This window comes from Leuciscus leuciscus (genome assembly GCF_965113295.1).
Source record: "Leuciscus leuciscus genome assembly, chromosome: 15".
NCBI lineage: Eukaryota > Metazoa > Chordata > Actinopteri > Cypriniformes > Leuciscidae > Leuciscus > Leuciscus leuciscus.
This window is the reverse complement of record NC_138739.1, coordinates 623,343-763,029: the sequence shown is the minus strand read 5'-3', so window position 1 is coordinate 763,029 and position 139,687 is coordinate 623,343. Positions and strand designations below refer to the sequence as shown.

At 37.9% G+C, this 139,687-nt stretch overlaps 3 protein-coding genes across 5 annotated transcripts; all 3 read right to left on the bottom strand.

Moving 5' to 3' along the window:
* Positions 1-78,552: 78,552 nt before the first annotated feature.
* LOC309474938 (double-stranded RNA-specific adenosine deaminase-like) lies at positions 78,553-107,560 on the bottom strand (the record flags this gene model as incomplete). The annotated part of the gene is made up of 6 exons (XM_082137556.1): positions 78,553-78,589; positions 79,661-79,806; positions 89,336-89,459; positions 95,173-95,306; positions 96,138-96,270; positions 107,463-107,560. The coding sequence occupies 6 exons, from the start codon at positions 107,558-107,560 to the stop codon at positions 78,553-78,555; spliced, it is 672 nt and encodes a 223-aa protein (XP_081993682.1).
* Positions 107,561-110,493: 2,933 nt separating this feature from the next.
* Positions 110,494-120,695, bottom strand: LOC309475094 (uncharacterized protein). Of its 2 annotated transcripts, none has more exons than XM_082137711.1 (7): positions 120,660-120,695; positions 119,631-119,702; positions 113,775-113,894; positions 112,004-112,059; positions 111,884-111,919; positions 111,648-111,778; positions 110,494-111,222 (listed from the first exon to the last, which is right to left on the bottom strand). In XM_082137711.1, exons 2-7 carry the CDS (start codon positions 119,687-119,689, stop codon positions 110,578-110,580), a joined length of 1,047 nt encoding a protein of 348 aa, XP_081993837.1. In that variant the 5' UTR covers positions 119,690-119,702; positions 120,660-120,695; the 3' UTR covers positions 110,494-110,577. The 2 variants fall into 2 exon arrangements, with proteins under 2 accessions (XP_081993837.1, XP_081993838.1); XM_082137712.1 differs by having other exon boundaries at positions 111,884-111,916.
* Positions 120,696-126,460: 5,765 nt separating this feature from the next.
* Positions 126,461-131,694, bottom strand: LOC309475797 (uncharacterized protein). 2 transcript variants are annotated; one of them, XR_014197855.1, is made up of 2 exons: positions 126,978-131,684; positions 126,461-126,873 (listed from the first exon to the last, which is right to left on the bottom strand). XR_014197855.1 is itself a non-coding variant. In XM_082138704.1 (2 exons), exons 1-2 carry the CDS (start codon positions 130,748-130,750, stop codon positions 127,844-127,846), a joined length of 2,607 nt encoding a protein of 868 aa, XP_081994830.1. In that variant the 5' UTR covers positions 130,751-131,694; the 3' UTR covers positions 126,966-127,843. The 2 variants fall into 2 exon arrangements, 1 of the variants encoding a protein (XP_081994830.1); XM_082138704.1 differs by lacking the exon at positions 126,461-126,873 and having other exon boundaries at positions 126,966-129,828; positions 130,129-131,694.
* Between the last annotated feature and the right edge of the window lie 7,993 nt (positions 131,695-139,687).

Here is a 139,687-nt window from a genome sequence, read left to right as displayed (position 1 = left end):
ATTGTATTTGTTCCGGTTCTTATTATTATTAGGGGCCAAGCACCGAAGGTGCGGAGGCACCTATTGTATTTGTTCCGGTTCTTATTAGGGGCCAAGCACCGAAGGTGCGTAGGCACCTATTGTATCCGTTCCCGTTCCTATTATTATTATTCTTCCTTCTTCCAACTGGGAGTCTATGGCAGCCCATAGAACCGATTGCGGGAAAGTTGTTTTGGTTTGACATTCTGATAGAGGACAGTCCCAACATTAAATACACCAATTTTGGTGTTTCTAAGTCATTCCCTCTAGCGCCACCACCTGTCCAAAGTTTCACTTTTATTTTGGTAATAACTTTTGAAGCGTAAGTCCAATCAACAAAATTCTTTTTTTCTCTTATTCCTGAGCTCATGCCAATTCGATTGCACCCTATGACGTCATTTTCCTCATAACAATATGGCCGCCATTTTGAATTGTCCTTAAAAGCTACTTTTTCGAACTCGTCCTAGACGGTTTGTCCGATTTGCACAAAAATTGAACCAGATCATCTTCAGGCAGTGCTGACCAAAAGTTATGGAATTCAAATTGATTCGTTAAACCATTTTCGAAAAACGCTCAAACTAATTTTATGTAGAGCCTGCAAAAACAGTCGTAGGGCGCTATCTCCGCAACGGTTTATCGTATTCAGACCAAACTTGGTACATGTCATCACAGGCATGACCTGAGGCTACATGCTGTGTTTCGGCGCAGCGCCACCTACTGGTCCGGAGATATGGAAAATGGCTATTTTTGCATATAGCTTTTGAACAGTTTGTCCAAAAATCATACAATTGGTCTCGTTAGATTCAGGGTAACATGCCGATTCGACTGATATCCAATTTGACCATATCGGCCATTTTGACTGTCAGCCATTTTGAATTTTGTGCTAAAATGCTGTATTTTATGAACGCATGAACGAATTGTTACGAAACTTGGTATTGGTCATCATCACGATGTCCTGAAGGAACCTGAGAAGTTTCGAAACAGCACCACCTAGTGGTGAATTTTTTTCCCCAAATGCTTATAACTTTGGGTGTGGTCGACTTATTTTCACGAGACTCATCTCATTAGAGTCCTGAATCGTTGCCGAGTCCCACGATACCAAACATGTTAGGTTTCGCCTTATGGTTTGTGTAGCGTTGTGATTTAGCGCTTAAAAAACATTTGGCTATATCTTTGAAACCGTTTGTCCGATCGAGACGAAACCACCGTCAGAAGTTTGGAAACATAGGTCGATAGCTATACGCCAATGCCCAAATGCGAAAATATTGATGTTTAGGGGTAGTAAATTCCAATCAAAGTCATGTGTCAGTCATTTTTTACGTGTTTTTTCATATAAATGTCTATAACTCCGAAGCGAATTGAGATATCTTCACCAAAATTGACACACATATGTATGGGCTCACTCTGAGGACACATAAAAAAAATGGTGTGACTGAGCCTCTTGGTGGCGCTATAACAGAACAAAACATGAAATTCCCATTGACTTCAATACAGTTTTGTGAAATAAAATGCTATACTAAACAAATGCATTGGTGTAATATTACGAAACTCAGAATGTGCCATCAGCTCCATCCCCTGAAGGTACCCAAAATATTTCGAGACAGCGCCACCTAGTGGTCAAAAGTTATAACAAAATTTCCAAAAAGGCTAATAACTTTTGAATAAATCTGGCTATTGAAATGCCACTGGTCTTAATAGATTCCCTGGGTCAAGCCGAGAACATAGATACCAAGTTTTTCGTATTTGGCCAAACTTCCTGTCCGCCATCTTGATTTTCATTCAAAACCTACTTTTTCGAACTCCTCCTAGACCGTTTGTCCGATTTTCACCAAAATCGAATCGTATCATCTCCAGACTGTGCCGACTAAAAGTTATGGATTTCGTGTCGATAGACGAAACCGTTTTCGTATAGCGCAGCAGCAAAGTTGAGGCATGATGCCAAAAGCACTATTCAGGCTTTATCTCTGAAATCCCTTGAAATATTGACACCAAACTTTGTATATGTCATTGTCACTTCACTCTGACCACATCACATCAGTTTTGTAACTGCTCCACCTATTGGTCGAAAGTGATAATCCATTAAATCATATTCTGAATTACTTTTTATATGATTTTTCAGCCATTTCGCCTAAAATCCTCTCTAAATGTCTTTAATTGCTCATTGTTGCAGTTGGTCTGACACCTTCAGCCATGTTGGCATATCCTGTCATCTGCTTGCGCTTGGCCCCGATAATTGCTGCTTGCAGCTATATTTATTATTATTATTCTGTTATTTCTTCCGACTAGGCGTCTATGGCAGCCCATAGAACCGCTTGCGGGAAAGTTATGAAATTTGGCACACTGGTAGATGACCATCTGAAAAGTCACCATAGCAAATTTGGTGTCTTAAAACCAATCCCTCTAGCGCCACCAACTGTCCAAAGTTTCACTTTTATTATGCTAATAACTTTTGAACCATTTGGCCAATCAACAAAATTCTTTTTTCCTCTGATTCCTGAGCTCATGGCGATTCGATTGCACCCTATGACGTCATTTTCCGTCATAAAAATATGGCCGCCATCTTGAATTTTCAAAAAAAGCTACTTTTTCGAACTCGTCCTAGACGGTTTGTCCGATTTGCACGAAAATTGAACCAGATCATCTTCAGGTAGTGCTGACCAAAAGTTATGGAATTCAAATTGATTCGTCAAACCGTTTTTGATAAACGCACGAATACATTTTACGTACCGCTAGCAAAAACGGTCGTAAGGCCGTATCTCCGCAACGGTTTATCGTATTCAGACCAAACTTGGTACTTGTACTCACAAGCATGACCTGAGGCTACATGCTGTGTTTCGGCGCAGCGCCACCTACTGGTCCGGAGATATGAAAAATGGCTATTTTTGCTTATAACTTCTGAACAATTTGTCCAAAAATCATAAAATTGGTCTCGTTAGATTCAGGGCAACATGCCGAGTCGACTGATATCAAATTTTACCATATCGGCCATTTTGACTGTCGGCCATTTTGAATTTTGTGCTAAAATGCTGTATTTTAAGAACGCATGAACGGATTGTTACGAAACTTGGTATGGGTCATCAGCACGATGTTCTGAAGGAGCGTGAGAAGTTTCGAAACAGCGCCACCTAGTGGTGAATTTTTTTTTTCAAATGCTTATAACTTTGGGTGTGGTTGACTTATTTTCACCAAACTCATCTCATTAGACTCCTGAATCCTTGCCGAGTCCAACAATACCAAACATGCTAGGTTTCGCCTCACGGTTTGTGTAGCGTTGTGATTTAGCGCTTAAAAAACATTTGGCTATATCTTCGAGACCGTTTGTCCGATCGAGACGAAACCACCGTCAGAAGTTTGGAAACATAGGTCGATAGCCATACACCAATGCCCAAATGCGAAAATATTGATGTTTAGGGGTAGTAAATTCCAATCAAAGTCATGTGTCAGTCATTTTTTACGTGTTTTTTCATATAAATGTCTATAACTCTGAAGCGAATTGAGATATTTTCACCAAAATCGACACACATATGTATGGGCTCACTCTGAGGACACGTACAAAAAATTGTGGGACTGAGCCTCTTGGTGGCGCTATAACAGAACAAAACATGAAATTCCCATTGACTTCAATACAGTTTTGTGAAATAAAATGCTATACTGAACAAATGCATTGGTGTAATATTACGAAACTCAGATTGTGCCATCAGCACCATCCCCTGAAGGTACCCAAAATATTTTGAGACAGCGCCACCTAATGGTCAAAAGTGACAATCAATTAAATCATATTTTTAATTACTCTTTCTATGATTTTTCAGCCATTTCGCCTAAAATCCTCTTTAAATGTCTTTAATTGCTCATTGTTGCAGTTGATCTGACACTTTCAGCCATGTCTTGTCGTCTTATTCTGCTTGGCCCCGGTAATGGCTGCTTGCAGCTATATTTAGGGGTTCAAGCACGAAGTGCTGAACACCTATTGTATTTGTAAAGATTTTTATTAGGGGTTCAAGCACGAAGTGCTGAAACCCTATTGTAATTGTACTGATTTTTATTATTATTATTATTATTATTATTATTATTCTTCCGCCGTAAAACGCATCGTGCAGCCCAAACCGTAAGTGCTAGAGACTTGAAACTTGGCCAGATGGTAGTACAAAAATCGAGGAGAGGTTATCAAATTATGACGCATAGGTGGCGCTATAGCAACCAAAAGCGCGAAACTGGTCATAACTCCTAGACGATAAGTCATAGACTCAAGTGTCTTATATCATTGGAAAGCTGGACGCCTGACGAACAAAACGTATATCTCCGATTTTATTTCCGTCATGATAGATTTTCCGCCATTTTGAATTTTGTCAAAAACCTACTTTTGCAAACTAGTCCCTGGTTTTTCGTCCGATCGGAACCAAACCAGAGCAGAATTGTTCTCTGGAGTCTGAAGACTTGAAATTTGGTATGCCGTGTCTTGGCCCAAGGGGCCACCTATGTCTAAAAGGATATTGGCGTATCTCGAAAAACATGGCCGCCATTGGCCAATGAGATTTGAGCACCGTTAACGAAGTCCGATCGGAGCGAAACTCGGTGGGCAGGTTCGGCTCAAGCCCCTAGAGGTCTGTAAGAATTTTGAAAGAAATCGGCCACTAGTTGGCGCTAACGAGTTTTAAGGCTCTGTAATCATGTGGTGTTACACTTATCATCACAAAATGCATATCATCTGATAGATCTGCTCATGCTGAACAACTTTGCCTCAAGAACCATTGCTGTCAATCAAACCGTTCATTAAATATTCATGAATATGTTAAAAACCTACTTTTGCGAACTAGTCCCTGGTTTTTCGCCCGATCGGAACCAGACCAGTCTAGGACAATTCTCTGGACTCTCTAGATCAATAATTATCGAAAAAAAGTTTAACTTTTGCATTTGGGTGGCTGTAATAGGGTAATTTATAAAAGGGGCGTGGCAAAATACACTAAAATGCCTATAAATCATAAATGAAAACTCAGAACTTCACAAAAATTGGTGAGCATATGTGACATAACATCATTAATAAGCATGCCAAATTTTATGGAGATCGGACCAAAGGTGGCGCTATAACTGTTAAAAAGCTTTAAAACCATATATTTCCCATGGTAAACTGCCTGTATTGGCTGTAAATGGTCTTTTCCGTCTATTATGTCAGTTGTTAAATGCTTTCTAAATAAAACTTAATGTCTTTTGATGCTTGTGTGCTTAAAGGCCTTAAAGGCGTTAACTGCTTGAACCCCGATAAATGCTGCTTGCAGCTTTAATTATTATTATTATTATTCTTCTCCGCTAAAACGCATCGTGCAGCCCAAACCGTAAGGGCTAGAGCATTGAAACTTTGCCAGATGGTAGTACAAAAATCGAGGAGAGGTTCAGAGATTATGAACCCGATTGGCCCATAGGTGGCGCTATAGCGACCAAAAGCGCGAAACAGCTCATAACTCCTAGACCGTAAGTCGTAGACTCAAGTGTCTTATATCATTGGAAAGCTGGACGGCTGACGAACAAAACGTATATCTCCGATTTCATTTCCGCCATGAAAGATTTTCCGCCATTTTGAATTTTGTCAAAAACCTACTTTTGCGAACTAGTCTGTGGTTTTTCGCCCGATCGGAACCAAACCAGTGCAGAAATGTTCTCTGGAGTCTGAAGATCAATAATTATCGAAAAAAAGTTGAAATTTCGATTCAAGGTCGCTAAGGGGCGCCAAAATGTATGTTGTGGGAGGAGCCTATTTTACTAAAACGGCTATAACTCCAGAAGTAAATGAGGTATATTTACCAAACTCGGTTCACTTGTGTAAGAGGTCAATCTGAGGTCACAGTAAAAAAATCGCGGTGATTGGCCACATGGTGGCGCTATAATATGAAAAAAACATAAAACAGGCTATAACCACCTGACCGTTAGTCCGATTGACTTGAAAATTGGTATGCAGTGTCTTGGTCCAAGGTGCCATGTATGTCTATGAGGACATTGGTGTATCTCAAAAAACATGGCCGCCATCGGCCAATGAAGTTTGAGCACCTATAAGACAAGGTTAACGGACGTCGATCAGAACGAAACTCGATGGGCATGTTCGACTCATGGCCCTAGAGGTCTGTAAGAATTTTGAAAGAAATCGGCCACTAGTTGGCGCTAACGAGTTTTATGGCTCTGTAATCACGTGGTGTTACACTTATTGTCACAAAATGCATACCATTTGATAGATCTCCTCTTGTTGAACAACTTTGCCTCAAGAACCATTGCTGTCAATCAAACAGTTCATTAAATATTCATGAATATGTTAAAAACCTACTTTTGCGAACTAGTCCTAGGTTTTTCGCCCGATCAGAACCAGACCAGTCTAGGACAATTCTCTGGACTCTCTAGATCAATAATTATCAAAAAAAAGTTGAACTTTTGCATTTGGGTGGCTGTAATAGGGTCATTTATAAAATGGGTGTGCCAAAATACACTCAAAAGCCTATAAATCACAAATAAAAACTCAGAACTTCACGAAAATTGGTGTGCATAAGTGACATAATATCATTAACAAGCATGCCAAATTTTATAGAGATCGGACGATAGATGGCGCTATAACTGTTAAAAAGCTTTAAAACCATACATTTCCTATGGTACATTGCCTGTATTGGCTGTAAATGGTCTTTTCCATCTATGATCATATAATTTTCATATAATAATATTCAAAACTAGTGCAGTACAATTCTCTGGACTCTCTAGATCAGTAATTATCAGAAAAAGTTGAATTACTTCATTTGGATGGCTATAATAGGGTCACTTCAAAATGTGGCCTTGACCAAGTGTCCCCGAAAGCTTATATCTTTTAAGATGCTCAGATCTTCTTAAAAACAAGTCAGAACATGTGAAATATCACTCTGAACAAGCATGAAAAATTTCAGACAGATCGGACAAAATTTGACTCTATAACAGTTTAAAAAGGTGAAAATAATATGAATACAATGGCATATTAAGCCAATAAGTGGTATTTTACTGCCCCCTGCTGTTTAAAATAGTTATTTTGTCATATTGTTTCTATAATTCATATTTAGACTTTATAAAATCATTATTTTAACATTTACAATTACATTTAGTCAAAATCCGTCTGTTAAAGTATTTGTGTGTGTGTGTGTGTGTGTGTGTAAGCATGCATTATGGAGTTAACATGGAAAGACTGGTTTGCTTTAGTGCAGAAAGCTGGTGAAAATCATGAAGATTAAACTGAAACTGAGCCAATAATGGTCTTCTAGTGCCCTCTGCTGGCCATTCTACTTATTAATGAAGTCTTTTGAAATGTGCTTTTGAATTCATAATTAGACATTAAAAAATCACTTATATAACAATAACTATTATAACACAATCAGATTTTGTCAGTGTTTATCACTTCATTTGCACTGACACTTCACATACTTGCTAGTAATTTGGTAAATCATGGTAAATCACGCTAGAAACATTGTAAATCATAGTAAATAATACTAGAATGTGGTGTATCAAGGTAAATCATGCTAGAATCCTGTTATGTCATTCTACAACGTGGTATATCATGGTAAATCATTGTAAACTATGCTAGAACAGGGTAAATCATGGTAAACCAAGTTTATCATGATAAACTTTGGTAAATCATGCTAGAATGTGGCATATCATGGTAAACCATGCTAGAACATGGTAAATCAAGGTAAACTAAGATAAATTCATGGTAAACTATGCCAGAACAGGGTAAATCATGGTAAACCATGGTAAATCATGATAAACTATGGTAAATCATGCTAGAATGTGGAAAATCATGGTAAATCATGCTAGAACATGGTAAATCAAGGTAAACTAAGATGAATTCATGGTAAATCATGGTAAACCATGGTAAATCATGATAAACTATGGTAAATCATGCTAGAATGTGGTATATCATGGTAAATAATACTAAAACATGGTAAATCAAAGTAAATTAAGATAAAATCATGGTAAACTATGCTAGAACATGGTAAATAATGGTAAACCATGGTAAATCATGATAAACTGTGGTAAATCATGCTAGAACATGGTCTTTTCCATCTATTATGTCAGTGGTTACATGCTTGCTAAATAAAACTTTATAACTTTTGATGCTTAAAAACCTTAAAGACCTTAAAAGCTTGAACCCCGATAAATGCTGCTTGCAGCTTTAATTAGGGGTTCAAGCACGAAGTGCTGAAACCCTATTGTAATTGTACTGATTTTTATTATTATTATTATTATTATTATTATTATTATTATTATTATTCTTCCGCCGTAAAACGCATCGTGCAGCCCAAACCGTAAGTGCTAGAGACTTGAAACTTGGCCAGATGGTAGTACAAAAATCGAGGAGAGGTTATCAAATTATGACGCTGATTGGCCCATAGGTGGCGCTATAGCAACCAAAAGCGCGAAACTGGTCATAACTCCTAGACGATAAGTCATAGACTCAAGTGTCTTATATCATTGGAAAGCTGGACGCCTGACGAACAAAACGTATATCTCCGATTTTATTTCCGTCATGATAGATTTTCCGCCATTTTGAATTTTGTCAAAAACCTACTTTTGCAAACTAGTCCCTGGTTTTTCGTCCGATCGGAACCAAACCAGAGCAGAATTGTTCTCTGGAGTCTGAATATCAATAATTATCGAAAAAAAGTCGAAATTCCGATTCCTGGTCGCTAGGGGGTGATAAATTAAGGTTGTGGGAGGAGCCTATTTTACTAAAATGGCCATAACTCGAGAAGTAAATGAGATATCTTCACCAAACTTGGCACACATGTTTAAGAGGTCAATCTGAGGTCACAGTAAAAAAAATTGCGTCGATTGGCCACATGGTGGCGCTATAAACAAAAAAAAACATATAGACACCTGACCGTTTTTCCGAATGACTTGAAATTTGGTATGCAGTGTCTTGGCCCAAGGAGCCACCTATGTCTAAAAGGATATTGGCGTATCTCGAAAAACATGGCCGCCATTGGCCAATGAGGTTTGAGCACCGTTAACGAAGTCCGATCGGAGCGAAACTCGGTGGGCATGTTCGGCTCAAGCCCCTAGAGGTCTGTAAGAATTTTGAAAGAAATCGGCCACTAGTTGGCGCTAACGAGTTTTATGGCTCTGTAATCACGTGGTGTTACACTGATCATCACAAAATGCATATCATCTTATAGATCTGCTCATGCTGAACAACTTTGCCTCAAGAACCATTGCTGTCAATCAAACACTTAATTAAATATTCATGAATATGTTAAAAACCTACTTTTGCGAACTAGTCCCTGGTTTTTCGCCCGATCGGAACCAGACCAGTCTAGGACAATTCTCTGGACTCTCTAGATCAATAATTATCGAAAAAAAGTTTAACTTTTGCATTTGGGTGGCTGTAATAGGGTAATTTATAAAAGGGGCGTGGCAAAATACACTAAAATGCCTATAAATCATAAATGAAAACTCAAAACTTCACAAAAATTGGTGAGCATATGTGACATAACATCATTAACAAGCATGCCAAATTTTATGGAGATCGGACCAAAGGTGGCGCTATAACTGTTAAAAAGCTTTAAAACCATATATTTCCCATGGTAAACTGCCTGTATTGGCTGTAAATGGTCTTTTCCGTCTATTATGTCAGTTGTTAAATGCTTTCTAAATAAAACTTAATGTCTTTTGATGCTTGTGTGCTTAAAGGCCTTAAAGGCGTTAACTGCTTGAACCCCGATAAATGCTGCTTGCAGCTTTAATTATTATTATTATTATTATTCTTCCGCCGTAAAACGCATCGTGCAGCCCAAACCGTAAGTGCTAGAGACTTGAAACTTGGCCAGATGGTAGTACAAAAATCGAGGAGAGGTTGTTAAATTATGACCCCGATTGGCCCATAGGTGGCGCTATAGCGACCAAAAGCGCGAAACTGCTCATAACTCCTAGACCGTAAGTCGTAGACTCAAGTGTCTTATATCAGTCGAAAGCTGGACTCCTGGAGGTCAAAACGTATATCTCCGATTTCATTTCCGGTATGCAAATTTTTCCGCCATTTTGAATTTTGTCAAAAACCTACTTTTGCAAACTAGTCCCTGGTTTTTTGCCCGATCGGAACCAAACCAGTGCAGAATTGTTCTCTGGAGTCTGACGATCAATAATTATCGAAAAAAAGTTTACATTTCGATTCATGGTCGCTAGGGGGTGCAAAATTAACGTTGTGGGAGGAGCCTATTTTACTAAAATGGCTATAACTCAAGAAGTAATTTAGTAAACTTCACCAAACTTGGTACACATGTGTCAGAGGTCAATCTGAGGTCACAGTAAAAAAATTGCGTCGATTGGCCACATGGTGGCGCTATAAAACAAAAAAAACGTATAGACACCTGACCGTTTTTCCGAATGACTTGAAATTTGATATGCAGTGACTTGGCCCAAGGGGCCATGTATGTCTAAAAGGAAATTGCCGTATCTCGAAAAAAATGGCCGCCATTGGCCAATGAAATTTGAGCACCGTTAACGAAGTCCGATCGGAACGAAACTCGATGGGCATGTTCGACTCATGGCCCTAGAGGTCTGTAAGAATTTTTAAAGAAATCGGCCACTAGTTGGCGCTAACGAGTTTTATGGCTCTGTAATCACGTGGTGTTACACTTATCATCACAAAATGCATATCATCTGATAGATCTGCTCATGCTGAACAACTTTGCCTCAAGAACCATTGCTGTCAATCAAACCGTTCATTAAATATTCATGAATATGTTAAAAACCTACTTTTGCGAACTAGTCCCTGGTTTTTCGCCCGATCGGAACCAGACCAGTCTAGGACAATTCTCTGGACTCTCTAGATCAATAATTATCGAAAAAAAGTTGAACTTTTGCATTTGGGTGGCTGTAATAGGGTAATTTATAAAAAGGGGCGTGGCAAAATACACTAAAATGCCTATAAATCATAAATGAAAACTCAGAACTTCACAAAAATTGGTGAGCATATGTGACATAACATCATTAACAAGCATGCCAAATTTTATGGAGATCGGACCAAAGGTGGCGCTATAACTGTTAAAAAGCTTTAAAACCATATATTTCCCATGGTAAACTGCCTGTATTGGCTGTAAATGGTCTTTTCCGTCTATTATGTCAGTTGTTAAATGCTTGCTAAATAAAACTTAATGTCTTTTGATGCTTGTGTGCTTAAAGGCCTTAAAGGCCTTAACTGCTTGAACCCCGATAAATGCTGCTTGCAGCTTTAATTAGGGGTTCAAGCACGAAGTGCTGAAACCCTATTGTAATTGTACTGATTTTTATTATTATTATTAGGGGTTCAAGCATGAAATGCTGAAACCCTATTGTAATTGTAAGGATTCGTAAAACGCATCGTGCAGGACAAACCGTAAGGCCTAGAGACGTGAAACCTGGCCAGATGGTAGGCCTCAATTTGGGGACAACCTATCAGAGTATGACCCCAATTGGCCCATAGGTGGCGCTACAGCAACCAAAAGTACTAAATCGCTCATAACTCTTAGACCGCTTGTCCCAGGATCAAGTGTCTTATATCGTTGGAATCCTTGGCTCAAGGCGGACAAAATGGCTATCTCAGATTTGGATGTAGGCAGGGAAAATTTTCTGCTATGTCGGATTTTGTCCAAAACCTACTTTTGCGAACTAGTCCCTGGTTTTTGGCCCGATCGGAACCAAACCAGTCTAGGACAATTCTCTGGACTCTCTAGATCAATAATTATCGAAAAAAAGTTGAACTTTTGCATTTGGGTGGCTGTAACAGGGTCATTTAGAAAAGGGGCGTGGCAAAATACACTAAAAAGCCTATAAATCCCAAATGAAAACTCAGAACTTCACAAAAATTGATGAGCATATGTGTCAGAACATGGTGAGGAAGCATGCAGAGTTTCATGGAGATCGGACCATAGGTGGCGCTATAACTGGCAAAAAGCCTTCATTCTTATTAGGGGTTCAAGCATGAAATGCTGAAACCCTATTGTAATTGTAAGGATTCGTAAAACGCATCGTGCAGGACAAACCGTAAGGCCTAGAGACGTGAAACCTGGCCAGATGGTAGGCCTCAATTTGGGGACAACCTATCAGAGTATGACCCCAATTGGCCCATAGGTGGCGCTACAGCAACCAAAAGTACTAAATCGCTCATAACTCTTAGACCGCTTGTCCCAGGATCAAGTGTCTTATATCGTTGGAATCCTTGGCTCAAGGCGGACAAAATGGCTATCTCAGATTTGGATGTAGGCAGGGAAAATTTTCTGCTATGTCGGATTTTGTCCAAAACCTACTTTTGCGAACTAGTCCCTGGTTTTTGGCCCGATCGGAACCAAACCAGTCTAGGACAATTCTCTGGACTCTCTAGATCAATAATTATCGAAAAAAAGTTGAACTTTTGCATTTGGGTGGCTGTAACAGGGTCATTTAGAAAAGGGGCGTGGCAAAATACACTAAAAAGCCTATAAATCCCAAATGAAAACTCAGAACTTCACAAAAATTGATGAGCATATGTGTCAGAACATGGTGAGGAAGCATGCAGAGTTTCATGGAGATCGGACCATAGGTGGCGCTATAACTGGCAAAAAGCCTTCATTCTTATTAGGGGTTCAAGCATGAAATGCTGAAACCCTATTGTAATTGTAAGGATTCGTAAAACGCATCGTGCAGGACAAACCGTAAGGCCTAGAGACGTGAAACCTGGCCAGATGGTAGGCCTCAATTTGGGGACAACCTATCAGAGTATGACCCCAATTGGCCCATAGGTGGCGCTACAGCAACCAAAAGTACTAAATCGCTCATAACTCTTAGACCGCTTGTCCCAGGATCAAGTGTCTTATATCGTTGGAATCCTTGGCTCAAGGCGGACAAAATGGCTATCTCAGATTTGGATGTAGGCAGGGAAAATTTTCTGCTATGTCGGATTTTGTCCAAAACCTACTTTTGCGAACTAGTCCCTGGTTTTTGGCCCGATCGGAACCAAACCAGTCTAGGACAATTCTCTGGACTCTCTAGATCAATAATTATCGAAAAAAAGTTGAACTTTTGCATTTGGGTGGCTGTAACAGGGTCATTTAGAAAAGGGGCGTGGCAAAATACACTAAAAAGCCTATAAATCCCAAATGAAAACTCAGAACTTCACAAAAATTGATGAGCATATGTGTCAGAACATGGTGAGGAAGCATGCAGAGTTTCATGGAGATCGGACCATAGGTGGCGCTATAACTGGCAAAAAGCCTTCATTCTTATTAGGGGTTCAAGCATGAAATGCTGAAACCCTATTGTAATTGTAAGGATTCGTAAAACGCATCGTGCAGGACAAACCGTAAGGCCTAGAGACGTGAAACCTGGCCAGATGGTAGGCCTCAATTTGGGGACAACCTATCAGAGTATGACCCCAATTGGCCCATAGGTGGCGCTACAGCAACCAAAAGTACTAAATCGCTCATAACTCTTAGACCGCTTGTCCCAGGATCAAGTGTCTTATATCGTTGGAATCCTTGGCTCAAGGCGGACAAAATGGCTATCTCAGATTTGGATGTAGGCAGGGACAATTTTCTGCTATGTCGGATTTTGTCCAAAACCTACTTTTGCGAACTAGTCCCTGGTTTTTGGCCCGATCGGAACCAAACCAGTCTAAGACAATTCTCTGGACTCTCTAGATCAATAATTATCGAAAAAAAGTTGAACTTTTGCATTTGGGTGGCTGTAACAGGGTCATTTAGAAAAGGGGCGTGGCAAAATACACTAAAAAGCCTATAAATCCCAAATGAAAACTCAGAACTTCACAAAAATTGATGAGCATATGTGTCAGAACATGGTGAGGAAGCATGCAGAGTTTCATGGAGATCGGACCATAGGTGGCGCTATAACTGGCAAAAAGCCTTCATTCTTATTAGGGGTTCAAGCATGAAATGCTGAAACCCTATTGTAATTGTAAGGATTCGTAAAACGCATCGTGCAGGACAAACCGTAAGGCCTAGAGACGTGAAACCTGGCCAGATGGTAGGCCTCAATTTGGGGACAACCTATCAGAGTATGACCCCAATTGGCCCATAGGTGGCGCTACAGCAACCAAAAGTACTAAATCGCTCATAACTCTTAGACCGCTTGTCCCAGGATCAAGTGTCTTATATCGTTGGAATCCTTGGCTCAAGGCGGACAAAATGGCTATCTCAGATTTGGATGTAGGCAGGGAAAATTTTCTGCTATGTCGGATTTTGTCCAAAACCTACTTTTGCGAACTAGTCCCTGGTTTTTGGCCCGATCGGAACCAAACCAGTCTAGGACAATTCTCTGGACTCTCTAGATCAATAATTATCGAAAAAAAGTTGAACTTTTGCATTTGGGTGGCTGTAACAGGGTCATTTAGAAAAGGGGCGTGGCAAAATACACTAAAAAGCCTATAAATCCCAAATGAAAACTCAGAACTTCACAAAAATTGATGAGCATATGTGTCAGAACATGGTGAGGAAGCATGCAGAGTTTCATGGAGATCGGACCATAGGTGGCGCTATAACTGGCAAAAAGCCTTCATTCTTATTAGGGGTTCAAGCATGAAATGCTGAAACCCTATTGTAATTGTAAGGATTCGTAAAACGCATCGTGCAGGACAAACCGTAAGGCCTAGAGACGTGAAACCTGGCCAGATGGTAGGCCTCAATTTGGGGACAACCTATCAGAGTATGACCCCAATTGGCCCATAGGTGGCGCTACAGCAACCAAAAGTACTAAATCGCTCATAACTCTTAGACCGCTTGTCCCAGGATCAAGTGTCTTATATCGTTGGAATCCTTGGCTCAAGGCGGACAAAATGGCTATCTCAGATTTGGATGTAGGCAGGGAAAATTTTCTGCTATGTCGGATTTTGTCCAAAACCTACTTTTGCGAACTAGTCCCTGGTTTTTGGCCCGATCGGAACCAAACCAGTCTAGGACAATTCTCTGGACTCTCTAGATCAATAATTATCGAAAAAAAGTTGAACTTTTGCATTTGGGTGGCTGTAACAGGGTCATTTAGAAAAGGGGCGTGGCAAAATACACTAAAAAGCCTATAAATCCCAAATGAAAACTCAGAACTTCACAAAAATTGATGAGCATATGTGTCAGAACATGGTGAGGAAGCATGCAGAGTTTCATGGAGATCGGACCATAGGTGGCGCTATAACTGGCAAAAAGCCTTCATTCTTATTAGGGGTTCAAGCATGAAATGCTGAAACCCTATTGTAATTGTAAGGATTCGTAAAACGCATCGTGCAGGACAAACCTGTAGCGTTTATACGCCCACGTATAAATATTATTAATTATTATTCATAACGGAATATGACCAATAATTAATATTTTAATTATTTTTAATTATCTTCAGAATTTACTGTAGCAGAATCAATAGTATGATCATTTTATCAGTTCATCCAATGAACAGAAAGCATAAACAAGTATTAACTCTAGGAAATATAATATCTTCCTGGTCAAGAAAGAATTAATCCCCAGCTAACAATAAATTACGAAGTAAATTAAGGGTAACAGCATGTAACTTAAATCGAAGTTCAAGACAATAAATCTGATAAGCACACACGAGTAATCTCTTTTAAATACAAACAATACTTTATTGATTATATAGACTACTAACACATAAAGCTAATATCTAACACAAACACACGCACACACACACATACACATTCATACGCGTTGCAGAAAGGGATAGAGTGAGGAAAGAGTGGGTTTAAGAGTGAAAGGATGAAATCTCACGATTCCATATACACTATGACCTGAACAAACCATCAATCATTAATTTAACCCTTCTATCGTTTTAGGCAGGTTATTAAAGTTATATAAATACACCAGTTAAGATTTTAGCCTGCATGGAGGTACTTGCGTATTTGCTTTTGGGGATTCCCTTTTTGTTGCGTGAAAGGGGTTTTCCCGGTCCGTTCGGTCTCCTCGTGCCTGATGTCTGGATCACGGGGTCAGTCACGTGGTGTGCTGGCGGAATTAAAGTCTTTGTTTGAAGCTGGCTTTGCAGAAGAAACGTGGCTCGAAATCTTGTCGCAAAACTTAACTTAGAACCGACACTCACAACGGAAAAGAAATGAAACTAAGAAAAGAAAGGAAATTGAGAGTAGATGATGATGGCTTGAATGAAGCTATTTAACCCATGTTCTTCAGATCTTGATTTGGGTTATTTCGTTTGCGCGTTTACATGGTTCCTATAGAGAGAGAGAGAGCTTCGAGAGCAGCGAGAGAGAGAGAGCGAGAGAGAGCAGCGAGAGAGAGAGCTTTGTTTTTGGGTCTAAGGTTTTAAACTAAAATTTTGTCCAACCTCCAGGATGAGTTCTGGCCAATTAGACACTGGCTGAATTTAGGAGGTGACGTTCTTTTCAGTTCTGATCGTAAATCATGCTTATCTGTGCTCTCCTTACTAACAGAGAGAACAGGGGCCACAGTTTAGACATGATTTCTAATTAAAAGAAGATCAAAACATATTACACCGATATCATTCAAGCCATCTTGCTAGTTGTGTTCGTAAGATAGCATTGATATGAAACAGTACACACTTTCATTCATTCACTCCTTCTAATAGTTAATATAATAACTATTACCTGAATTAAATGGGATCAAAACATATTATCTTATTAAAATATACATATAAGTGGTGGAAACAACCCAGGATTAGGTAGTTGCATGATTGTTTGATCATGAGTCCATTGAAAATTGTTCTTGAATGATTTTATGTATAGTTATTGATAAGAATCAGTTCTCTGGTGAAGAGACAGAACTCTGTTTGTTCAGAGGTCTTAATGAGGAGGTGTTCAGGAATGTAGTCGGGGGTTTCAGTAACATCTGCTGGTGTCGATTCTTCTTCTAAAGGGTCTTTTGCAGACTCTCTGGCACCGGGATGGGTGACTTATGGCTCTGGTCTGTGCGGACACTGTCTTTATCTTAACCAGTCCGTATTAGGCCACAAAGCTAGCCATTGACCAGTTATGTGATAGTGCCGGGGGCTCCTTCAATTAGTCAGACCGGTGATGATCATGAGACGTTCTGAACAAATCTTCCCCCCTCAGTCATCGAGAAGTAGAGATTTTGAATTAATATTCAAAAAGAAGATTAGTTGGTGGTTGCTTTCTACCCATTGTCGTTACAAACCGTAAGGCCTAGAGACGTGAAACCTGGCCAGATGGTAGGCCTCAATTTGGGGACAACCTATCAGAGTATGACCCCAATTGGCCCATAGGTGGCGCTACAGCAACCAAAAGTACTAAATCGCTCATAACTCTTAGACCGCTTGTCCCAGGATCAAGTGTCTTATATCGTTGGAATCCTTGGCTCAAGGCGGACAAAATGGCTATCTCAGATTTGGATGTAGGCAGGGAAAATTTTCTGCTATGTCGGATTTTGTCCAAAACCTACTTTTGCGAACTAGTCCCTGGTTTTTGGCCCGATCGGAACCAAACCAGTCTAGGACAATTCTCTGGACTCTCTAGATCAATAATTATCGAAAAAAAGTTGAACTTTTGCATTTGGGTGGCTGTAACAGGGTCATTTAGAAAAGGGGCGTGGCAAAATACACTAAAATGCCTATAAATCCCAAATGGAAACTCAGAACTTCACAAAAATTGATGAGCATATGTGTCAGAACATGGTGAGGAAGCATGCAGAGTTTCATGGAGATCGGACCATAGGTGGCGCTATAACTGGCAAAAAGCCTTCATTCTTATTAGGGGTTCAAGCATGAAATGCTGAAACCCTATTGTAATTGTAAGGATTCGTAAAACGCATCGTGCAGGACAAACCGTAAGGCCTAGAGACGTGAAACCTGGCCAGATGGTAGGCCTCAATTTGGGGACAACCTATCAGAGTATGACCCCAATTGGCCCATAGGTGGCGCTACAGCAACCAAAAGTACTAAATCGCTCACAACTCTTAGACCGTTTGTCCCAGGATCAAGTGTCTTATATCGTTGGAATCCTTGGCTCAAGGCGGACAAAATGGCTATCTCCGATTTGGATGTAGGCAGGGAAAATTTTCTGCTATGTCGGATTTTGTCCAAAACCTACTTTTGCGAACTAGTCCCTGGTTTTTGGCCCGATCGGAACCAAACCAGTCTAGGACAATTCTCTGGACTCTCTAGATCAATAATTATCGAAAAAAAGTTGAACTTTTGCATTTGGGTGGCTGTAACAGGGTCATTTAGAAAAGGGGCGTGGCAAAATACACTAAAATGCCTATAAATCCCAAATGGAAACTCAGAACTTCACAAAAATTGATGAGCATATGTGTCAGAACATGGTGAGGAAGCATGCAGAGTTTCATGGAGATCGGACCATAGGTGGCGCTATAACTGGCAAAAAGCCTTCATTCTTATTAGGGGTTCAAGCATGAAATGCTGAAACCCTATTGTAATTGTAAGGATTCGTAAAACGCATCGTGCAGGACAAACCGTAAGGCCTAGAGACGTGAAACCTGGCCAGATGGTAGGCCTCAATTTGGGGACAACCTATCAGAGTATGACCCCAATTGGCCCATAGGTGGCGCTACAGCAACCAAAAGTACTAAATCGCTCACAACTCTTAGACCGTTTGTCCCAGGATCAAGTGTCTTATATCGTTGGAATCCTTGGCTCAAGGCGGACAAAATGGCTATCTCCGATTTGGATGTAGGCAGGGAAAATTTTCTGCTATGTCGGATTTTGTCCAAAACCTACTTTTGCGAACTAGTCCCTGGTTTTTGGCCCGATCGGAACCAAACCAGTCTAGGACAATTCTCTGGACTCTCTAGATCAATAATTATCGAAAAAAAGTTGAACTTTTGCATTTGGGTGGCTGTAACAGGGTCATTTAGAAAAGGGGCGTGGCAAAATACACTAAAAAGCCTATAAATCCCAAATGGAAACTCAGAACTTCACAAAAATTGATGAGCATATGTGTCAGAACATGGTGAGGAAGCATGCAGAGTTTCATGGAGATCGGACCATAGGTGGCGCTATAACTGGCAAAAAGCCTTCATTCTTATTAGGGGTTCAAGCATGAAATGCTGAAACCCTATTGTAATTGTAAGGATTCGTAAAACGCATCGTGCAGGACAAACCGTAAGGCCTAGAGACGTGAAACCTGGCCAGATGGTAGGCCTCAATTTGGGGACAACCTATCAGAGTATGACCCCAATTGGCCCATAGGTGGCGCTACAGCAACCAAAAGTACTAAATCGCTCACAACTCTTAGACCGTTTGTCCCAGGATCAAGTGTCTTATATCGTTGGAATCCTTGGCTCAAGGCGGACAAAATGGCTATCTCCGATTTGGATGTAGGCAGGGAAAATTTTCTGCTATGTCGGATTTTGTCCAAAACCTACTTTTGCGAACTAGTCCCTGGTTTTTGGCCCGATCGGAACCAAACCAGTCTAGGACAATTCTCTGGACTCTCTAGATCAATAATTATCGAAAAAAAGTTGAACTTTTGCATTTGGGTGGCTGTAACAGGGTCATTTAGAAAAGGGGCGTGGCAAAATACACTAAAATGCCTATAAATCCCAAATGGAAACTCAGAACTTCACAAAAATTGATGAGCATATGTGTCAGAACATGGTGAGGAAGCATGCAGAGTTTCATGGAGATCGGACCATAGGTGGCGCTATAACTGGCAAAAAGCCTTCATTCTTATTAGGGGTTCAAGCATGAAATGCTGAAACCCTATTGTAATTGTAAGGATTCGTAAAACGCATCGTGCAGGACAAACCGTAAGGCCTAGAGACGTGAAACCTGGCCAGATGGTAGGCCTCAATTTGGGGACAACCTATCAGAGTATGACCCCAATTGGCCCATAGGTGGCGCTACAGCAACCAAAAGTACTAAATCGCTCACAACTCTTAGACCGTTTGTCCCAGGATCAAGTGTCTTATATCGTTGGAATCCTTGGCTCAAGGCGGACAAAATGGCTATCTCCGATTTGGATGTAGGCAGGGAAAATTTTCTGCTATGTCGGATTTTGTCCAAAACCTACTTTTGCGAACTAGTCCCTGGTTTTTGGCCCGATCGGAACCAAACCAGTCTAGGACAATTCTCTGGACTCTCTAGATCAATAATTATCGAAAAAAAGTTGAACTTTTGCATTTGGGTGGCTGTAACAGGGTCATTTAGAAAAGGGGCGTGGCAAAATACACTAAAAAGCCTATAAATCCCAAATGGAAACTCAGAACTTCACAAAAATTGATGAGCATATGTGTCAGAACATGGTGAGGAAGCATGCAGAGTTTCATGGAGATCGGACCATAGGTGGCGCTATAACTGGCAAAAAGCCTTCATTCTTATTAGGGGTTCAAGCATGAAATGCTGAAACCCTATTGTAATTGTAAGGATTCGTAAAACGCATCGTGCAGGACAAACCGTAAGGCCTAGAGACGTGAAACCTGGCCAGATGGTAGGCCTCAATTTGGGGACAACCTATCAGAGTATGACCCCAATTGGCCCATAGGTGGCGCTACAGCAACCAAAAGTACTAAATCGCTCACAACTCTTAGACCGTTTGTCCCAGGATCAAGTGTCTTATATCGTTGGAATCCTTGGCTCAAGGCGGACAAAATGGCTATCTCCGATTTGGATGTAGGCAGGGAAAATTTTCTGCTATGTCGGATTTTGTCCAAAACCTACTTTTGCGAACTAGTCCCTGGTTTTTGGCCCGATCGGAACCAAACCAGTCTAGGACAATTCTCTGGACTCTCTAGATCAATAATTATCGAAAAAAAGTTGAACTTTTGCATTTGGGTGGCTGTAACAGGGTCATTTAGAAAAGGGGCGTGGCAAAATACACTAAAATGCCTATAAATCCCAAATGGAAACTCAGAACTTCACAAAAATTGATGAGCATATGTGTCAGAACATGGTGAGGAAGCATGCAGAGTTTCATGGAGATCGGACCATAGGTGGCGCTATAACTGGCAAAAAGCCTTCATTCTTATTAGGGGTTCAAGCATGAAATGCTGAAACCCTATTGTAATTGTAAGGATTCGTAAAACGCATCGTGCAGGACAAACCGTAAGGCCTAGAGACGTGAAACCTGGCCAGATGGTAGGCCTCAATTTGGGGACAACCTATCAGAGTATGACCCCAATTGGCCCATAGGTGGCGCTACAGCAACCAAAAGTACTAAATCGCTCACAACTCTTAGACCGTTTGTCCCAGGATCAAGTGTCTTATATCGTTGGAATCCTTGGCTCAAGGCGGACAAAATGGCTATCTCCGATTTGGATGTAGGCAGGGAAAATTTTCTGCTATGTCGGATTTTGTCCAAAACCTACTTTTGCGAACTAGTCCCTGGTTTTTGGCCCGATCGGAACCAAACCAGTCTAGGACAATTCTCTGGACTCTCTAGATCAATAATTATCGAAAAAAAGTTGAACTTTTGCATTTGGGTGGCTGTAACAGGGTCATTTAGAAAAGGGGCGTGGCAAAATACACTAAAATGCCTATAAATCCCAAATGGAAACTCAGAACTTCACAAAAATTGATGAGCATATGTGTCAGAACATGGTGAGGAAGCATGCAGAGTTTCATGGAGATCGGACCATAGGTGGCGCTATAACTGGCAAAAAGCCTTCATTCTTATTAGGGGTTCAAGCATGAAATGCTGAAACCCTATTGTAATTGTAAGGATTCGTAAAACGCATCGTGCAGGACAAACCGTAAGGCCTAGAGACGTGAAACCTGGCCAGATGGTAGGCCTCAATTTGGGGACAACCTATCAGAGTATGACCCCAATTGGCCCATAGGTGGCGCTACAGCAACCAAAAGTACTAAATCGCTCACAACTCTTAGACCGTTTGTCCCAGGATCAAGTGTCTTATATCGTTGGAATCCTTGGCTCAAGGCGGACAAAATGGCTATCTCCGATTTGGATGTAGGCAGGGAAAATTTTCTGCTATGTCGGATTTTGTCCAAAACCTACTTTTGCGAACTAGTCCCTGGTTTTTGGCCCGATCGGAACCAAACCAGTCTAGGACAATTCTCTGGACTCTCTAGATCAATAATTATCGAAAAAAAGTTGAACTTTTGCATTTGGGTGGCTGTAACAGGGTCATTTAGAAAAGGGGCGTGGCAAAATACACTAAAATGCCTATAAATCCCAAATGGAAACTCAGAACTTCACAAAAATTGATGAGCATATGTGTCAGAACATGGTGAGGAAGCATGCAGAGTTTCATGGAGATCGGACCATAGGTGGCGCTATAACTGGCAAAAAGCCTTCATTCTTATTAGGGGTTCAAGCATGAAATGCTGAAACCCTATTGTAATTGTAAGGATTCGTAAAACGCATCGTGCAGGACAAACCGTAAGGCCTAGAGACGTGAAACCTGGCCAGATGGTAGGCCTCAATTTGGGGACAACCTATCAGAGTATGACCCCAATTGGCCCATAGGTGGCGCTACAGCAACCAAAAGTACTAAATCGCTCACAACTCTTAGACCGTTTGTCCCAGGATCAAGTGTCTTATATCGTTGGAATCCTTGGCTCAAGGCGGACAAAATGGCTATCTCCGATTTGGATGTAGGCAGGGAAAATTTTCTGCTATGTCGGATTTTGTCCAAAACCTACTTTTGCGAACTAGTCCCTGGTTTTTGGCCCGATCGGAACCAAACCAGTCTAGGACAATTCTCTGGACTCTCTAGATCAATAATTATCGAAAAAAAGTTGAACTTTTGCATTTGGGTGGCTGTAACAGGGTCATTTAGAAAAGGGGCGTGGCAAAATACACTAAAATGCCTATAAATCCCAAATGGAAACTCAGAACTTCACAAAAATTGATGAGCATATGTGTCAGAACATGGTGAGGAAGCATGCAGAGTTTCATGGAGATCGGACCATAGGTGGCGCTATAACTGGCAAAAAGCCTTCATTCTTATTAGGGGTTCAAGCATGAAATGCTGAAACCCTATTGTAATTGTAAGGATTCGTAAAACGCATCGTGCAGGACAAACCGTAAGGCCTAGAGACGTGAAACCTGGCCAGATGGTAGGCCTCAATTTGGGGACAACCTATCAGAGTATGACCCCAATTGGCCCATAGGTGGCGCTACAGCAACCAAAAGTACTAAATCGCTCACAACTCTTAGACCGTTTGTCCCAGGATCAAGTGTCTTATATCGTTGGAATCCTTGGCTCAAGGCGGACAAAATGGCTATCTCCGATTTGGATGTAGGCAGGGAAAATTTTCTGCTATGTCGGATTTTGTCCAAAACCTACTTTTGCGAACTAGTCCCTGGTTTTTGGCCCGATCGGAACCAAACCAGTCTAGGACAATTCTCTGGACTCTCTAGATCAATAATTATCGAAAAAAAGTTGAACTTTTGCATTTGGGTGGCTGTAACAGGGTCATTTAGAAAAGGGGCGTGGCAAAATACACTAAAAAGCCTATAAATCCCAAATGGAAACTCAGAACTTCACAAAAATTGATGAGCATATGTGTCAGAACATGGTGAGGAAGCATGCAGAGTTTCATGGAGATCGGACCATAGGTGGCGCTATAACTGGCAAAAAGCCTTCATTCTTATTAGGGGTTCAAGCATGAAATGCTGAAACCCTATTGTAATTGTAAGGATTCGTAAAACGCATCGTGCAGGACAAACCGTAAGGCCTAGAGACGTGAAACCTGGCCAGATGGTAGGCCTCAATTTGGGGACAACCTATCAGAGTATGACCCCAATTGGCCCATAGGTGGCGCTACAGCAACCAAAAGTACTAAATCGCTCACAACTCTTAGACCGTTTGTCCCAGGATCAAGTGTCTTATATCGTTGGAATCCTTGGCTCAAGGCGGACAAAATGGCTATCTCCGATTTGGATGTAGGCAGGGAAAATTTTCTGCTATGTCGGATTTTGTCCAAAACCTACTTTTGCGAACTAGTCCCTGGTTTTTGGCCCGATCGGAACCAAACCAGTCTAGGACAATTCTCTGGACTCTCTAGATCAATAATTATCGAAAAAAAGTTGAACTTTTGCATTTGGGTGGCTGTAACAGGGTCATTTAGAAAAGGGGCGTGGCAAAATACACTAAAAAGCCTATAAATCCCAAATGGAAACTCAGAACTTCACAAAAATTGATGAGCATATGTGTCAGAACATGGTGAGGAAGCATGCAGAGTTTCATGGAGATCGGACCATAGGTGGCGCTATAACTGGCAAAAAGCCTTCATTCTTATTAGGGGTTCAAGCATGAAATGCTGAAACCCTATTGTAATTGTAAGGATTCGTAAAACGCATCGTGCAGGACAAACCGTAAGGCCTAGAGACGTGAAACCTGGCCAGATGGTAGGCCTCAATTTGGGGACAACCTATCAGAGTATGACCCCAATTGGCCCATAGGTGGCGCTACAGCAACCAAAAGTACTAAATCGCTCACAACTCTTAGACCGTTTGTCCCAGGATCAAGTGTCTTATATCGTTGGAATCCTTGGCTCAAGGCGGACAAAATGGCTATCTCCGATTTGGATGTAGGCAGGGAAAATTTTCTGCTATGTCGGATTTTGTCCAAAACCTACTTTTGCGAACTAGTCCCTGGTTTTTGGCCCGATCGGAACCAAACCAGTCTAGGACAATTCTCTGGACTCTCTAGATCAATAATTATCGAAAAAAAGTTGAACTTTTGCATTTGGGTGGCTGTAACAGGGTCATTTAGAAAAGGGGCGTGGCAAAATACACTAAAATGCCTATAAATCCCAAATGGAAACTCAGAACTTCACAAAAATTGATGAGCATATGTGTCAGAACATGGTGAGGAAGCATGCAGAGTTTCATGGAGATCGGACCATAGGTGGCGCTATAACTGGCAAAAAGCCTTCATTCTTATTAGGGGTTCAAGCATGAAATGCTGAAACCCTATTGTAATTGTAAGGATTCGTAAAACGCATCGTGCAGGACAAACCGTAAGGCCTAGAGACGTGAAACCTGGCCAGATGGTAGGCCTCAATTTGGGGACAACCTATCAGAGTATGACCCCAATTGGCCCATAGGTGGCGCTACAGCAACCAAAAGTACTAAATCGCTCACAACTCTTAGACCGTTTGTCCCAGGATCAAGTGTCTTATATCGTTGGAATCCTTGGCTCAAGGCGGACAAAATGGCTATCTCCGATTTGGATGTAGGCAGGGAAAATTTTCTGCTATGTCGGATTTTGTCCAAAACCTACTTTTGCGAACTAGTCCCTGGTTTTTGGCCCGATCGGAACCAAACCAGTCTAGGACAATTCTCTGGACTCTCTAGATCAATAATTATCGAAAAAAAGTTGAACTTTTGCATTTGGGTGGCTGTAACAGGGTCATTTAGAAAAGGGGCGTGGCAAAATACACTAAAATGCCTATAAATCCCAAATGGAAACTCAGAACTTCACAAAAATTGATGAGCATATGTGTCAGAACATGGTGAGGAAGCATGCAGAGTTTCATGGAGATCGGACCATAGGTGGCGCTATAACTGGCAAAAAGCCTTCATTCTTATTAGGGGTTCAAGCATGAAATGCTGAAACCCTATTGTAATTGTAAGGATTCGTAAAACGCATCGTGCAGGACAAACCGTAAGGCCTAGAGACGTGAAACCTGGCCAGATGGTAGGCCTCAATTTGGGGACAACCTATCAGAGTATGACCCCAATTGGCCCATAGGTGGCGCTACAGCAACCAAAAGTACTAAATCGCTCACAACTCTTAGACCGTTTGTCCCAGGATCAAGTGTCTTATATCGTTGGAATCCTTGGCTCAAGGCGGACAAAATGGCTATCTCCGATTTGGATGTAGGCAGGGAAAATTTTCTGCTATGTCGGATTTTGTCCAAAACCTACTTTTGCGAACTAGTCCCTGGTTTTTGGCCCGATCGGAACCAAACCAGTCTAGGACAATTCTCTGGACTCTCTAGATCAATAATTATCGAAAAAAAGTTGAACTTTTGCATTTGGGTGGCTGTAACAGGGTCATTTAGAAAAGGGGCGTGGCAAAATACACTAAAATGCCTATAAATCCCAAATGGAAACTCAGAACTTCACAAAAATTGATGAGCATATGTGTCAGAACATGGTGAGGAAGCATGCAGAGTTTCATGGAGATCGGACCATAGGTGGCGCTATAACTGGCAAAAAGCCTTCATTCTTATTAGGGGTTCAAGCATGAAATGCTGAAACCCTATTGTAATTGTAAGGATTCGTAAAACGCATCGTGCAGGACAAACCGTAAGGCCTAGAGACGTGAAACCTGGCCAGATGGTAGGCCTCAATTTGGGGACAACCTATCAGAGTATGACCCCAATTGGCCCATAGGTGGCGCTACAGCAACCAAAAGTACTAAATCGCTCACAACTCTTAGACCGTTTGTCCCAGGATCAAGTGTCTTATATCGTTGGAATCCTTGGCTCAAGGCGGACAAAATGGCTATCTCCGATTTGGATGTAGGCAGGGAAAATTTTCTGCTATGTCGGATTTTGTCCAAAACCTACTTTTGCGAACTAGTCCCTGGTTTTTGGCCCGATCGGAACCAAACCAGTCTAGGACAATTCTCTGGACTCTCTAGATCAATAATTATCGAAAAAAAGTTGAACTTTTGCATTTGGGTGGCTGTAACAGGGTCATTTAGAAAAGGGGCGTGGCAAAATACACTAAAATGCCTATAAATCCCAAATGGAAACTCAGAACTTCACAAAAATTGATGAGCATATGTGTCAGAACATGGTGAGGAAGCATGCAGAGTTTCATGGAGATCGGACCATAGGTGGCGCTATAACTGGCAAAAAGCCTTCATTCTTATTAGGGGTTCAAGCATGAAATGCTGAAACCCTATTGTAATTGTAAGGATTCGTAAAACGCATCGTGCAGGACAAACCGTAAGGCCTAGAGACGTGAAACCTGGCCAGATGGTAGGCCTCAATTTGGGGACAACCTATCAGAGTATGACCCCAATTGGCCCATAGGTGGCGCTACAGCAACCAAAAGTACTAAATCGCTCACAACTCTTAGACCGTTTGTCCCAGGATCAAGTGTCTTATATCGTTGGAATCCTTGGCTCAAGGCGGACAAAATGGCTATCTCCGATTTGGATGTAGGCAGGGAAAATTTTCTGCTATGTCGGATTTTGTCCAAAACCTACTTTTGCGAACTAGTCCCTGGTTTTTGGCCCGATCGGAACCAAACCAGTCTAGGACAATTCTCTGGACTCTCTAGATCAATAATTATCGAAAAAAAGTTGAACTTTTGCATTTGGGTGGCTGTAACAGGGTCATTTAGAAAAGGGGCGTGGCAAAATACACTAAAATGCCTATAAATCCCAAATGGAAACTCAGAACTTCACAAAAATTGATGAGCATATGTGTCAGAACATGGTGAGGAAGCATGCAGAGTTTCATGGAGATCGGACCATAGGTGGCGCTATAACTGGCAAAAAGCCTTCATTCTTATTAGGGGTTCAAGCATGAAATGCTGAAACCCTATTGTAATTGTAAGGATTCGTAAAACGCATCGTGCAGGACAAACCGTAAGGCCTAGAGACGTGAAACCTGGCCAGATGGTAGGCCTCAATTTGGGGACAACCTATCAGAGTATGACCCCAATTGGCCCATAGGTGGCGCTACAGCAACCAAAAGTACTAAATCGCTCACAACTCTTAGACCGTTTGTCCCAGGATCAAGTGTCTTATATCGTTGGAATCCTTGGCTCAAGGCGGACAAAATGGCTATCTCCGATTTGGATGTAGGCAGGGAAAATTTTCTGCTATGTCGGATTTTGTCCAAAACCTACTTTTGCGAACTAGTCCCTGGTTTTTGGCCCGATCGGAACCAAACCAGTCTAGGACAATTCTCTGGACTCTCTAGATCAATAATTATCGAAAAAAAGTTGAACTTTTGCATTTGGGTGGCTGTAACAGGGTCATTTAGAAAAGGGGCGTGGCAAAATACACTAAAAAGCCTATAAATCCCAAATGGAAACTCAGAACTTCACAAAAATTGATGAGCATATGTGTCAGAACATGGTGAGGAAGCATGCAGAGTTTCATGGAGATCGGACCATAGGTGGCGCTATAACTGGCAAAAAGCCTTCATTCTTATTAGGGGTTCAAGCATGAAATGCTGAAACCCTATTGTAATTGTAAGGATTCGTAAAACGCATCGTGCAGGACAAACCGTAAGGCCTAGAGACGTGAAACCTGGCCAGATGGTAGGCCTCAATTTGGGGACAACCTATCAGAGTATGACCCCAATTGGCCCATAGGTGGCGCTACAGCAACCAAAAGTACTAAATCGCTCACAACTCTTAGACCGTTTGTCCCAGGATCAAGTGTCTTATATCGTTGGAATCCTTGGCTCAAGGCGGACAAAATGGCTATCTCCGATTTGGATGTAGGCAGGGAAAATTTTCTGCTATGTCGGATTTTGTCCAAAACCTACTTTTGCGAACTAGTCCCTGGTTTTTGGCCCGATCGGAACCAAACCAGTCTAGGACAATTCTCTGGACTCTCTAGATCAATAATTATCGAAAAAAAGTTGAACTTTTGCATTTGGGTGGCTGTAACAGGGTCATTTAGAAAAGGGGCGTGGCAAAATACACTAAAATGCCTATAAATCCCAAATGGAAACTCATTCTGAGGTCACGTGAAAAAAAATCATGAGAATTGGCCACTTGGTGGCGCTATAAAATGGTTATAACTTGTGAACGGAATGAGATATTTTCACTAAACTTGGGACACATGTTCATAAGCTCAATCTGAGTTGACATGAAAAAAATCGTGACAATTGGACACTTGGTGGCGCTATAACAGTGAAAAAATTCATGAAAATAGCTATAAGTGCACCCAAATGTTAGTCTACTGAAAAGTGGCACGCAGTGTCTTTGTCCAGGGTGCCATGATAGTCTATGAGAACATTGGTGTATCTCAAAAAACTCAGTATACGTCATTGGCACAAAGCCTTGAAGGAGCCTTAAAAGTTTCAAGGAAGCCCATGTTTTTTTCACAGGAGTGACCTCCTAAGAATCCTTGCCGAGTCCAACAATACCAAACATGCCAGGTTTCGCCTTATGGTTTTTGTAAGTGTCATTTAGAGCTTTAAAAAATTTTGGTTATCTTCAAAGCCGTTAGTCTGATCTAGACAACAACAAAAAAACAAAGGAAATTTGAAAACATAGGTAAATAGCTAAACAATAACGCCAAAATGTTAAAATTATGATAGGAACTGACAAAAAAAAGAAATTAAATCCAATCAATTTCACACATGGATCATTTTGATGCTCTCACATGTTTGAAATGAACAATGATGGATTGTGATGAAATTTGTTTTGAATTGGGACTGGCGAATCCCCGTCCATACTGTCAATGAGCATTCGCAAAGACCCGCCCACTTTAGTTACTGTTGCTATGTCTGACAAGCGACGCCACTCTCACACCACACCAAGTTCTCACGCAGTGAAAAATACATTGCGGATCAGAGAGGAGACTGCGCGCTGACAGACAAGTACTTTTGATATGAAACAAATGGCGCTTTTCCACTACACAGTGTAACACAGTGTACTTTTTCCACTGTGTAAAAGTTGTACCTGTACCTGCTTCCAGGTACTTTTTTTCGTACCACCTCCGGCGAGGTTCTAAGCGAGCTGGGGCGAGCTGAGGCAATACTAAAATGTGACGTGAAAACACGGCAGACTGCTGACTGAATCGTCACTATTAACTCATTGCACATCATTGCACGCGCCAGACGGAGTATCCTGAATAAAAAACAGCAAAAACAAAAACATCCAAAAACAGCATACACTCGATTTCCTCCATTGTCCTGTGTGTGTGGCAGCGGATGTATCTCGCGTAGAAGATTAAGTCACAGCAGTTTCCTGCGGCGTCGCTATGACGACCAGGTACTATTGTGGAGGTACTATCTGCAATGGAAAACGGAGCGAAAAGCGAGCCGAGCCGAGCCGAGCCGAGCCGAGCCGAGCCGAGTTGAGCTGGTACTGGTGGTACTGGTAATGGAAAAGCGGCAAAAGTCTCACCTTTCAAATGTAGTCACTTTTTAGAGACATTTAAACAATAAATACTGTTTTGTGACTCTTTAATGTGTCTGACAGATCGCTGTAGACTCGAGGCTCAGTTAAAGCTGCTCGTGAACCAATCATCTCTTCCTTCTAGTTAATTTATAGCATTAAAATAAACATGAATGAACATAAAAGGAATGTTGTTTTAAAGTGCTAAGACGTCAGTACACTTTGTTTTTCAAATTTAAATCCTCCAATGTTAATCTACTAACTCTCCTGACTGCTTTGTGGGACAAAATGCCGGATTTTGATTAGTCAGATCGCCTGTCAATCAAACTCCCTGCAAATGGTCAATTGAGAATGCCCGTGCGCACAATCCTGATCTAATCGACAACTTTGCTGTTGCACATAGGAAAGCCCGGAAAATCCCGCTATAATGTAAGAGAGCATCTTTTTTATGTATTTGGACCTAGGCCTAACAATGTGTTATGGTGCGCTATCACCAGTGTTTTTTTTGTTTTTTTGTTTTTTGGTGAGCGTAGGCTCCTCCTGATTTTGTTAGTCATCTCATCTCTTATATGCTGTGTATGATCATATCCTGCCCTATTTATGGTAGCCTACTCGCTGACATTGCGTCATCAATGTCATCAGTTGCGTCATCAAGGGGCCCGCCTTGATAATCCTACTTAAAGGAGCTGTATGTAAGAAATGTATTTCAATTAATCATAAAATGGCCCTGATATATCACTAGACATTAAGAAATCATGTTCATTTCAAATACTTATATCACTGACAACAGTAGTCCGGGCAGAATATTGTCATTTTAAAATTGAAGTTGCAGCCCTCAACTGATGTTGATGTTGTCATGTTGTGTTTTGGTCTGAAGCGCCACCCTCCACCTATCTACAAATCACGAAGTCAGTAGTGTTTCGGCCTCAGGGTTGCCAGTTCTGCTCTAGTTACCACAGCTACGTAGCAGCCTACGTTCCTGCTGGATCCTGCAGCCTATCTGGCAACCTCGAGTCAGGGGGAGGGGGAGGGGATACACCGCTCTACAGTAATTTGAAAGTGATTGCAGTACCAGTTTTGGCCACAATCTTAGGAGCCGTATGCCGTGTGTTGGCTCGTTATGCCACTTAATATAATTGTCTAAAAACCTTATCAAAATTACATATTTACAACAAATTTGACACATATATATGGGCACACTTTGAGTACTAATAAAAGTGGTGGAGATCAGGCAAGACTGTAAGAAGACTCAGGCAAAAAGGTGCAATACCTGTCAAAAAGCTTTGAAAACCATATATTTCCTATGTTAAATGGCCTGTATTGGCTGTAAATGGTCTTTTCCATCATATATGTCAGTGGTTAAATGCTTGCTAAATAAAACTTAATAACTTTTGATGCTTTTGTTCTTAAAGGCCTTAAAGGCCTTAACTGCTTGAACCCCGATAAATGCTGCTTGCAGCTTTAATTAGGGGTTCAAGCACGAAGTGCTGAAACCCTATTGTAATTGTCCTGATTTTTATTATTATTATTTTTCCGCCATAAAACGCATCGTGCAGCCCAAACCGTAAGACCTAGAGACTTGAAACTTTGCCAGATGGTAGTACTATTGCTCGCTACTCAGATACACGGACTCAGCCCAATCGGCCCATAGGTGGCGCTATAGCAATCAATAGCGCGAAACTGCTCAGAACTCCCAGACCGTAAGGCGTAGCTTCAAGTGTCTTATATCATTGAAATCCAGAGATCCTGAAGAAAAAAATTTATATCTCCGATTTCATTTCCGCCATGATAGATTTTTCGCCATTTTGAATTTTGTCAAAAACCTACTTTTGCGAACTAGTCCCTGGTTTTTCGCCCGATCGAAACCAAACTAGTGCAGAATTGTTCTCTGGAGTCTGAACATCAATAATTATCGAAAAAAAGTTGAAATTTCGATTCATGGTCGCTAGGGGGTGCAAAATTAACGTTGTGGGAGGAGCCTATTTTACTAAAATGGCTATAACTCAAGAAGTAATTAAGTAAACTTCACCAAACTTGGTACACATGTGTAAGAGGTCAATCTGAGGTCACAGTAAAACAATTGCGTCGATTGGCCACATGGTGGCGCTATAAAACAAAAGAAAACGTATAGACACCTGACCGTTTTTCCGAATGACTTGAAAATTGGTATGCACTGTCTTGGCCCAAGGGGCCATGTATGTCTAAAAGGATATTGGCGTATCTCGAAAAACATGGCCGCCATTGGCCAATGAGGTTTGAGCACCGTTAACGAAGTCCGATCGGAGCGAAACTCGGTGGGCATGTTCGGCTCAAGCCCCTAGAGGTCTGTAAGAATTTTGAAAGAAATCGGCCACTAGTTGGCGCTAACGAGTTTTAAGGCTCTGTAATCACGTGGTGTTACACTTATTGTCACAAAATTCATATCATTTGATAGATCTCCTCATGTTGAACAACTTTGCCTCAAGAACCATTGCTGTCAATCAAACCGTTCATTAAATATTCATGAATATGTTAAAAACCTACTTTTGCGAACTAGTCCCTGGTTTTTCGCCCGATCGGAACCAGACCAGTCTAGGACAATTCTATGGACTCTCTAGATCAATAATTATCGAAAAAAAAGTTGAACTTTTGCATTTGGGTGGCTGTAATAGGGTAATTTATAAAAGGGGCGTGGCAAAAAACACTAAAATGCCTATAAATCATAAATGAAAACTCAGAACTTCACAAAAATTGGTGAGCATATGTGACATAACATCATTAACAAGCGTGCCAAATTTTATGGAGATCGGACCAAAGGTGGCGCTATAACTGTTAAAAAGCTTTAAAACCATATATTTCCCATGGTAAACTGCCTGTATTGGCTGTAAATGGTCTTTTCCGTCTATTATGTCAGTTGTTAAATGCTTGCTAAATAAAACTTAATGTCTTTTGATGCTTGTGTGCTTAAAGGCCTTAAAGGCCTTAACTGCTTGAACCCCGATAAATGCTGCTTGCAGCTTTAATTATTATTATTATTATTATTCTGCCGTAAAACGCATCGTGCAGCCCAAACCGTAAGTGCTAGAGACTTGAAACTTTGCCAGAAGGTAGTACAAAAATCGAGGAGAGGTTCAGAGAATATGACCCAGATTGGCCAATAGGTGGCGCTACAGTGCAAAAAACAAAAAAAATGCATATTTTTGCTTAAATCTCATCAACCCTTTGTCACAGCCTCAAGTGTCTTATATCACTGGAATCCTTGGGTCAAGCCGAACAAAACTGGCCTCAAGGATTTCATTTCCGGTATGCAAATTTTTCCGCCATATTGGATTTTGTCCAAAACATACTTTTGCGAACTAGTCCCTGGATTTTTGCCCGATCGGAACCAAACCAGTGCAGAAATGTTCACAGGAATCTGATTATCAGTAATTATCAAAAAAAAGTTGAAATTTCGATTCACGGTCGCTAAGGGGCGCCAAAACGTTTGAAGGAGGCGGAGCCTATTTTACTAAAATGGCTATAACTCCAGAAGTAAATGAGGTATCTTCACCAAACTCGGTACACATATGTAAGAGGTCAATCTGGGGTCACGGTAAAAAAATCGCGACGATTGAAGACTAGGTGGCGCTATAATATGAAAAAAACATAAAACAGGCTATAACCACCTGACCGTTAGTCCGATTGACTTGAAAATTGGTATGCAGTGTCCAAGGTGCCATGTATGTCTATGAGGACATTGGTGTATCTCAAAAAACATGGCCGCCATCGGCCAATGAAGTTTGAGCAACTATTAGACAAGGTTAACGGAGGCTGATCGGAACGAAACTTGATGGGCATGTTCGACTCATGGCCCTAGAGGTCTGTAAGAATTTTGAAAGAAATCGGCCACTAGTTGGCGCTAACGAGTTTTATGGCTCTGTAATCACGTGGTGTTACACTTATCATCACAAAATGCATATCATCTGATAGATCTGCTCATGTTGAACAACTTTGCCTCAAGAACCATTGCTGTAAATCAAACCGTTCATTAAATATTCATGAATATGTTAAAAACCTACTTTTGCGAACTAGTCCCTGGTTTTTCGCCCGATCGGAACCAGACCAGTCTAGGACAATTCTCTGGACTCTCTAGATCAATAATTATCGAAAAAAAGTTGAACTTTTTTTATTCGGGTGGCTGTAATAGAGTAATTTATAAAAGGGGCGTGGTAAAATACACTAAAAAGCCTATAAATCATAAATGAAAACTCAGAATTTGACAAAAATTGGTGCGCATATGTGACATAACATCGTTAACAAGCGTACCAAATTTTCTGGAGATCGGACCAAAGGTGGCGCTATAACTGTTAAAAAGCTTTGAAACCATATATTTCCTATGGTAAATTGCCTGTATTGGCTGTAAATGGACTTTTCCATCTATTATTTCAGTGGTTAAAAGCTTTCTAAATAAATCTTAATGTCTCAAATGCTTATGTGCTTAAAGGTCTTAAATGCTTGAACCCCGATAAATGCTGCTTGCAGCTTTAATTATTATTAGGGGTTCAAGCACGAAGTGCTGAAACCCTATTGTAATTGTAAGGATTTTTAGGGGTTCAAGCACGAAGTGCTGAAACCCTATTGTAATTGTACTGATTTTTAGGGGTTCAAGCACGAAGTGCTGAAACCCTATTGTAATTGTACTGATTTTTATTATTATTATTATTATTATTATTATTATTCTTCCGCCGTAAAACGCATCGTGCAGCCCAAACCGTAAGTGCTAGAGACTTGAAACTTGGCCAGATGGTAGTACAAAAATCGAGGAGAGGTTATCAAATTATGACCCCGATTGGCCCATAGGTGGCGCTATAGCGACCAAAAGCGCGAAACTGGTCATAACTCCTAGACCGTATGTCGTAGACTCAAGTGTCTTATATCATTGGAAAGCTGGACATCTGAAGGTCAAAACGTATATCTCCGATTTTATTTGCAGTATGCAAATTTTTCCGCCATTTTGAATTTTGTCAAAAACCTACTTTTGCGAACTAGTCCCTGGTTTTTCGTCCGATCGGAACCAAACCAGAGCAGAATTGTTCTCTGGAGTCTGAAGATCAATAATTATCGAAAAAAAGTCGAAATTCCGATTCCTGGTCGCTAGGGGGTGATAAATTAAGGTTGTGGGAGGAGCCTATTTGACTAAAATGGCTATAACTCGAGAAGTAAATGAGATATCTTCACCAAACTTGGCACACATGTTTAAGAGGTCAATCTGAGGTCACAGTAAAAAAATTGCGTCGATTGGCCACATGGTGGCGCTATAAACAAAAAAAACGTATAGACACCTGACTGTTTTTCCGAATGACTTGAAATTTGGTATGCAGTGGTAACTGCTTGAACCCCGATAAATGCTGCTTGCAGCTTTAATTATTAGGGGTTCAAGCACGAAGTGCTGAAACCCTATTGTAATTGTACTGATTTTTATTATTATTATTCTTCTGCCGTAAAACGCATCGTGCAGCCCAAACCGTAAGGGCTGGAGCCTTGAAACTTTGCCAGATGGTAGTACAAAAATCGAGGAGAGGTTATCAAATTATGACGCTGATTGGTGGCGCTATAGCAACCAAAAGCGCGAAACTGGTCATAACTCCTAGACGGTAAGTCATAAATTCCAAATGGTGGCCTGCACACAGTAGCCAGCACAAGTCTTAAATGGAATTTTGCACTTACACCAGATAGAGGTCTAGATTGTCTAGATTGTCCACTCAAGTGTCTTATATCATTGGAAAGCTGGACGCCTGTCGAACAAAACGTATATCTCCGATTTTATTTCCGCCATGATAGATTTTCCGCCATTTTGAATTTTGTCAAAAACATACTTTTGTGAACTAGTCCCTGGTTTTTTTTCCGATCGGAACCAAACCAGTGCAGAATTGTTCTCTGGAGTCTGAAGATCAATAATTATCGAAAAAATGTCGAAATTCCGATTCCTGGTCGCTAGGGGGTGCAAAATGAACGTTGTGGGAGGAGCCTATTTCACTAAAATGGCTATAACTCAAGAATTAATTGATTAAACTTCACCAAACTTGGTACACATGTGTAGGAGGTCAATCTGAGGTCACAGTAAAAAAATTGCATCGATTGGCCACATGGTGGCGCTATAAACAAAAAAAAAACGTATAAACACCTGACCGTTTTTCCGAATGACTTGAAATTTGATATGCAGTGTCTTGGGCCAAGAGGCCATGTATGTCTAAAAGGATATTGGCATATCTCGAAAAACATGGCCGCCATTGGCCAATGAGGTTTGAGCACCTATTAAACAAGGTTAACGAAGTCCAATTGTTTTATGAGTTTTATGGCTTTGTAATCACGTGGTGTTGCACACATCCACACAATATGCATATCATTTGATAGATCTGCTCATGCTGAACAACTTTGCCTCAAGAACCATTGCTGTCAATCAAACCGTTCATTAATTATTCGCAAATATGTTAAAAACCTACTTTTGCGAACTAGTCCCTGGTTTTTCGCCCGATCGGAACCAGACCAGTCTAGGACAATTCTCTGGACTCTCTAGATCAATAATTATCGAAAAAAAGTTAAACTTTTGCATTTGGGTGGCTGTAATAGGGTAATTTATAAAAGTGGCGTGGCAAAATACACTAAAATGCCTATAAATCATAAATGAAAACTCAGAACTTCACAAAAATTGGTGAGCATATGTGACATGACATCATTAACAAGCATGCCAAATTTTATGGAGATCGGACCAAAGGTGGCGCTATAACTGTTAAAAAGCTTTAAAACCATATATTTCCCATGGTAAACTGCCTGTATTGGCTGTAAATGGTCTTTTCCGTCTATTATGTCAGTTGTTAAATGCTTGCTAAATAAAACTTAATGTCTTTTGATGCTTGTGTGCTTAAAGGCCTTAACTGCTTGAACCCCGATAAATGCTGCTTGCAGCTTTAATTAGGGGTTCAAGCACGAAGTGCTGAAACCCTATTGTAATTGTCCTGATTTTTATTATTATTTTTCTTCTGCCGTAAAACGCATCGTGCAGCCCAAACCGTAAGAGCTGGAACTTTGAAACTTTGCCATATGGTAGTACAAAAATCGAGGAGAGGTTATCAAATTATGACCTCGAATGGCCCATAGGTGGCGCTATAGCGACCAAAAGCGCGAAACTGCTCATAACTCCTAGACCGTATGTCGTAGACTCAAGTGTCTTATATCATTGGAAAGCTGGATGCCTGACGAACAAAACGTATATCTCCGATTTCATTTCCGCCATGATAGATTTTCCGCCATTTTGAATTTTGTCAAAAACCTACTTTTGCGAACTAGTCCCTGGTTTTTCGCCCGATCGGAACCAAACCAGTGCAGAAATGTTCTCTAGAAACTGAAGATCAATAATTATCGAAAAAAAGTCGAAATTTCGATTCACGGACGCTAAGGGGCGCCAAAACGTACGTTGTGGGAGGGGCCTATTTTACTAAAATGGCTATAACTCCAGAAGTAAATGAGGTATCTTCACCAAACTCGGTACACATATGTATGAGCTCAATATGAGGTAACAGTAAAAAAATCGCGGCGATTGGCCACATGGTGGCGCTATAATATGAAAAAAACATAAAACAGGCTTTAACCACCTGACCGTTAGTCCGATTGACTTGAAAATTGGTATGCAGTGTCTTGGTCCAAGGTGTCATGTATGTGTATGAGGACATTGGCGTATCTAAAAAAACATGGCCGCCATCGGCCAATGAAGTTTGAGCACCTATTAGACAAGGTTAACGGAGGCCGATCGGAACGAAACTCGGTGGGCATGTTCTACTCATGGCCCTAGAGGTCTGTAAGAATTTTAAAAGAAATCGGCCACTAGTTGGCGCTAACGAGTTTTATGGCTCTGTAATCACGTGGTGTTACACTTATTGTCACAAAATGCATACCATTTGATAGATCTCCTCTTGTTGAACAACTTTGCCTCAAGAACCATTGCTGTCAATCAAACCGTTCATTAAATATTCGTAATTATGTTAAAAACCTACTTTTGCGAACTAGTCCTAGGTTTTTCGCCCGATCGGAACCAAACCAGTCTAGGACAATTCTATGGACTCTCTAGGTCAATAATTATCAAAAAAAAGTTGAACTTTTGCATTTTTCGCATGGCTAACAGGGTAATTTAGAAAATGGGCGTGGTAAAATGCACTCAAAAGCCTATAAATCCTAAACGAAAACTCAGAACTTCATAAAATTTTCCATGCTTCTTAAGCAGGTTATGACACATATGCTCATCAATTTTCGTGGAGAGCGGACCATAGTTGGCGCTATAACTGTTAAAACGCTTTAAAACCATATATTTCCTATGGTAAATTGCCTGTATTTGCTGTAAATGGTGTCTTCTATCATATAATGTTCATATCATAATGTTCAAAACCAGTGCAGCACAATTCTCTGAACTCTCTAGATCAATAATTATCAGAAAAAAAGTTTAACTTCTTCAAAAGGTGATTTTATATGAATATAATGACATATTAAGCCAATAAGTGGTATTTTACTGCCCCCTGCTGTCATTTCATCATACTACTCCCTAATATTGTTATAAAATTCATATTTAGACTTTATAAAATCATTATTTTAACATTTACAATCACATTTTGTCAAAACTCATCTATTGAGTATTACTATTGACAATTGTGTTACACTGAGATATGGAAATGGACGAAAGTAAATGAATGAAATGAAACGAAAGTATAACGGCATTTAAGCCACGCCCCCAAATACAAATTCATTCATAACTCGAAAACGGAAAGTCGTTGCGCGCTCAAATTTTGATGGTGAGGACCTCTCGGGGCTCTTGATCGAAACGTGTCGTCGCGGGCCTCGGGAGCGCGCCCCCCCGCGCATCGCAAGCCCGCGGACCCCCGACTTTGAACGACCGCAACTCCCGACCCAAACCACCCCGAACCTTGTGTGAGAGCTCGTTGGAAAGGGCGCGTCCTTGGCTAGCTTCGATTCAAATGTGGTGTTATTTGCCCTGGGCATTCCAGAGATAATAGCCCGAACAGATATGCCTTATAACAGTCATAACTGCCAGCCCCAATCGCCCAAAAACACCTTGATGGTCTCATTCAACAGGGCTCCTCAAGCACTATCTATGCTCTGAGTTTCAGAATTTTTCGCCTTTTGGTTCCTGAGATATAAGTAAAAAAACAAATTCCCATTCATTCATTCAAACACTTCAACTGTAAAAAAAGCTATAATACCACTGTTGTCCACTAGAGGGAGCAGCAGGATTACGCATGATCTTTTAATTCGCTTTCAGTATTGGGAAATAAACAAATGCTTTAAGAAGCAATCTTTTTTATTACGATGTTTTTTGTTTTATTATGATATTTGTATATATTTTATTTTTTTATTATGATTATGAACGGTTTGATTGACATTAGTGATTCTTGAGGCAAAGTTGTTCAAGATGAGGAGATGAAGATATTTTCACAATATCACATCATAAAAACATTGAAAACATATTTGTCTTTGTGTGTGTGTGTGTGTGTGTGTGGATGGATGTGTTTGTGTTTGTGTGTGTGTCTGTGTGTGTAAGCATGCTTAATGGAAAGAACATGGAGAAACTGCTTTGTTTTACTGGTGGATAAAAAAGTCTTTCAAATGAAAGTGAGTCAATTAGTGGTCTTCTACTGCCCTCTGCAGGACATTCTACTTAATAAAATATTTTCATCTGTGCTTTTGCATTAGTTTTTGGACTATATAAAATTACTTGCATGAAAATCACCTATTATAACACAGTCATGTTTTGTCAAAGTTTATCACTTCATTTTTACTGAGCTCTCAGTTTGAACAATTCTGCCTCTCAGTGATTAATTTGAAATCTGAAAATGGTGTTATACAGAGGAGATTTGCAATTATCATTTTGTTACCTATCTTTTATTTTAAATATCTACATCTACAAAAAAATGTGTGTGCATGTGTGTGTTCAAGCATGGTTAGTGTATTAAGTATTATTGTTTAAGTATTATTGTTTTCATTTACATTTTAACCACCAGAAGAAGAACACTCATTGGTTCATTCTGCTCACTAAAATATTATTTTTCATTTTTTTTCCATTTGAAATATTGTTTAAACTTAATAAAATCATTCAAATTACATTTCAAATCATATTTTGTCTGTTTATAAATCCCACAGACTCACATTGGCTGCAATACTAATGTTTTTGTAAAACACAGACCTGATAGTCTAATCTGTGTGTATTGTGCATATATTATTGATATTATTACTATTGCAAATCATGTTATTGTAACTCATATCTTAATAGAATATTATTTGTAATTTTAATTCTTTATTTCTTAATTGTTTTTTTATGATTACTACAGATATTATCACCAAAGATATCAACTACACCTTCACTTTTAGTATTGACACGCTGCACACACAGCACAATCACACACTCACTAATGCATTCAAATAAATGTAATCTTAATGTGCTACTTTATTTGTACATGATTAGAATGAACAGAAATCTAAGAATATTTTTCTTCTTTTGTTAAAGCCATTTCAGACTCCAAGTAAGCATTATATTACTAATCATCTATTTTAAAGGTGCCATACAATTGAAAACTGTATTTATCTTGGCATAGTTGAATGATAAGAGTTCTGGACATGGAACTGACACACCGTGAGCCTCAAACACCATTGTTTCCTCCTTCATGTGTAAATCTCCTGTTTGCAAAAGACCGCTGAAAAATGAGTGAATCCCACCATAACACCGAATGTGACGTTGGAGTCAGGATCATTAATATTTATACCCCCCAAATTTGCATTTTCCAGTCCATGTTCTAGGCCAGGCAGTGTTAATGTGGACCTGCACAGCCGAATCATCAGAAGATCTGCAGGTATTGTGAAGAAGCAAGCAAGGACAATAGTGAAAATGGCAGATCATGGATATAAATGTTATGTCTGAGGCTGTGCTGCGGATTTGAGAACTTTTCATTCCCTTCCCACAAAAGAGAACTGTCAACAGGCATGGTTGATGTTTACAACAGGATACCTCACCATTTTAATTCAAAGCTGTTAGTTTGCTCTTAACGGAGGCCGATCAGAACGAAACTCGGTGGGCATGTTCGACTCGTGGCCCTAGAGGTCTGTAAGAATTTTGAAAAATCAGCCACTAGTTGACGCTAACAGGTTTTACGGCTATGTAATCACGTGATGCATATCATTTGATAGATCTCCTCATACTGGACAACTTTGCCTCAAGAACTACTGCTGTCAATCAATTTGTTCATTAAATACTTGCGATTATGTTAAAAAAACTACTTTTGCGAACTAGTCCTAGGTTTTTCGCCCGATCGGAAATATACCAGTGCAGTACAATTCTCTGGAAGCTCTAGATTATTAATTATATAAAAAACTTTAACTTTACCCATTGGGTAAACAGGATCATTTAGAAAATGTGTATGGCAAAAAACACTCAAAAGCCTGTAAATCCTAAACAAAAACTCAGACAACTCACTAAACTGCCTTATGTGCTTAAAGACCCTAAATGCTTGAACCCCGCTAAATGCTGCTTGCAGCTTTAATTATTATTATTATTATTATTCCGCCGTAAAACGCATCGTGCAGCCCAAACCGTAAGACCAGGAACCTTGAAACTTTGCCATATGGTAGTACAAAAATCGAGGAGAGGTTATCAAATTATGACCTCGATTGGCCCATAGGTGGCGCTATAGCGACCAAAAGCGCGAAACTGCTCATAACTCCTAGACCGTATGTCGTAGGCTCAAGTGTCTTATATCGTTGGAAAGCTTAACGACTAAAGGTCAAAACGTATATCTCCGATTTCATTTCTGGTATGTAAATTTTCCGCCATTTTGAATTATGTCAAAAACCTACTTTTGCGAACTAGTCCCTGGTTTTTTGTCCGATCGGAACCAAACCAGTGCAGAAATGTTCTCTGGAGTCTGAATATCAATAATTATCGAAAAAAAGTTGAAATTTTGATTCATGGTCGATAGGGGGCGCTAATTGAACGTTGTAGGAGGAGCCTATTTTACTAAAATGGCTATAACTCGAGAAGTAAATGAGATATCTTCACCAAACTTGGTACACATGTGTATGAGTTCAATCTGGGGTCACAGTAAATAAATCTCGACGATTGAACAATAGGTGGCGCTATAACATGAAAAAAACATGAAAAGGGCCACCTGACCGTTAGTCCAAATGACTTGAAAATTGGTATGCAGTGTCTTGGTCCAAGGTGCCATGTATTAGCGTATCTCAAAAAACATGGCCGCCATCGGACAATGAAGTTTGAGCATCTATTAGACAAGGTTAACGGAGGCCGATCGGAACAAAACTCGGTAGGCATGTTCAAATCATGGCTCTAGAGGTCTGTAAGAATTTTGAAAGAAATCAGCCACTAGTTGGCGCTAGCGAGATTTTTGGTTTGTTAAATAAAACTTAATAACTTTTGATGCTTTTGTGCTTAAATGCCTTAAAGGCCTTAACTGCTTGAACCCCGATAAATGCTGCTTGCAGCTTTAATTATTATTATTAGGGGTTCAAGCACTTCAGTGCTGAACACCTATTGTTATTGTTAATTTTCCCATGATGCAACATTCAGACATAAAACTGATCGGGCAGACCAAACCGTAAGTCGTGGAGACTTGAAACTTTGGGGGCTGATAGTACTCACACCGCCTACAGCGTCACCAAGGCCCGCCCCGATCGGCCTGACGATCAAAAGTACGAAACGGCTCATAACTCATCAACCGTGAGGCGTAGGCTCAAGTGTCTTATATCGTTGGATTCCTTGGCTCGAGGCGGACCAGATGCATGCCTCGGATTTGCTCGTCACCCTGGGAAGATTTTCGGGTATTTGGGGTTTTTCCAAAAACCTACTTTCGCGAACTAGTCCTAGGTTTTTGGCCCGACCGGAACCAAACCAGTGCGGCAAGATTCTCTGGAGTCTGAATGTCAATAATTATCAAAAAAAAGTGAAAATTTGGGTTCACGGTCCCTAAGGGCCGCCAAAACGTTCGAAGTGGGAGGAGCCCATTTTGCTTAATTGGCTATAACTCGTGAACGGAACGAGATTTTTGCACCAAACTCAGCACACGTGTGTACGAGCTCATTCTGTGGTCGCGTGAAAAAGGACGCAGCGACTGGCCTCTTGGTGGCGCTATAACTGTTAAAAGGGTGTCAAAATGATGCATTTCTATGGCAAATCCCATGAAATGGCTGAAAGCGGCCATCTTGCTGTCTGATTTGCATACAACCTCACAAAATCGGGCATGCGCATGCGTCACGTGATCCTAAAGAAGCTTGAAAACTCTCATGGACGTCGGGCCATTGGTGGCGCTTTAACTGTCATAAAGGTGAGAAGGCCTCTGTGTTATCCTATGCAAAATGGCATTTAAATGACTGAAAAATGGGGGGAAAAAAGAGCAGAACTTCACCAAATTAGCTGAGCACATGCGCCATATTATTCTAAAGAAGCGTGTACACTTTTATGGAGATCGGGCCATCAGTTAACAACAAAGTTCATCGGACTCAGTGAAATCTTGGTTGTACATGGTTGGAAATTGAAATCCATGGCTTAGTGTGGATGTCAAAACCAAAATGGCATATTACTTAACAATTAGTTAATAGTCATGTGCCTCAACAAGTAAAGTCATAACATAATGATACATTTGCAAATCATTAGTTAATGATTAATTAAAGCGGACAACTGGAAGTTGAAGTACATTGCCTTGACCAGTTATGGTAATTAACGCATTAATTTAGACTTTTAGTTAATAAAATAAGTTATTAATGAATTAATACATTATGACACATTTAATTGATAACAATTCATATATTACATAATATATTAATCATTTAGAATCTTCATGATGCAGTAATCATTAATTAATGGTTTAGTTCTTCATGAGTCATACATTAACACATGATTATCTGTGCATTAGTTAAGCATGAATTAATGGTTATTAGTGCACCCGTATTGTAAAGTGTTACCAAATATTATAGTAATTACATACGGTTTTTCTTTTTACTTTTATTACGACAGCCAGTAATTACGAGAGCCATCTGCAAACGGAACAAAAGTTCGCAAGTTTTTTTTTATTTTATTTTTTTATTCAAGCTGTTTATTCTTTTACAAGTCTGCAAGTCACAAATAATGCAGTCAAGCTTCATGTCGAACCATTTTCTTTTCACTTCTGGGACTGTTCGATTAACAGATGAAACTCCATTAACTGCATCTATGCTGCCAAGCTTCCTTTTTTTTAGGCCTGTTACGCCACTATGTACGCTTGAAAACAAAATGTGGCGTTTTGAATGAACTTCTGATAATAAACTTCAATTTCTGCATCTGAGAAATTTCTCTTCTTCATTCGCTTTTGAGAAGACAAGTTGAAATCCTTCGTTTGGTGTCATAATATGATGCCCATATAGCCTATAGTTTTCAGTCGGTTTTAATGGGCGGGATTTATGGTAATTTAGAGAATGAGCGTGCACACGCGTCCCATTTACAACTGATTGGAATTCATTAACACACACACACACACACACACACACACACATTTCACTATCACATCTGACGTTTACGAAGTGTTTCTGAATCAGGAGAAGAATTTTCGGGAATGTCGCCTTTACGCGCAAATCACTCACATATTTACTCGTATATTTACGAATGTTTCATGAATGAGACCCATTGAGTGATTAATGAGTGTCTGTGTTAAGTAACTGTCGAAAAGTTCGATTAATGTGTCATTTGAACTGCGCATGTATATGATTTGTTACTGAAATGTTGAATCAGAAATGAATTATTGTACGTTTGCCTTGTATTTTCCAAGGCTGCGTTTTCTTGTTTTCTGTTTTTTTTCCTATGTGAACGTGATCGGCAAGTGTATCCTGTTTTGTGCCATAAATAATCCTGTGGAGGTGAATCGCCTGCCTATTGAATACAATTAAATATGCCCAAATGGCTAGCTGACCAGTGCCCATGGACCGGTTTCCACTTTGAACCATAATTTGAAACCATCAACTGGTAGGATAATTACAATTTTCTTTTGTTTTTCGGACTCACAGGACTTTTAATTTGTGAAATAATTGTTTGTTTTTTTTTTTACATCTGAAATGGAGAGACTTGAACTGATCGAGAGAAGTCTGAACAACTCTTTAAACTGAATAATTTGATTCACGAACTCTGGTCAGCTACGTCGTTATTAATGTTGTTGAACATACTATTTTACTATACAAAGATAAGGTGGTTAATTGGAAGGAATGATGAATCACATTGTCTTTTGAGTCAAATCCGATATCTGATTACTAGTATTTCTTTCGTCAACAAAAATTATAACTAAATATTGTCGTCAACGAACCACGTGACGAAAACGAGACGCGACGTAAATGCTGGTCATGTGACAATAACTATAATTAAATGTATAATGCAATATTGTTGACGAATAAAAACGAGACTAAATGTGGTTTACAAAATAAAAACTATGCTAAAATGTCTCTTCATTTTCGTTGACCACAACGAGATGAAATGTTATGACGCTATTTTGTCTTGTTTAGTCACATTATTATTATTATTATTTTGCAGTATTTCTGTTTCCCGTGTCTCACTTCAGGGGCTGCATCAGGGCGCACTGCGCAGACGACGTCACTTCCTCAAGCCCCACTCGCGGCATTATTTAGAAGATGCAGCTGCGGTGAGTTAACGTAAACGACAACAAACAAAGTTAAGTATGACGCCCGTTTCACACATAGGGCCCTATTTTAACGATCTGAAACGCAAGTATCAAGCGCGAAACGCAAGTAACTTTGTGGCCGGGTCTTGGGCGCTGTTGCTATTATACCGGCGGGATAAATGACTCTTGCGCTCAACGCAAATCTAAAATGGGTTGGTCTGAAGTAGCTTCATTATTCATAGGTGTGGTTTGGGCGTAACGTGAAATAAACCAATCAGAGCGTCATCTCACATTCCCTTTAAGAGCAGACGCGCTTATTCTATAGCGGATTCCTATTATAACGGTGGATTTGCCAGACGCGCGCCAGCAGCGATTCACAGCCAAGGAGACCGACGTTCTCATCAGGGCCGTAAAACACAGAGAAGTGACATTGGGGATGGAGAAACACACCCAAATTAACTTCGGTTAAACAGGCGTATGATAATTTGGGTAAATGTGTAAACTAGAAGTATGCTTTTATAATTATCGATCGATCGATCGATCGGAATGTATGATTTGCAAAAATGAAAACGGCTGCTTCTGTGTGAGAGAATCAAAGTGTATGCGCATTGTGCACACGCTACATTGATTATGGCCAAGCATGCATCCTTAAAATAGCATAAGAATAACATGTGCAACGCGCCACTGACTTTAAACTAGATTTTTTCAGTTAGTGGCGGAATTGTTTTCTAAACGTGCAAAATAGCATGAGGGAACGTTTGCGCCGGAACACGCCGCCTCTTTGCGCTGAACCGCCCCCGGGAGCGCAAGTGTATTTCTTAGTTAACCGATGTGCGTCTGTGGAGGGAAAAGTCTGCTGTACGTGGGTGCAAAATAGGAATGATACATGCGTCGGTGTACAAAGTCAATTGCGCTGGGTGCGAGATAGGGCCCATACTCCGTGTGCAGTGCATATGCGGTGCAGGAGCAGCACTCGCTATAGTGCTTTCACATATGCTGCGTTTGCAGTGCGTAACTGATCCACGGCTGAACCACAAACACATACTCACTATTTTTATTTCAAATCCAGAAGTTATCAAATACTTTTATTTTAAAAAAGTTTTGTCAGCATTACGATTCTCTTTGTACACACATACTCTTTAATGGTCGTAATTCACTTTTAAGCACAATTTAAACAATGTATTCAATGCACTACTTCTATCTAGATTTATTAGCAAGTGGTAAAATATTTAGCCATATAGTTATATTAAAATCACAAATATTTTAAATTAAAACTTAAAATTGACAAAAACAACCGACTCTCATGCCTTTTCTTTTGCATTTAAATTAATACAGTAAATCTTGGATGTCAGAAAGAACTTGTTTTTCAACCTCCGCGACTTTTCTGTTCACTATTTTCGCTATTTTTCCATAGTGATACACTATATTGACTGGGTTAAATAGAATTGCATTTCTAAAAAGAGACTAAAATAAAATTTTCATTGACTAAAACTAGACTAAGGGCGCTTTCACACTTGGTTCGATTGCCTGTTCCTAACCCGAGTTCGATTGCTCCCCCCCCTGCCCCCGATGGACTTGTTATTATTTGTATCCGAACCACGGTATGCTTGTCATCAAGTTGCAGCTGGTGCGTAATCGTGTTGCTTGGTAACCGCTATGAATGAAAAGGCGTCAAAATGGATAGAATTGCTCGCTTCACATTTGTTCTTTTTTTTTTTTAACCTTTGGTTTTGTTTTCAAAGAAAAGATCCAGAAAGAGAAACACATTTGTGTTTGTCTGCCGCAAAAGTACTAAAATCGTTCCAAAGACAGCGGGCTGTCCGCCGAAGACAATTTTTGTGGAGGCAGCCAGAAATCATCTCTCTGCTTGCAGTGCGTCAATCCCGCTTTTCATCAAGTTAAATGTATACATGACGAGAATAATTCCTGTTAGTGATCCAGAGCGCGACCCATTTAGACGCCGACAAACTTTATTGCTGCGGATAAAACAATAAACCTCCGCAGAAGCATTCCAGAGGTAATCCGCGAGGAACAAAACATGTTCCAAACATAAAACAGGCTATAACCACCTGACCGGTAGTCCAATTTACTTGAAAAGTCCAAGGTGCCATGTATGTCTATGAGGACGTTGGCGTATCTCGAAAAACATGGCCGCCATCGACCAATGAAATTTGAGCACCTGCTGGAGACAAGGTTAACGGAGGCCAATCGGAACGAAACTCGATGGGCATGTTCGACTCATGGCCCTAGAGGTCTGTAAGAGTTTTGAAAGAAATCGGCCACTAGTTGGCGCTAACGAGTTTTATGGCTCTGTAATCACGTGGTGTAAAACTTAACAACTTTTGATGCTTTTGTGCTTAAAGTCCTTAAAGGCCTTAACTGCTTGAACCCCGATAAATGCTGCTTGCAGCTTTAATTAGGGGTTCAAGCACGAAGTGCTGAACACCTATTGTTATTGTAAGGATTTTTATTATTATTATTTTCCCCTAAAACGCATCGTGCAGCCCAAACCGTAAATGCTGGAGACTTGAAACTCAGCCAAATGGTAGTCCTCAATTTGGGGAGAACCTATCAAAGTATGACAACGATTGGCCAATAGGTGGCGCTACAGCAAGCAAAAGTATGAAATCAGCCATAACTCCTAGACCGTTTGTCACAGACTCAAGTATCTTATATCACTGTAATCCTTGGCTCAAGGCGGACAAAATGTATATCTCCGATTTCATTTCCGCCTGGAAAAATTTTCCGCCATTTTGAATTTTGTCCAAAACCTACTTTTGCGAACTAGTCCCTGGTTTTTTGCCTGATCGGAACCAAAAAAGTGCATACATGTTCTCTGGAGTCTGGTTATCAATAATTATCGAAAAAAAGTTGAAATTTTGATCCACGGTTGCTAAGGGGCGTCAAAACGTTTGCAGGAGGCGGAGCTCATTTTACTAAAATGGCTATAACTCGTGAACGAAATGAGATATTTTCACCAAACTCGGTACACATGTGTAAGAGGTCAATCTGAGGTCACAGTAAAATAGCGGCGATTGGTCACATGGTGGCGCTATAACATGAAAAAAACATAAAACAGGCTATAACCACCTGACCGTTAGTCCGATTGACTTGAAAATTGGTATGCAGTGTCTTGGTCCAAGGTGTCATGTATGTCTATGAGGACATTGGTGTATCTCAAAAAACATGGCCGCCATCGGCCAATGAAGTTTGAGCACCTATTAGACAAGGTTAACGGTGGCTGATTGAAACAAAACTCAGTGGGCATGTTCGACTCATGGCCCTAGAGGTCTGTAAGAATTTTGAAAGAAATCGACCACTAGTTGGCGCTAACAAGGTTTACGCCCTCTGTAATCACGTGGTGTTGCACACATCAACACAATATGCATATCATTTGATAGATCTGCTCATGCTGAACAACTTTGCCTCAAGAGCCACTGCTGTCAATCAAACCGTTCATTAAATATTCGCAAACATGTTAAAAACCTACTTTTGCGAACTAGTCCCTGGTTTTTCGCCCGATCAGAACCAGACCAGTCTAGGGCAATTCTCTGGACTCTCTAGATCAATAATTATCGAAAAAAAGTTGAACTTTTGCATTTGAATGGCTGTAATAGGGTCATTTAGAAAATGGGCGTGGCAAAATACACTAAAAAGCCTATAAATCCTTAATAAAAACTCAGAACTTCACAAAAATTGATGAGCATATGTGACATAATATGCTAAAGAAGCATGGACATTTTTATGGAGATCGGACCATAGGTGGCGCTATAACTGTTAAAAAGCTTTAAAACCATATATTTCCCATGGTAAACTACATTTCGTACAGCTCTATTGGCTGTAAATGGTCTTTTCCGTCTATTATGTCATGCTTGCTAAATAAAACGTAATAACTTTTAATGCTTTTGTGCTTAAAGGCCTTAATTGCTTGAACCCCGCTAAATGCTGCTTGCAGCTTTAATTATTATTATTATTATTATTCTTCCGCCGTAAAACGCATCGTGCAGCCCAAACCGTAAGTGCTAGAGACTTGAAACTTGGCCAGATGGTAGTACAAAAATCGAGGAGAGGTTATCAAATTATGACCCCGATTGGCCCATAGGTGGCGCTATAGCGACCAAAAGCGCGAAACTGATCATAACTCCTAGACCGTAAGTCAAGTGTCTTATATCATTCGAAAGCTGGACTCCTGGAGGTCAAAACGTATATCTCCGATTTCATTTCCGGTATGCAAATTTTTCCGCCATTTTTAATTTTGTCAAAAACCTACTTTTGCAAACTAGTCTGTGGTTTTTTGTCCGATCGGAACCAAACCAGTGCAGAAATGTTCTCTGGAGTCTGACTATCAATATATATCGAAAAAAAGTTGAAATTTCGATTCATGGTCGCTATGGGGCGCCAAAATGTTCGAAGGAGGCGGAGTCAGTTTTACTAAAATTGTTATAACTCGTGAACGAAATTAGATATTTTCACCAAACTTGGTACACATATGTAGACGTTCAATTTGAGGTCACAGTAAAAAAATTGCGTCGATTGGCCTCATGGTGGCGCTATAAAACAAAAAAAACGTATAGACACCTGACCGTTTTTCCGAATTACTTGAAATTTGGTATGCAGTGTTTTGGCCCTACGGGCCATGTATGTCTAAAAGGATATTGGCGTATCTCAAAAAACATGGCCGCCATTGGCCAATGAAATTTGAGCACCGTTAACGAAGTCCGATCGGAACGAAACTCGATGGGCATGTTCGACTCATGGTCCTAGAGGTCTGTAAGAATTTTGAAAGAAATCGGCCACTAGTTGGCGCTAACGAGTTTTATGGCTCTGTAATCACGTGGTGTTACACTTATCATCACAAAATGCATATCATCTGATAGATCTGCTCATCTTGAACAACTTTGCCTCAAGAACCATTGCTGTCAATCAAACCGTTCATTAAATATTCATGAATATGTTAAAAACCTACTTTTGCGAACTAGTCCCTGGTTTTTCGCCCGATCGGAACCAGACCAGTCCAGGACAATTCTCTGGACTCTCTAGATCAATAATTATTGAAAAAAAGTTGAACTTTTGCATTTGGGTGGCTGTAATAGGGTAATTTATAAAAAGGGGCGTGGCAAAATACACTAAAATGCCTATAAATCATAAATGAAAACTCAGAACTTCACAAAAATTGGTGAGCATATGTGACATAACATCACATTAACAAGCTTAACAAGCATGCCCAATTTTATGGAGATTGGACCATAGGTGGCGCTATAACTGTCAAAAACCTTTAAAACCATATATTTCCTATGGTAAATTGCCTGAATTGGCTGTAAATGGTCTTTTCCATCTATGATCATATAATTTTCATATAATAATGTTCAAAATTAGTGCAGTACAATTCTCTGGACTCTCTAGATCAGTAATTATCAGAAAAAGTTGAACTACTTCATTTGGATGGCTATAATAGGGTCAATTCAAAATGTGGCCTTGACCAAGTGTCCCCGAAAGCTTATATCATAAGCTCAGATCTTCTTAAAAACAAGTCAGAACACGTTGAACATGTTGAACAAACATGAGAAATTTCAGACAGATCGGACAAAATTTGACTCTACTATTACTATTATTTCTATTACTACTGACAATTGTGTCAGATTTAGAAATGTAATCCTGAAGGACACTTGCAGTAAACAGTTTGATCACATCATATAGTTCAAATGTCTGTATCTACAACAGAATGTGTGTGTGTGTAGTCTTAGGTTTCTGAATACATTTTGAATAATCTGATTAATAGTTTACAAAGACTTTGTGAAATGTTTTTAGACCATTCAAATATATTTTCATAATGACATATCCCAATAGCATTGAAAAAACTATTGTGTGTGTGTGTGTGTGTGTGTAAGCATGCATTATGGAGTTAAAATGGAAAAACTGGTTTGCTTTAGTGCAGAAAAATGGTGAAAATCAAGGAGTTTCAAGTGAAAGTGAGCCAATAAGTGGTCTTCTACTCTGCTGGCCATTCTACTTATTAATGAAGTCAGATGCTTGGATGCTCACATATGCTTTTGCATTCATTAGACACTAAAAATCACTTATTTAACAATAAGACACAAAAAAATCACTTATATAACAATTACTATTGTAGCACAATCATTTTAGCACAATCAAATGAAATGTATCACTTCATTTGTACTGATAAATTTACATTTACATTTAGTCATTTAGCAGACGCTTTTATCCAAAGCGACTTACAAATTAGGACTAATTTAAGCGAGTCATCATAAAGAGGCAAAAAACAACAACAACACAAGAAGTGCTCAAAATACGAAGTTCAGGTATTATTCAGAGTAGCATAAGCCTTCAAAGGGAAAAACATCTTTTTTTGTTTTTAGCTGTCTTTTGAATGTTGTCAGGGATTCTGCATTCCGGATGAGGGTGGGGACTGCATGGAACTGTGAATGAGAATGTTCTGGAAAGTGATTTAGTGGCTTTCTGTGATGGAACCACGAGACGTCGCTCGTTGACCGATCGTAGGTGTCTGGGATGTAGACTCGTAGTAGTGAGTGAAAGGAGGGAGCTGGGCCGGTGATGGATCTGTAAGCATGCGTCAATGCCTTGAACTTGATGCGAGCAGCGAGAGGTAGCCAGTGTAGAGATATATGAACAGAGGAGTGACGTGGGCCCTTTTTGGCTCGTTGAAGACAAGACGAGCTGCAGCATTCTGGATCATCTGTAGGGGTTTGATTGCACATGCTGGAAGTCCATACTTCACATAATTGCTAGCAATGTGGTAAATCATGGTAAATAACGCTAAAAACATGGTAAATCATAATAAATAATACTAGAATCATTCTAGAACATGGTATAAATCAATATACGTATATGGTACATCATTCTAGAACATGGTATATCATGGTACATCATGCTAGAACATGGTAAATCATGGTAAACTATGCTAGAACAGGGTCAATCATGATAAAGAGGGTCAATGATAAATCATGATAAATTATGGTAAATTATGGTTAACCAAGCTAGAATCACAGTACACAATGGTAAATCATACTAGAATGTAGTATATCATGGTAAACCATGGTAAATCATGCTAGAATCATAGTAAATAATACTAGAATGTGGTAAATTGTTGTGGGAGGAGCCTATTTTGACTATGCTTTTCTTACTTAGTATTTTTGTTTTGTTTCCAGTCCAAATATCTAAAAATTCTTAAATCAAGAAGCATTTACTAGAGAAGTAAAATGACATAAGAAATTCTATTTTGTTTTAAGGTAAAAAGAAAGTACTTTAAGTAATTTTTGTTTAAAACAAGCAAAATTATCTGCCAATGGGGTAAGCAAAAAAATCTGAATAAGAATGGAAAACAAGAAAAAAAAATCTGAATTCGAAAAAAAACCCAAGATTTTTTTGCTTACCCCATTGGCAGATAATTTTGCTTGTTTTAAACAAAAATTACTTAAGAAATTCTATTTTGTTTTAAGGTAAAAAGTAAGTACTTTAAGTAATTTTTGTTACTTCCTTAAAGAAAGAAGGAAAGAAAGATTAGAAAGAAAGAAAGATTAGGTAGAAAGAAAGAAAGAAAGGTAGAAAGATTAGGTAGAAAGAAAGAAAGAAAGATTAGGTAGAAAGAAAGAAAGAAAAATTAGGTAGAAAGAAAGAAAGAAAGAAAGAAAGAAAGAAAGAAAGAAAGATTAGGTAGAATGAAAGAAAGAAAGATTAGGTAGAAAGAAAGAAAGAAAGAAAGAAAGAAAGATTAGGTAGAAAGAAAGAAAGGTAGAAAGATTAGGTAGAAAGAAAGAAAGAAAGGTAGAAAGAAAGAAAGAAAGATTAGGTAGAAAGAAAGAAAGAAAGAAAGAAAGAAAGAAAGATTAGGTAGAAAGAAAGAAAGAAAGAAAGAAAGATTAGGTAGAAAGAAAGAAAGAAAGAAAGAAAGAAAGAAAGAAAGAAAGAAAGAAAGATTAGGTAGAAAGAAAGAAAGAAAGATTAGGTAGAAAGAAAGAAAGAAAGAAAGAAAGAAAGAAAGAAAGAAAGAAAGATTAGGTAGAAAGAAAGAAAGAAAGGTAGAAAGATTAGGTAGAAAGAAAGGTAGAAAGATTAGGTAGAAAGAAAGAAAGAAAGGTAGAAAGATTAGGTAGAAAGAAAGAAAGAAAGATTAGGTAGAAAGAAAGAAAGAAAGAAAGAAAGAAAGATTAGGTAGAAAGATTAGGTAGAAAGAAAGAAAGAAAGAAAGAAAGAAAGATTAGGTAGGTAGAAAGAAAGAAAGAAAGAAAGAAAGATTAGGTAGAAAGAAAGAAAGAAAGGTAGAAAGATTAGGTAGAAAGAAAGGTAGAAAGATAAGGTAGAAAGATTAGGTAGAAAGAAAGAAAGAAAGATTAGGTAGAAAGAAAGAAAGAAAGATTAGGTAGAAAGAAAGGTAGAAAGATTAGGTAGAAAGAAAGAAAGAAAGGTAGAAAGATTAGGTAGAAAGAAAGAAAGAAAGATTAGGTAGAAAGAAAGAAAGAAAGGTAGAAAGATTAGGTAGAAAGAAAGAAAGAAAGATTAGGTAGAAAGAAAGAAAGAAAGAAAGAAAGAAAGATTAGGTAGAAAGAAAGAAAGAAAGATTAGGTAGAAAGAAAGAAAGAAAGAAAGAAAGAAAGATTAGGTAGAAAGAAAGAAAGAAAGAAAGAAAGAAAGATTAGGTAGAAAGAAAGAAAGAAAGGTAGAAAGATTAGGTAGAAAGAAAGAAAGGTAGAAAGATTAGGTAGAAAGAAAGAAAGGTAGAAAGATTAGGTAGAAAGAAAGAAAGAAAGGTAGAAAGATTAGGTAGAAAGAAAGAAAGAAAGATTAGGTAGAAAGAAAGAAAGAAAGAAAGATTAGGTAGAAAGAAAGAAAGAAAGAAAGATTAGGTAGAAAGAAAGAAAGAAAGGTAGAAAGATTAGGTAGAAAGAAAGAAAGAAAGAAAGAAAGATTAGGTAGAAAGAAAGAAAGAAAGGTAGAAAGAAAGAAAGAAAGATTAGGTAGAAAGAAAGAAAGAAAGAAAGAAAGAAAGATTAGGTAGAAAGAAAGAAAGAAAGAAAGAAAGAAAGATTAGGTAGAAAGAAAGAAAGATTAGGTAGAAAGAAAGAAAGAAAGAAAGAAAGATTAGGTAGAAAGAAAGAAAGAAAGAAAGAAAGAAAGATTAGGTAGAAAGAAAGAAAGAAAGGTAGAAAGATTAGGTAGAAAGAAAGAAAGAAAGGTAGAAAGATTAGGTAGAAAGAAAGAAAGAAAGATTAGGTAGAAAGAAAGAAAGAAAGATTAGGTAGAAAGAAAGAAAGAAAGAAAGAAAGAAAGAAAGAAAGATTAGGTGTAAGAAAGAAAGAAAAATTAGGTAGAAAGAAAGAAAGAAAGAAAGAAAGAAAGAAAGAAAGAAAGAAAGAAAGAAAGAAAGATTAGGTAGAAAGAAAGAAAGAAAGGTAGAAAGATTAGGTAGAAAGATTAGGTAGAAAGAAAGAAAGAAAGAAAGAAAGAAAGAAAGATTAGGTAGAAAGAAAGAAAGAAAGGTAGAAAGATTAGGTAGAAAGATTAGGTAGAAAGAAAGAAAGAAAGGTAGAAAGATTAGGTAGAAAGAAAGAAAGAAAGATTAGGTAGAAAGAAAGAAAGAAAGAAAGAAAGAAAGAAAGAAAGATTAGGTAGAAAGAAAGAAAGAAAGAAAGATTAGGTAGAAAGAAAGAAAGAAAGAAAGAAAGAAAGATTAGGTAGAAAGAAAGAAAGAAAGAAAGAAAGAAAGAAAGAAAGAAAGAAAGAAAGAAAGATTAGGTAGAAAGAAAGAAAGAAAGAAAGAAAGATTAGGTAGAAAGAAAGAAAGAAAGGTAGAAAGATTAGGTAGAAAGAAAGGTAGAAAGATTAGGTAGAAAGAAAGAAAGAAAGGTAGAAAGATTAGGTAGAAAGATTAGGTAGAAAGATTAGGTAGAAAGAAAGAAAGAAAGGTAGAAAGATTAGGTAGAAAGAAAGAAAGAAAGATTAGGTAGAAAGAAAGAAAGAAAGAAAGAAAGAAAGATTAGGTAGAAAGAAAGAAAGAAAGATTAGGTAGAAAGAAAGAAAGAAAGATTAGGTAGAAAGAAAGAAAGAAAGAAAGAAAGAAAGAAAGAAAGAAAGAAAGAAAGATTAGGTAGAAAGAAAGAAAGAAAGAAAGAAAGATTAGGTAGAAAGAAAGAAAGAAAGAAAGGTAGAAAGATTAGGTAGAAAGAAAGAAAGAAAGGTAGAAAGATTAGGTAGAAAGAAAGAAAGAAAGATTAGGTAGAAAGAAAGAAAGAAAAATTAAAGAAAGATTAGGTAGAAAGAAAGAAAGGTAGAAAGATTAGGTAGAAAGAAAGAAAGAAAGAAAGAAAGAAAGAAAGAAAGAAAGAAAGATTAGGTAGAAAGAAAGAAAGAAAGGTAGAAAGATTAGGTAGAAAGAAAGAAAGGTAGAAAGATTAGGTAGAAAGATTAGGTAGAAAGAAAGAAAGAAAGAAAGAAAGATTAGGTAGAAAGAAAGAAAGAAAAATTAGGTAGAAAGAAAGAAAGAAAGAAAGAAAGAAAGAAAGAAAGAAAGAAAGAAAGAAAGAAAGAAAGAAAGATTAGGTAGAAAGAAAGAAAGAAAGAAAGAAAGATTAGGTAGAAAGAAAGAAAGAAAGAAAGATTAGGTAGAAAGAAAGAAAGGTAGAAAGATTAGGTAGAAAGAAAGAAAGAAAGGTAGAAAGATTAGGTAGAAAGAAAGAAAGAAAGATTAGGTAGAAAGATTAGGTAGAAAGAAAGAAAGAAAGATTAGGTAGAAAGAAAGAAAGAAAGAAAGAAAGAAAGAAAGAAAGAAAGAAAGATTAGGTAGAAAGAAAGAAAGAAAGAAAGAAAGAAAGAAAGATTAGGTAGAAAGAAAGAAAGAAAGAAAGAAAGATTAGGTAGAAAGAAAGAAAGAAAGGTAGAAAGATTAGGTAGAAAGATTAGGTAGAAAGAAAGAAAGAAAGGTAGAAAGATTAGGTAGAAAGAAAGAAAGAAAGATTAGGTAGAAAGAAAGAAAGAAAGAAAGAAAGAAAGAAAGATTAGGTAGAAAGAAAGAAAGAAAGAAAGATTAGGTAGAAAGAAAGAAAGAAAGAAAGAAAGAAAGATTAGGTAGAAAGAAAGAAAGAAAGAAAGAAAGAAAGAAAGAAAGAAAGAAAGAAAGAAAGAAAGAAAGAAAGATTAGGTAGAAAGAAAGAAAGAAAGAAAGATTAGGTAGAAAGAAAGAAAGAAAGGTAGAAAGATTAGGTAGAAAGAAAGGTAGAAAGATTAGGTAGAAAGAAAGAAAGAAAGGTAGAAAGATTAGGTAGAAAGATTAGGTAGAAAGATTAGGTAGAAAGAAAGAAAGAAAGGTAGAAAGATTAGGTAGAAAGAAAGAAAGAAAGATTAGGTAGAAAGAAAGAAAGAAAGAAAGAAAGAAAGATTAGGTAGAAAGAAAGAAAGAAAGATTAGGTAGAAAGAAAGAAAGGTAGAAAGATTAGGTAGAAAGAAAGAAAGAAAGATTAGGTAGAAAGAAAGAAAGAAAGAAAGAAAGAAAGAAAGAAAGAAAGATTAGGTAGAAAGAAAGAAAGAAAGAAAGAAAGATTAGGTAGAAAGAAAGAAAGAAAGAAAGGTAGAAAGATTAGGTAGAAAGAAAGAAAGAAAGGTAGAAAGATTAGGTAGAAAGAAAGAAAGAAAGATTAGGTAGAAAGAAAGAAAGAAAGAAAGAAAGAAAGATTAGGTAGAAAGAAAGAAAGAAAGAAAGAAAGAAAGAAAGATTAGGTAGAAAGAAAGAAAGAAAGAAAGAAAGATTAGGTAGAAAGAAAGAAAGAAAGGTAGAAAGATTAGGTAGAAAGAAAGAAAGAAAGATTAGGTAGAAAGAAAGAAAGAAAAATTAAAGAAAGATTAGGTAGAAAGAAAGAAAGGTAGAAAGATTAGGTAGAAAGAAAGAAAGAAAGAAAGAAAGAAAGAAAGAAAGAAAGATTAGGTAGAAAGAAAGAAAGAAAGGTAGAAAGATTAGGTAGAAAGAAAGAAAGGTAGAAAGATTAGGTAGAAAGAAAGAAAGAAAGGTAGAAAGATTAGGTAGAAAGAAAGAAAGAAAGAAAGAAAGATTAGGTAGAAAGAAAGAAAGAAAAATTAGGTAGAAAGAAAGAAAGAAAGAAAGAAAGAAAGAAAGATTAGGTAGAAAGAAAGAAAGAAAGAAAGATTAGGTAGAAAGAAAGAAAGAAAGAAAGATTAGGTAGAAAGAAAGAAAGAAAGATTAGGTAGAAAGATTAGGTAGAAAGAAAGAAAGAAAGGTAGAAAGATTAGGTAGAAAGAAAGAAAGAAAGATTAGGTAGAAAGATTAGGTAGAAAGAAAGAAAGAAAGATTAGGTAGAAAGAAAGAAAGAAAGAAAGAAAGAAAGATTAGGTAGAAAGAAAGAAAGAAAGAAAGAAAGAAAGAAAGATTAGGTAGAAAGAAAGAAAGAAAGAAAGAAAGATTAGGTAGAAAGAAAGAAAGAAAGGTAGAAAGATTAGGTAGAAAGAAAGGTAGAAAGATTAGGTAGAAAGAAAGAAAGAAAGGTAGAAAGATTAGGTAGAAAGAAAGAAAGAAAGATTAGGTAGAAAGAAAGAAAGATTAGGTAGAAAGAAAGAAAGATTAGGTAGAAAGAAAGGTAGAAAGAAAGAAAGAAAGATTAGGTAGAAAGAAAGAAAGGTAGAAAGAAAGAAAGAAAGGTAGAAAGATTAGGTAGAAAGAAAGAAAGAAAGAAAGAAAGAAAGAAAGATTAGGTAGAAAGAAAGAAAGAAAGGTAGAAAGATTAGGTAGAAAGAAAGAAAGGTAGAAAGATTAGGTAGAAAGAAAGAAAGAAAAATTAGGTAGAAAGAAAGAAAGAAAGAAAGATTGAAAGAAAGAAAGATTAGGTAGAAAGAAAGAAAGAAAGGTAGAAAAGAAAGAAAGAAAGAAAGAAAGAAAGAAAGGTAGAAAGAAAGGTAGAAAGAAAGGTAGAAAGAAAGGTAGAAAGAAAGAAAGAAAGGTAGAAAGAAAGAAAGAAAGAAAGGTAGAAAGAAAGAAAGAAAGAAAGAAAGAAAGAAAGAAAGGTAGAAAGAAAGGTAGAAAGAAAGGTAGAAAGAAAGAAAGAAAGAAAGATTAGGTAGAAAGAAAGAAAGAAAGATTAGGTAGAAAGAAAGAAAGAAAGAAAGAAAGATTAGGTAGAAAGAAAGAAAGAAAGGTAGAAAAGAAAGAAAGAAAGAAAGGTAGAAAAGAAAGAAAGAAAGAAAGAAAGAAAGAAAGAAAGAAAGAAAGAAAGAAAGGTAGAAAGAAAGGTAGAAAGAAAGGTAGAAAGAAAGAAAGAAAGAAAGAAAGAAAGAAAGAAAGAAAGAAAGAAAGGTAGAAAGAAAGAAAGAAAGGTAGAAAGAAAGAAAGAAAGAAAGAAAGAAAGAAAGAAAGGTAGAAAGAAAGAAAGAAAGAAAGGTAGAAAGAAAGAAAGAAAGAAAGGTAGAAAGAAACTTAGAAAGAAAGGTAGAAAGAAAGGTAGAAAGAAAGGTAGAAAGAAAGGTAGAAAGAAAGAAAGAAAGGTAGAAAGAAAGGTAGAAAGAAAGGTAGAAAGAAAGGTAGAAAGAAAGGTAGAAAGAAAGGTAGAAAGAAAGGTAGAAAGAAAGAAAGAAAGATTAGGTAGAAAGAAAGGTAGAAAGAAAGGTAGAAAGAAAGGTAGAAAGAAAGGTAGAAAGAAAGGTAGAAAGAAAGAAAGAAAGGTAGAAAGAAAGAAAGAAAGATTAGGTAGAAAGAAAGAAAGAAAGATTAGGTAGAAAGAAAGGTAGAAAGAAAGGTAGAAAGAAAGGTAGAAAGAAAGGTAGAAAGAAAGAAAGAAAGAAAGATTAGGTAGAAAGAAAGAAAGAAAGATTAGGTAGAAAGAAAGAAAGAAAGATTAGGTAGAAAGAAAGGTAGAAAGAAAGGTAGAAAGAAAGGTAGAAAGAAAGGTAGAAAGAAAGAAAGAAAGGTAGAAAGAAAGAAAGAAAGAAAGGTAGAAAGAAAGAAAGAAAGAAAGAAAGGTAGAAAGAAAGAAAGAAAGAAAGGTAGAAAGAAAGAAAGAAAGAAAGGTAGAAAGAAAGAAAGAAAGAAAGGTAGAAAGAAAGAAAGAAAGAAAGAAAGAAAGAAAGAAAGAAAGGTAGAAAGAAAGAAAGAAAGAAAGGTAGAAAGAAAGAAAGAAAGAAAGGTAGAAAGAAAGAAAGAAAGAAAGGTAGAAAGAAAGAAAGAAAGATTAGGTAGAAAGAAAGGTAGAAAGAAAGGTAGAAAGAAAGGTAGAAAGAAAGGTAGAAAGAAAGGTAGAAAGAAAGGTAGAAAGAAAGAAAGAAAGAAAGAAAGAAAGAAAGATTAGGTAGAAAGAAAGATTAGGTAGAAAGAAAGAAAGATTAGGTAGAAAGAAAGAAAGAAAGGTAGAAAGAAACTTAGAAAGAAAGGTAGAAAGAAAGGTAGAAAGAAAGGTAGAAAGAAAGGTAGAAAGAAAGAAAGAAAGGTAGAAAGAAAGAAAGAAAGATTAGGTAGAAAGAAAGAAAGAAAGAAAGGTAGAAAGAAAGGTAGAAAGAAAGGTAGAAAGAAAGAAAGAAAGAAAGAAAGAAAGAAAGAAAGATTAGGTAGAAAGAAAGATTAGGTAGAAAGAAAGGTAGAAAGAAAGGTAGAAAGAAAGGTAGAAAGAAAGGTAGAAAGAAAGAAAGAAAGAAAGAAAGATTAGGTAGAAAGAAAGATTAGGTAGAAAGAAAGAAAGAAAGATTAGGTAGAAAGAAAGAAAGAAAGAAAGGTAGAAAGAAACTTAGAAAGAAAGGTAGAAAGAAAGGTAGAAAGAAAGGTAGAAAGAAAGGTAGAAAGAAAGAAAGAAAGGTAGAAAGAAAGAAAGAAAGGTAGAAAGAAAGAAAGAAAGATTAGGTAGAAAGAAAGGTAGAAAGAAAGGTAGAAAGAAAGGTAGAAAGAAAGGTAGAAAGAAAGAAAGAAAGAAAGAAAGAAAGAAAGAAAGAAAGATTAGGTAGAAAGAAAGATTAGGTAGAAAGAAAGATAGAAAGAAAGGTAGAAAGAAAGAAAGAAAGAAAGAAAGAAAGAAAGAAAGAAAGATTAGGTAGAAAGAAAGATTAGGTAGAAAGAAAGAAAGAAAGATTAGGTAGAAAGAAAGAAAGAAAGGTAGAAAGAAACTTAGAAAGAAAGGTAGAAAGAAAGGTAGAAAGAAAGGTAGAAAGAAAGGTAGAAAGAAAGAAAGAAAGGTAGAAAGAAAGAAAGAAAGAAAGGTAGAAAGAAAGAAAGAAAGATTAGGTAGAAAGAAAGAAAGAAAGATTAGGTAGAAAGAAAGGTAGAAAGAAAGGTAGAAAGAAAGGTAGAAAGAAAGAAAGAAAGAAAGATTAGGTAGAAAGAAAGAAAGAAAGAAAGATTAGGTAGAAAGAAAGAAAGAAAGGTAGAAAAGAAAGAAAGAAAGAAAGGTAGAAAAGAAAGAAAGAAAGAAAGAAAGAAAGAAAGAAAGAAAGAAAGGTAGAAAGAAAGGTAGAAAGAAAGGTAGAAAGAAAGGTAGAAAGAAAGGTAGAAAGAAAGGTAGAAAGAAAGAAAGAAAGAAAGGTAGAAAGAAAGGTAGAAAGAAAGAAAGAAAGAAAGAAAGAAAGAAAGAAAGAAAGAAAGAAAGAAAGAAAGAAAGAAAGGTAGAAAGAAAGAAAGAAAGAAAGGTAGAAAGAAAGGTAGAAAGAAAGGTAGAAAGAAAGGTAGAAAGAAAGAAAGAAAGGTAGAAAGAAAGAAAGAAAGAAAGATTAGGTAGAAAGAAAGAAAGAAAGATTAGGTAGAAAGAAAGGTAGAAAGAAAGGTAGAAAGAAAGGTAGAAAGAAAGAAAGAAAGAAAGAAAGAAAGAAAGAAAGAAAGAAAGAAAGGTAGAAAGAAAGAAAGAAAGAAAGAAAGAAAGAAAGAAAGGTAGAAAGAAAGAAAGAAAGAAAGGTAGAAAGAAAGAAAGAAAGAAAGGTAGAAAGAAAGAAAGAAAGAAAGGTAGAAAGAAAGAAAGAAAGATTAGGTAGAAAGAAAGGTAGAAAAGAAAGAAAGAAAGAAAGAAAGAAAGAAAGAAAGGTAGAAAGAAAGGTAGAAAGAAAGGTAGAAAGAAAGAAAGAAAGAAAGGTAGAAAGAAAGAAAGAAAGAAAGAAAGAAAGAAAGATTAGGTAGAAAGAAAGATTAGGTAGAAAGAAAGAAAGAAAGAAAGGTAGAAAGAAAGAAAGAAAGAAAGAAAGAAAGAAAGAAAGAAAGAAAGAAAGAAAGAAAGGTAGAAAGAAAGAAAGAAAGAAAGAAAGAAAGAAAGAAAGAAAGAAAGGTAGAAAGAAAGAAAGAAAGAAAGGTAGAAAGAAAGAAAGAAAGAAAGGTAGAAAGAAAGAAAGAAAGAAAGGTAGAAAGAAAGAAAGAAAGAAAGAAAGGTAGAAAGAAAGAAAGAAAGGTAGAAAGAAAGAAAGAAAGAAAGAAAGGTAGAAAGAAAGAAAGAAAGGTAGAAAGAAAGAAAGAAAGATTAGGTAGAAAGAAAGGTAGAAAGAAAGGTAGAAAGAAAGGTAGAAAGAAAGGTAGAAAGAAAGGTAGAAAGAAAGAAAGAAAGAAAGAAAGAAAGAAAGAAAGAAAGAAAGGTAGAAAGAAAGAAAGAAAGAAAGAAAGAAAGAAAGATTAGGTAGAAAGAAAGATTAGGTAGAAAGAAAGAAAGAAAGATTAGGTAGAAAGAAAGAAAGAAAGAAAGGTAGAAAGAAAGAAAGAAAGAAAGAAAGAAAGAAAGGTAGAAAGAAAGAAAGAAAGAAAGAAAGAAAGAAAGAAAGAAAGAAAGAAAGAAAGAAAGAAAGAAAGGTAGAAAGAAAGAAAGAAAGAAAGATTAGGTAGAAAGAAAGAAAGGTAGGTAGAAAGAAAGAAAGAAAGAAAGAAAGAAAGAAAGAAAGAAAGAAAGAAAGAAAGAAAGAAAGAAAGAAAGAAAGAAAGGTAGAAAGAAAGAAAGAAAGGTAGAAAGAAAGAAAGAAAGAAAGAAAGAAAGGTAGAAAGAAAGAAAGAAAGAAAGAAAGAAAGAAAGAAAGAAAGATTAGGTAGAAAGAAAGAAAGGTAGGTAGAAAGAAAGAAAGATAGGTAGAAAGAAAGAAAGAAAGAAAGAAAGAAAGAAAGAAAGAAAGAAAGAAAGAAAGAAAGGTAGAAAGAAAGAAAGAAAGGTAGAAAGAAAGAAAGAAAGAAAGAAAGAAAGGTAGAAAGAAAGAAAGAAAGAAAGAAAGAAAGAAAGAAAGAAAGGTAGAAAGAAAGAAAGAAAGAAAGATTAGGTAGAAAGAAAGGTAGAAAGAAAGGTAGAAAGAAAGAAAGAAAGAAAGAAAGAAAGAAAGAAAGAAAGGTAGAAAGAAAGAAAGAAAGAAAGATTAGGTAGAAAGAAAGAAGGAAAGAAAGAAAGATTAGGTAGAAAGAAAGAAAGAAAGATTAGGTAGAAAGAAAGAAAGATTAGGTAGAAAGAAAGAAAGAAAGAAAGAAAGAAAGAAAGAAAGAAAGAAAGAAAGAAAGAAAGAAAGAAAGAAAGATTAGGTAGAAAGAAAGAAAGATTAGGTAGAAAGAAAGAAAGATTAGGTAGAAAGAAAGAAAGAAAGAAAGAAAGATTAGGTAGAAAGAAAGAAGGAAAGAAAGAAAGATTAGGTAGAAAGAAAGAAAGAAAGATTAGGTAGAAAGAAAGAAAGATTAGGTAGAAAGAAAGAAAGAAAGAAAGAAAGAAAGAAAGAAAGAAAGAAAGATTAGGTAGAAAGAAAGAAAGATTAGGTAGAAAGAAAGAAAGATTAGGTAGAAAGAAAGAAAGAAAGAAAGAAAGAAAGAAAGAAAGAAAGAAAGAAAGGTAGAAAGAAAGAAAGAAAGAAAGAAAGAAAGAAAGAAAGAAAGGTAGAAAGAAAGAAAGAAAGAAAGAAAGAAAGAAAGGTAGAAAGAAAGAAAGAAAGAAAGGTAGAAAGAAAGAAAGAAAGATTAGGTAGAAAGAAAGAAAGAAAGATTAGGTAGAAAGAAAGAAAGAAAGAAAGAAAGAAAGAAAGAAAGGTAGAAAGAAAGAAAGAAAGATTAGGTAGAAAGAAAGGTAGAAAGAAAGGTAGAAAGAAAGAAAGAAAGAAAGAAAGAAAGGTAGAAAGAAAGAAAGAAAGAAAGATTAGGTAGAAAGAAAGAAGGAAAGAAAGAAAGAAAGATTAGGTAGAAAGAAAGAAAGAAAGATTAGGTAGAAAGAAAGAAAGAAAGAAAGAAAGAAAGAAAGATTAGGAAGAAAGAAAGAAAGAAAGAAAGAAAGAAAGATTAGGTAGAAAGAAAGAAAGAAAGGTAGAAAGGTAGAAAGATTAGGTAGAAAGAAAGAAAGAAAGGTAGAAAGATTAGGTAGAAAGAAAGAAAGAAAGAAAGAAAGAAAGATTAAGTAGAAAGAAAGAAAGAAAGAAAGAAAGAAAGAAAGAAAGAAAGAAAGAAAGATTAGGTAGAAAGAAAGAAAGAAAGAAAGAAAGAAAGATTAGGTAGAAAGAAAGAAAGAAAGGTAGAAAGATTAGGTAGAAAGAAAGGTAGAAAGATTAGGTAGAAAGAAAGAAAGAAAGGTAGAAAGATTAGGTAGAAAGAAAGAAAGAAAGATTAGGTAGAAAGAAAGAAAGAAAGAAAGAAAGAAAGAAAGAAAGAAAGAAAGATTAGGTAGAAAGAAAGAAAGGTAGAAAGAAAGAAAGAAAGATTAGGTAGAAAGAAAGAAAGAAAGAAAGAAAGAAAGAAAGATTAGGTAGAAAGAAAGAAAGAAAGAAAGAAAGAAAGAAAGAAAGATTAGGTAGAAAGAAAGAAAGAAAGAAAGAAAGAAAGAAAGATTAGGTAGAAAGAAAGAAAGAAAGAAAGAAAGAAAGAAAGAAAGATTAGGTAGAAAGAAAGAAAGAAAGAAAGAAAGAAAGAAAGATTAGGTAGAAAGAAAGAAAGAAAGAAAGAAAGATTAGGTAGAAAGAAAGAAAGGTAGAAAGAAAGAAAGAAAGATTAGGTAGAAAGAAAGAAAGAAAGAAAGAAAGAAAGAAAGATTAGGTAGAAAGAAAGAAAGAAAGGTAGAAAGATTAGGTAGAAAGAAAGAAAGAAAGGTAGAAAGATTAGGTAGAAAGAAAGAAAGGTAGAAAGATTAGGTAGAAAGAAAGAAAGAAAGAAAGAAAGATTAGGTAGAAAGAAAGAAAGAAAGGTAGAAAGATTAGGTAGAAAGAAAGAAAGAAAGAAAGATTAGGTAGAAAGAAAGAAAGAAAGGTAGAAAGATTAGGTAGAAAGAAAGAAAGAAAGATTAGGTAGAAAGAAAGAAAGAAAGAAAGAAAGAAAGATTAGGTAGAAAGAAAGAAAGAAAGAAAGAAAGAAAGAAAGATTAGGTAGAAAGAAAGAAAGAAAGGTAGAAAGAAAGAAAGAAAGAAAGATTAGGTAGAAAGAAAGAAAGATTAGGTAGAAAGAAAGAAAGAAAGAAAGAAAGATTAGGTAGAAAGAAAGAAAGAAAGAAGAAAGAAAGATTAGGTAGAAAGAAAGAAAGAAAGGTAGAAAGATTAGGTAGAAAGAAAGAAAGGTAGAAAGATTAGGTAGAAAGAAAGAAAGAAAGGTAGAAAGATTAGGTAGAAAGAAAGAAAGAAAGATTAGGTAGAAAGAAAGAAAGAAAGAAAGAAAGATTAGGTAGAAAGAAAGAAAGAAAAATTAGGTAGAAAGAAAGAAAGAAAAATTAGGTAGAAAGAAAGAAAGAAAGAAAGAAAGAAAGAAAGAAAGAAAGAAAGAAAGATTAGGTAGAAAGAAAGAAAGAAAGAAAGAAAGAAAGGTAGAAAGATTAGGTAGAAAGATTAGGTAGAAAGAAAGAAAGAAAGGTAGAAAGATTAGGTAGAAAGATTAGGTAGAAAGAAAGAAAGGTAGAAAGATTAGGTAGAAAGATAGAAAGAAAGATTAGGTAGAAAGAAAGAAAGAAAGAAAGAAAGAAAGATTAGGTAGAAAGAAAGAAAGAAAGAAAGAAAGAAAGAAAGAAAGATTGAAAGAAAGAAAGAAAGAAAGAAAGATTAGGTAGAAAGAAAGAAAGAAAGAAAGAAAAAGAAAGAAAGATTAGGTAGAAAGAAAGAAAGAAAGAAAGAAAGATTAGGTAGAAAGAAAGAAAGAAAGGTAGAAAGATTAGGTAGAAAGAAAGGTAGAAAGATTAGGTAGAAAGAAAGAAAGAAAGAAAGAAAGAAAGAAAGATTAGGTAGAAAGAAAGAAAGAAAGGTAGAAAGATTAGGTAGAAAGATTAGGTAGAAAGAAAGAAAGAAAGGTAGAAAGATTAGGTAGAAAGAAAGGTAGAAAGAAAGAAAGAAAGAAAGATTAGGTAGAAAGAAAGGTAGAAAGAAAGAAAGAAAGATTAGGTAGAAAGAAAGAAAGATTAGGTAGAAAGAAAGAAGGAAAGAAAGAAAGAAAGGTAGAAAGAAAGAAAGAAAGAAAGAAAGAAAGATTAGGTAGAAAGAAAGGTAGAAAGAAAGAAAGAAAGATTAGGTAGAAAGAAAGGTAGAAAGAAAGGTAGAAAGAAAGAAAGAAAGATTAGGTAGAAAGAAAGAAGGAAAGAAAGAAAGAAAGAAAGGTAGAAAGAAAGAAAGAAAGGTAGAAAGAAAGAAAGGTAGAAAGGTAGAAAGAAAGAAAGAAAGATTAGGTAGAAAGAAAGAAGGAAAGAAAGAAAGAAAGAAAGGTAGAAAGAAAGAAAGAAAGAAAGAAAGAAAGGTAGAAAGAAAGAAAGAAAGAAAGATTAGGTAGAAAGAAAGAAGGAAAGAAAGAAAGAAAGATTAGGTAGAAAGAAAGAAAGAAAGATTAGGTAGAAAGAAAGAAAGAAAGATTAGGTAGAAAGAAAGAAAGAAAGAAAGAAAGAAAGAAAGAAAGAAAGAAAGAAAGAAAGGTAGAAAGAAAGAAAGGTAGAAAGAAAGAAAGAAAGAAAGAAAGAAAGAAAGGTAGAAAGAAAGAAAGAAAGAAAGAAAGAAAGAAAGGTAGAAAGAAAGAAAGAAAGAAAGATTAGGTAGAAAGAAAGAAGGAAAGAAAGAAAGAAAGATTAGGTAGAAAGAAAGAAAGAAAGATTAGGTAGAAAGAAAGAAAGAAAGATTAGGTAGAAAGAAAGAAAGAAAGAAAGAAAGAAAGAAAGGTAGAAAGAAAGAAAGGTAGAAAGAAAGAAAGGTAGAAAGAAAGAAAGGTAGAAAGAAAGAAAGAAAGGTAGAAAGAAAGGTAGAAAGAAAGGTAGAAAGAAAGAAAGAAAGATTAGGTAGAAAGAAAGAAAGAAAGATTAGGTAGAAAGAAAGAAAGAAAGATTAGGTAGAAAGATTAGGTAGAAAGAAAGAAAGAAAGAAAAGAAAGATTAGGTAGAAAGAAAGAAAGAAAGATTAGGTAGAAAGAAAGAAAGATTAGGTAGAAAGAAAGGTAGAAAGGAAGGTAGAAAGAAAGAAAGAAAGAAAGGTAGAAAGAAAGGTAGAAAGAAAGGTAGAAAGAAAGAAGGAAAGAAAGGTAGAAAGAAAGAAGGAAAGAAAGAAGGAAAGAAAGAAAGAAAGAAAGATTAGGTAGAAAGAAAGAAGGAAAGAAAGAAGGAAAGAAAGAAAGATTAGGTAGAAAGAAAGGTAGAAAGAAAGGTAGAAAGAAAGGTAGAAAGAAAGAAGGAAAGAAAGAAGGAAAGAAGGAAAGAAAGAAAGATTAGGTAGAAAGAAAGGTAGAAAGAAAGAAGGAAAGAAAGAAAGAAAGAAGGAAAGAAAGAAAGATTAGGTAGAAAGAAAGAAAGAAAGAAAGAAAGAAAGAAAGGTAGAAAGAAAGGTAGAAAGAAAGAAGGAAAGAAAGAAAGAAAGAAAGATTAGAAAGAAAGATTAGGTAGAAAGAAAGAAGGAAAGAAAGAAAGAAAGAAAGATTAGGTAGAAAGAAAGAAAGAAAGATTAGGTAGAAAGAAAGAAAGATTAGGTAGAAAGAAAGAAAGGTAGAAATAAAGAAAGAAAGGTAGAAAGAAAGAAAGGTAGAAAGAAAGAAAGAAAGGAAGAAAGGAAGAAAGAAAGAAAGAAAGAAAGGTAGAAAGAAAGAAAGGTAGAAAGAAAGAAAGATTAGGTAGAAAGAAAGAAAGAAAGGTAGAAAGAAAGGTAGAAAGAAAGAAAGGAAGAAAGAAAGAAAGAAAGATTAGGTAGAAAGAAAGGTAGAAAGAAAGAAAGAAAGAAAGAAAGATTAGGTAGAAAGAAAGGTAGAAAGAAAGAAAGAAAGATTAGGTAGAAAGAAAGAAGGAAAGAAAGAAAGAAAGAAAGAAAGGTAGAAAGAAAGAAAGAAAGGTAGAAAGAAAGAAAGAAAGATTAGGTAGAAAGAAAGAAGGAAAGAAAGAAAGAAAGAAAGAAAGATTAGGTAGAAAGAAAGGTAGAAAGAAAGAAAGATTAGGTAGAAAGAAAGAAAGAAAGATTAGGTAGAAAGAAAGAAAGATTAGGTAGAAAGAAAGAAAGATTAGGTAGAAAGAAAGGTAGAAAGAAAGGTAGAAAGAAAGGTAGAAAGAAAGAAGGAAAGAAAGAAGGAAAGAAGGAAAGAAAGAAAGATTAGGTAGAAAGAAAGGTAGAAAGAAAGAAGGAAAGAAAGAAAGAAAGAAGGAAAGAAAGAAAGATTAGGTAGAAAGAAAGAAAGAAAGAAAGAAAGAAAGAAAGGTAGAAAGAAAGGTAGAAAGAAAGAAGGAAAGAAAGAAAGAAAGAAAGATTAGAAAGAAAGATTAGGTAGAAAGAAAGAAGGAAAGAAAGAAAGAAAGAAAGATTAGGTAGAAAGAAAGAAAGAAAGATTAGGTAGAAAGAAAGAAAGATTAGGTAGAAAGAAAGAAAGGTAGAAATAAAGAAGAAAGGTAGAAAGAAAGAAAGGTAGAAAGAAAGAAAGAAAGGAAGAAAGGAAGAAAGAAAGAAAGAAAGAAAGGTAGAAAGAAAGAAAGGTAGAAAGAAAGAAAGATTAGGTAGAAAGAAAGAAAGAAAGGTAGAAAGAAAGGTAGAAAGAAAGAAAGGAAGAAAGAAAGAAAGAAAGATTAGGTAGAAAGAAAGGTAGAAAGAAAGAAAGAAAGAAAGAAAGATTAGGTAGAAAGAAAGGTAGAAAGAAAGAAAGAAAGATTAGGTAGAAAGAAAGAAGGAAAGAAAGAAAGAAAGAAAGAAAGGTAGAAAGAAAGAAAGAAAGGTAGAAAGAAAGAAAGAAAGATTAGGTAGAAAGAAAGAAGGAAAGAAAGAAAGAAAGAAAGAAAGATTAGGTAGAAAGAAAGGTAGAAAGAAAGAAAGATTAGGTAGAAAGAAAGAAAGAAAGATTAGGTAGAAAGAAAGAAAGATTAGGTAGAAAGAAAGAAAGATTAGGTAGAAAGAAAGAAGGAAAGAAAGAAAGAAAGATTAGGTAGAAAGAAAGAAAGAAAGATTAGGTAGAAAGAAAGAAAGATTAGGTAGAAAGAAAGAAGGAAAGAAAGAAAGAAAGAAAGAAAGAAAGAAAGATTAGGTAGAAAGAAAGGTAGAAAGAAAGAAAGAAAGATTAGGTAGAAAGAAAGGTAGAAAGAAAGGTAGAAAGAAAGAAAGAAAGATTAGGTAGAAAGAAAGAAGGAAAGAAAGAAAGAAAGAAAGGTAGAAAGAAAGAAAGAAAGAAAGAAAGAAAGAAAGAAAGAAAGAAAGAAAGGTAGAAAGAAAGAAAGAAAGAAAGATTAGGTAGAAAGAAAGAAGGAAAGAAAGAAAGAAAGAAAGAAAGAAAGAAAGGTAGAAAGAAAGAAAGAAAGAAAGATTAGGTAGAAAGAAAGAAAGAAAGATTAGGTAGAAAGAAAGAAAGAAAGATTAGGTAGAAAGAAAGAAAGAAAGATTAGGTAGAAAGAAAGAAAGAAAGAAAGAAAGAAAGATTAGGTAGAAAGAAGGAAAGAAAGAAAGAAAGAAAGGTAGAAAGAAAGAAAGAAAGAAAGGTAGAAAGAAAGAAAGGTAGAAAGGTAGAAAGAAAGAAAGAAAGATTAGGTAGAAAGAAAGAAGGAAAGAAAGAAAGAAAGAAAGAAAGGTAGAAAGAAAGAAAGAAAGAAAGAAAGAAAGAAAGAAAGAAAGAAAGGTAGAAAGAAAGAAAGAAAGAAAGATTAGGTAGAAAGAAAGAAGGAAAGAAAGAAAGAAAGATTAGGTAGAAAGAAAGAAAGAAAGATTAGGTAGAAAGAAAGAAAGAAAGATTAGGTAGAAAGAAAGAAAGAAAGAAAGAAAGAAAGAAAGAAAGAAAGAAAGAAAGAAAGAAAGAAAGAAAGAAAGAAAGAAAGGTAGAAAGAAAGAAAGGTAGAAAGAAAGATTAGGTAGAAAGAAAGAAGGAAAGAAAGAAAGAAAGGTAGAAAGAAAGGTAGAAAGAAAGGTAGAAAGAAAGAAAGATTAGGTAGAAAGAAAGAAAGAAAGAAAGAAAGAAAGAAAGAAAGAAAGAAAGAAAGAAAGAAAGAAAGATTAGGTAGAAAGAAAGAAGGAAAGAAAGAAAGAAAGATTAGGTAGAAAGAAAGATTAGGTAGAAAGAAAGGTAGAAAGATTAGGTAGAAAGAAAGATTAGGTAGAAAGAAAGGTAGAAAGATTAGGTAGAAAGAAAGAAAGAAAGAAAGAAAGAAAGAAAGAAAGAAAGATTAGGTAGAAAGAAAGATTAGGTAGAAAGATTAGGTAGAAAGAAAGAAAGAAAGAAAGAAAGAAAGAAAGAAAGAAAGAAAGATTAGAAAGAAAGATTAGGTAGAAAGAAAGAAAGATTAGGTAGAAAGAAAGAAAGAAAGATTAGGTAGAAAGAAAGAAAGAAAGATTAGGTAGAAAGATTAGGTAGAAAGAAAGAAAGAAAGAAAGAAAGAAAGAAAGAAAGAAAGAAAGAAAGATTAGAAAGAAAGATTAGGTAGAAAGAAAGGTAGAAAGAAAGAAAGAAAGAAAGAAAGATTAGAAAGAAAGATTAGGTAGAAAGAAAGATTAGGTAGAAAGAAAGATTAGGTAGAAAGAAAGAAAGATTAGGTAGAAAGAAAGAAAGGTAGAAAGAAAGAAAGAAAGATTAGGTAGAAAGAAAGGTAGAAAGAAAGGTAGAAAGAAAGGTAGAAAGAAAGGTAGAAAGAAAGGTAGAAAGAAAGGTAGAAAGAAAGGTAGAAAGAAAGAAAGATTAGGTAGAAAGAAAGAAGGAAAGAAAGAAAGAAAGAAGGAAAGAAAGAAGGAAAGAAAGAAAGAAAGAAGGAAAGAAAGAAGGAAAGAAAGAAAGAAAGATTAGGTAGAAAGAAAGAAAGAAAGATTAGGTAGAAAGAAAGAAAGAAAGATTAGGTAGAAAGAAAGAAAGATTAGGTAGAAAGAAAGAAAGAAAGATTAGGTAGAAAGAAAGAAAGATTAGGTAGAAAGAAAGAAAGAAAGAAAGATTAGGTAGAAAGAAAGAAAGAAAGAAAGAAAGATTAGGTAGAAAGAAAGAAAGATTAGGTAGAAAGAAAGAAAGAAAGAAAGAAAGAAAGATTAGGTAGAAAGAAAGAAGGAAAGAAAGAAAGAAAGAAAGAAAGAAAGAAAGATTAGGTAGAAAGAAAGAAAGAAAGAAAGAAAGATTAGGTAGAAAGAAAGAAGGAAAGAAAGAAAGAAAGAAAGGTAGAAAGAAAGAAAGAAAGGTAGAAAGAAAGAAAGAAAGAAAGAAAGGTAGAAAGAAAGAAAGAAAGAAAGGTAGAAAGAAAGAAAGAAAGAAAGAAAGAAAGAAAGAAAGAAAGAAAGATTAGGTAGAAAGAAAGAAAGAAAGAAAGAAAGAAAGAAAGAAAGAAAGAAAGAAAGAAAGAAAGAAAGATTAGGTAGAAAGAAAGAAAGAAAGAAAGAAAGAAAGAAAGATTAGGTAGAAAGAAAGAAAGAAAGAAAGAAAGAAAGAAAGAAAGATTAGGTAGAAAGAAAGAAAGAAAGAAAGAAAGAAAGAAAGAAAGAAAGAAAGAAAGAAAGAAAGAAAGAAAGAAAGAAAGAAAGAAAGAAAGAAAGATTAGGTAGAAAGAAAGAAAGAAAGAAAGATTAGGTAGAAAGAAAGAAAGAAAGATTAGGTAGAAAGAAAGAAAGATAGAAAGAAAGATTAGGTAGAAAGAAAGAAAGATTAGGTAGAAAGAAAGAACGAAAGATTATTAAGAAAGAAAAAAAGGCCTGGCTGAGCGTGGCCTTCCTGCCCAGAGCCGCCGGTGACCTTACAGCACCTTAGCCAGGAGCTAAGGACGACTTGAACATTGATGGCTAATGATCCGACCAAGAGACTACGGGGGCCCACAACCTCATCGTCCAGGCTCGGCTAAGCGCTAAAGCTCCAGACTGAAGAGGCTCGGAGGAACCAGGCAGACGCTCAAAGTCGTCTGGAGGCCCAGGACCAGCGCAGAATGAGCCGACATATTCCTCGAAAGTGTTTTCTGTGTAACCCTTCGCCTCTCAGCCAGCTCCTAACCCTAACCCAGCCAGATACGGGGAGTTCGGGCCAAATACTCTTTTACTCTAGAGTTAATTAAAAAGACTCTAGTTAGTCAGAGTAAAAGAGTATTTGGCCCGAACTCCCCGTATCTGGCTGGGTTAGGGTTAGGAGCTGGCTGAGAGGCGAAGGGTTACACAGAAAACACTTTCGAGGAATATGTCGGCTCATTCTGCGCTGGTCCTGGGCCTCCAGACGACTTTGAGCGTCTGCCTGGTTCCTCCGAGCCTCTTCAGTCTGGAGCTTTAGCGCTTAGCCGAGCCTGGACGATGAGGTTGTGGGCCCCCGTAGTCTCTTGGTCGGATCATTAGCCATCAATGTTCAAGTCGTCCTTAGCTCCTGGCTAAGGTGCTGTAAGGTCACCGGCGGCTCTGGGCAGGAAGGCCACGCTCAGCCAGGCCTTTTTTTCTTTCTTAATAATCTTTCGTTCTTTCTTTCTACCTAATCTTTCTTTCTTTCTACCTAATCTTTCTTTCTATCTTTCTTTCTTTCTACCTAATCTTTCTTTCTTTCTTTCTTTCTTTCTTTCTTTCTTTCTTTCTTTCTTTCTTTCTTTCTTTCTACCTAATCTTTCTTTCTTTCTTTCTTTCTTTCTACCTAATCTTTCTTTCTTTCTTTCTTTCTTTCTTTCTTTCTTTCTTTCTTTCTTTCTTTCTTTCTTTCTTTCTTTCTACCTAATCTTTCTTTCTTTCTACCTAATCTTTCTACCTAATCTTTCTTTCTTTCTTTCTACCTAATCTTTCTTTCTTCCTTTCTTTTTATATGCAGTAATATAAAACACGGACACACAAGTCTGTTAACTTAAGCAATACTTTTAAGGTAGTCTAATATTTTTCTGACTAACAAATTACTGACACAGTAAAGGGTAGATTTAAATAAAGCAAAACGAAATTTAAATAAAGAAAAACTAAATTTAAATAAAGAAAAACTAAATTTAAATAAATAAAAACTAAATTTAAATAAATAAAAACTAAATTTAAATAAAGAAAAAACTAAATTTAAATAAAGAAAAAACTAAATTTAAATAAATAAAAACTAAATTTAAATAAAGGAAAACGAAATTTAAATAAATAAAAAACGAAATTTAAATAAATAAAAAAACGAAATTTAAATAAATAAATAAACGAAATTTAGGCTAAATAAAGAAAAAACGAAATTTAAATAAAGAAAAAACGAAATTTAAATAAAGAAAAAAACGAAATTTAGGCTAAATAAATAAAAAACGAGATTTAAATAAATAAAAAACGAAATTTAAATAAAGAAAAACGAAATTTAAATAAATAAAAAAACGAAATTTAGGCTAAATAAAGAAAAAACGAAATTTAAATAAAGAAAAAACTAAATTTAAATAGAGAAAAACGAAATTTAAATAAAGAAAAAAACGAAATTTAGGCTAAATAAAGAAAAAACGAAATTTAAATAAAGAAAAAACGAAATTTAAATAGAGAAAAACGAAATTTAAATAAATAAAAAAAACGAAATTTAGGCTAAATAAAGAAAAAACGAGATTTAAATAAAGAAAAAACGAAATTTAAATAAAGAAAAACGAAATTTAAATAAAGAAAAACGAAATTAAGTTAAATTAAAAATGAGATTAATTTAGATTGATAATAACGGGTAAAAAGGCTAATACATTTTTTTTCTATTATTCTATTTTCCACAATGTCGAAGCAACCCAGCTTACCCCAAAACATAAGCTCTGGCATATACTTCGGTCCATACAAACTCCGCGGCGCTCTAGCCAGATATGGACCACTCCCGTTGCAGGAACACTTATTTATAGCATGCACGCGTTTTCTGCGTGGCTCCAGCCACGCCTGAGACACGCAGGCAGTGTGCAAACTCCAAAATGTTAAGCTGAGACGCTCATGCCACGCAGCCAGTGTGTTGCCGGCTATACAAAATGTATAAAGTGGTTCAGTATAACCTACGTCAAATTTCAAGCAATCCACCCCCCGAAATGCGCTAATTTTAAAATTAAACTAAAATGCTCATGGCTGCACGGGCATTTATAACGGTGCGCGTCCACGGCGAGGAACGAGCAGAACAGAGTGAACGTTTTTCAGTTAATTCCTACTTCCATAGGAATTCTACTTCCATAGGAATTCATTTGAAACGCTCGCTCAACCACTATCAATGTCAGTGCAGACGAACATATTTTACTTTCGTTTTTAAGTTGGCGATTCAAAAGCCCCCAGCGGTGTCACACGTCGATTAACCGGTGGTAAATATTCTCACCGTGACATACCTAGTATATTTTTATGTAGATCCAATAGGCCTACCTGATTTTGAACACAAGAGGGTTTTATGGGACTAAATAGTACAATTACTATTTTTAAACTTATACATAACTATTAAATTATTTAAAAAGAATAAAATGGATAAAATGGGTTTAGTTGTGATATTTGCATACTTTTATATAGAATTAAATGGTGTTTAATTACATTTTAGAAGATGTGGCTTTTATTGTTTCCTTTTTGTACATTACTTTAGTCCCTCACTATAGCAAAACCGTTTGAGATTTTAAAAATCCGTTCACAATTTAGCATCTTTAATGTATTTTCATCATTTTGAATAAAATAAACCAGTTAGAAAGAGTAGCTAAAAAGAGTCTGAAATATCCAAAAAATCCACATTCAAACCAAAATATCTGACTTCCTTTTTCTCAGAGCTAATGACAGTAAATTAGAAAGTTGTCCGGCTCGGTGAGACCAATATAAATACTGATTTTTGTAACTGTTGGTAAAACTAACCCGCCCACTTTTGTCAAAAGCATGTTGAAAGTGACACACTTCCTGCTGCCAGTTGGTGGCGCTATAACTTTGACTCACAATAGTTACATCCATCTGATCGGCCTCTTACCACGAACTTTCATCAAGATCAGTTAAAGTATGCAGAAGTTATAACACACTTCCTGTGTCCCATTATTGGCCACGGCCAAACCGTTCGAGATATCAAAAATCTGATATCCTTTTGAAAACTTTGATGTCCTTTTGGCAGTGTTTGCTTTTTTGTTTAACCAAATAGCACTAAATAGCCTGTTTTTAACTTTTTCATTCTTCTTGAATTGCAAAAACAGAATAAAATGGGTTTAGTTGTGATATTTGTATACTTTTATATAGGAATAAATGGGTTAGTAAAAATTTTTTAAAAAGATTTTTAGTGTTTCCTTTTTGGACATTACTTTAATCCCTCGCCATAGCAAAACCGTTTGAGATATTTATTATCCATTCACAATTTAGCATATTTAATGTATTTTCATCATGTTGAAAAAGTTCGGTGGGAATAAAAATAAAATAAATAGAGGAGTGGCTAAAAATTCAGAGGCTGATATAGCAAAAAAATCCACATTCAGACCAAAATATCTGACTTCCTGATGGCTGGAGCTAATGAATGTAAATTAGAAAGTTGTCCGGCTTGATGAAAACAATATACATACTTTTTTTTTTTTACTGTAGTTAACTGTTCGGACGTAAAACACTGTTCGGACGCTCTTGCTTACTGCTCCGCGCTTTGCTCTATCGCTTTTACATTTTATCTCCTAAGTTTTATATTTTATTTCCTTTTATCATCTAATTTTAACTTCAGCAAACAGCACAGTGCTCAGACAACAAAGTTTGGATTACTACAAAAACGCAGAATTCTTTTACCAGCTTACATTCCGGGAAAGGAAAACACAACTGCCTACATTCATAAGAGAGAAAATGCCTCTTCAGGTTCAAGAATCCACTTGCTGCACCAACTGCCACAGACTTTTACAAAGGATTGCAGTTCTTGAAACAAAGTTACTTACGGGACCACCAAACCAGACGGAGCACACAACAGAGTTTCGTCATGAACACCCTCAGCATACCGGTGAGTCCCATGAAACTAGTGCTCCTCGACAGGTAGAGAAACAAGCCGATCGACTTACAAATCGATGGCACAAACAGGGAGCGAGACCCAAAGGCACTCGATACATCAGATTGTCACGAGCAACACATATTGCCGCAGTAGCATCCTCTACCCCAGATACAGCTCTGACAAGGATTGCAAACACTGGCCTCCTACCACCGCCTGAGAACAGATTTGAAGTACTAAGGAATGTAATTGAGGAATCCCCAAACGTGATGAATGTGATCGAACACAGGCTGAATAGGCCAGTAGCTAACACTGATGCTAACTGGCGCTCAAGGTCGAGCAGACAGCGGCACTCAGCTCAGAGCGCAGCCGAGCCCAGGACTCTGATAGTGGGGGACTCCATAATCAGAAACATTAGCGGCAGGGATACAACTACGTGCTGCCTTCCACAAGCAACAACTTCTGATGTAAACAGGGAACTTCAGAACATTCTGATGAAACATAAGACTGCTAATCGACTCATCATTCATGTGGGGAAGAATGATATTCATAAAGAGCAGTCTGAACTCCTTAAGAAGGATTTCCATGAACTTTTTGAAACACTTAAAAGACTGAAAGTTCAAACATTCATCAGTGGACCTCTCCCAGCAAGAGGAACAAACAGGTTTTCACGGCTGCTTGGGATTAATACATGGCTGCAAAAAACCTGCAATATAAAAGCAATGAACTTCATTGACAATTTCAATCTTTTCTGGAGTCAGAGACAACTGTTTCATCGGGATGGCCATCACCCAAACAAACTTGGTTCAAGAGTGTTAAAGGACAATATCCACTTCTCCCTCAATCATCCTTCTGCAGTGTGTGCCAATCCACTCAATCTGAACGGCACACACACACCTGGACACAGTATGAATGACCACGGGACTTCACTTCAGCAGCAAAATGGACATGATAACACCACTCCGCCACAACAACCTCTGCTCACGGACACCATCTCAGCTGAGCCCTGCCCACAGAGCTCACCACAGACAGAACTGCTCCAAGATTCAGCAACCAAAGGACGACTTCCTGGAAAACAGCCAGGGAAGCCAGGACAGCATATCACATCCTCCTATAACACCAGAGCAACAGCCCCTCTCACCAGACACGCTCTCCCTCTCTCCAGCATCGCCACTACTGTGCTTCTCACAGAAAATGGAAGAACTGGTGTATGCTGGAACCAGACTATCCCACTCTTTTGCTGCAATCCCCCAGATACCAACCAAAAAACGACAGGCACCACTACCACCAAAGCCTGCGGGCCCAGCTCGCCCTCCCCCTCCTGTGAGAGCTCTTCGGCCTCTGCCACAACGCCAGGGCCCACACCCTCCTCCTTCTGCTCGAGGTGAACCAAAAACAACTGATACCAGCTGTCAGTGATATGTGTCGGGTGCCCGCTCTGATAACAGTAACTTTCTCAAATGTTTACAAAACAAGCCAGTGTGCCTGTATCTTTCTCTATTGCTGTTCTATTACAAGATAGAAAGTCTAAGGCCTTCAATAGCCGTGCAGCAAACCTAAATAATCTGGTGCCTATTACACGTCAAAGTAAGATTGATGTGGGGATAAAAAGTAAGACTGTTGAGTTAGCACTTTTAAACATTCCTTCACTTAAAAATAAATCACTTCTAGTCCACGATTTAATAACCACAAACAACCTGGATTTTATGCTTCTAAATGAAACCTGGCTAGAAGACAGCTGCAGTGCAACAGTCCTCAATGAAACAGCCCCCCCTAACTTTACTTTTATGAGTGTCTGCAGAGCTGTTAAGAGAGGTGGGGGTCTAGCTGCTCTTTTTAAAGATATCTATCAATGTAAGCAAATATCATTTGGGAATTACCCTTCTTTCGAATATCTGGGTATTGTGTTGAAAGGTGCTCCACGCATTTTACTTATTATTTACAGGCCTCCAAAATACTCTCCAGATTTTACAGAACTGTTATCAGCAATTACCTCAGAGTTTGACTGTTTTGCCATTGCTGGAGATTTTAACATTCACATAGATAATACAGAAAACATTATGGCAAAATAAATCAAAACTGTTTTAAAAACTTTTGATCTGACTCAGCATGTACATGGACCCACACACAATCATGGACACACTCTAGATTTACTCATCAGTAAGGGTCTAAACATCTCATCGATTGTTATTAAGGATGTAGCACTGTCTGATCATTTCTGTATTTTCTTTGATATATCGATCTCTCCTGCCACTGAAGCTAGATCTGTGTCTGTCAAGAAGAGATGCTTAAATGAGAACACCAGTGTACTATTTATGAAGGCTATATACTTAACACCAAGCATATCTGCAGACTCTGTTGATTTTCTCCTTGATTCTTTTAACTCAAAAGTTAAAGGTATAATTGATGATATTGCTCCTGTTAAAGTCAGGAAGAAGAGTGGCAGACAAAAAGCACCTTGGAGAAACTCAACAGCAGTGCAAAATATGAAAAGACAATGCAGAAAAGCAGAGCGCATGTGGCGGAAGACAAAACTTGTAGTCCATTATAACATCTACAAAGACAGCCTTCATGCTTTCAATATGGAACTAGGCAAAGCTAGACAGACTTTCTTCTCAAATATTATAAACAGTAATTTAAACAACACACGCACTCTTTTTGCTACTGTAGAGAGACTGACAAACCCTCCAAGCCAGATTCCCAGTGAAATGCTCTCAGAGAACAAGTGTAGTGAGTTTGCTTCTTTCTTCTCTGAGAAAATCAATAACATCAGAAAGGTGATCAGCACATCCTTGAGTTGCCCTGGGGTCAGACAGATCAGACCACCTGAGAAAGTAGTTACTATGTCTGATTTCAAAGAAATTGATGGCAAAATTTTGGAAGAAACCTCAGTGCTGCATTTGACACTGTCGATCATAACATACTTCTTGACAGGCTGGAAAACTGGGTGGGGCTTTCTGGGATAGTCCTAAAATGGTTCAGGTCATACTTAGATGGAAGAGGTTATTATGTGAGGATAGGAGACCATAAGTCTGAGTGGACATCCATGACATGCGGAGTCCCTCAAGGCTCAATTCTTGCGCCACTCCTGTTCAACCTGTATATGCTCCCAATGAGCCAAATAATGAGAAAGAACCAAATTGCTTACCACAGCTATGCAGACGACACACAGCTCTACTTAGCCCTATCGCCTAACGATTACAGCCCCATTGACTCCCTGTGCCAATGCATCGATGAAGTCAACAGCTGGATGTGTCAAAACTATCTTCAGTTAAACAAAGACAAAACTGAAGTTATTGCGTTTGGAAACCCTAACCCACATTTGATGAGTTCATGAGTTCACACTTACAAATAATTAGAATCAAAGACTAGAGTTAATTAAAAAGACTCTAGTTAGTCAGTCTTTGATTCTAATTATTTGTAAGTGTGAACTCATGAACTCATCAAATGTGGGCATTTGTGGGCCTCTGTCTGGGCCGTGTGGATTGGGCCGTGTGGATTGGCCTTTGTTGAAGGAACCATTATATTTTTTTTCTATGACCATCATTTGGTGCTTCAAAGCACAAATTATTGAAAAAAAAAAGAAAAGAAACAAATGTAGTTTTGTAAAAAAATTTTTTTATTTTTTGTTAGTCCTGCTCCTCCATCTGAAAATTAAATTGAAACAAACACAAGTGAATAATTTGCACAGCAGAAGTGATAATTTGAATCATATCACAGGATGAACTGAAACACACACTGTTTCTGAGCATACAAGAATGCTGAATGAAAGAGCTCATAGAAAAGCTTGATGAAATTAATATTCTTAATGATAATAATAACCTTAACGTCGTGCCCAGGGTCCGGGTCCGGGTCCAGAGGCCTCTTTGGCAGGTCCAGAAGCTTCGTTTCCGTTTCCGGTTCCGGGTCCGGGTGCTGCCGGCTGCTGGGACTGCCGGCTGCGGGAGCTGGGGTCTGGGAGCTGTCGGCTGTGGACATCACAGATCATAATGGGGAAAGGAATCAAGCTTCAGTGTGAAAAGCTACTGACAGTCAAAGGGTTGTGTGTGTGTGTGTGTGTGTGTGTGTGTGTGTGTGTGTGTGTGTGTGTGTGTGTGTGTGTGTGTGTGTGTGTGTGTGTGTGTGTGTGTGTGTGTGTGTGTGTGTGTGTGTGTGAGAGAGTGAGAGAGAGAGTGTAGAACAGAACAATCACTCTGCGAAAAATTGCACATTTCAGACATCCCTTTTCTTAGTCAGTCCATTAAACACCACCCATGTTTTAGAAAGGTAGGAAGGAAACACCACCCAAGAACACCCCAAGCATAGCCTCTCTGACAGCCTGGTGGAAATGTCATCACATCACAAACTCCCCACTCTGGAATAACCCTGATTTCACAAGCAACAAAAAAACACTCAATTTCCATAAAAGGGCATCTCACATTTAAAGCACCTTTTTCAGCCTAACAACTTTGTTTCATTTTCTTACTTAGTCATTTACATTTTCTTAGAGTACGGTATCGGGAGCAATCAATTCTTGAATTATTTGCAACTCAAATCAGCTGTATTATCTGTATTATCCAAAATCAACAACACTCACCTTCCTACCGCATTAGCAGATTTAATTAACATATCCTCCCTGAAAAAAGTACTTTACAAAATATACAAAATAATTCAAATAAAACCAGAAACTTTACCAACAATCAAATGGAAAGAGGACCTCTCGATTGCTCCTCTATTACAAATCTGACACACTCATCCCGATTAATTATGTATTCATTTATTATTATACATTTATACAAGGTTTATACAAGGTTATAATATTGTGAGTATTTTCATTATTATAATAATTATTATAATTGTTCATGAATTGTTCTTCTGGGGGGCCTCAGAGGCACTGCAGGGGTCCCCCAAAGATTGCCTACATGACAAGTACATAGAAATATATGGATTAGTGAGTTACAAATCTTTGTTTGAATGAGTATTTATCTTAAAATAATTGTTTCATGATTTTAATGTAAATTTATGAAAAAGTTCATTCTTATCAATACTGTTCATTTGCATTTTTTGGGAGGTCTGCGGTGGAATTAGGTGAATTAAACACCACAAACTAGACCAAAATGTTTTAAGCATATTTGCCTTTATATGGTAAATGGGTAAATGGACTGCATTTATATAGCGCTTTCAACAGACCTATGGCCACCAAAGCGCTTTACATACGCCTCACATTCACCCATTCACTCACTCATTCATACACCGACGGTGGTGTCAGCCATGCAAGGCGCCATCCAGCTCGTCGGGAGCAGCTGGGGTTAGGTGTCTTGCTCATGGACACCTCGACACTTGGTCAGGTGGAACCGGGGATTGAACCACCAACCTTTCGGTTTGTAGACAACCCACATGAACCACTGCCGCCCCAATATATTGTTATATTGTTTGTAGAACAAACCGAAATTATTTGAGGGCTTAGAATAAGACAGTTATAGCAGCTTTGATCATCAATAAAATAAAAATAAATACAATGTACTGTTTGGCTCACAGATCCAGATAGATGTAAATCTATTCATCTATTCTATCCACAACTGAAAAGTGCACAATGAGCATGGTGTAGGTAGAAAGAAAGAGGGATAGTTCACCCAAAAATGAAAATTCTGTCATCATATACTCACCCTCAAGTTGTTTCAAACCTGTAAGAATTTCTTTCTTCTTCTGAACACAAAAGAAGATATTTTGAAAAATGTCTGTAACCAAACAGTTGATGGACCCCATTGCCTTCCATAGTAGGAAAAAAAAAATACTATATCAGTCAATGGGGTCCATCAACTTGAGAAGTTGGAAGTTGGTTACAGACATTTTTCAAAATATCTTCTTTTGTGTTCAGAAGAAGAAAGAAAGACAGGTTTGAAACAACTTGAGGGTGACAGAATTTTCATTTTTGGGTGAACTATCCCTTTAAATGTTACAACTAACTGGTGCTGAACATTGCCGGAACAACAGCAGAAAATCAAACTTTAGCAGCATCCTTACTCATTTTGAAACAGCCTTCTCTTGACTTTAATTAATTATCTCATTGTAAACATAATATTACTCATTTTGAAACAGCCTTCTCTTGACTTTAATTATCTCATTGTAAACATAATACTTGACATCCTTCCAGGTGCGGTTCTTCAGTGCTGGGGACTCATGTGTGATGCAACATGCAGGCTTCTTTCCCAGGCACTCGTCTCACAGCTATGAATTTGCCCATCCTTCTCTCCACTGCACTCTTTTCCTCCTCACTCCACGGTCTCTTGGTCTTTTTTTGAGCATCTGAAAAAGGAGTGTTTAATTAAACGTCATATTTGCACAAATTTCTTACATTTAAGTCTCTCAATGTCAAATATTGTACTAAACCTATTTGTATACACCCCTGTAGAAACATTATGATGTCCAGGGTCTAAATTATTTGTAACTGAAATCAGGCTAACTTTGATAACAGTATCAAAGAAATCTGTCATGAGGTATTCTTTCAGTGAACATGTTCCATATATAAAATACTAAGGCTAATATGAATAGGTATTTTTAGTAGTGGTGGGCATAGATTCATTTTTTTTATCTAGATTAATCTCGCTGTAATCTTGGAATTAATCTAGATTAATCTAGATTTAAATGGCTCATTTGAATTCTGCCGAAGGCATTCAGAATATGTGTGCTACCCAAATAATGACTAAAGGGCACGTGTTTCTTAAATACAAAGTGACATTTAAAAGAACTTGTGAAGAAATGCCAGAGATTTTATTTTATTTTATTAAAACTAACATAATGATGCTATAATGAAGCCTATAATAGACTCTTCTTATGAGCATATAAAACAAAACAGCTCCTTGGAAAAAATTAAATGTAGCCTAATATTATCCTAGTAGTTATAAACAAAGGTCTATTTTTAGTTCAGATTAACATTTGAGGGCAGCAATTGTATTCATAATGTCAAAATAAAACCAACGTAATGTTACTTGAAAGCATTATAGCCTACTATTCCTGCCAAACTTCCATGGTTGCAGTTAGTGTTACTACAGTAAATCCATGGTGCTGATCTGTGGACACTGGGCATTCATGGCACAATGTTTCTTCCTGAATGTTTGATCCGTTAATAACGGAGAAATGTGAATGTTTCTCACTAGATCTCGCAGCAATGTTATTACTTAAGTAGCGAATTCAAATGCTTTATTTACTGGATCTCTTGATCAAGATCGGCTCACGCTGCTTTGGTCCAAACTGATAAACAACGGTCCGTCAACCACACAATAACGAGTAGCTCAGTTTCGTTCCGCTTACATTACGTTTGCCATTTGATGTCGGACAATGTTGACAATGACCCGCCTAAATTTAAAATAACGAAATTTTGGTCGGCAGGAAAAATGGTCCAAAAATGAAGCATTTTTGAAGCTTTTATGTCGTGTGTTTCGTAGTTTGTGAGTCATATCTTTGTCACCTTTTTGTCGCTCTTTTGTGGCTTTTTCATCACTCTTTAGTTGTGATTTTTGTTGCTTTTTTATAGTGTTATTGTTGCTTTTACGGCGTGTTTTTAACTAGGGATGTCCCGATCCGATCACATGATAATAATGGATAAGTTGGCATTGCTTATCCATTATTATCATGATGGATAAGATAATAATGGATAAGCAATAATGGATAAGTTAATCCATTATGATTAACTCCATAATGGATAATGCATAATGCATAGTTGGCATTGCTTTTTTTCGTTTTCAAATACATTTAAGAGAAAAGACTTGTCAAGAAGCTTATTTTATTAATAATTTCATTTATATAACTTTTGTTTCATCTTTGATTTTATTGTTATGGCAACAAGTTTGTTTTTGGACATTTGCTAACCCTAACCCTAACCCTAACAGCAGCCCTAGTTTCAAGATCTTACCATCAGTGCCTCTGTTCATGGGTTTCTTTATGTGTGGTTTAATCTTGGACGGCTGGTCTAGCATGCTTTCCTCTCCATCTCCATCAGCTCCATTAAACTCTGAAGACAAAGACACACAATAAACTTCATTAAAATGTTGAGTTCCAATTGAAAAGCTCCAGACAAGGGCAGAATAAAAAAACAACAACATTTATAATAACATCTGAAAACTTCACAAAGAGCAGTGAGCAGGCTGAGTTTTCCTGATAACGTTGTCTAGTATTCCCAGTGTTCCCAGTATTTAAACGTTTAAAAAATGTCTGTGTCTCATGTGACCTTGTTATTTGTACACACTGTGACTATACAAATCACAACATGTAAATAGGAAAATGTTGGCGTTATTTTGTCACTTATTGGGATTAGTATGCTAGCTGTAGCCATTTACAGCCAGTCTTTGTGCTAAGCTAGGCTAGCGGTGGGTGCGTCAAACAGACTTAAAGCACTCACAGAGATGAAAAAGGTATGTATGGACTTATCTAACTCTGGGGGATACGGTGAATAAGCTAAAGTCCAAAAAAGTCGAAGTGTTCCTTTAAAAGCGCTTTTTAATTAAATTAATAATATTGTATAATATAATTAAAAATCTAACAACAATCAGTGTAATGACAATTTTATTCTTTGCATGAAAACACTTGAATTAGCCTAACTGAACACTGTCTGGGTGTATTAAAACTTCAGAATTATATTCGTATAGACCTGCAACAGTGACAAGGTAAAGCTAAGAGTGGTCCAGACCAACCTTACGAAAGGGTTAGGGTATGACTTACAGAAGGTATACTTAACTAAGAACATTTCGGGAAACACGTATTAACGATAAGGTACAGCTTAAAGGGTTAGTTCACCCAAAAAGGAAAATTCTGTCAGTAATTACTCACCCTCATGTTGTTCCAACCCTGTAAGACCTTCGTTCATCTTCAGAACACAGTTTAACCCTCTGGAGTCTGAGCGGTTTTCTGGGCCCTTGAGATGTTCTGACATGCCCTGACATTTGTGCTTTTTTCAGTTGCTTATAAGCATATTAATGGCAAAGGTGTAAATACAAACAGGGCTACCATAATATGTGAGCCACGTGTATGTACATGTTTTCATTTTTGAGAGAATAATGTTTATGCGTGGATATTGAAAAAACTAAAAACTAAAATTTCTGAAATAAGGCCACAAAACACATAGTAAATATGTGTCAATAAGACTTTTGACTAATGGATGTCCTCGCCTATAGTTTTTTATTCAAAATTATGTGAAAATAGTCTTGCTTTATCGTTCAAATAAAACCATACATTGATTTAAATTGATGTAAAACAGGTTTTGCTTGGAAAGCCAATATGCGAGGGGGCGTGAACGAGGAGTGGTTTACACCTGAATTACCACCCACTCTGCATAATGATGAGCCATTCACTCAGGTGTGACACTGACTGAGCCACAATGCAAGGACAAAAGATATATTTAGAAGAAGACTTATATTGACCATTTAAGATTTTGCTTACATCTAGCTTGTAAATATGTTTTGCTATTTTATTAAAAAGGTTACAATTACAACAATAATTACAATTTCAACAATATTTCAAGTGTACTCTTTCATGAAAAAAAAAGATTATAGGCCTACATTTTATCTATGTATTCATTAGTTTGAATATAGTCAACATTGGAACAGCTAACATCTTAGTTGATGACTTTATTTTTGACAAAAATAGATATAGAAATTGCTAAACAAAAGCTTATTTGACGTGGCAGTATATTCTACAGTAAAAACTGTACCCAAATCTAGTCAACAAGATGTTGTCTTTCATATTTCGCCTGACTGTAACGTTGTTTTCATGAAATATTAGGGCATATTGTTAATTTGCAGTTTAATACGTTGCTTATACAAATAGCCTACATTTTATTTCAACATATATCAGACGAATTTTCCTTTCCTCAGTATAGCAATACAGTTTGCTAAAACATCATCATTCATTCACACACGCAATTTAAATTTAACTTCTGGAAAGATGAAGTTGACGATAGGCTATTGACTCGCGATCTTTGCAGTAGGCTAGTGAACGCACCGGAGAAATGCACATTTATTAGGCTACATAGTTTTTTGTTTTGGATGGTTTTGTTTAGAACCAGCTTTCTGTAAATATATTTCACATTTTTTAGACATGTGAGGCGAGTAGGCTACGGTCTGGTTAAAGATGATTTCCAGTTCAAGCACCTTATGTTGTGATTGCTATAGCCTATATTTACTTTAAATCCAGGAAATTTGTTAATGAAAAAATTATTAAAATTAAGATACAATTGATGCAAAACGAAATTCGTTTTAAAGAAAGGATTTGTAGTTTCTGTTTTGAGGTCTCTGAAAGCCACTAAAAGACTTTCAAACTTTCACAGAGCGCTCGCGTCCATATGGAGAACTGTCACGTAATATTGTTTTTTCCTCATAAATGCGAACACGAAAAATAAGACAAAAGACTTTTAAGTAAAACTTACTCCGAAATTGTGTCCTCGGCGGAATTCGCTCTTCAAAATGCTGCCGTTCGTCGTCTGAGTTACAATCTTCCTCTGAGGAAACAACTTCCTCGCTGTCCAGAATCATCTGAAGGGCGTCTTTACTGGAGAAGCGTGCCATACTCAAAACGCGATGAACTATCAGTAAGTCTGATGAAGAAACTGTGTTTTTATGGCATTGATCGGGGGGCGTATGCGATGCATACTAGATCACCTAAACTATTTACCATTTGAATAGCGCCGGGGGCGGGGCGGCCTCAACTCATTATAGAGTTAATGAGGCAGAAGGAAAAACGGTACCTCTCCTTGCTTTCAAACGGATTACATGAGTTGAAAACATTTGTTTTTTATATAAATTACTTCATTTAAAAGAAGAGATTTCAAGCTTCATAAAGACATATCTCACGTGTCTGTGTGAGAAGTATTCGGCGAGTTATTGTATATTTTCGGACGCGTTTCAGAATGGACTACACTGACAGAGAGAAGGCAGAACTCGCTTCGTGTTTATTTTTCTTTATTTGGCGAAAAGCTCAACACTTTGTTTTTATTATGAGTATACACAAAAATAATACACATTTAACAGAATCGATTGATGTACGAAACTCCTATGAAAAATCAAAGTCAACAGAGTATTTATGAGTTTATTTTACACTGATAAAAAAAAAAGCGAGCTGGTATCGCCGGCGATACCGTAGACCTCAGGGGGTTAAGATATTTTTGATTAAATCTGAGAGCTGATCACTCCTCCATAGGCTTCTAAGACATTATAACTTGCTGGCCCAGAAAAGTTATTAAAGGAGTCATAACCTAGTATTACCTACTGCTGTCTTTCAGGCCCTTCTAAAAAAGAAAAGTGGAAAAAAAATAAACACAGAGCTCCTCAGACCCTTATTTCTGAAGGCATTATTGTCTCGCGAGATCTGATGCGATATTTTGGCTGTCGTGGACGGTCATTTTAATAATGCAAATGAGGGGCGCGTTGATTGGTGGCAGGAAGGAGGGGGGTTGACACCGCAGGTAACGCTTATCATTCCAAAATGACATCATGGCGCAAGTTGTGAATGAACCCGACCTGGCCGCGACCGGCTTCCCGGCCAGTGTATAAGCGTTAGGCAATATACAATAGCCAAATTCATGATGATCTCAGTCATTTGTTGTTTGTAAAGTAACGTTAGCAGCCATTCCCCATGTTTACCTCGAAGCTAATACTCCCGCTAGCATACAATAGCCGCATTAGCAGTTAGCTGCTGTTTGTTACACACAGTAGAGCAATAAAAACTCAGTCTTACCGTTTCAATTTCAGGCAAGTCTCTGATGGTGGGAATTGCACCTTTTTCCAAACAGAGCTTCGAGGCCAACTTCGCCTGATATTGCCCCAAATTTGTGTATGATTCCTGTGTGAAATGTTTAGCGCAGACTCCTAACGATAAGCCAGTTGAAAGGGTTGTTGGGACAGCGTCATTAAAAATGAATTTCATCCACTGGTCCCTGATAGAGAAAACACATTTACATGTTGTTTGTGGCAGTCAACCACAGGTGTGTACTCGTTTCTCCATCTTTCTCGACTGAACTGAATATGAGGGGGAGAGGGGCGGGCTTCCCGCGGCGTAGGTTTGCGGTGTCCATATATGGTATATCCTGCCCCGTCATGACGTCAAGACGGGGCTGAAATCAAAATCTCGTATTTGAGTGCGCGTGCACGCGCGCTGGTTTATTTACCCTGAGGTAAACAAACGCTTCACTTTTAAATATCGGCTTCCCGGCCAGTGTATCACATCAGTGTACCGGTATTAGGCAATCATAACATACATTGATTCTCGTGGAAAAGTGAAAATTGCAGGTTATGACTCCTTTAAAGAGATCGTTAATGTAGTCCAAGTGACTACAGTGGCTCAATCTTAAGTTTATAAAGCGACGAGAATACTTTTTGTGCGCAAAAAACAAACAAAAATAACGACTTTATTCCACTATTCATTTCCTTCTCTCTGGGCCTCGAGTGAGTTAGCCTACAGGTTTCCTCTCTTCTGCGAAACCTTGCAGACTTTGAATGGGATTTCGTTTGCACTTGTATGGACTTCAAAACAGAAACAGCCATTCACTGCCATTATAAAGCTTGGAAGAGCCAGGAGAACGTACACTGGTGTATGAATGAGAGTGTGAATGGGTGACTGGTTCCTTGATGTAAAGCGCTTTGAGTGCCTAAAGCAGGTTGAAAGGCACTTTATAAATGTGACCATTTACCATTTAATTAAGTGAAAGAAACTACATTTAGGCAAAAAAAGGGTAGATTGACAGCCAATAAGTAGTGCAGGTTTCATTTATTAATAAAAAATTAAACATTCATTAAAAAAAAAAAAAGATTCCTTGATTGAGACAAAGTAATTGATAGCAGCAGCTCTACTCATGTAAAATATATTATGAGGATTGTAAAATATATATAGTCATCATTTTTGTTTCTTTATAAAAGACCATTATCTCTTAAACTTACCAACTAACTTTTTTGTCTTTTGTGTGACCTGCAATTTCACTGTGCGTTTCAATCAATCATATATATTTTTCATTTGTGGCCCTATTTTCAACATAGAATCACAATATTTGTTATTGTGCACGAGAGGACAATATAAAATCCTAATGTATTGCAGTGAGTGATACTCACTGAAATTTAATTTAATTTAGTGAGAGAGAGAGAGAGAGAGAGAGAGAGAGATTGTGTGTGTGAGTGAGTGAGTGATTGTGAGTGATTGGGAGAGTGAGTGAGTGATAGGTGAGTGTGTCTAACCCTAACCCGTGTGAGTGAGTGAGTGAGTGAGTGAGTGATAGTGAGTGAGTGATAGTGAGTGAGTGAGTGATAGTGAGTGATAGTGAGTGAGTGATAGTGAGTGAGTGAGTGAGTGATAGTGAGTGTGATAGTGAGTGAGTGATAGTGAGTGAGAGAGAGAGAGAGAGAGAGAGAGAGAGAGAGAGAGAGAGAGAGAGAGAGAGAGAGAGAGAGAGAGAGAGAGAGAGAGAGAGAGAGAGAGAGAGAGAGAGAGAGAGAGAGAGAGAGAGAGAGAGAGAGAGAGAGAGAGAGAAAACCATACCTGAGAGTACTCTTCGAGGAGGACAGCCACCGCTGCTCGGATAGCCTCCTCTCTGGCCTTCTTTTGAGAGGAGCCGCTCATGGGGGGGAAGGAGCGGATCCCCAATTTTACCTGGTATTGGAACCTGAGAGACAGAGAGACCGAGAGAAGAGAGACTGACACATTGACACATGATCTTCATGACAGTGAGGACACAATGAGATGAGATGTGAGAGAGAGAGAGAGGTTTAACAAGACTTTATTATTTACATAATAAAAACATTATTCACAACATCATCAGCACAAAAAGTGCCCTAACCCTAACCCTCTCGTTAATCAAAAATAAAATAAATTAAAAATTCAGAACCAACTGGCCCTCATCAATTTCACACAAAACATTAAGAAGTTGTGAGATTTTAATTCCTGGGAGTTCCTGTTCATTCGTCAAGTCCATCAGAGTTCTTCACCCAATATACTGTAACTCTGTAACTGCTTGGTAAGGCATTGACAATCTCCTCCATCAACTTTTCTGTCAAGCGTGACGAAGCCAGCCAGTCATTTCTTTAAGTTCCTCCAACGACTTCCATCCATCTTTATTCAAGAGGTGTCCCAGCTTGACAATGCAATTCTCTGTAAGCATGCACTTACACTTACAGAAGACAAAAGTCTTGTTTGAGTCATTGGATTAAAAAACAATGGTTCCCCTAGAACCCAGTTCCCAGGTTCATCAACCTCTTTCAACTTTAAAAACAGCTCTCCATGAATGCAACATTGTAAAAATGCGAAAGCTCAGACATGTTTATCTTCTCCAAATTCATTAAAAATAAATGTCTATCTAGTCCAATAAATGTCAAGACCCCCAGTTTTTTCAAGAATTGCCTTTGCAGTCTGAGACCAAACCAAGTCCTTGACCAAAGAAGTCTCTGTGCTGCTTGGATTCTGAAACCTTGGCCTCCTTCAACTGCAGCGCTGCTGCACGAATCCAGTGCTCTCCACTCCAGAAGAAATTTACAAGAGTATCCTGCAGATCAGCTCGAGTATCGACTATCTATCCACAGGTTGTTTACCACCAAGAACTCTTCCTCGGTACGACAATTGTGGTCACTTCCATTTAGACAATCGAGCATTCCCTCCCAATTCTTTCCTTTAAATGCTGTATTTCCTAAAAAACACCTAAAAATTTTGTACCCACCTTCTCTTACCCACAGCAATCCACCTGGTAACTTTGGAGGTCCTAACCCTAACCACTGAGCCCTTCACTTTTCCCCCAGTTCATTTTTGCTGAAGATGCCCTCTCATATTTACTAATAATTCCCGTTAAAATTAGGGGTGTAAGAATAAATCGATACACTTGAGTATTGCGATATTTTATTTTGCAATACTGTATCGATCTTTAAAAACACAATATAGATTTTTTTTTTTTAAGTTAACATGCAAAAACATTCATGGTAAGACAGTGGTTCACATTTATGTTTATGTTTAAATCCCTACCGCTAGATGGCTATGCTGAGACGCACTACTAGGGTCCTCGCCTATCTACCGGTAACTTTTTGCTAGAAGAGCTAACAACGTAGTTATGGCTGAACCACATGTAAGCATTTCGTGCTGAAGTGTGGAAACATTTTGGCTTCCAGAGTAAAGAGGGCACCACCGATACCGACAGGAGCCATGCAGTTTGTAAACTGTGTCTGGGAAAAGTCAAGTACTCAGTGTGTACAAGTAACAAGTAGTTTCGAAACAGCCGTTCCCTTGGAACGTCCACTGAACGAGACAAAGAGCTGCTCAGTCTGTCTGAAGACAGCAGAGCGGGACACGTAAGCTCGTAAAGCCCTAATGGGGCAAAGAAAACTTGAGTCCCCTTCCTCACTTGAACCCGGCAGGGCGGAAAACCTGAGCCCGAAACGACGTGTTGAGGGACTTTGGCACATAGCCATGCTATGGTTAGCCTGCACATAGCTTAGGTTTGAGTATGACTTTAGAGTCATTAGGTCCAAACTCTAAGCATGCTGGGCTCACGGAGAGCCAAGAGCCGAAGCGAGAGCCATCAAAAACACTGTTTTGAAAGACAAATGTTTGAGGCTAATGGATTGGATAGGCTCGAAAGGGGCACCTTTCATGGCCGCCAAAACCGTAGAAAGGTCCCACTGAAGGAGGTCTGGGTGGGTTCAGCCTCCTAGCTCCCCTGAGGAAGCGGATGACTAAATCGTTCCTTCCTAGCCGCAAAAGATAGATAGAGTCCGAACGGACGACGACGTGTTGGTTCTTGATTTGGGGACAAAAACGCGTCAGCGCGTTGTCCACTGCCGGCATTTCCCTGGCAGTTGATGTGTCTTTCTCGTTCTGACCACAGGCCAAAGAACGGTCTGCCCTCGAGCAGCGCTCCCCTGGTGTCTGTCGACACCATCCTCACTCCCGAGGAAGTCCCCAGGCTTACACCTGATCGGTACCAGTCGTCCGCCAACCAAGGTATCAGGGCTGTCAGACAGTTCTGATTGACCTTGAGACGTAACCGGCCGGACACCCACGGTACTCGCGCTTTCAACCAGAACTGCAGAGGGCGCATGCGGAGCAAGCCCAGCTGAAGAACTGGTGATGCTGAGGCCATGAGACCCAGCATCCTTTGAAACGTCCTGAGCAGGGTAGTCGCGCCGCAGCGGAAGGATCTCACCGCGCGCTGAATTTGCAGCACGCGCTGTGGCGATAGCCGCGCTGTCATAGACTGTGAGTCCAGAATGGTACCCAGAAACGAAATTGTTTGACTGGGGTTCAGTGAACTCTTTGTGTGATGTGACGCTATCTGTATTTGAAAATACGCGTCCTTCAGATCTATTGACATAAACCAGTCTCCTCGGCGAATATGCGCAAGGATTTTCCTGGTCGTGAGCATTTTGAAACTGCGTTTCACTAATGCTCTGTTAGTCTTATAGTCTTAGATCCAGTCTGATACCACCGTCCTTTTTGGGGACTAGAAAGTATCTGCTTCGCTTTGAGCTTGGGATACATGCTCTACCTTTGCTCATCAGTTTTGATATTTAGGCGCGAAGTAGGTGTAGTTAGTCTAAAGTCACCGTAGTTTCGACGCGCGCTGTGAAGCGGGGAGGGCGCCGACAAAACTGTAGCGAGAAGCCTCTCTTTATAATGCCTAGCACCCAGTCCGAAACCCCTGGAAGCGCATGGCTGGCTAAGGGCTGGATGTGAAGCGCGCTCTGTTCGCCATGCGACAGAGGTGCTTCGGGGTGCAATAATCAATATTCACGCCTGTGGCATTCGAGGCGGGGAGCGCGTTTATTACAGCGGGCAGAACGCTCGTCCTCGACCCTACTACAGTGCTTAACTGAGTAAGGGAGGGCTGAGAAAATCTTGTGGGACTCATGTCTGCGAGTAAATGTGGGCGGGAAGCGGGCACATTCACTGCTTTGGACGCGCTGCCTGCCTGAGCAGAGCGAGCACGCACAGGTCCCGTTTTTACAGAGAGCCTGTGATCTGTGAGACAGTGTTCGTGGGCACTGGGAAGTGGGCACTTTTATCAGTTTAGAAGCGCAATCGACCTGAGTCGATTTTATGTGCGCGAGGGCTGTGCTTGTGTGTGCGACTGGGAAGTGGGCATCTGCTCTACACCTGAAGCACCATCGGCCGCGGCCGGGTTTTTTATTTATTTAAATTCTTTTATGAAGCGCGTTCTACCGAGGGGGAAGCGCGCTGATCACAGCGGACAGAATGCGCTCGACCCCGCTGCGGTGTTTAACCGAGCAAAGGAGGGCTGGGCGAGTCCCGTAGGACAGACTAATGGCCGTGAGTAAGTGTGGGGGCGGGTTACTGCAATGAGTGCACCTGAACAGAGTGAATGCACGTACGTTTCGTCTTTACAGAAACCACGAGGCATGCAGAACATAGTGTTTGTGGGCACTAGGCAGTGGGCCGTTGTAATTGTACTGTTGTGTGCGTGATCGACGCGAGTCGAATATATGAGCGCGGGCCCTGTGTGAATGCTAATGTGTAGGGATGGGCACTAGGCAGTGGGCAGTGGGTCTCTACACATATAGCATCATCGGCCGTGGCCAGGACTTCGGTAGAAGAGTGCTAGTGCACAAACAATAACCTACAATGATAGGTGGGGTGAGAGGGGAACTTAAATACACAGATCAAGACAAGGACAACAGGTGACGGTTATGATGATGAGGAGCAGGTGATGATGATGATGAGGGTGATGAGGAGCAGGTGCAGGTGATGACGACAGATGGCGAATGTGATGAAGACAGAAGGTGAATGTGATGAAGGTGAATGTGACACTAATATCACTGAAACATTTGTGTGTGTGTGTGTGTGTGTGTGTGTGTTATTGAGTTTACATGGAAAAACATGTTTGCTTTAGTGCAGCAAACTGGTGAAGATCATGAGGTTTAAAGTGAAAGTGAGCCAATTCTCTAGTGCCCTTTGCTGGCCATTCTACATGTGCTTTTGCAGACACACTAAAAAAAAATCACTTATATAACAGTAACTTATAACACAATCATAGTGTGTTTTTCACTTCATTTACACTGACACTTCACATAATTACTAGTAATGTGGTAAATCATGGTAAAAAAAAGTTCGAAAGATAGATAAGATTAGTTAGAAATAAAGAAAGATAGATAAGTTAGTTAGAAATAATAGCTAGATTAGTTGAAAAGAAAAAAGAAAGAAAGAAAGAAAGAAAGAAAGAAATTACTTAGAAAGCAAGATAGATTAGTAAGATAGATAGATTAGTTAGAAATAAAGAAAGATAGATAAGGTAGTTAGAAATAATAGCTAGATTAGTTGAAAAGAAAAAAAGAAAAAAAGAAAGAAAGAAAGAAAGAAAGAAAGAAAGAAAGAAAGAAAGAAAGAAAGAAATTACTTAGAAAGCAAGATAGATTAGTATGAAAGGCCTAGTAAGAAAGGATCTTTCTAACTAACTTATCTTTATTTCTTTCTGACTAATCTATCTGTCTTTCTAACTAGCCACAAATATCTTTCTATCTTTCTTTCTTACTATTCTATCTTTCTAACTATATAGATATAGATTAGTTAAAAAGAAAGAAAGATAAGTTAGTTAGAAAGATAGATAGTTAGAAAGATAGAATAGTAAGAAAGAAAGATAGAAAGATATTTGTGGCTAGTTAGAAAGACAGATAGATTAGTCAGAAAGAAATAAAGATAAGTTAGTTAGAAAGATAGATAGATAAGTTAGACAGACAAACAGAGACAGACAGACAGATATGATTGATAGATAGATAGATAGATAGATAGATAGATAGATAGATAGATAGATAGATAGATAGATAGATAGATAGATAGATAGATAGATAGATAGATAGATAGATAGATAGATAGATAGATAGATAGATAGATAGATAGATAGTTTAATTGAGTCTAGGGCTTCAGAGAATTTAGATTTGAGTCTTTGCCACTGTGTTGGAGAGAGGGGGGGGAAGTTAAATGCCTGCAATCTCCTAACAATACTCTCTAGCCGTTTTTTTTTTTTTTTTTTGTGGACAAGGAACCAAACCAGCAGATAAAACAGACTCAATAAATCATTCTCATCAAAGTGGGGTCAATGTTAAAACTCCTCAGTCTACGGTAGAAATACATTCGCTGCTGGGCTTTGGCACAAACAGCATCAGTGTGTGATTCACAACATAGCTTACCATCAATTATTGTGCCATGTACTTGTGTTCTTGTACTCTCTCAATAATATTGTTGAATCTTAAATTAAATGTCCTATCTCGTATCTCTAAGGCGAAAAAGGCGACAGAGTGTGTGTGTGTGTGTGTGTGTGTGCGCGCATGTGAGTGAGCACCCGTGTGAGCATGGGCTTGTGAGCGTGTGTGTGTGTTAACCTGAATTGGCAATCGGGGAGCCCAATCCGCTCCTCCAGGATGAGCTCCTCCCCACGAGCGGCTGCATATTGCAGCAGGCCAGAGAGGGACCGCTGGTTCAGGTAGTCCTGCAGCCGTGGCTGTCCTCTGAGTCTCTGCCAGGAAAGAGAGAGACTCGAGATTAGATCATGTGACACACAGAAAATGAAGCAGATGGGAATGAAAGCGTGTGTTAGTGAACGTCTGACTCTAGTTCTGTATTAAACGGCTGAAGCGTCTCCTCTAGAAGCCATACGGGTCGCTACAGGTTTACTGCGGTGCGTCTCGTCTGTTTTACCTGGAATAACAATGGAAAACAGTCCCAGACACTGATGGCTACTAGTCGGAGTAGTTTTTAGCACTATTAGTGCATTTCTCTGTTTCTGAACGAGTCTCTGCTGTGACCCTCTCTGCTGCTAAACCCTCAAACCCTCGCTCTTCACTAGCTGTCAGTGTCAATCATCTTTCACAGAGACTCGATTACAATCACTGGTGACGGTTCACAGATTAATAGAATATCATCTGAAGGGGACCGTTGGCGTAATTATCAGCCGATCAGTGTAGAAATAATATATTTCCAGAGTGGAATATGAAGAATCTACTGTAAAGCATAAAGCTGAACTCCAGTGTGAGCAAACGAAAGCGTTTCAAATTAAAGGAGACTTCAGTGAAGAGTCTCGATGTGACACAGTTGGACTGTAGGCTTGACCTTTGACCTCAGAGCAGGAACCGCTGCCGCTTCATATCAGTGGCTTTCATTACCGTGTCGCTTTTAGCTCGAGCCGCACCTAAACGCCACAGGAGGTCAGAAACACATTTGGTTGTTTCACGGCCGGATCTTGGACTTCTACGGACTAGTTCTCATCTCTCCTGCAGTTTCCATCTTTCTAGAGCTTCCATTTCTCCTGTTCCTCTCTCGGTCATCACACTCTTTCTCGTTCTCTCACCTTCTCTGGCAGCGGCCCTCTCCTTCTCAACAGCCATAGAGCCTTTCGGGCCGCTGCCACCCTCGCCGCTTTTTTTGTCAGGCCAGACCCCTCCGGGAACTCCTCGTCCCCGACCTGGACCCGGACCGTGAACCTGACAGAGGGAAAGATGAGGAAGGAGAATCTAATATAGGTCTGTACGATTTGGGGAAAAGTTCATATTATGATAATGGTCAATATTGCGATTGCGATATGCGATATAATAAACAAATGGTTTCATGAGTCAACTTGCTTGGTTCTCAAGGAAAATAAATGCACACACAGATTAGTAATAATCTGCCTAAAGAAAATAGTTCTTTAGTCAAGAGCAGTGAGTGGCTACTGTGTACTGTCCCTTTAAGAGCTACCGCTGCTGTCAGAGACGCGGATCTCACACGCGCCTCACAAGTCATCACAACTCTTCACGTTCATCATAAGACTTCTCTTATGTTATTAAGATACTCGACAAAAAGACATTTTGGCACAATTTTGTGTGTTATTGTTCGTTCAAGCTCGAAAGAGAACTGTATTCTGGCATGCGGTTTTGTGCGCACGCACGATATTAGCGCGAGTCTTATTAGTGTGTGTCACAGTCAGACATTCACAGGCAGCGCGTTCATTTTGGCATACATGCGTGTTCGTTCTACCGCAAAAGAGAACTGGCGCGCGTCTATTTGTGGCTCGTGTCGTGTGTGTGTGTGTGTGTGTGTGTGTCAGGAGGACATTGAGTTCTTTTTTTGTCTTATCGCGCATGAATGGTTTAAAAGCATTTGCAAGAATAGCGGGATCATGTAACACTAGCCAAAGGATGCTGCGTTCCTGCAGGTTTCAGTTAGTCAAATTTAAGACATTTTTAAGACATTAAGACAACATTAAGATTGAAATTTAAGTAGAGAGAAATTTCATGTCTTGTCGTTTGCCACAACATAATGACGTCAACCCAGCCCCCAGCATGCCCCCCCCGGAATAGATTTTTGTAAATTTTAAAGATAAATTCATTAATCACTTTGAGTCACCCGAATCCACTGTTAAATATAAATAATCGACCCGCAAACCGCCCATATTCTTTGATTATCTGCATACCCATCACAATACAATTATTCAAATTCTCAGTGTTAAGCATGATAACATATCACACTGAAGTTGGCTAATTAAAAATTAACATTTATTTAAAATAAAAGTTCTTCTTTTGGCAAAATTACAATTCCTTAATACATCATTTCATTACATCACTGTTGGAAAACACTCAGAATAATTTTTGTACCTTTTATAAAGGGCATTTTTTTCCCCTAATTTTATTAAATGTTTGCTCCATCTTTCATTTCAAATTCTTAAATTTGATTATTTGATTATTATTAAAATAAATTAAAATAATAAGACAATCAAATTAAATAATTTACATTGAAAATTATAACTGTATATTAAATTAGATTATTTTATATATTTTTGAATATACAAATAAGGAATGTTGAAAAGAATGATACTTTATGAAACTATACCGCCAGTAGGAGGCGGCAGGCGACCGTCTTAATGAGCGAGTCATTGAGTCATTCATTCAAACGATTCGTTCAAAAGGCTGATTCATTCAGAATGAGGCAGTTTAATAGCCCTACACAGGGTTGAATCTTTGACTCAACCGATTCGTTCAAAACGCTGAATCATTCATTAATGAAACATGGCTGAGTGTTGCTGTGAGGTTCTGCTGTGATGTTTGTTTGGAACTATGTTTGCTGCTGAAACAGAACAATTCATTGTTCATCAATTCAACAAGTCATTGCGTCTAAAATGTAAGTGACTTAATTTTAACTACTTGTTTATTGAACTGTTATGATTATGAAATCAGTCTCGGTTTCAATCTTGATGGCATTCAGCAAAACAGCACTCTGGTCGTGTGTAGCCAAGGCTATATATTGTTTTTTCTTAACTATAATATGCTATAAATAACATCGCAAGCCTCAACAGCGCAACTTTGTCTTAGTACTTAGTCGTTAGCCTGTCGTTTCCTAGCCTTAGTTCATATCAACTATAGGCTATCAATCACCACTTACATTAAATGAAATAATACATAATCATCCTCGATTCCCTATTTTTTTTTATTTTTTTATTTTTATTGTTTTAATCAGGGCATTTGTCCGGATGGGCTACAATTCTCTCTCACTTTTCCCATCAAAAAACAAAAACAAAAAAAAAACGTGTCCCGGACACAATGGTTATTTATGGTTATTGTCAAATCCTGATATGTTTTCCTTGATTGGTTTTCCCTGAAGAGAATTACATTGTTGAAAACGAAAGTAGAGTGACGCACGTTCATTAGCGTGATGAGAGTTCTTTATTAAACTCCACACAAAATGATTTCCATTTCCATGTCATCCACCCTCGATTAATTGGAATGGAATGTTTTTATTACTTGGCTGCTACAAGCTCTCCCAGTCTAGGGTTGGGAGAGGATAACAGGACTAAATTAAATCAAAACGTAAACATAAACGAAAACGTGGAGAGTTCCCTTCAGTCCTCTGCCCCAGAAATGTGAGCCAACACTTAAATGCAATAAATTAAATTAATTTATTTTGCTTAGACAAAGAAAAACGGAAGCATTCAATTTCAGGAGAAGGTTATACCAAAAAAAAAAAAAAACCTCTGGGAGTACAGAGAGATGCAGGGAGGTGTTGGAGTCAGTCACGGTGGGCTCTGAGGATAGAGTACTCTCAGGTGGAAAACGTCTTTTGTCAGCTGAATTCACGTAAGGCCACCGGCCCGGATAACATCAGTGCCTCTATCCTGAAAACTTACTGTAAGGAGCTAGCCCCAGTGTGGCAACACATCTTCCAACAGTACACATACTGTCCCCATGGCCTGGAAGACATCGCACATCGTGTAGTTTTAGCACTATTAGTGCATTTCTCTGTTTCTGAACGAGTCTCTGCTGTGACCCTCTCTGCTGCTAAACCCTCAAACCCTCGCTCTTCACTAGCTGTCAGTGTCAATCATCTTTCACAGAGACTCGATTACAATCACTGGTGACGGTTCACAGATTAATAGAATATCATCTGAAGGGGACCGTTGGCGTAATTATCAGCCGATCAGTGTAGAAATAATATATTTCCAGAGTGGAATATGAAGAATCTACTGTAAAGCATAAAGCTGAACTCCAGTGTGAGCAAACGAAAGCGTTTCATATTAAAGGAGACTTCAGTGAAGAGTCTCGATGTGACACAGTTGGACTGTAGGCTTGACCTTTGACCAGGAACCGCTCACGGGTTCATATCGATCCCTCTACCAAAGAAATCATGCCCCAAGGAGTGTAACGATTTCAGACCGGTAGCATTAACATCAGTATTAATGAAGTCATTGGAAAAAATCATATCCTCTGTACTCTCTCAGTCTGTACAGGACATACTGGATCCGTTCCAGTTTGCATATAGGCAACAGCGCAGCACGGAGGATGCTGTTGGCACGCTCATGCATTTGGTCTCAAAACCTGGATGCTCCAAAAATAAAGCCATATGCCAGGGTGCTGTTCATCGACTTCTCCTCTGCATTTAATACAATAAAACCGGACATATTGTTATCTAAAATGGTTCAAATGGGTATAAAACCATATTTCGTTCAGTGGTACTGTTCTTTCCTCACTAACAGGCAACAGCTGGTCAATAACACCTATTCCCCCATGGTTACAACCAGCTGCAGTGCCCCACAAGGTTGTGTTAGCTCTCCTTTGCTCGTCACGCTTTATACCAACGATTGTGTTACCTCTGCATCTAACCATCATATCATCAAATTTTCCGATGATACTTGCACTTGTAGCTCTGATGAAGGAGGGAGAGGGGGCCGATCTCTATGTGGAAACGGTGAATAATTTGGTAAAGTGGTGTGATCTAAATGCCCTTAGGGTTAGGGTTACACTAACCCTCATCCTCAATACACAGAAAACTGAGGAGAATGTCTTTGGCACCTTTTTAGGAGTGCAACATTACATTCACAATCAACCCAAAAAACAAAAATCATCGTTCAAATATCTTGGAGTGTACGTGGATAGGGACTTTTCCTGGAATTATCATGTAGACTCAGTAAAGTCTTTCGGAGCAAGCAGTGAAATCCTGTCTCTTTTCTTTGTGTCATCAATACAAAGCAGTCTGCAGTATGGAGGCGCAGTGTGGTTTGGGGGTCTCTCTGCTCATCTGAAAGCCAGGATTCTACGGCTTCTGGGAATCTGCTCCAAATTGGTGGGACACTCAGTGGAGAATGCATTAATTGAAAGCAATTTACTGCACACCATCAGATTGGCGGACAAAATCTCCCAGGACTTCCTGGAAGTGTGGAAGATCTTTCAGTATAGCTGAATTATTTAAATTCAGAGTAGAGGAAAATTCAGGGTAGAGGAAATTGTGTAGAGGACATCTCTACACACTAAACCATCTTCCTTTAAGGAGTAATTCGCTATCACTACCAACAGAGGACGCCAGCGGGACCGGAGATTGATCTTCAGCCACAATGAGGCCTGTTTACATAGGCCTTAAGCCTATGTATGTTCACATGACAAACCCGGCTTTTACATTTGCGGTCAGGAGTAGCAATCAGAAAGTTTGTCTCATTCAATTTTCTTTCAACCAGAGAACTTTGCATGAAAAATGGAACCAGGCATAGGGAGTAGAATGTTGGGTTAGGGTTAGGGTCACCAGGACTAAAATCTCTTTCACAGACTTCTTGTCAAAATAAGCCTTCATCCTTGTCTGCGTCGTAGACAAAGGAAGTTTTGCGAGAGTTTGGGCATTGTACAGCTTCTCACGAATAGAAGTGACGTAGTCATCAACAGGCAAAGCTTTTGAAGTCGAACTCAGCAGCTGTTCACTTAAGAGTTTTAGTGGGCCACGGACTGTGTGGCCAAACACTAGCTCAGCAGGGCTAGAGCCAAGGGACTCCTGCTCCATCTGCAGCTTCTATACACTTGACTAGGGAAGGGTCTGCTTTTTGTGCTGCAGCTAGGTATTCCCTACCTGCCTTTAGAATTTCAGCGGTTATTTTTTCATTCACAGACAGGATACACTCCACAGAGTTAGGCTCATTAATCAAAAATGAGTTTGAGAGATCCACCACTTCCTCAAATTTCTTTGACTGGGCACAGGCAGGAAAAACGGACGGGAAATTCTCTGCCAGATCCGACTTCTGTGTAGCACTAGGTTTATATGATACAACTGGTCTATGTAACACAGGAAAGACTGTGCCACCCGCAAGGTCATTTAACAGAATCAGATCAACGCCCTGTACTAACCCTAACCCTAACCCGCAACTGTGGACGCACTGCTAACTTGACCACACCAGTCACAATATCAGATTCTAGATACGCAGTATGAAGTGGCACATTCACACAGTGCATTTCAATTCCACGAATCAGCACGTCATTACCCGTAAAAGAGTCATCAGAGAAAGGCAATATACTCCCAGATATAAAGGATTGTGCTGCACCCGTGTCACGTAAGATTGTTACAGTTTTAAAACCAGAATCAGGAGATAGGGAGACTGTGCCTTCAAATAAGAAAGGGTGATAACTCTCTCCACCAAGAGAGTTGCCATTACACACAGTGTGCTATGTTTTTGGGTTTGGAAACCGCGCTCTTCTGTTTCCAAGCCTTACAGTCCGCAATCAAATGGTTTGGATCAAGGCAGAAAAAACAAACTCGCCTATCACCATTGTTTGGAAGTTTACGTGCAAATTTAGATGCGGTTTCACTTTTAAATGAATGTACTGCACGTGGTGGCCCATCCGACCCGCGTATTATACACGCACTGTGTAGTAGCTACTAGTAGCACTATACGGTTTGAGAATGGACACAAGCGGTCCGAGTTTTGTCGAGAGCCGAAATTAGACGGAGGTGGCCGCCTCATAATTCTCTATGCAGGAAAAACCCTGCGTAATTAGAAAGATAAAAATCCTTAAATCGATTTTTGACATTTGTGAATCGATTCAGAACCGTCCACGTCAGCATTGCAATACCAGTTCTGAAGAATCGATTCCCCCCACCCCTAAATGCAGTAAAAACATATATTGCATAATGCATATAGTTCATGAAAGCTAGCTAATTCATCCTTGTTAACAAATGGGACTTGCTAAAACTAACTTTAGCTGGAAAAAAACTTTATTAAAGAACCGCTATAAAGCCAAATCTCTTTGCCAAAACCCACATTGTTAAAAGTGCTATATAAATGAAGATGACTTGACTGACTTGCAAAGTGTTACCTATGAAATTTACATTTTTATAGCTAAAGAAACACACATTTGACCTGTAACATTTTAATGTTTAAATTGTTTTCTGTAGAATTTGTTCTGCAGAACTTAAATATCGGTTATCGGCATGTACGGTCAAACCTAAATATCGATATCGGTAAAATCCACTATCGATCGACCTCTAATAAAGACCATAACACTGAATATTCAGCCAAATTATTAATCTGACTGCACTGACCCTATTGGATGAGAACTGCACAATCACATCACTGTTCTCTGAAGAACTGCTTTATAGATGGACTTCACTAATTTAGTAATTGATGATGATTCCCAGCTCAAAGCCCCTGGCTGCTCAGTGTTTTACAAGGCTTTGTTTAGGCATGCGCCGATACCAATACCAGTACCGTTCACACATCGACTGACTCTCATCTCCACCTGAGCCCCTTTATCTCATTATGTTTCGTAACGATCACAGTTTGGAGATGAGAAGCACCACAGTCTCAGTTCTGTTTTCCAGCGATAGAAACCCGGTGCACAAAACTGGCTTTTCTGAAAGTCCCTCACACACACACACTGTCATTCCTTAACTTTGTGCTGCATATGAGGAAAACGCATCTAGAGCAACAACAGCGACTAAGTGAAGTTTTCATGGCTGAACTTACTCCACTGGTACTCCTGCAAACATCAGTATCCATTTACACTGATGATGTCCTTTTGATTTGGTCTGGTTCAGAGTCGGCATTGCACTATGGAAGGCATTTTCTGCCAAATTTAAATAAATAAATTAAATGATTAAAATTAAAATTAAAACCAGATTAACGATTTCATTACAGAAAACTGTACGCAAAATATGTGACAAAATTGAGAATGAAATTAAATGATTTCATTTTCACGGTGACAGTGCATCATCCCTGTCGAATTGAAAAATAAAATGCAATTGGTGATTTCACATTTCATTTTCACTGCAGTCTCGAGGCAAGACTGCCGATATTAAAATGAAAAGCAAAACGTGAAAAAGAAACTACAAATACAGTTTTTACAAAGCGCTTTATAGTGACACATTAAGCTCAACAGTGACACAATTCAAATTCAAATGTAAATTTTAGTTTTCATTTTAATTCCTCTTTTATTTCACAGTTTTCATTTTCAAAGACAACCTGCATGCAAATTCTATGTTAATGAGTGGGTGTGGCTTATTCAAGTAACGGTGCTAGAGACACGCATTCTGTAAAGCGAAGTCATCGACGTCCCGTGTGCATGAGTTGAATGTGTCAGACGAAATTATTTAAATATGATTACATTGTAATCGAGACGACGAGATATGGCGAGATCTGTTGAGCTGTGAGCTTTTGCGGGAAGCTGCCGCAGCGTTAAGGTTAAGTCACGGCTGAAGGGCGTTGTTCCGACTCCGGCCGAGGAACGGCAGTGGGCCGAGGGTTTGACGCATGCTGGTCTGGCTGGTTGTTTCCACTAAAGGTGATGATACACAGGGCAACTTTTTGAGCAATGTTGCCGTCAACGGGCAACCAGATTAGACACAGGGCCCACAACCGATCTAAATTATCCAGATAGAAATGTATTGCCCATTTTCAATGGAAAAGTGCCCAAGCAACAATCGCTCGGCAAGATTGCCCAGCAACATTGCTCAAAAAGTTGCCCTGTGTATCATCACCTTTAGTGGAAACAACCAGCCAGACCAGCATGCGTCAAACCCTCGGCCCACTGCCGTTCCTCGGCCGGAGTCGGAACAACGCCCTTCAGCCGTGACTTATTCAGAGACAGCACTAAAATAAAATAAAAGCAACCTCTGATTTCTATTGAATATGAAATAAACAATGGTGGACGGCAATTACTTTTGTCAGTTTCAACACAGTTAAAATACATGATATAGATAATCCTCTTATCTTAACATGTATTATAACTAACGCCAGCAGAGGGCGCCACTGGCCTGCTGATTATTACACTCTACAGCAGATCAAATCCTTAAAGGGTAACTAAACCCCTGGTCAGAGCCTGACTCCACCCACTGGCAATATTTGAAAAATGCTAGAAAAGTGGGCAGACCCCAGCGGAGATAGAGGGGACGAACCGTGAGCGGAAGGGCGTGCACCTGAGAGTCCTGCTGTCAGACTGTCTAAAATGGAGAGTTTGCTCACAGGGTCGCAAGACGACGTAAATATGCATCTGATGAGTTTTACCGAGTTGATGTCAATAGCGCGCGCGCTCTATAGGCATATTCATATTTTGCCGCTATGTGAAAAAATCCAGCAAAATGCGCCGACGCGTTTGTCTACCCCAGAGGATTAACTTTAGCCTAACCATAAATTGTAATTAAAATATATCACTCACATCAAGACGCCGCTGCGGTGGTGGAGTCCATGCTGGAGGAGCAGCGTCGCTTTTCAGCGCGAGCTGTGTGGAAAAGCCCCATTCTTACAGATCATTAACTAAAAAAAGTTGGTTTAGGGTTTAGTTACCCTTTAAATACCGGACAAACATTTCATTTACACGTTCAGGTAATGTGTAATATTTGCCCACTTCTATACGATAGAAATGCTACAGGGACTGTAATTTCTTCAAGAACATGTGGACTTCAAAACATGCAAACTCAGAGCGAGGGTTTAAACTTTTATTCTGAAATCGCGAGGAACAGTTCGCATATATTTAGAACATATTGATGTATTCTCCGGTGTTGGCTTAGTTTTACAAATGATTTACCTTACAAATCTGATGAAATGGCTCACATTCGTCTCTGAAAGACCACCATCTTCTCTTTCATATTAAAACATTCATTATATTGAGCCAAGATTCAGATATGAGTTTCTCCTGACAGCAAATGTGAACTTCGCAGACGGCATAACGTTTGCATTTTATCGATTCCAATAAGGTAAAAAAAAAAAATAAAAAAAAAAATAAAAGTGGATATCATTCACTTGCAAAACATGTAATTGTAGCTGAATATCATAAACAAATATCAACAAGTTAAAGAACGCTTACAGAACGTTTGACTGGTTTAAAAATACCATAGAAAAACAACTAGCCTAATATTCATTTCAAGCATTATTAAAGACAAGTAAACAGTCAGTAATAAAAGAACAAATAAACTAATGAGCAATCGCAACAGATACAACTGAACAAAGATACGATTGAAATAAGATTTTCAGTATTCAGGTTCAGAAACTGGAATCAAACACTGCCCTTTATCAATAAAATATACATTACATAGTTACAAAAGTTATTCAGTGAAGAACGAGTGAGTTTTCTGTCTACTGTAGTTTGATTAGTGTTATTATACATTACTATTATTAGTTTGATTAGTGTTATAGTGAGATGTACAGCAGTGCTGCTTATAAACACCAGGGGCCTCATTTATAAAGCCTGCGTAGGAACCTTACTAAAAGTGTACGTGCGGCCGAAAGCCAAAAATGGCGTACGCAAAAACATATTCAGACTTATAAAACCGTTCGTACGCCAGAACCTGCGCAGAATTCTCTTTGTAAATCCCAGTCAGCGGAAGATTGTGCGCACATGCGTCTCCACCCGAAATAACCATATATGAGCTTTCAACGCCTAGTTTTACTATGCAGATCCTCATCTGCATAGTAAAACATCTGCACTTAAACTTATCACGTGGATGAATAATCATATTAAAATGATATAAACGGTACAAGAAACATTACATTAATACAAATCAAGTAGTTGTCTATCCTTGCCTTGTTTTTGAATAGCATACATAAATCAAATAGAGTAAAATACATTTCAGGGAAAGTTTTTCTCAATCTTTTCCACTTGCCGAATTGTATTTTTAATTGATTTATATTTTTAATGGAAACAGATAGGCCTTGGGCATTATTTGCACGAAACTATTTTCTCAGACAATCTGGTATTATCATAATAAGCAATTATCTCTGTGGTTAAAATATTAAAGCACGCCACAGGAAAAGTGTTCAAAACATCGCATTCACAACAAATATTTCTAATGATTGAATTTAAAAAAAAATTGTAACTTCAGTAATGATTTCATGTTTAAGTAAATTATAACTAACATGTACTAACTCCATTAATTTGAATGGCATATTTAATATAAATGTTTATATCATAAGTATTTTATTTAAACTGTTATTTGCGTCAGTTTCACTAAACGGCTCAACAATTTTCCCGTCAAGTTTTTCTTTATAAATCCCACCTTTTGCGCAGGAACTGGCGTACGCATGTTTTCAGCCCCGTTTTGTGCGTACGCAAACTTTATAAATGAGGCCCCAGATGAGGATTTATGCAACAGATGCTCTTTACTCATCTCACTTGCACAAAAGAAATGCAGTAAATAATAGATGAAATACACTGGAAATTATATGAAATTTAAATTGCATACTAGGTAAAAACAGTTAGCAATAATACCAAATAAAGTTACTAAGTTCCATATTCCATTATTATGCTTCTACATCTCTGATGAGGATCGATATTTGGCTTGACAATAGTAGACATTGATGAGGGTCGAGTTACACTCAGAAAGAGAAGCAGTTTTTGAGCCATTGAGTCCATCAGCAATCAGAACATAATCAGGAAATCTATATTACACACTTGAGTGTTTTATATGAAGGAAGAGATTTCACTAATCGCTGAACCACAGAATCAACAGGAGAAAGAGTGCATAACCTGTGCATCTCCTCGGCATAAAGTGAAACCGGAAAAAGTGAAATCTTTTCCTACATTCGCTGACCGGAAATCCAACATGGCGGCCGCGAGCAACTAGACCATTACGTTTATTGTGAAAAGCAAACAAACAAACAAAATAAACGTTTGTTGCGGTTTCTGAGACTGCACACTCCACGACCCACCATTTGAGAAATACTGCTCTACATTTCATATATTTACATTTCGTGTCTTCTACATTTAAAATATACACAAGGTTCACAATGTGGCTAAACATATATTATGCCAACACAAGCAAACCCGAGTCAATGCAGTCGAGAGCCTCAACACTAGTGTTACCGGTTCAAGATTCCCAGCACTGATGATCAACAGGTTACAGGAGTAAACTCACAGAAACAGCAGCGGCTGAGAGAGTTCACTAGATGTGTTACCTTGGGCCATTCGGGGGTCCAGTTTGGCCTTCATTAATGAAGGCCACCCTCTGGCCAGTCCTCTGGCCAAAACAAAATATTTTTGAGACGGGATGCATTTTTTTTTGTTCATTGAATTTTGATGTTCGTCCGCGTTTCTTCTTCTTTTATGCATTAACTGGCGCCTAGTAGCAAACAAACAAAGGTTATAGGTTCATAGCGCCACCTACTGTTCTGGGGTTGAATTTTTTTTACATTTTTTATTAATGCTCGAATAACAATAACAAGTAATGTATATTTTATTGATAAAGGGCAGTGTTTGATTCCAGTTTTCTGAACCTGAATACTGAAAATCTTATTTCAATCGCATCTTTGTTCAGTTGTATCTGTTGCGATTGCTCATTAGTTTATTTGTTCTTTTATTACGTTTACTTGTCTTTAATAATGCTTGAAATGAATATTAGGCTAGTTGTTTTTCTATGGTATTTTTAAACCAGTCAAACGTTCTGTAAGCGTTCTTTAACTTGTTGATATTTGTTTATGATATTCAGCTACAATTACATGTTTTGCAAGTGAATGATATCCACTTTTATTTTTTTTTTATTTTTTTTTTTGACCTTATTGGAATCGATAAAATGCAAACGTTATGCCGTCTGCGAAGTTCACATTTGCTGTCAGGAGAAACTCATCTGAATCTTGGCTCAATATAATGAATGTTTTAATATGAAAGAGAAGATGGTGGTCTTTCAGAGACGAATGTGAGCCATTTCATCAGATTTGTAAGGTAAATAATTAGTAAAACTAAGCCAACACCGGAGAATACATCAATATGTTCTAAATATATGCGAACTGTTCCTCGCGATTTCAGAATAAAAGTTTAAACCCTCGCTCTGAGTTTGCATGTTTTGAAGTCCACATGTTCTTGAAGAAATTACAGTCCCTGTAGCATTTCTATCGTATAGAAGTGGGCAAATATTACAGATTACCTGAACGTGTAAATGAAATGTTTGTCCGGTATTTAAAGGGTAACTAAACCCTAAACCAACTTTTTTTAGTTAATGATCTGTAAGAATGGGGCTTTATTAGTGCTGTTCATTGATTCGAGTAACTTTTTTGACATTTGGGTATAAAGTGTTTTAATTCTACAATATATGGTGTAAAAACGTCTGAGTGCTGCCCTCTTCAGGTTGAACGGTGGCTACTGCAGTTGAATTTTCCTATTGGATGTTGCGGTACTGCGTGACGTAAGCAGGTTCCAGCTCACCACGCCCTCCCTTGGTACGAGCTCACCACGCCCTTGGATGATCTAGGGTAGATTTATCTGTATTTAGTACAGTGGTAGGTGTAGTGTTGCTGGATGCAACAGCACTGCTGGACTGCATAGCTTTCCAGCAGACTTGGAAATTAGGCGCCAGTGTTTGCATGCACTTGGCCTGGAAGACCGTGAGTGTAAAACCTGCATTTTACGCGGAAGAGAGGTGGAAATGGGCTTTTCCACACAGCTCGCGCTGAAAAGCGACGCTGCTCCTCCAGCATGGACTCCACCACCGCAGCGGCGTCTTGATGTGAGTGATATATTTTAATTACAATTTATGGTTAGGCTAAAGTTAATCCTCTGGGGTAGACAAACGCGTCGGCGCATTTTGCTGGATTTTTTCACATAGCGGCAAAATATGAATATGCCTATAGAGCGCGCGCGCTATTGACATCAACTCGGTAAAACTCATCAGATGCATATTTACGTCGTCTTGCGACCCTGTGAGCAAACTCTCCATTTTAGACAGTCTGACAGCAGGACTCTCAGGTGCACGCCCTTCCGCTCACGGTTCGTCCCCTCTATCTCCGCTGGGGTCTGCCCACTTTTCTAGCATTTTTCAAATATTGCCAGTGGGTGGAGTCAGGCTCTGACCAGGGGTTTAGTTACCCTTTAAGGATTTGATCTGCTGTAGAGTGTAATAATCAGCAGGCCAGTGGCGCCCTCTGCTGGCGTTAGTTATAATACATGTTAAGATAAGAGGATTATCTATATCATGTATTTTAACTGTGTTGAAACTGACAAAAGTAATTGCCGTCCACCATTGTTTATTTCATATTCAATAGAAATCAGAGGTTGCTTTTATTTTATTTTAGTGCCCCATACAGAAATGCAATATATTCACATATATGTGAAACACTGTTAAATATATTGAAATATATTTTGAAAATATATTTTCAACATGCATAAAAATTCAAGCATAACAGTTGATCTACATGTTGCATGTATAAATATGTGTACATATATGTGACAATATATTTCATGCCTCATGTCATATGAAAATACATGAGGCATGAATAGTGTCACATTGTCACAGATGGTGTTGGGTTTTGTTTCAGGTCATTGTCATGTTTCAGTTTCTTGTCATGTGCTTCCCTGGTTTGTCATGTCTTCTGAACCTGCCATGTACTCCCCTGTTCATGTGTCTTGTTCTCATTGGTTCATTGTTTTGTTCACAGGTGTCCCTTGTCTTGTCATTAGCTTGTGTATATTTAAGCCCTCATGTTTGCCTTGTTACTTGTCATGTTTGCCTTGTACTGCTGTTGGTGAGGTTATGGTCTTTGTTTTATTCTATGTCATGTCAAGCCTTTGTTTTTAGTTTATTAATTAAACTGCACTTAAGTTTTGCAACTTGCCTCCAGTGATCCTTAAACGCATATGTATATTTTTAATCAAGCGAGTTACTTTTTTGCTATTCATCTTTTTGTTCCTTCACCATTTACCAATTATGCATTATATTAAGCTATATTATATTATATATTATATTGAAGACATTCAAACATGGGAATATATTGTGATATTTATTGTCAATATATATGCTTTTCTCATTCTATTTACAGTGAACACTTGAGATGCATTACAATTCACTCAATCCACTCAATATCACAATCAAGTTTCAGAAAAAAACATTTTATCTTATATTCTGATTTTATTTACTGCATCAGTGTTATGTGGAGATTCGCCTGTTTTTCAGGGGTGTTTTTCAAAAACGAGATTTAAATAAGAAAGAGAAAACTATGGTGTTTGAGACTCACTTTATGTCATGTCCATGTACTGAACTCTTGTTATTTAACTATGCCAAGATAAATTCAATTTCACATTCTAGGGCACCTTTAATGAAAGGTGGTTCACACTGCCATGAGATTTACTGTTTTTTAAAGCTTCCTTGTACAGCTGTCCATCATAGATGTCACAGACAGAAGTCTTTGTAGGTGCAGGTGTTACGATGTGTGAACGAATTTCGTCATTTTGTAGTATATTTCTGAGTTGGCCTTCCAGGGGTAGTTCAATGAAAAAGTTTCCCTCTTTCATGTGTTTGTTCAAGTCGCATGTCTCCCCACAACTGTTACATTTAGCTAATTTCTCATCAGACTGCATAATAGCAGAGCACTGTTTACAAACTGGATGCAACTGAAAATGGTTTCTGACTTTACCAAAAGTTTTGTAGAAACAGTACTTTGATGTGGACACAACATGTTTTTCACTAACTGCATTGATTACCTTAAGCATGTCCTCAATGACTGCATCAGTTAGATTATGTTTTAACTTTAATGCCAACATTAATAGTTCATGCTGCTTTCTCCTTTGGTCACCATCATCTGGACCGTTATGTTGTAGACCAGTACATGTGGTCTGATCTACCACTCCTTGTTCAGCAGGATTCACCATCCTCAGTTTGTTGTCCTCCTCCATTTGTTCCCTGACTGACCCTTCTTCTGCAATGGAAATGGATTCATCTTCATAGTCCTGTTAGAGATGAACAATACATTACCATTATGGTCATAAGTAAAAAGAAAACGGTTGAAAGACTGAAACGGTTCTTTGATGTTTTGTTTGGTGAGCATGATTGTTCTTGTTTAATGTTGTGACGAAATGTCCCCACAATGATAGTAATACCAGAAATATTTGATCTTGTGGAGACATTTTTGGTCTTATAAATATGTTGTTGTTTTAATGTCAAAATGCCGAATGTTTTTTGTGAGGGTTGTGTTTAGAGTTAGAAGATAAGAAAAAATGACCAAAATCATTATGTCTATGGAACAAAAATCATTATGTCTATGGAAAGCCCCATATAAAAGACAGAAACCCACTGTGTGTGCACATGTGTCACAGCGTATGTGTGTGTGACACATGTTAATGTGAAAATGCAGGATAAGTGTACTCCCTCTAACCTGGTAAACATTGAGACCTCTACAGTCCGAACTGGAGGATTCTTGATGCGTAAATGATGTTACCTCCAAATCTGCAGAGAGACACCTGCTTTGCACCGTGGGTTTGCTGGTTAACCCCTTCTCAGTGTCTCCTAGTCAACATATGGTAAAAGCAAAATAACTGATACTGAACTGATTTTAGTTGCAATTATTTACATTCATGTAAAGAAATGGATATATATGGTTAAATATCTCACCAGAAGGGGCTAAGTTGATTGAACTCCAGAGCCCTGCTAATGAGGAACAACCTTTTTAAAGCAACATTATTGTAACATTTGGGGGGGAAAAAAACAATAAGACTGAACAAAAAAACTTACATGAAAAACCAGTTGTTTCTTCTTCCACATGTGGACATTTTTCAGCTAATTTTACCCTAGGAAGTGAAAATTCTTGAATTCAGGCTTACTCATATCATATTCCCCCAACCAGCAAAATTTTCCTTTTCCATTCAAAAACAATTAGGACAGTATGTTAAACAGTCTTAAAGCAGTCATTACGAAATAATAAAAAAGAAAATGAAAAAGACAATTTAGAATTATTAAATTATATAAATACAATTATTAATTTATATAAAGAAAATATAATTGTTAATTTACAATTTTATATATTGGCCTATGTAGGCTATAGCCTATGTTTAAAGCCATGGAAAAGTCATGGACATTGATTGTATCAATAAATGTTGTGCATTCTTTGTTTTAAGTATAATACATTGAGTTTTATTAAACACATTTCAGTTTATTCATTCAGTAATATCATTTGTTATAAAAAACAACTCATTCACGTTGATCGTGGGTGAAAAGGCCAGTTAAGAGTTTTCATCCAGTCAAAAACAACAACAAAAAATCCCAAAACTTCATGTGACTTACCGTTTCCATCTACTCTCTGTGCGTTTAGGGACAACACACTTCTCATTCAAATACTTTTTATATTTTTGCATCTGGACTTTTTATTAATTGTTAATTTACATAATTTGCTCTTTACATTATATAGTAAGGCTGTCTGCACCTTGGCAGTAAGAGTCCTGTGATTGGTCAAACTGCCAGCTTTATTTCCATATATGGTTATTTACGTCTGACTTCCAACCGTTCAACTTTTCCCGCCGCTCGTCCCACTCGTCATCGTCAGTTCTCCTGAGGTTAACGTTAGTTCAACAGAAATCAAGAAGGTATGTTTGCTCTCGTCGAATGGTTGGATGGTATTGACACTGGAACATACAGTGTTGTGAAAACGGACTTTATTCGTGATTTTATTTGCGAAGACTACTTAGATCGTCTGGATGAGAGCGATGGCATCTATGTTGTGGAGTGGGCCGAGGGTAAAAAACCCAAAGGTGGCTGGCCGGTCTACACTGCCAAAATTATCAAAGTTGCTGTTTTTAATTCATATAATCTTGTAAACAATTATGCCGATTTAAATGTTAATGTAAAATATTCCCATCTTTTTTTCTGACCACAAAAGGTGAATTAAAAAAATCCGCGTGCGTCTTGCGACAAGCTTTATTAAAAAGATGCAAAAAGTATCACATAATGGTCCTATGTGACACGTCTTGTTTATTCCAAGTATGATATGGATTTGTGAAAAACGAACCGAAATGTAATGTATTATTTAACGTACTAAACATCTTGACATAGGCCGTTGGTCTTGCTCTGCGTGCGTTTTGACACTTTAATATGCGCTCTAGTTCATCGACCATGAAAGAGTGTTTCAATGTACAATGTAAGGTGTTCTGACGATTTGTGCTACCTGCAACAGTACATTAGTTAGGAAATAATTAATAAGATTGTGTTGTTCATGTGGTTTGAGGCTTTTTGAGGTTTTTGTCCAAACCCTAACCCTACCCTTAAAACAAAGTGTTGGTAGCACAATCTGATAGGCAGCATTTTTTTGTCAAGACAATGGCATTAGAGCAACACCAGGGTGAGTAATTGATTACTTAAGTGTCATTTTTGGGTAAACTCCCTTAGAGCTAAAACCTAAAATGATATAGCATTACCATTAGGCCTATATAGTAACATTCTTTAAGGATTTGTAATACACAATTTATGTTATATAACTGTTGCAGAGAAGGCATCAACACTGGAGTCGTACCTGCAGGCAATGCAGGAGGATGAGGATGAGGATGAGGGAGAGGAGTGGAAGCACCCGTCCAAAAGATCTGCCAAGCCTAATCCTAAATACCAGGGCAATACTCCAACCAGCGCAGAATCACTACAGCCGGGGAGAAGTAAAATGGTATGTAACATTAGATTAAAGGAGAACTCCGGTCAATTTTAACATTGAGCTCATTTTTTTGTAAATTTGGAGTGCTGTCAGTACAGAGAACAACGACAAAAATCAGTGTTGCCTACACCGTGTTATCCTCTTTTTAAAATTTGCACCCTGTTGACTTAAATGGGGCAAGTTTTAAAGCTGCTTTTAGCCTCTTAACATCCTTGATGTGTCATTACAAGTGCACAGCCATTGTGAGTGATCCCTTCAGAGTGAACACGGTGAATCTGACTGCAGTAGATGTGAAAGATATGAATAAAAGTGATGTTAATTCAGCCAGCGCACATACCTGTATTTACATCCTGTTTTCGGTTGTCGAGTTCACGCGCGTGATCATAGGTAACTAAGCACGCGCATGAACTCGACAATCGACTACTGTGGACTTCGACCGAAAACAGGATACAGGTATGTGCGCTGGCTGAATTAACATCATTTTTTAATATATATCTTTCACATCTACTGCAGTCAGATTCACCGTGTTCACTCTGAAGGAATCACTCACAATGGCTGGGCACTTGTAATGACACATCAAGGATGTTACGAGGCTAAAAGCAGGTTTAAAACTTGCCCCATTGAAGTCAACAGAGTGCAAATTTTAAAAAGAGGATAACACGGTGTAGGCAACACCGATTTTTGTCGTTGTTCTCTGTATTGACAGCACTCCAAATTTACAAAAAAATGAGCTCAATGTTTAATTGCCCAGCCCTAACAAATTCTTAAAGGAGAACTCCGGTCGTGGTAGTGGTATTAATCAATGGTACACCATTGTCGATAATGATATTTAAAACATTTTCGATATAGCGCTCGATATTTTCATTAAAATGTGCGCGCATCGCTCGTAGATCTTAGGGCCGTTCACATATCGCGTCTTTAGCGTGCTCAAGTTCGTTATTTCAAATGTAGCATATAATGGAAGAGACGCTGCAGGGTTCCAGACTGCGACCATTTTCTGAGAATGTGCGAGTTAAAATTGTATGTGGTCGCATTTGTGCGAGTGCACGGTCATGTAGCCTACTCAGTTAAATTCACGCATGAATTTTCCTGCATTGAACTTGTTTTGGCGCCCGCCAAAGTAAATTTTTGTCCCACCAAAGTCTTATTTGATCGGTGAGTAATGTAGATGAACTGCTGCGCTTGTGACAGGGCGCATGTTTAACTGAAAGAACGAGCAGAGAGAGAGACACGGTCGCGTGAGCACTCTCTCTATTCGAAGCCAGGTGAAAGACTTCACCGTCTCCAAACTAAGTGCTGTCTTGCTCTCTCTCCGTCGCACATATTAATCAAAATAAATCGACACGGTGGTAAAAGGTCGGAAGTTTCATGTGGAGCATTCAGAGATTTTTTCCCCCTGAATTACCGCTTGGTGTGAATTGTGCTAAATAAGTTACATTATCTTCTCTGAAAAGCGTTCCGGACATTCAGCTGACATAAAACAACACTTTAATTGAACGGAAAAAAAAACTATCCAGTGATGAAATGTTTTCTGTGTTGACACAAATCTTGGATGTCCATGTCCTAACTGCTGGGATAATCACACAACGCGCATGACACGTCCAATTCACGAACTAATGACTCATTTGAAACCGATTAATTTTAATGAATGGTTAAAACAACTGATCTTTCCAACAGTGAACTCAGGAGACGTCTGAATCGGTGTATAACTAATCAGTAACACTTTACAATAAGGTTCTATTTAATAAGAGAATCGTTAAAGAATCGGATCGATAAGCAGAATCGTCAGTGGCATTGATATTGATAAAATCTTATCAATTCCCATCCCTATGTGAAGACAGTTAAATTATAATCAAACATTAAAGAACATGTTTTTTTTATTGTTTTTTTTTAGAGTTAAAAGATTAAAACATTTTGCTAACATGAGGTCTTGTGTCAGTGTCACTATCAGTCTTTTTACATCAGTGCAAAACTAGGGTATGCAGATTAAGACCACTATTCATCAGCATGCATTGATTAATCCCATGGCATGTAGAAAGAAAAAAAAAGGTGCGACCAACTGAGAAAGTTGGTAGCACCAGTGCAACCAGTGGAAAAGTTAGTCTAAAAATTCACTTTGGCGGGCGCTAAAACAAGTTTAATGCAGGAAAATTCATGCGTGATTTTAACTGAGTAGGCTACATGACCGTGCACTCGCACCAATGCGACCACATAAAATTTTAACTCGCACATTCTCAAAAAATGGTCGCATATGTGACCATTTTGGTTGCAGTCTGGAACCCTGCCTTGATTGTTCTGCAGTACGTTTACACTTTTACACTGCACAAATTTTGTAACATTTTATTTAAGTTCAAGAGTTTCTTTAACAATTATTTTTTATCTTAATATAAGACATAAAGAAGATATTTTTGTTTACATTTTAATTCTGTAATACATTTTAAAGGAACACTCTACTTTTTTTGGAAATAGGCTCATTTTGCAACTCCCCCAGAGTTAAAGGACATGTTCGGCATTTTACACTTAAAGCCCTGTTTACAGATCGTTTCTGATGAAATAGAACGGTTAAGATAAAAATTTGGACACATGCTGCTGTCCCGAGAATTTTACGTTTCTTTCGCTTTCCCTCCCACCTACAGAATGGCTGCATATGGGCACTGGAACAATCCTTCCTAAAACGCATTAAACTTTTGTTTACAAAGACGTGAATCTCACCGAGTGGTCAGGGGTGTTCACTGATATGCTCACACAAAAATGTTTGCTAAAGATGCTTTCCAACAGGTTTTATCGTAGTTTTTGTCCCAACTCCATTGACTTGTATTGGATGTGCTGTGAGGTACGGTATTACTCCGCCACCGGAAACCGGACTAGAGAGTCTATTATTCAAGCTCTCAACGGATGAATGTACGGGTGTGAGGCGTTTGAAAAAATAGGTCCACAGTTTTACAACGAATGGTAAAACACCTGTTGGAAAGCATCTTTTGCAGCGATTTTTGTGTGAGCATATCAGTGAACACCCCTGACCACTCGGTGAGTTTCACGTCTTTGTAAACGAAAGTTTAATGCGTTTTAGGAAGGATTGTTCCAGTGCCCATAGGCAGCCATTCTGTTGGTCGGGGGGAAAGCGAAAGAAACCTAAAATTCTCGGGACAGCAGCATGTGTAATCTTAACCGTTCTATTTCATCAGAAACGATCTGCAGTGTTTCCCCTATAAAATTTTCCAGCAGCAGTGCTGTGACCTGCCAGAGGTTGTTACCAAGCCGCTCGCGGGGGGTCCGGGGGCATGCTCCCCCGGAAGATTTTTTTATTTTTAATAACCCCTTAAACCATGACTTCTGGCAAGTTTTGTGGATAGAAATGGACATTTTGAGACATACAAATTTGACATACCATCAACAGAAGGCATGATTATTCATGTTTTTCTTCTGTGTTAATTTTCAGCTGTAAGGTAGAAATTGATAGTGAAAAAATGTAACTCTTTCCTCCCTCACCTGCACTACTGAACTTTTTTTCTGTAACACACTTTAGCACTTAGATACATCATCATGTAACCAGTACTTTCATTTATTTTATCCTGTAGACATTTAAAAAAATTAACTAATTAATCGCACAATTTGCTGTGATTAATCGCAATTAATCGCATTTCCCCCAAACTTGTAGTCATCAATATTTAAATGTAGAATCAGTAATTAAATCAAACACACAAAAAAGGGGAAAAAAAGAAAAAATGTCCACACAAATTGGACAGAAAATAGCCCTATATTAAAATATAAAATATCAATATATTATTCTTCATTCAGTTCTATGAAACATACTCAGATTTAACAGATTTATTTTTTGACTAATTATCAAAATAAAGTATAGTCATTAGGGCTGTCAAAATTGCTCAAAAATGACGTTCGAATATTCCCTCTAAAAAACACACGAATATTCGAACATCTGGTTGCGCATTTTGTCAATGACAGGACAAATTAATACAAAGAGACATACATACATTTGTATAGGTAGTTAATTTAAGTTTAAACATATTTGACAATGTATTACCAACACAAAACCAAGTAAATAAACTAATGGCCAAGACCGCAGACCTCAGTCTCGCTCACTCGCAGGCACTCTTTCTCTCTGTCTCTCGCGCCCTCGCGCTCTCTCTGCGCATAACGGTTTAAATGAACAACAATAAGCACATGTTGAGTGCTGATCAAGAGTTTTGTGCAAGCAATTTAAGGTCGCGACTCTTGTCCCAAATATAGCAGGCTTCATTCAGTGATTGAAACAAATTTATTAACATTAATTTAAGTTTTACAGTATAGAACCGACATTGAACGCTCCGAGCGAGCTGTGCTATGGTAAACATTTCTGTTTAACGTTAAATAAAATGAGGCACACAATTCCGAGAAATGTGACAACAAAGAACTTTTACCCTGAGGTTCATAAAAAATAAAGCGAATATTAATTTTAACGTTCGAATTTCTGTTTTTTAAAACTATTCGAATATATATTCGAATTTAGAATATTCGTTGACAGCCCTAATAGTCATACAAAGCTATTATTACCAGAGCATGTGATCTGAGCAGGTAATTTTACCATTGTTGCCCAGCAAACAGAAGCCTACTACTGAGAAATTTCACGTTATATGAGTGGACTTTGCTTTTCCAGTGCGTGATCGGTACATGATTGGAGCGTTTGGGCCGTTAATGACAGAGTAGAACACGCAGCGCAAACACAGAGCGGAACAGTGCAGAGAGCGCAGTGCGCCGATACACACACAGTCACACACACACACGGAACCGAGAGCGCGGCGCAAACACTGCACGGAAAAGACCCGCACGTGAAGTTACTAAACAAGCTGCGCGAGAATGAAACCTGATCGCCGAACACGGAGGGGCGGGACGGCATATTTTCCATAGACAGTAAAAAAAAAAAATGGACACAGCGACCCCATAGACTTCAACGGAGAAAAGTTTGTACCGCTTTCTCCTTTCCACAAGCGCTTGCTCGCTCTCCCGTGGCGTCTGTTGTTGCTATGCAACCATGAACACTGTCGCTTCTATTATGAGCGCGCTTGCTGCGCGCCCACATTTGAAATATTTGCATGTGAACGGCCCCTTATGGCAACGTGACATTAGCTTAATCAAAAATATTTCCATTTGTTGCTCTTTCCTTATTTGGAAAGTGTATTCAGAGCCCATTAGCTGCTAGCAGCGCCGCCGTTCACCATGTTTCAGTGTTTTTAGGTGTGTAAGTGAATGACGTGATATTACTGATCATGTGAAGATTTTGCAGCGGCGCTGAAAATCCAGCGGCAATACATTGTAGGGGAAACACTGATCTGTAAACAGGGCTTTAAGTGTAAAATACCGAACTTGTCCTTTAAGCTCCGAAAGGGAAATGAGACTTATGAAAAAGACGGGTCCCTACTTACTCTTAAAGGGATAGTTCACTTTGAAATTAATTTTTTATATGTTTTAGCTTACCTCAAGGGCATCCAAGATGTAGGTGTCTTTGTTTCCGCAGTAGTTTCAATTTTGATATTTTTAGGTCAAACCGTTCTTGTCTGTCAGTCATATAATGCAGGTCTATGGTCACTGGCTAAATTAAAGTCCAAATTAAAACAATTCCCCATCGTCCAAATGAAACAATTCCCCATCATAAGTACACGTTCTTGTTTTTGTTGTGTGTTGAGACTTCAAACCAGAAGAGAAGAGCAGCTCGGACTTCCATATTACCTAAAGGAGGATCCCAACAGTGTCATCCGAGTCTGTGAGGTGCGTGAGTTGATTTCCATGTGACATGGGTAACTGCTGTCACAGTAAAAATCATTTATTAAAGGTATAGTTCACCTAAAAATTTTAATTTGCTGTTAATTTACTCACCCTCAGGCCATCCAAGATGTAGGTTTTTTTTTTTTACTAGTGGTCAATATATTATATGGTGTAAATATACTGAAAAATATATGAAATTATATATTGCGTTAATATATTGTAAAATTTAAGGCAATCGTTTTTCATGTTGTCTAAGTACACTCTACTATTGTAAATATATTGTAAATACATTTTTCAATATATGAAAAGCGGCAATTCCTTATGTATTATTCAATATATTGTAATATATGAGATAGGTCTAATAAATATATTAGATCATATATTTTTCAGTGTATTTACACCATATAACATATTGATCATAAAAATATGGAAATATATTTTGGTTCCGTAAGGGTTATCACCGCTCGTCTCCGCACTCGTTCCCCCGCTGCAGACCTCGCTTTATCACGCCCCCGTCGCCATACTGTTCTACTGAAGGGAAAAGTCACCTACATGCTGGATGGCCCGAGGGTGTGTAAATTAACAGCAAATTGAAATTTTGGGGTGAACTATCCCTTTAATGTTAGACAAAGCTAAATTACTGTCTTTTAAACATGTTTTTTGTATGACAGTGTAAGTGCACTACACAAATGCTGCCCACTAAATTCACATAGTCACTGCAATATTTACAGTTTTACCCTAGCTTATACAAAACTAGGCACGTTTTTCATTGAATATTCTTCTGGTTTTGGCAAAAGGAATACAGTCTAGTGCTAGACAAACTATAAACTACATTGAAATATCTATTGTGTAATTACTATGTAGGTGTCTAAGTTTGATTTTCCTATTCAGGTAAACATCATAAGTTGCTATGGTTCTTTCTTTCCCAACATAGGGTAGTACATTAAAGGGTTAGTTTACCCATAAATAAGAATTCTTTCATTAATTACTCACCTTCATGTCGTTCCAAACCTGTAAGACCTTCGTTCATCTTCGGAACACAAATTAAACTGTTTTTGTAGTTAATTTTAAGAAAAAGCTCTTCGTGATCATATGTCCCTGAATTTCAAGGCGATTCAAACCTTAAAAAAAAAAAAAAAACGTCAAAAGTAAATTCCCATTGAATTTAATTTGAAATGCACTGAACCTGTCATAAAATTGGATGGACATATACAGTATATATGGGTTTGTGAAATGGAGCGGCCTTACGGGATGCTGGTCAGGGGCTGGAGCCGACACTGGATGCTGGTCAGGGGCTGTAGCGGTCACTGGATGCTGGTCAGGGGCTGGAGCCGACACTGGATGCTGGTCAGGGGCTGGGGCCGACACTGGATGCTGGTCAGGGGCTGGAGCCGACACTGGATGCTGGTCGGGGCTGTAGCGGTCACTGGATGCTGGTCAGGGGCTGGAGCCGACACTGGATGCTGGTCAGGGGCTGGGGCCGACACTGGATGCTGGTCAGGGGCTGGGGCCGACACTGGATGCTGGTCAGGGGCTGTAGCGGTCACTGGATGCTGGTCAGGGGCTGGAGCCGACACTGGATGCTGGTCAGGGGCTGGGGCCGACACTGGATGCTGGTCAGGGGCTGGGGCCGACACTGGATGCTGGTCAGGGGCTGTAGCGGTCACTGGATGCTGGTCAGGGGCTGGAGCCGACACTGGATGCTGGTCAGGGGCTGGGGCCGACACTGGATGCTGGTCAGGGGCTGGAGCCGACACTGGATGCTGGTCAGGGGCTGGAGCGGTCACTGGATGCTGGTCAGGGGCTGGAGCGGTCACTGGATGCTGGTCAGGGGCTGCGGCCGACACTGGATGCTGGTCAGGGGCTGGAGCGGTCACTGGATGCTGGTCAGGGGCTGGAGCGGTCACTGGATGCTGGTCAGGGGCTGGAGCCGACACTGGATGCTGGTCAGGGGCTGGAGCCGACACTGGATGCTGGTCAGGGGCTGGAGCCGACACTGGATGCTGGTCAGGGGCTGGAGCCGACACTGGATGCTGGTCAGGGGCTGGAGCGGTCACTGGATGCTGGTCAGGGGCTGGAGCGGTCACTGGATGCTGGTCAGGGGCTGGAGCCGACACTGGATGCTGATCAGGGGCTGGAGCCGACACTGGATGCTGGTCAGGGGCTGGAGCGGTCACTGGATGCTGGTCAGGGGCTGGAGCCGACACTGGATGCTGGTCAGGGGCTGTAGCCGACACTGGATGCTGGTCAGGGGCTGGAGCGGTCACTGGATGCTGGTCAGGGGCTGGAGCGGTCACTGGATGCAGGTCAGGGGCTGGAGCCGACACTGGATGCTGGTCAGGGGCTGGAGCTCCTGTAAAAAACCCACAGTAAATGATGAGCAGCTCAGCAGCATGGCATAGTCTATATATTGGGCCAGAGAAAACTGTATTCTTTTCTCAGGCATCCTTGAACGAACGGTTAATTTAACCCGTTTCGAAGTGTCCTTAACAGCAACATCATTGAAATTCACTTATTGAGAACGTTCACAAAAGTCCGCCTTTATTGATTATCAAACATGACTGAATGAATTCAAAGCACACAATTGTATTACGCAAAACCCTGCTGTTAATTTAACTTGATCATAATTATTTCAGAAAGTCACATGATCTTTGAGACCAGTCCAGCTGTCTCAAGCCTCTATTCACTAGGTATGTGTTGCAGTGTTATTTAAAAAAAAAATGTTTAGCCTCTTTTACATTGTATCACAGCTGTTATACTTCCAGATCCACAAATCCTGTAATATCCTTTTAGAAATTTCTATCTGGATAGAAATCTTTAGATCGGTTGTGGGCCCTGTGTCTCACCTGGTTGCCCGTTGACAGCAACATTACCCTGAAACATTGCTGAAAAGTTACTCATTGCCCTGTGTATCATAACATTTAGTGTCTTATGCTCATATTTATTTCAGAGAGACACATGAACTACCCCCACCTCTAGTCCGACTACATCAGACATCACTTCAGCTGGTATATATTTCTGAAATGTAGTCTACTAAACATTGGTTGTCTTGTCTTTTTAACGCATGCATTTTATGTCTATAAATAAACTGCACATTTTTCTCAGAAAATCCACACAGGGTACACCAGGGCGGACACCAGGGATCACACCAAAACACGAACACCAAAGCACACCTGGGCACACACTACGACGGACACCAGGGATCACACCAAAACACGAACACCGAAGCACACCTGGGCACACACTACGACGGACACCAGGGATCACACCAAAACACGAACACCGAAGCACACCTGGGCACACACTACGGCGGACACCAGGGATCACACCAAAACACGAACACCGAAGCACACCTGGGCACACACTACGGCGGACACCAGGGATCACACCAAAACACACACAACGTAGGACACCTGGGCACACACTACGACGGACACCAGGGATCACACCAAAACACACACAACGTAGCACACCTGGGCACACACTACGACGGACACCATGGATCACACCAAAACACACACAACGTAGCACACCTGGGCACACACTACGACGGACACCAGGGATCACACCAAAACACGAACACCGAAGCACACCTGGACACACACTACGGCGGACACCAGGGATCACACCAAAACACACACAACGTAGGACACCTGGGCACACACTACGACGGACACCAGAGATCACACCAAAACACGAACAACGTAGGACACCTGGGCACACACTACGACGGACACCAGGGATCACACCAAAACACACACAACGTAGGACTCCTGGGCACACACTACGACGGACACCAGGGATCACACCAAAACACACACAACGTAGGACACCTGGGCACACACTACGACGGACAACAGGGATCACACCAAAACACACACAACGTAGTACACCTGGGCACACACTACGACGGTCACCAGGGATCACACCAAAACACACACAACGTAGGACTCCTGGGCACACACTACGACGGACACCAGGGATCACACCAAAACACACACAACGTAGGACTCCTGGGCACACACTACGACGGACACCAGGGATCACACCAAAACACACACAACGTAGGACACCTGGGCACACACTATGACGGACAACAGGGATCACACCAAAACACACACAACGTAGTACACTTGGGCACACACTACGACGGTCACCAGGGATCACACCAAAACACACACAACGTAGGACTCCTGGGCACACACTACGACGGACACCAGGGATCACACCAAAACACGAACACCGAAGCACACCTGGACACACACTACGGCGGACACCAGGGATCACACCAAAACACACACAACGTAGGACACAACAGTTGGAGTTGGATTTTAATTGCAAGTAGCAATACTTCTCTTATGTGGTATAGGCAATAACAGTTGACGGCGCTAGCCGAATGACATTATTCAAAAGATGGCCACGAATCTAGTGTCTAAGCCAAATACTGTGTCGGGAACATTTTGGCTTTGAGGCAGGTGACAAGGGGCAGCCGGTGAACTTGGACAAGGCAGTATGCCGTATTTGTCGCAACAAAGTTTAGGAAGCGTTTCCAGGCAAAATAGATGTTTATATGTCATTTTGACACGAATAATGTTTCGGTTAACCGCCAAACCACGAGATTTGTTGCTTCTTCACCGCGGTAAGAAAAAATACATACCGTCACAGCCCTAATTTTATCTCTTAAAACTCATCTTTGATCACCAAAAAGAAAAGGCAAAAGTCAAAGCCCTACTCTTTAATTTTGTTCCTAATGTTTCAGGTGCATTGAGAAGTACAGCACAAGGTAAAGAGGCTTCCAAGGCAGACTTTTCTGAGGCAGTCAAAAAATGGTTGTGTTACGCTCCAGACAGAGATCATCTGTTATTTAATTGTTAATTTTTTTGTGTCAATCTAAATTAATTACAGTTATTATTATATAGTATATAGTATTGTTATATAGTTTAGGTAATAATTTGTGTATCTAATATCTGTAATAACTAATCTGTATAGGCCAACATGTTTCTCAATTGTTAAAATACTGATAAATTGTGTATACTTTGAGTTGTTACATTAATTATAAGTATATTATATGTTTATTGAAATTATATAAAAAATATTATATGTAATATTACAGTATAACACTCTTGGCTTTTTACTGAAATATTTAAGGTTTAAACATTTTTAAATTACCCCAGGCTGTTTCAGTGAGAAAAGTTCTATAGGGTAAATAATCAACTAAATGAGGTAGGCTACAAATATAATGTTACATTGCTTGTAGTTATAATTGTTTGAACTATTATGCTAACAGATATTGTGGTCAACAATATATTTTATTTATTAAGTTGGCTTGAGAAAGCCAACTTACTGAAATCCTATTTAAACTTATTCTTCTTCTTCTTCTTCTTCTTATTCTTCTGACCCAAACATTTTCAACTCTAACTCCTCCTAGACCGTTCAAGCTACATACTCCAAACTCGGGTCAGACCTTCATACTGTTCTGACTTGGTGTGCTATATCTTTTCAGACTGGTTTGAGTTATGGTTTTCTTAAAAATTAATATTAAAAATCATAAAAATCCCATAGACTTTCATTGACCAAAAGTCCATGTCTGTTTGAACTATGTTTAATGTAAACTGCTAGAAGCCATTGATACTCAATTAAGCTTTAAGCTATTTCTGTCTAACTAATAACTTTATCTATCTATCTATCTATCTATCTATCTATCTATCTATCTATCTATCTATCTATCTATCTATCTATCTATCTATCTATCTATCTATTTATCTATCTATCTATCTATCTTCAAACCTTTTCTATCTATCTATCTATCTATCTATCTATCTATCTATCTATCTATCTATCTATCTATCTATCTATCTTCAAACCTTTTCTATCTATCTATCTATCTATCTATCTATCTATCTATCTATCTATCTATCTATCTATCTATCTATCTATCTACAAACCTTATCTATCTATCTATCTATCTATCTATCTATCTATCTATCTATCTATCTATCTACAAACCTTATCTATCTATATATCTATCTATCTATCTATCTATCTATCTACAAACCTTATCTATCTATCTATCTATCTATCTATCTTTCTATCTATCTATCTATCTATCTATCTATCTATCTATCTATCTACAAACCTTATCTATCTATCTATCTATCTATCTATCTATCTACAAACCTTATCTATCTATCTATCTATCTATCTATCTATCTATCTATCTATCTATCTATCTATCTATCTATCTACAAACCTTATCTATCTATCTATCTATCTATCTATCTATCTACAAACCTTATCTATCTATCTATCTATCTATCTATCTATCTATCTATCTATCTATCTATCTATCTATCTATCTATCTATCTATCTATCTTCAAACCTTTTCTATCTATCTATCTATCTATCTATCTATCTATCTATCTATCTATCTATCTATCTATCTATCTATCTATCTATCTATCTTCAAACCTTATCTATCTATCTATCTATCTATCTATCTATCTATCTATCTATCTATCTATCTATCTTCAAACCTTATCTATCTATCTATCTATCTATCTATCTATCTATCTATCTATCTATCTATCTATCTATCTATCTATCTATCTATCTATCTATCTATCTTCAAACCTTATCCATCTATCTATCTATCTATCTATCTATCTATCTATCTATCTATCTATCTATCTATCTATCTATCTATCTTCAAACCTTATCCATCTATCTATCTATCTATCTTCAAACCTTATCCATCTATCTATCTATCTATCTATCTATCTATCTATCTATCTATCTATCTATCTATCTATCTATCTATCTATCTATCTTCAAACCATATCTATCTATCTATCTATCTATCTATCTATCTATCTATCTATCTATCTATCTATCTATCATCTATCTATCTATCTATCTATCTTCAAACCATATCTATCTATCTATCTATCTATCTATCTATCTATCTATCTATCTATCTATCTATCTATCTATCTATCTATCTTCAAACGTTTTCTATCTATCTATCTATCTATCTATCTATCTAACTTATCAATCTGTCTTTCTTTCTAACTAATCTATCTATCTTTCTAACTAACTTATCGATCTATCTTTCTTTCTTTCTTTCTTACTAATCTATCTATCTTTCTAACTAACTTATCTATCTTTCTTTCTTTCTTTCTAACTAATCTATCTTTCTAACTAACCTATCTTTCTTTCTTTCTTTCTTTCTTTCTTTCTTACTAATCTTTCTATCTTTCTAACTAACTTATCTATCTTTCTTTCATTCTAACTAATCTATCTTTCTAACTAACTTATATTTCTTTCTAACTAATCTATATATCTTTCTAACTAACTTATCTATCTTTTTTCTTTCTTTCTTACTAATCTATCTATCTTTCTAACTAACATATCTATTTTTCTTTCTTACTAATCTATCTATCTTTCTAACTAACTTATCTATCTTTCTTTCTTACTAATCCATCTTTCTTTCTTTTTAACTAATCTTTCTATCTTTCTAACTAATCTATCTATCTTTCTAACTAACGTATCTTTCTTTCTTAACTAATCTATCTTTTTAACTAACTTATCTATCTTTCTTACTAATCTATCTATCTTTCTAACTAACTTATCTATCTTTCTTTCTAACTAATATATCTATCTTTCTAACTAAGTAATCTCTTTCTTTCGTTCTTTCTTTCTTTCTAACTAATCTATCTATCTTTCTAACTAACTTATCTATCTTTCTTTCTAACTAATCTGTCTATCTTTCTAACTAACTAAGTAATCTATCTTTCTTTATTTCTTACTAATCTATCTATCTTTCAAACTAATCTATCTCTTTCTTTCTAACTAATCAGTCTTTCCCTCTTTCTTTCTTTCTTTCTTTCTTTCTTTCTTTCTTTCTTTCTTTCTTTCTTTCTAACTAATCTTTCTTTCTAACTAATCTTTCTTTCTTTCTAACTACATTTACATTTACATTTAGTCATTTAGCAGACGCCTTTCTCCAAAGCGACTTACAAATTAGGACAAAATTCAGCGAGTCATCATAAAGAGGCAAAAGCAACAACAACGCAAGAAGTGCTCAAAGTACGAAGTTCAGGTATTATTCAGAGTAGCATAAGCCTGATAAGTGATGTTACAAAGGGAAAGGAAAACTTTTTTTTTTTTTTTTTTTTTTTTATAAGGTTAAGTGCTCACGGAAGAGATTGGTTTTCAGCTGCCTTTTGAATGTTGTCAGGGATTCTGCATTCCGGATGAGGGTGGGGAGAGCGTTCCACCAGCATGGAACTGTGAATGAGAATGTTCTGGAAAGTGATTTTGTGGCTTTCTGTGATGGAACCACGAGACGTCGCTCGTTGACCGATCGTAGGTGTCTGGTAGGGATGTAGACTCGTAGGAGTGAGTGAAAGTAGGAGGGAGCTGAGCCTGTGATAGTTCTGTAAGCAAGCGTCAGTGCCTTGAACTTGATGCGAGCAGCGAGAGGTAGCCAGTGCAGAGAGATGAACAGAGGAGTGACGTGGGCCCTCTTGGGCTCGTTGAAGATAAGACGAGCTGCAGCATTCTGGATCATCTGTAGGGTTTTGGTTGCACATGCTGGAAGTCCAGCCAGAAGAGCATTGCAGTAGTCAAGCCTAGAGATGACCAGGGCCTGGACGATGAGTTGTGTTGCATGCTCAGTTAGGAAAGGCCTGATTTTCCTGATGTTGTGCAGTGCAAACCTGCATGATCGAGCTGTCTTTGAAATGTGATCTGCGAAGGTTAGCTGGTCATCAAACGTTACTCCAAGATTTCTGACCGATCTTGATGGGGTGATTAATGATGACTCTAGCTGGATGGTGAAGTCGTGCTGTAGAGACGGATTGGCAGGGAGGACGAGAAGCTCAGTCTTTGCCAGGTTGAGCTGCAGGTGATGTTCCTTCATCCATGTGGAGATGTCCGCCAGACAGCTTGAGACCCGTGCAGCTACTGTGGGATCATCTGGTTGAAAGGAGAGGAAGAGCTGCGTGTCATCAGCATAGCAGTGGTAGGAAAAACCGTGTGCCTGTATGATGTGTCCCAGTGATGTGGTGTAGATGGAGAAGAGGAGGGGACCAAGAACTGAACCCTGGGGAACCCCTGTGGTCAGCTGATGTGCTCTGGATACCTCACCTCTCCATGCGACCTTGAAGGACCTACCTGTGAGATAGGACTCAAACCAGTGGAGTGAAGTTCCTGTGATGCCCAGTGATGAGAGGGTGGACATAAGGATCTGATGATTCACCGTGTCGAAGGCAGCAGACAGATCCAGGAGAATGAGGACTGAAGATTTGGAAGCAGCTTTTGCGATCCGTAGGGCTTCTGTGACTGACAGTAATGCAGTCTCAGTTGAATGTCCTTTCTTGAAGCCAGATTGGTTGACATCCAGCTGGTTGTTTAGAGACAAGAAGGATGTTAGTTGGTTGAAGACAGCTCTTTCAAGTGTCTTCGCAATGAATGGTAGGAGAGAGATAGGTCTGTAATTGTCTACAAATGATGTGTTTAGCGTTGGTTTTTTGAGCAGTGGAGTAACCCGAGCCTGCTTGAATGCTGTAGGGAAGGTGCCAGTATGGAGGGATGAGTTGATGATGTGTGTGAGTGATGGTAGAAGTGTGGGAGAGATGGCTTGTAGAAGGTGTGAGGGGATGGGGTCAAGCGGGCAGGTGGTAGGGTGACTGGAGAGGAGAAGTGTAGATACTTCTTCCTCGGTTAGCGAAGAAAAGGAGGACAGAGGGATATTGGCTGTGGAAGGGGTCGGTCTGGGTTCCTGTGTGTGTGGAGCTGAGAATTGACTGCTGATAGCTGTTGTTTTCTTGGTGAAGAAGTGCGCAAAATCGTCAGCAGTTAAGGAGGAGGCGGGTGGTGGTGTAGGTGGACAGAGGAGAGAGTTGAATGTCTTGAAGAGTAGTCGTGTGTTGGAGGAGCTGTTGATCTTGTTGTGGAAGTATGAAGATTTTGCAGCATGAACATCGACAGAAAAGGAGGAGAGGAGAAATTGATACATACTCAGGTCAGATGCGTCTTTTGATTTGTGCCATTTCCTCTCCGCTGCCCTGAGTTCGGTCCGGTGTTCCCGAAGAACCTCAGATAACCAGGGGTTAGAGGGAGTAGCGCGTGCTGGCCTGGAGGAGAGGGGGCAGATAATGTCTAGAGAAGAGATTAGAGTGGAGCATAAGGTGTCCGTTGCGGTATTCACATCCAGAGATGAGAATTGTGAGGGTGGGGGAAGAGAGGATGACACGGCAGAGGAAAGATGGGAGGGGGAAAGTGAGCGCAGGTTTCGTCTGAAAGTGACTGGTGGTGGGGGTGGTGGTGCAGGGGTAGAGAGTTGTAGACTGAAAGTAATGAGGAAATGATCTGAAACGTGGAGAGGTGTCACCAGGATGTTTTCTGTGGTGCAGTTGCGTATGTAAACCAGGTCCAGTTGGTTGCCTGATTTGTGAGTACCTGTGGTGATGAGTCGTTTGAGATCGAAAGAGGCTAGGAGTGAGGTGAAGTCTGTTGCATGTGGCTTTTCGAGATGAATGTTGAAGTCACCGAAGACTAGAAGTGGGGTGCCGTCCTCAGGGAAAGTGGACAGCAGCACATCCAGCTCATCTACAAAGTTACCCAGCTGACCTGGGGGGCGATAAATGACTACAATATGGATTTTAATGGGAGTTGTAAGTGTAATAGCATGATATTCAAATGAGTTGTTGTTGCATAGAGAAGAGAGCGTGGAGTATTTGCAATTGTTAGAAACGAGAAGCCCTGTACCCCCACCTCTCCCAGACTGGCGCGGGGAGTGGGAGAAGGAGAAATTGCTAGAGAGAGCAGCAGGGGTTGCTGAGTCTTCTGGACGGATCCAGGTCTCAGTCAGCCCCAAGATACTAAGAGTAGAATGAGATGCAAAGGCTGGAATGAAGTCAGCTTTATTGACTGCTGACTGACAATTCCATAGACCCACGGAAAGAGAGAGAGGAGTGTGTGAGGATGTGAGGATGGGACGCAGATTGGCAGTATTGCGCTGTCTATTGCGCGTGATGAAAGGACGTTGCCGAGAGATAACAGGAATGTATTGAAAGCACATGTCGATGAAGGTGAACAATAAGATAAGTAGAGGGAAGAGAAAGGGAAGAGGAGATACTTAAGTGCCTTTCTGGTGTCCTTGCTCGGTGCTATACAGGATTATGTCAAATTAAAATTACAAAAGAACAAGAAAATCGAAGATGGCCTTACCTTGACTAAAATACAGCACTGAAAAATCAGGAGAACAAGGTATTCTAGAGAAAACCACTTGCGAGCTGCGTGCCTCTAGTATGCTGTCCGCTGGTCCTATTGAAGTGATCTGAAAGCCCTTCTATTTATATCTATCAATTCTCACAGATGCTGTTTCGTTCGGGCAATTAAGTCAATAACGGCAAAATGTGTCAAATCTAAAGTGCTAGGAGCAACGGCTTAAGTTACGTGCAAATTAGGTTGCTATAAACAGTTACATGTGTTTCGTTCGCGGCTATTTCTCTAAAGTGCCAATGCGTCTAACTGAAATACAGGATTATGTCAAATTAAAATTACAAAAGAACAAGAAAATCGAAGATGGCCTTACCTTGACTAAAATACAGCACTGAAAAATCAGGAGAACAAGGTATTCTAGAGAAAACCACTTGCGAGCTGCGTGCCTCTAGTATGCTGTCCGCTGGAACTAATCCTTCTTTCTTTCTTTCTAACTAATCTTCTTTCTTTCTCTCTTTCTTTCTTTCTAACTAATCTTCTTTCTTTCTTTCTTTCTTTCTTTCTTTCTTTCTTTCTTTCTAACTAATCTTTTCTTTCTTTCTTTTTCTTTCTTTCTTTCTTTCTTTCTTTCTTTCTTTCTTTCTTTCTAACTAATTAATCTTTGTTCTTTCTTTCTTTCTTTCTTTCTTTCTTTCTTTCTCTTTCTTTCTTTGTTTCTAACTAATTAATCTTTTTTCTTTCTTTCTTTCTTTCTTTCTTTCTTTCTTTCTTTCTAACTAATCTTTTCTTTCTTTCTTTCTTTCTTTCTTTCTTTCTTACTAATTAATCTTTGTTCTTTCTTTCTTTCTTTCTTTCTTTCTTTCTCTTTCTTTCTTTCTTTCTAACTAATTAATCTTTTTTCTTTCTTTCTTTCTTTCTTTCTTTCTTTCTTTCTTTCTTTCTTTCTAACTAATCTTTCTTTTTTCTTTTTCTTTCTTTCAAACTAATCTTTCTTTTTTCTTTTTCTTTCTTTCTAACTAATCTTTCTTTTCTTTCTTTCTTTCTTTCTTTCTTTCTTTCTTTCTTTCTAACTAATCTTTCTTTCTAACTAATCTTTCTTTCTTTCTAACTAATCTTTCTTTCTTTCTAACTAATCCTTTCTTTCATTCTAACTAATCTTTCTTTCTTTCTTTCTTTCTTTCTTTCTTTCTAACTAATCTTTCTTTCTAACTAATACTTTCTAACGAATCAATTTAACTAATCTATCTATCTTTTTAACTAACTTATCTATCTTTGTTTCTTACTAATCTATCTATCTTTCTAACTAACTTATCTATCTTTGTTTCTTACTAATCTATCTATCTTTCTAACTAATTTATCTATCTTTACTTATTTCTTTCTAATCTATCTATCTTTCTAACTAACTAAATAATCTATCTTTCTTTCTTTCTTTCTTTCTAACTAACTTATCGATCTTTCTTCCTTTCTAACTAATATATCTATCTTTCTAACTAACTTATCTATCTTTCTTTCTTTCTAACTAATCTATCTATCTTTCTAACTAACTAATCTATCTTTCTTTATTTCTAACTAATCTATCTATCTTTCTAACTAATCTATCTCTCTTTCTTTCTAACTAATCAATCTTTCTCTCTTACTTTCTTTTTTTTCTTTCTTTCTTTCTTTCTAACTATTCTTTCTTTCTAACTAATTAATCTTTTTTCTTTCTTTCTTTCTTTCTTTCTTTCTTTCTTTCTTTCTTTCTAACTAATTAATCTTTTTTTCTTTCTTTCTTTCTTTCTTTCTTTCTTTCTTTCTTTCTTTCTTTCTTTCTAACTAATCTTCTTTCTTTCTCTCTTTCTTTCTTTCTTTCTAACTAATCTTCTTTCTTTCTTTCTTTCTTTCTTTCTAACTAATCTTTTCTTTCTTTCTTTCTTTCTTTCTTTCTCTTTCTAACTAATTAATCTTTGTTCTTTCTTTCTTTCTTTCTTTCTTTCTTTCTTTCTTTCTTTCTTTCTTTCTTTCTTTCTTCCTTTCTAACTAGCCCATATTTCTTTCTTTTTAACTAGTCTTTCTTTCTACCAAGCCCATATTTCCTTCCTTCCTTCCTTCCAACTAATCAGTCTTTCTTTCTTTCTTTTTTTTCTTTTTTACTTTCTTTCTTTCTTTCTTTATTTCTTTCTATCTTTCCTTCTCTTTATAAGCCACAAATCTTTCTTTCTTTCTAATCCACAATTCTTTCTTTCTTTCTTTCTTTCTTTCTTTCTTTCTTTCTTTCTTTCTTTCTTTCTTTCTAACTAATCTTTCTTTCTTTCTAACTAATCTTTCTTTCTATATTTCTTTCTTTCTTTCTTTCTTTCTTTCTTTCTTTCTTTCTTTCTTTCTTACTAATCTTCTTACTAAACTAGCCCATATTTCTTTCTTTCTTTTTAACTAGTCTTTCTTTCTACCAAGCCCATATTTCTTTCTTTCTTTCCTTCCTTCCTTCCTTCCTTCCTTCCAACTAATCAGTCTTTCTTTCTTTTTTTCTTTCTAACTAATCCACCATTCTTTCTTTCTTTCTTTCTTTCTTTCTTTCTTTCTTTCTTTCTTTCTTTCTTTCTAACTAGCCCATATTTCTTTCTTTTTAACTAGTCTTTCTTTCTACCAAGCCCATATTTCCTTCCTTCCTTCCTTCCTTCCTTCCTTCCTTCCAACTAATCAGTCTGTCTTTCTTTCTTTCTTTCTTTTTTCTTTTTTCTTTCTTTCTTTTTTCTTTCTTTCTTTCTTTCTTTCTTTTTTTCTTTCTTTTTTCTTTCTTTCTTTCTTTCTTTCAACTAATCCACCTTTCTTTTTTCTTTCTTTCTTTCTTTCTTTCTTTCTTTCTTTCTTGCTTTCTTTCTTTCTTTCTAATCCACAATTCTTTCTTTCGTTCATTCTTTCTAATCCACAATTCTATATTTCTTTCTTTCTTTCTTTCTTTCTTTCTTTCTTTCTTTCTAACTAATCTTTCTTTCTTTCTAACTATTCCACCATTCTTTCTTTCTTCCTTTCAACTAATCAGTCTTTCTTTCTTTCTTTCTTTCTTTCTTTCTTTCTTTCTTTTTCTTTCTAATCCACAATTCTTTCTTTCTTTCTTTCTTTCTTTCTTTCTTTCTTTCTTTCTTTCTTTCTTTCTCTTTATAAGCCACAATTCTTTCTTTCTTTCTAATCCACAATTCTTTCTTTCTTTCTTTCTTTCTTTCTTTCTTTCTTTCTTTCTTTCTTTCTTTCTAACTAATCTTTCTTTCTTTCTAACTAATCTTTCTTTCTATCTTTCTTTCTTTCTTTCTTTCTTTCTTTCTTTCTTTCTTTCTGTCTTTCTTTCTTACTAATCTTTCTTTCTAACTAGCCCATATTTCTTTCTTTCTTTTTAACTAGTCTTTCTTTCTACCAAGCCCATATTTCTTTCTTTCTTTCTTTCCTTCCTTCCTTCCTTCCTTCATTCCTTCCTTCCTTCCTTCCAACTAATCAGTCTTTCTTTCTTTCTTTCTTTCTTTCTTTCTTTCTTTCTTTCTTTCTAACTAATCTTTCTTTCTTTCTAACTAATCCACCATTCTTTCTTTCTTCCTTTCAACTAATTAGTCTTTCTTTCTTTCTTTTTCTTTCTAATCCACAATTCTTTCTTTCTTTCTTTCTTTCTTTCTTTCTTTATAATCCACAATTCTTTCTTTCTTTCTTTCTAATCCACTATTCTTTCTTTCTTTCTTTCTTTCTTTCTAATCCACTTTTCTTTCTTTCTTTCTTTCTTTCTTTCTTTTTTTTGCTTTCTTGCTTTCTAACTAATCTGTCTTTCTTTTTAACTAATCTTTCTTTTAATCTATCTTTCTAACTAATCTATCTTTTTCTTTCTAACTAATATTTTTTCTTTCTTTCTAACTAATTTATCAATCAAAATTTAAACTACTTTAAACTTCAAACTACTTTTAACTTTTTCAAACTCTCTGGTCCGGCTTTCTCAAGCCAACTTAAAGTTTGTCTCAAACTTTTTTTCTAGTTCATTTTATTTCTCTATAGGTCTATTCTTCAGCAATGAGACTGACACCATACGGCAGAGTTATTCGTTCCACTTAAAGGTATTTATGCATGCATGTATATCTATACTTGTTTACTTATTAATGCTAAATGGTTCAGGGGCTCAACAACTTTAGTTATTGAAGTTAAGTTATTTTTAAACAAAAATCTCATTTTAACCCACTACCTATTATACATGCATAGCAGCAAATATAAATAACGACAAAAGCAATAGCCTACTTTGTGAGAAAAAACTAAAAAAAACTTTTCAACCGTTGTGGTTTACCTGACTGTTTTTTCTTTGTGAGGAAAAACTGTGTCTTTGTTCTTTGCAGGATTTATAGGTTGATTATATCTCGAAAGCTCATCACTCACTTGAACAGTGGATTTGGATTTCAGCCGTGCAGGTCGTAGGAATAGACGAGATGGTGGAAGACAACTGAGAGTTCGTAGGAAGCGTCATAGGAAGCATAGGAACTCGAACTTGAGGTAGACTATTCTAGGAGGAAAAATGGCGGCGTGAAGTTGACATTGTGAGTGAATCAGTCCATGGACAATTGTGCTTAAACTTGTAATTTAGAATGCATCTCATCTAATACCACATTTATTTATACTCAAAATCACTTTTTGATTATTTAGGGGTCTGTTTTATTTTATTTTTGGGATGTTCGTTGTCGTGAATTAGGCCTACATTCGAGTTACGTGCTCGAACCGTTAGAAGAACTTTTTGAATTATGACAAAAGGAAAAAAACGTAGATCCAAGCTAATGGATTCATCTTTAGATCTCGGTGCAAATGTTACTGTGGACTTTGACTCGTGCTCGGGTTCAGTTGTTCCTCTACCTGAAACTCAGATTAAAGGAGCGCAAACAGTCATTGTAGATGCAAGGTAAGGGGCAAGATCTATTATAGTGTCCGTGTTTTAGCTTGTAATGCCTTATAATGCTGCGTTGGTTGGCAGAAGAAAATGTGCAGAACTTGCAGATCCAGTTCATATGACTTACAGGACAGGTTGCTCCGTAGTCTCAGTCAGTGCAGCCACCAACTCTGAAGAAAAAAAAGACAAAGTCAGACTGACTTCTCCATACTTTTGAGTTTGTACGTACAACATTGCTTTTTTTTTTTTTTTAAACAAAAAGCACAGGGGATACAGTATCAAGCACAAACAATAAAATAAAAATAAGACAGTAAACTCAAAGTAAAGCAAGGCAGTAGATAAGGGATAGTCTACTTAAGAAAAAGAAAGAAAAGAAATTCACAAAACAATCATAGAAACTACAAATACAACAAATGAATACAAGTCATTAGAAATAAATAACATTGGGAATACATAAATAAATAATAATCTTCAGAAAATCAGTAAGTAATTTATAATGAAACCATAATTTCTTTGAGCAACAAAGAAGTTTTAGCAGCTTTCTTATTAGCTGATAAACAAAGAGAGTCATAAAATAATTCTAAATCAACACAAAAAAGTCTAAAATTGGGCTTCGAAACAGTTACTTTACACTTATGAAGATAAAACTCACCACATAAAGTAATCAGTTTTAATCCGTCATCCATCTCCTTTGACCCGGAGTCCCAAATCAAAAACAGAAAAGTTTGTAATAAGCAGAAAAAATAAGCCAGGCTACTTTTTTCCAGAACTCTTTTGCATAATCACATTCAAAAAACAAATGTGGTATTGTTTCAAGATTAGAATTACAGAATGCGCAGTGTGAAGAGATGTCTAACTTAAACTTAGAAAGAAGAGAGTTACAGGGATAGTAATTATGTAGAGTTTTAAAGTGAAGCCACTTTAAAACTTTTCCACTTTTCCACTTGTTAGGTAACAGAAACTTATTAATGCCAGTCCATATATTAATGGTAGAAAGAGAAGGAGGGTTTAATTTCCATTTGAAAAAGCTTTGGGATGACAGCTGATCTTCCCAATGAGAAATCTTCTAATCCAAAAATTGTTACATTTGACATTGGAAAGCTCCAATCCTCCAATAGACAACCGGGGCATTTCACAAACGGATACTCTGTAGCCACAGTATGACCTAACCATATGCAAAAGTTTAGGTGAAATATAATTAATAACCCAGTCATAAACTTTAGGTGAGGAATCCACTCCAAAAAGGTTGATGAATTCATTGTAGGAATAAAAGCTGCCATCCTTCTTCAACAAATCCAAAACAAAAATAACACCTTTGTCAACCCAATCCTTAATAAACATAGATTTTTTTCCATGCAGCACATTCCGATTGTTCCATATAATAGTCCTATGAGGGGGAAAGTTGAGGCAAAAGGCAAGCTTACAGGCCTCCAAGGCTTGCTTATGAAAATTAGCAAGCTTAAATGGAAGTTTGTTGCATTTAAAATCGCAAGACAATAAAAAAAATTTTTCGATTAACAGTGAGACCAGAAGCATTAGAGTTTTTAAAGCTTCCAAAATAACAGGAACCTGTTTCTCATCTTTTAAAAACGGACAGGTGTGATCCGCCAGTTGACTAATTAGAAAGGTGTGTTCAGCTACAACAATACCCTGAACATCTACACAGCGAGTAATACAAATATTAAGAAACTCTGTGACTAATAGAAACAAAAATGGTGGAAAAGGACACCCTTGTCTGATGCCCCTGCTAATCGTAAACCGGGGAGAAACACCATTCACCAAAGGTACATTGCTGTTAATATTTCTGTAAAAAGTCTGAACTATTCTGATAAAGGAAGAGCCAAAACCAAACTTGCGCAAAGATTCAAACATAAACTCATGCTCGACCGTGTCAAAGGCCTTATAAAAGTCTAAAAATAAAACGATTGCACCATCGTTGATCAATTCATTATAATCTAAAATATCTAAAACAAGCCGAATGTTATTTGCTATATGCCTACCTTTCATAAAGCCAGATTGGGAAACTGAGACAATTTCTTCTAAGCATGGTTTCAATCTATTTGCATAAAGGGAAGCTAACAATTTATAATCAGAATTAAGTAAAGTAATTGGGTGCAAAATATCTAAATATGAAGAATCTTTGTTAGGCTTTGGGATTAAAGTGATCAAGCCCTGCTTCATGGACTCAGTTAATTCACCTTTCTTTACACAGTCTTTAAAAACTTCCAAAACAAGCTTTTTTATGTCTTGCCGAAAGGTCCTATAAAATTCAAAAGGCAGTCCATCTGGACCAGGGCTTTTATTGAGGGGGGCTTTCTGGACAATCAGATCCAACTCTTCCATAGTCAAATCCACCTCACAAGACGACCGGTTTCCATCACTAATAATAGGTGTGAATGCTTGAACCCTCTCAAAAAAACTATCAGCAAACTGAGGTTTAAATGAAGAAGAATAAAGCTGTGAATAAAAATTGGAAACAAAATTAGAAACTCTAGCTTCATCTGTGACCAAATTGCCCTCAATATTTAGAGAACATATTTTCTTAGATTTCCCTCTTTTCTTTTCTAAATTAAAAAAATTCTAGCCACTTTACTCTGGATCTAATAAAGGCACCCTTAGCCTTTTCTGCATACAAGTTATTTAATTCTTCTTTAAGATTGTGCAGTTTTACTTTATCATCTTCACTTGTCTGTTGCTTGCCTAAAGTTTGATTCATTTCTCTTAATATAGAGGTTTACTTTAAAGATTTTGCCTTCGCTAACTGTTCACTATATCGAATAGAGAATTTTCTACACTCGTATTTAAACATTTTCCCAATTAGAAGATATTGAATCACCAGGTTTTGCTTTAAATTCTTCAATGATGCTCTTAATACCTAAACAATAAGAGGGAATCTGAAGTAGAGAACAATTTAGTTTCCAATATCCAGGGTTTCTGTGACAACCAGTACCAGAATCGGATAAAATAAGATCAATAAAAGCATGATCTGTGAGGGGAGCAGGACAGATACTACTGGACTTAATAAAAGAAGATATAAAGTCTGACGTAAGCCAGTAATCTATACGCGATTTTCTCGAGAGATCTTTACTAAACCAAGTATATGAACAATCTTTATCATGCGTAAACCTGTAAGCATCCAAAAGAGAAAGGTTACTACAAAAATCATTAATAATAGTGTTACATCTGCATGACTCTCGTTTTGGGGTAATCTATCCAGACATAGGTCAGAAGCTTCATTAAAATCTCCTCCAACTATTACTGCAGCAGATGGATATTTACCTTTAAAAGCAAGAATTTAAAAAAAAAATATTTTGTGTATGATTATTAAAACCATAAACATAAGCAAGATAAAGAAAAAATCCCCTAGCAGAATGACAGCAATAATCCATCTACCCTCGGCAGAAGAGAAGGACTGCAGAATCGAGCCGCTAAAATTACGGTCAAATAAAATCAAAACTCCAGCGGCGTGATTAGTAGCATGACTAAATAAAACCTTACTGATTGCACCAAAATGTTTCATCTTCATAACATGAATGTGTTTCTTGAAAAAAATAAACATCCCTTTTCTGTGACGTACAAAATAAAAACAAAGCCTTGCGTTTAGATAAATCACGAATCCCCCGTACATTAAGAGAAAAACAAGACAGTTTAACCGGCATATGAACAGTAACAAAACAAGAAAAAGAAAATAAAAAGTACTATACAACTACAACCGTAACAAAGTTATGAAATGTAATACAGAGTACAGTTAAAGTGCAAAACTTGAAACGTATCCATACCCCTCACTAACGGTTTAGGCCATCTGTTATGTCCCCCTTGCTTACCTTAACATGTTAATGCTCTTACATATTTGTCAGTTTTTTTGCGAATGTCAATATTGGTTTCGACAAACAAAAGTACTTGAGA

Coding starts and splice junctions, on each gene's coding strand:
- LOC309475797 (XM_082138704.1), bottom strand. CDS start 130,750: ATGTGCTTTCAATACATTCCTGTTATCTCTCGGCAACGTCCTTTCATC. Junction 129,829..130,128: donor CAAACGACTCATCACCACAG/GTACTCACAAAT, acceptor TCTCTTCTCTAG/ACATTATCTGCCCCCTCTCC.
- LOC309475094 (XM_082137711.1), bottom strand. CDS start 119,689: ATGGAAATCAACTCACGCACCTCACAGACTCGGATGACACTGTTGGGA. Junction 111,920..112,003: donor AGAAACAACTGGTTTTTCAT/GTAAGTTTTTTT, acceptor GTTCCTCATTAG/CAGGGCTCTGGAGTTCAATC. Junction 111,779..111,883: donor AATCAACTTAGCCCCTTCTG/GTGAGATATTTA, acceptor TATGTTGACTAG/GAGACACTGAGAAGGGGTTA.